This window comes from Euphorbia lathyris, chromosome 6 (genome assembly GCF_963576675.1).
Source record: "Euphorbia lathyris chromosome 6, ddEupLath1.1, whole genome shotgun sequence".
NCBI lineage: Eukaryota > Viridiplantae > Streptophyta > Magnoliopsida > Malpighiales > Euphorbiaceae > Euphorbia > Euphorbia lathyris.
The window spans coordinates 78,502,976-78,647,154 of record NC_088915.1 but is presented as its reverse complement, the minus strand read 5'-3'; the positions used below and the strand labels follow the sequence as shown (position 1 = coordinate 78,647,154).

The window sequence follows — 144,179 nt, the reverse complement described above, 5'->3', positions numbered from 1 at the left end:
CTCAGCTTTTAAATGAAGTTAAAGGACTGAAGGATTTGCTAAGTGTTGTGATCTCCATCCAAACACAACAGCCCAAACAGGACTCAATCACGAAGCTGGCTGAGATCCAACTGACAATGGCTCAACATCTAAACACTCTTCAAGAGCAATTCCAAACCTTGTCAACTTCGAACACTCAATATGCCACTTCTGCTGAAGTTAAGATGCTATTTGCCCAGCTTCACACTGAGCAAAACAAGACCAATGATCAGCTGGCTTCTTACTCTCAATGCTCGGTGGAGCAAATTAGTGAAGCCGTTCGTTTGCTGAACTTGAATAAGCAAGAGATGGACACTGACCAGATGAAGCAGAATGAGATACTGGTCACTACCCAAAAGACCTTCACCCATGTGCATCACTATAATATCCAGCGTCAATATTATGACTCAACCTTGCTGAAGATATTTCATCAAGTTTTTGCTGCACTATCAGATACAATTACTTGGGTGGGTAAGTCTCAAGCCTACATACTGAGCATGCTCAGCGCAGCTGAACTCGGTATACCTCAAGAGGTCTTGGATGAAGGCATTGTTATCTTCGACGGCATCAATGAAAGCGCCGACAAGCTTAAGGAGTTGTTCGGCACACTGACCAACGCGGTCTTAACCGACTCCTTTCGAATTCCTCCTCCCGATGCTGACAAAACGGGGGAGAAAGAACAAGCTAGAACTCAAACTAGAACTCAATAGGAGGCTGCAAGAAGTAGTCAGTCTAAGCATAAGAAGAAGAAATAGAAATAGGCTTATGTTGCTTTTTGCTTATCTTTTTGCTGTATATGCTGACTACTTTATTTCAATACAATACTTGCATCTTTTATCCAACCTTGAGTTATTTTATATGATGCTGAGTATTATGTTATTATGTATCTTCAAATACTTCAACTGTGTTTACTGTTTATAATACTCGTTGATTGTATGCTATATTGATAAAATGTTTGAACAATAAAATACTCAGTGCTCTCTGAATGTTAAATCTTCCGCTTAACACTGAGTAAAATAGAATATATTCCATGAGCTGACCTATATCTGAAAACTGACCTTAGACTTACTCGATTAAACCTTAAAATGTTTAAGTAAAACTAAGTCAGTAGCTCAACCCTTACGGGGGAGTCTGCTCAATAATATTAGGTCAACTATCATAGGGGAGCTCAACACTGAGTTCCTCGCTGAATAGTTTTGCCAACATCAAAATGGGGGAGTTTGTTGAAACACCTTTCCACATGATTTTGATTTGACAAAATTATTTAAGTAAAATTAAATATATTCTAAACACACTAAGTTTAAATGCTTTGATTTATTATACTAATGTGTTTGTTCAATGTTGAGTTAAATTGTTTATAAGACATAAAGACTAAAAGGCTTAAAGCCCAATATGGAAGTCAAAGCCCAAGTCAAACAGATCAAGACCACTCGGCCCGCGTGTGCAAAATGCTGCCGTTGTGTATAAAACGCAGCTCAGCGAGAGAAGGTTCGAGAAGACCTTCGTTGAACAACTTCGGAACGAAGCTACTGAGTTGTATCGACAAAGAGTACAAGACAGCAGCTGAGCAAGAACAACTTCCAGACAAAGTATTTCTACTTTGGGTAAAGTTCAGAAGACACAGAAAGCTATCTAGTTGACCTTACCATAAATGGAGAGACATTCTGACGGACTGACTAAAAGCTGCTCAGCTCTGATCGAAGACAGAAGATACTTAAATCTGATTGGCCAAGAGCACTGAGCAGGACTGAGTGACAACGACATGAAGCCGTTTCCCTCCAACGGTTATTTCGAAATTCGAAATGACTGATGCCTTAGACGTCTCTATAAATAGGGCCTTTCAGTTGCTTCATTCAACACAGAACTTTATCAAGCCATTACGATGACCAAAATTCTACTCAAAGTTCTGTGAGAAAAAGCAAAGCAAATACTTACACCAAATTCTATATCTTTCGTGTAAAAGTCTAGAGTGATTATTCAATCATCTAAGGTGTCTTAGCAATTGTTGTTTAGGACAAATCTTTATCATTTCTAGAGATTAGAAAGGAGAGGCTGAGTACTCGGTTATAGTACTCAGCGAGAGATTAGGAGTGAGTAGAGGTATAGAGGAAGGTGCTCTTGTTATACTCAGCTTCTAAGTTGTAAAAGGTTTGATGCTCTACCGTTAAAGAGCTCAATAGAGAATTCAAAAGCTCGGAATGTGTTCCGGGGATAGGACGTAGGCTTAGAGGCCGAACCTGGATAAATCTGCTGAGTAACATCTTTCTAACCTTAAACTCCTTAATATATATATTGCTTGCTTAAACAAAACTGACCAAGTAAAGAGGTCACGCTGAGTTGTGTGCATTGAGTATCTGAGTTCAGGAATAGACTCAAGTGTTATCTCCTGACTCAAAGAAAGAAGCTGACTTAGTCACCAGTTGACTAAGCTAGTGTCTTAATTAACTAAGCGCGCTGTGTAATCCTTTTTCAAAGAAAAAGAAGTCAGCCTTAACGTACTAAAATTTTAAATAGTTCCTATCCCCCCCTTAGAACTAACTTGTTACGTTATAAGGGACCAACATTGTACGCGTTAAACTCTACCTCTTCGTCTTGCAACCGTAGGATGAGCTTACCTTCGTGGACATCAATGAGAGTCCTACCCGTTGCAAGAAATGGTCGTCCTAGGAGGATCGGTACCGAATCGTCTTCCGCCATGTCGAGCACCACAAAATCGGCGGGGAAAATGAACTTGTCCACTTTCACTAAGACATCCTCCACAACTCCTTTTGGCCGGGCAATGGATCTATCGACCAATTGGAGCGTTATATTGGTAGGCTTCGGCTCTCCCAAGCCGAGCTTCCTAAAAACAGACAAAGGCATTAGATTGATACTAGCACCTAAATCACATAAAGCTCTACTAAACTCGACATTACCAATTGTGCATGGGATAGAAAAACTTCCTAAATCCTTGAGTTTAGGTGGGAGTTTATTCGTTATAATCGCGAAGCATTCCTCCGTAAGTGCTACCATTTCATTATGTTCTAACTTCCTCTTTTTGGCGAGGATTTCCTTAAGAAACTTCGCATAGGTGGGCATTTGTTCCAATGCCTCCGCAAATGGGATGTTAATGTGAAGTTTCTTAAAGATTTCCAAAAACTTGCCATATTGATGGTCCAATTTTTCCTTTTTAAGTCGTTGCGGAAAAGGGAGCTTCGGTACGTAAGTCCCAATTGGATCACACACATTCTTATTCTTATCCGAGGAAGTCATGGGTTTTGGATCCGAACCGGGGTTTCTTACCACTTCCGGTTCGTCACTTACCTTTGGAGCGGTTGGAGTCGCCTTTGGAACCGGTGGTTCCAAACCCTTACCACTACGGAGAGTTATTGCTTGTGCGGTCTCCCGGTTCTTGGGTCTCGGGTTTCGTTCGGTGTTAGTCGGGAGAAACTCATGTTGTCTCTCTTGTTGTTGGCGACTTAATTGGGCCACTTGATGTCCCAAATCCTTGCAAAAAGCCTCATTGTCAGCAAGACGGGAAGATATTTCCTTGAGGAGATTAATTACCGTAGAGTCTTGCGCATTGCTAGGAGGTTGAGAACTTTGTCCTCCTGGGGCATTGGGGGATTGGCCCAAACCTTGCTCCCTGAACTCATTATAGAATCCGGATGGGGGCTTCAACACCTTTTGATTGTTGCCGTAAGACAAATTCGGGTGTTGGTGTTGAGGCCTCCATTCGTTGTTATTATTATTATTACGGTGGTGAAAAGCATTCGAGTTATGAAAGGAGTTGTGATTAGAATTATACCTCAGTTGTCCCCCTACATAACTTACGTTCTCGACATCGCCGCAAAAGGGCTTCCGGCTTGACAATCCTTACCATGGTGGTCACCACCGCAATGTGAGCACATCAGGACCTGTGCTGTATTCTGGAGGCTCAATTGCGCCATTAAGGCGTCTAGCTTTTTATTCATAGAGATCTTGGGAGCCTCGTCTTCTACGGCAAAAGTTTGATGTCGCGAGGGTCCGACAAGCCGATCTTCTTGCCATTGGACACTTTTCCTAGCTAATTCGTGGATGAGCTCGTAAGCCTCGCTTGTCGATTTTCGAAACAAATCCCCACCTGCGGCGGAATCAACGGTTGCACGATTAGTGGGAGTTAAACCATGGTAGAAGGTACTTACCAAATCATGCTTAGGGATGTCATGGTGGGGGCAGTTTCGGAGCAACTTCCGGAACCTAGCCCAAACTGAATGGATGGCCTCGCATTCAAGTTGCCTAAAGGATGTGATATCGTTCCTCAACTTAACCGTTTTGGAAGGCGGGAAGTAGCAAGAAAGGAACTCCTTCTCAAGCTCCTCCCATGATGTGATCGATCCCGCCTCCAACGAGTGCAACCACTCCAACGCTTGTCCTATCAAAGAGAAAGGAAACAACTTTAGTTGGATGGCCTCAACCGGAACACCGTTTTGCCGAGAAGTTTCGGCACACATAAGAAATTTATCAAGGTGTTCGTTAGGGTTTTCATGGGTTCCCCTCCGAACTGGCCAAGTTGTTGGATGAGTTGGATCATGCTAGTCTTGATTTCATATGTGTTGGCCGGAATGGTGGGGGCAACGATTCCATTGCGGTTTTGAGGGCGATGCGGAGCAAGAATCTCCATCATCGAGCGCATGTCATTGCCTCCACCGTTGCGGTTGTTATTCACGGGTTGCACCGGCGGCCTTTGGTTGACCTCGGGTTGGTTAGCTTCATTGTTGAGGTTTGCCATTTTCTCTCTCCGAATCCTACAAAGAGTACATTCAATTTCAAGATCAATAGGAACGAGAGTATCACTCCGAGATCGGGTGTGCATAAAATAAATAAATGGAAAGAATTATAAACAAGAAAGAATGTTGTTAGTGAAAAGTATATATAAACAATTTATACAAAGATAATGCTTAGACTAACAATAAAACGTTTTTGTCTAATATTGCAAGAAATTATAAATCCCCAACAACGGCGCCAAAAACTTGATAGGGCGTGGCGCCTAGGTAGAGCTTACGAAATATATATTATGATAAGTGCGTTACGACTATGGATGTGATCTTCCTAAATGCTCTATCTCTACTAGACGCTACTACTTAGGGGCAAGTGTACCCCGTCGTATCAAGTAATAATCCGGTTAAGACCGGGTATCGAATCCACGAGATTTATAACTACAAGTATTAAACGACTCGGGTTTATACGTTATCTAAGCGGTGAATACTTTGAGTTGATTCGGGGAACAACTACAAACTACTCCTAACTACGGGTGAGACAAATTTATATAACAAAAACTCTACGAAATGATATGGATGGCGATAAGTTATAAATATGACAAACAATGACTCCCAATATATATACGGTTAATGATTTGCTCTTGCAATGACGACTACGTGTAGTGTGACCGACCCGTGAGGTACTTAGACTACGTGGTTCCTAGTCGAGGCGTGTCTAATGCTTGGGATCAGAAATTAGGGCCCGTAAGTTCCGTGGCTTGTCAATTCCTACGGTTTTCGGAGCGTCACTTCCGGTAAGGCAACACCTATATGAATCCCTAAAGATAGCCCAAATGGCGTCGGAAATCGCGTTCCCCTACACAATAATCAATTACGAATATCAAAACAAGTAGCAAACATTAACACATATATAGAAAAAGAGATTATGAATCATAAATTATAAATATAGAGAATGTAAATATGGAATACAACCAAGCCTAGTACATAGGAAGAGTACAAGCTAATTAGCAAGTGAAAAGGGAAGAATCCACCCTCGGAACTAGCTAACCGGACTCAAGGCCATCTCTTAGGACTTGGAGGTGGAGCTTTCGATCTTGGTGAACGGAGATGGAACGGAACTTTAACGGAATGCCGGAATCAACGAACAAGCTCTCAATGTGATAGAGATTTGCTATGTAAAATAAAATCTAAACTAAGTAACAAGAGCTTAATCTATAACAAGAGTTGTATGTCAAAAGCTGTCTAAATGAGTGCTAGTCACTCTTATTTATACACATCAAGCTAGGGGTAAAATTGTAAATTAACAAGGTGCAAGTATGGAGCTACATTATTTCTGCAGTTTTCCCATGACACGTCCCACGTATGGTGGAGGACGCCCCGCGTATTTGCCCATTCCTTCAGAAATCTCCTGCATGTGGACCAAATCCGGATCTTGTTGTCTCAACCATGCCCCGCGTATACTGGGATACGCCTCGCGTGGTTGAGCTTCTGAGATTTTATTGCTTGAATTAGGTCCTTTACGCCACACGTAGCCTGAAGCACGCTTCGTGTATGTCAGTCTCTGGTTTTCTGGACTGAAGAACTTCCCATACACGCCCCGCGTGTATGGTTGTACACCCCGCGTATTGTCAGTTGACTTAGAAGATCTTGCAGTCTAACATTCATGATTGAGACATTATTGCTTATCATTGCTCATACGCCCTACGTGGAAGGTAGGACGCCCCGCGTGGCAGTGGGTAAGTTCCACGTGGTGCCTGCGGATTGAGCAATTATTTCTGACAATGTGTTCCACGCCCTGCGTGGAGGGTGATACACCCCGCGTATGTTGGTGGATTTTTGCTCCTTGCTCGTACCTGAAATATAATTCTCGAGAGCCGAGTTAGCTTGACGTTTTATTTTCTAAATTTATTCAAAATAAAAACAATTAACCGAAAGTGCGGAATTTATTTTTATTTTGTTATTTTATTAAAATCTACTTATTTTTGTAATTAAACTTATTTATTTAGTCCCAAATTAAACCGTAAATCACGCTAAAAGATAGGGACGAAACGCCCCTATCAACAACCAAAGTAGATTGTCTCTAATTAATCAACACAAGATCAAGGATAAAGAGAAAAAGATGAAATCAATTGAATCGGTAGGAAGCGGTGGATTATTTCGTCCTCAACAAGGGTTGTCGAAATTCTCTCTCCCGGGATTGTCTGTGTTGGTCGAAATTTACCAATAGGGGGGTTATAAATACTCTCTTGTATTTAAACCCTAGTTAGATAGAATTAGGTTACTGAATAAGAATTTAATTCGGAATATAATTCTTCTTTATTATTTACAATTATATCTTAAATATAAAGATAATAATAATAACCTTATAGGATACTAATAGGAGCAATTTAATCTCATTAAACTTCCTAACTTGTTTATCCTTTAATTAATTTAATTCACAATTATAATCTAATTAGAATTGTTTAAAAATCAAATTAATTATTTATGTATTTTACTACATAAAATCGCCCCCCCCCTCATTTACTGGGCCTTAGTGGACTCAGTTGGGCTTCCATCAATTAATTAACACCTGTTTCTCTTTTGGGCTCCAAGTCTTATGTGTGACCCATTAGGTTCTTATTGCTTCTAGTCGTATGCAACTATTAAATTAATTTTCTCAGAATTATATTTAATCTTTTCATAACGGAATGAGTGCGCGAAATGTGATTAGCAAATCCGAAACATTCCCCCAGAGCTATAAGAAGACAGGTTGATTCTGTCGTTGACCTTTCCGTATTAGTTACAGTATAATTCGATCCTTTATCAACTACATCCTTGAACTGAATCTTATGACTATGGATAATGTCAAGTCACATATAGCGAGACGTTCGTTTTACTTGTACAGGCCGAGTCAACTCCAATTAGATAGGTTAAGTGAAATCTGTATTTCAAGTCTTAAGCCATCACCTTGCAAGGATTTAGAGTCAAGTCTTTCCACAAGCGATCCTTGGACGTATCTCCCATTTATCGGGAGTGACAAATGCTCAATCCAATGTATAACTATCCTGTAATTACTTCCTGTGACACCCAACGTCTGCCGTGCACACCCTAGAGTCATCTCTGTTATGGATCGTGTTACAACAGGATCAAAGCATCACATTTCGTAATCCAGAATCACTAATTAACATTCCTTTGAGTCTTAGGATTACTTATACCTATTAATACCAATGAGATGAACATGTGACAAGGATGAATCTACCCATCCTGTTATCTCAAGTCGGGTCCCCAATCCTAATGAACTCCCTTTCATTGGATCCATGCAACTGTCCAGATTATCTGTATATCTGAAGCTTGTGAGATCAGCTCTCTGTCTTGACAAAAGACATTGTTACATGCAAGTCTCAACAGTGATATGTCAATCCTAAACATATTACTTGACTTGGGGTGGTTTTAAGTTTATTAGTTTATAATAAAGTTTCGTCTCACTTCATGCTTGTATGAACACTTTATAATCACTTTAAACAAACTTAGGGATTTCCTTTTATTAGACTTATTTAGTTCTTCAAAAGAGGTTGCCTTTATATAGTTATAAAACCATATCTTATTAAAACAAATGACATAAAGAACACTTCATTTATATTTAGTTCATATCCTAGAACAATTGTCTATAGGACACTAAACCCCAACAAATGGTTTCATAGGGAACAAATGGGCCTTGGACTATAGCCAGCCATGCACTCATATTTGTTGCCTGAATGAAGTTTTTCATCCTGTTCTTCCAGAATGTATAGTTTGACCCGAAGAACAGTGGAGGCCGACTAATAGATAATCCCTCAGGGAGTATCTGTGTTGTTTGATTTCCTGGAAGGAAACGAGTGCTGTTCTCAGCCATTTACAGGGATCAGCTCAAGATAGTTTTATCTTGAATAGTGAGCTACTGAGCTTTGATACCACTTGTTGGTCCCGTGTAACGTAATATGATTAGTTCCAAGGGGGGGGGGGGGTCAGGAACTAATGTAACTTTTTCGCTTAATAATGCTGACTTAATCGAATGTTTGATAGTTTAACTCAGCTTTAGGTCAGCAAGGCTGAGTGAGATGTGAGACAGCTTTAATCAGATACTGACTAGAGCTGTTTCAATATTGAGTTGAGAAATAACACTTTAAGTTAGTTTCCAACTCAGCACTCTGGTTACTCAGCGTCGGCTTTTACAGATTATTTACTGAGCAATTTTAAGCAAGCTACACATACATATATATATCAAGAGAAAGGGTTAGAGATTACTCCACAGACTTATCCTGGTTCGGCCTCACCGCCTACGTCCAGTCCCTGGAATCCTTCTGAGCTTTTTCAATCCTCTACTGAGCTTTTTAAAGGTAGAGCACAAACCGTTTACAATAGCAACTGAGTATGCAAGAGTACCGTCCTCTATTCGTCTACTCAATCCTATCTACCACTGAACACTATAACCGAGTATTCAGATTTTCTCTACCACTGAGTACTATAACCGAGTACTCAGCTTCACTCTTCTAACCTTTTACAAATGATAAGAAATTGTTCTTAATACAACAAAGAACACTTTAGATGACAGAATCAATCTAGACTTTTACATAATGATTGGAATTTGGTGTAAGAGCTTGCTTTTTCTTTTCAGACAGCTTCTATTTTGGATTATCACTCATTTGAGATTTTGCTTGTCTGTATGTATGTGTCTTGTATGTGTGTGTTATTTTGATCCAAGAGATGATTTGAATCCTGATATAGCCGCTGTGTGATAAACGGTCTTCTTCGTCATCACGTGGTCAGCTTTCAGAGCTGCAGGCCAATCCTGTCTTCTGACTTTAGCAGGAGCCAGGTTTGCCAGTTTTGTCTTCTTACGCCAGGTTTGTCTTCTTGCGCCAGGTTTGTCTTCTAGTCAAAAGTCAGACGGTCCAGGTTTGTTGCTCTCAATCCCCGGCAACGGCGCCAAAAACTTGTTGTCCTCAAATGAGACTCTAGCAAGTGCACTAGATACAAGTAATAAAGTGATAAGTGAGTATCGTCTCCACAGGGATTGTGATTCAAATCAATATCGGAAATCGTTGCTAAACAGTGTGTGATACAACAGTGTCTTCCTTTATGATTGATTGTTCAATATTGGTTGTTTAATGACTCAGGAAGAATGATAAAACAATGAAATGAGGTACTTTGTAAAGATTTTAGGGAATAGAACAGGCTTGACATAACCGAACACGGTGTGCTACGTCTTACAACATTCCATGAATAAAAGACAATGCCAATGAAGTCAAAGTATCAGTTTTGAAGTGAGTATGAGTCAACTGTCGTGTGTTCTCAAACTCCTAAGAATTACTAACACATTTAGCGTCCTAAAGATGCGTTCTTTCTAGCATTAAGAGCAAAACTGCATTTCTAGATGAGAAAACCCTTGACACAACCTTCTAACTTGTCAGCTTCGAAGTTGAGAGATCAATAGAGATATCGGTGAAGATGAAAGCAGTGTCCTAACATTCATCTAACACATACATACATGCTTGAGCAAGAAAGTTAAATCCTCATTGACCACAACATTGGCAAAACACTAAATATTCATAAAAACGTTGTAAAGCTTACATCACCGGGCCGGCCATGCCGTGCCCGTTCAAAATGTCTACTCACTCATATCGAGCAGTGAGCAGAAGAGGATTCCTGATACAGCTTGAGACTCCATGGGAGCTCTCTTCTTCCTTCTTTTCTACTTCTAAAAGACAAAACTAAGAAAATAATCTGATCCCTAATCCTTCTCTGCTTTTCCTATTTAAAGGGAAAAGTCAGAGACCACACAAAATCGGTACAACTTTCGTACCCTTTTCTACAAACTAAGTCAACTACCTACTACAATTAAAATAAACTAAAAAGATTAACTTTAGATTAACCCTTGAACACTCAAGGGGGTGAGACTTCAAATCATCTTGCTTCTTCTGGCAATCCCATCGCCACACACTTTCACCTGCCACTGCCACTTTCCTGCCACTGCCACCAACGATCTGTCGCTGTCCGTCATTGGATAATCCGGCGTTTGACCGCTGGATACAAGTAAAGCTCCACTCCTCATTGGCATTAGCGAAACAAGCTGTTTCCAGCGAGTTTAGCATTTTTCTTTGCTTATCTGCATAAGGACATTAATTAGCTCTTATTCCTTACAAATTGATATAAAAATACCCGAATTCCCTTATAAATTATTTGTTAAACTTAGTCAATTTCATGCCTAACAGTAAGCCCATGATCTTTTCTACTTTTATTAATCGAGTCATTGATCTTTTAATTCGAGATCAATTATAATTGCATACTATTTAAGTTTATGCTTGCAAACTTATTTAATTGTACTTATTTCATGTTTGTAGAATTATAATTGGTACAATTCGAAATCAGTTTTTATTATATAGTCATATTAGATGCATAAAAATTATTTTAATTATTAAAAATGAAATGAATAAGGATCCCCACGTCCTTGATAGACTTCTCAGAATGAAAGCATAGAGGGTCTCTCCTTATGTGAGAGTTTTTCATTAGGTTTTCGTCTCTCCACTGTGAGAGTTTGTGTTTCCATTGGTAATCTTGTTTTTGTAGATCTCTGGTAACCTTCATCTCACCAATCTTCCCATCTTAATCACAGCTCTATCATTACGCCCAATCAAGAAACTCGTAAACCTTGTTTTCTTTTTGCATCAGTCGTTTCCCCTGTTTTTCGCTTTTCCCAATCTTTTCAATTTCTGATCGTAAAGTGTTTACCAACTAAACCCTATTTCTTCGTTACTTACAAAACAAGTCACACATTATCAAGATTATTCCATTAGTAGATTTTTTACTATGGAGGAAAACATGGCAAATATGCAGATTCAGGACGATGAATTTGAAGGCATCGATCTTGGTTTCAACACAGCTGAGGAATCGATCGAGACGACATGCTTGAGAATGGTTGGCCATTTTATTACGGATAAGCTGGTGAATTTCACCGCCATGAAGAATAAACTGGCGGATCTCTGGCGCCCTGGGCGGGGTATTGCTATTCAAGAAATCACAACTACGATTTTCGCTTTTGAATTTTTTCATGAAGTTGATAAAAACAGGGTTTTGGCAGGAGGGCCATGGTCCTTCGATAATCAAATGCTTATACTCAGTGATTGGAAGAAAGGTACTGATCCCGAAGCTATCAATCTGAACCTAATGGACATCTGGGTCCAAGTCTATGAACTCCCTGTTGGAACAATGTCAGAACATGTGGGACGCCAACTAGCCAATTTCCTGGGGACATTCCTGGAATATGATATTAACAACAGTAATGGGATCCGCAGACAGTACATCAAATCAGGGTAAGCATTGATGTTCGTAAACCTTTAAAGATAGTGAAGAAAATACGGAAAGCTAGTGATAGATGGTCTTTCGTGTCTTTTAAATACGAACGTCTCGGCCTGTTCTGTTATTTGTGCGGGATGATTGGCCATTCTGAACGTTATTGTGAAAAGCTATTTGTTTCTCGAGCGATCGAACTGAAGAGGGGTTGGGGGGAATGGTTGAAAGCTCCGATAAGGAGAGGGGCTAATCAGAATAATTCGAGATGGCTCAGAGAAGCCAGCGGTAGATATTCTACCAAATTCAGTTATTTAGGGTTTGTTTTTTCTTCAACAAAAATGCTTAAAAAAATTCTCTATATAATTAGAATGGAAGTAGGATCCTTATTTTTATTTGATCTTTCTTTTTTTATTTAATATAATAGCCTCTTTCATTGGTAATGAAATGCATAGAATATATTTAAACTTTAGTGCGCAATTTGAAATTTGAATGAGATTAGACAAAATCGGAGCCAAGAAAAAGGATGCTTTTCAAATTAAATAAACAACTTGAATATGGTTAATGGAGGGATCAGATCAGGCAGTAGAGATGTGGGACTCGAGAAACCAAATTTTGTTCTTATACAAAATAATACACAGCCACAAAGTAGCAAAGCAGGGGAAATTCATCAGTTTTTTTACTAATAGACCAAATAATATTATCAGAAACCCCAGCAACACACAATGTGAACACAACAAGGAATGTGAGGGGGATGATGAGATGGCAATGGACGAAGAGGAAGGGATTGAAATAGCAGAGGTGCGAAAGAGACGTCGAGGTGGACCAACAAACAACACTGATCAGACAACAACTTTTAATTGAGAAACTGATTGCAGTTTTGTGGAGAATGTGCAAGAGGAATCACAACCGGGAGCTTCCCTTTCTAATTTTGATAAGGATTCTCCCATCACAAACGACACGACGCGGTCTGACATTCAGGCCCACCGAGAAGAATGAGTTGTCTTAGCTGGAATTACCGGGGATTGGGGAATTCCCGGGCAATTCGGAGTCTCTCGGAGCTTGTTAAAGCTCATTCCCCAACTCTGAAATTCCTTATTGAAACTTTGTGTGAAAAAAAGAGAATTGAACTTGTGAAGAATAAATTGAAATTTGATTCATGTTTCACTGTGGATAGTGTTGAAACACCTTTCCACATGATTTTGATTTGACAAAATTATTTAAGTTAATCCCATGATTAAGACAATTAAATTTAAGTGCTTTGATTTAATTGTACTAATGTGTTTGTTCAATGTTGAGTATATTTATAAATGAGAACAGAAATAAAAAAAGTAAGACATAATGAAGTCAGCATGAGCCACAGAAGCTGAGTAGAACACAACTCAGCATCATAGAAGAAAAGTCCTCTTCTGAACAAACGCTTGAAGACGAAGCTGACCGAAGAAGCTGAGTAGAACGTAACTCAGCCTCGTCAAAGATAAAGATCGAAGGCAACGTCAATTAAGTCAAGCTAAGTGTTCGATAGGACAGCACCAATGATCCGTTAACTAGAAGACAAAGCCCGACAAAGGTCTGCACCAATTCAGAAGCCTCGGAATTACGCCAAGAGACCTTTTCGAGATGCATGGATCACCTGGCGCTTTGCAAGAAGACAAACCTGGCGCTAGAAGATGAAACCTAGCGCAAGAAGACAAAACTGGCAAGCCTGGTGACTGCTAATTTCAGATAACAGGATTGGCCTGCAAATCTGTATGCTGACCAATGAATGACACAAGAAGACCGTTTGAATTCAACGGATATGTCCGAATTCAAATGATTGAAGCATCAGATTCTACTATAAAAGGACAAGTTCATCACTTGGATCCTTAGCCGATTTACAAAAAGAAAAAGCAAGTAAAGACAGAAAAGAAAATCATCACAAGAGTGAAAATCCAAAAGAGAAGCTGTCTGATTAGAAAAAGAAATTTCTTACACCCAAATCCAATCTCTGTGTAAAAGTCTAGAGTGAATTTGTATTCATCTAAAATGTTCTTCATCTAGAAAGAACAAATTTGTATCAATTGTAAAGATTGAGAGAGTGGTGCTGAGTACTCGGTTTTAGTACTCAACAGCAGAGAAAATCTGAGTGTTCGGTCATAGCGCTCAGTAGGATTGAGTAGACGAATAGAGGACGGTACTCTTGCATACTCAATTGCTTTGTAAACGGTTTGTGCTCTACCTTTAAAGAGCTCAGTAGTGGATTGAAAAAGCCTAGAAGGATTCTGGGGACTGGACATAGGCGGTGAGGCCGAACCAGGATAAGACTTCTGAGTAATCTCTAACCCTTCTCTTGATATATATATGTATGTGTTGCTTGCTTAAATTACTCAGTATATAATTTGTATAAACCGACGCTGAGTAATTAGAGTGCTGAGTTGGAAGCTGACCTTAAGTGTCATTTCCCAACTCACAAGTGAAACAGTTCTAGTCAGCCTCTGACTAAAGCTGTCTTGCATCGCGCTCAGCCTTGCTCAGGAAATCAAACAACATAGATACGCCCTGAGGGATTATCTATTAGTCGGCCTCCCTTGTTCTTCGGGTCAAATTATACATTTTGGAAGAACAGGATGAAATTTTTTATTCAGGCAACAAACATGAGTGCATGGCTTGCGATAGTCCAAGGCCCGTTTGTTCCTTACAAAATGGTAAACAACGAGAAAGTTGTTAAAAGTGAAACTGAGTGGTCAGAAGATGACCTTAAGAAATTACAGAATAATGCTTCGGCTATCAATATGCTTCACTGTGCTTTAGATGCTGCAGAGTACAACAAAATTTCAGGTTGTGAGTCAGCACAGGAAATATGGAAGAAGCTAGAGGTGACCTATGAAGGTACAAGCAAGGTCAAGGAGTCCAAGGTGAATCAACACATGAGACTGTATGAGCTGTTTGAGATGAACGAAAATGAAGACATCTCTGAGATAAACTCAAGATTCACCAATATCATAAATGAGCTTAAGAGACTCGGCAAGAACTTCACAGAAGAAGAACAGGTGAAGAAAATCTTGAGGAGTCTCCCTAAGAGCTGGCAAGCTAAGAAGACAGTTGTGAAAGAAGCTCAAGACCTGACCACATACAAATATGATAAGCTCATAGGATCTCTTCTGACCCACGAGATCTCCATGAAGAACTTTGAAGCTAAGGAAAAGTCAGAGGACAAGAAGCAAAAATCTCTTGTCATGAAAGCTGACTCAACAGAAGCTGACTCATCAGATGATGAGGAGATGGCCATGTTCACAAGAAAGATGAAGAAGTTGTTCAGAAAGAATGACAAGAGCAGAAAAAGGCCATTCAGAAGAAGCGATAAATACAAAGCTAAGTCCAGCGACAGCAGATATAAGAAGGACAGCTCGAAGCCTGTCACTTGCTTTGAATGCCATCAAACTGGGCACATTAAATCAAGCTGTCCCACACTGAAGAAAGAAAAGAAAGGTAGCAGAAAAGCTATGGTGGCAACATGGAGCGATAGTGATGAGTCAACCTCATCAGAAGCTGATGCCATGGAGTCAGCAAACATATGTTTCATGGCTGACGAATCTGCTGACCACTGTCGGTCTGAGCAAGCTGAGCTCTCAGATGGATCTGACCAAGAAGAACACTCCAATGAGGTAACATCTCTTCTTCTGCTCAGAAATGAAATGGTTAATGCCATGAGTGATCTCTATACACTGACCAAAAAGTGTAATGAGAAAATAAGAGCACTCAGCATGCGATGTGATGAGATTGAAGAGGTCAAACTGAGTGACCTCCGACATCTGCTTCAAGACAACACCAAGCAAGATGAAAATCTAAAAATCATGCATCGGTTTGTCTCGGAAGTCCAATCAGACTCTAAGAAGGTGAGGAAGGACATCACATCTATATAGAACCAGCTGAGTACATCGGCTAAGAAAAGGTTCTATCCAAGTGTTGAGTATCAAGGTACTGGTCAGCATAGACAGTACACTCAGCAAAACAGTCAGTGTGACTGTTGTGGAAAAAGAGGACACACTGTAAATGTGTGTTGGTATGCTCAGCACCATCGTGCTGACCAAAAGAGAAAATACCCTCAAAGGGTAGTTTTTTGTGACTATTGTGGTAAAGATAGCCACACCGTAAATGTATGCCGTCACAAAATGAAATATGATGCTTCACCTGTTCATGCTAACCAACGAGGACCCAAAAAGAATTGGGTACCTAAAGATGAATAGTTTAAATTGCAGGTGAGCCTAAGATGCGCGGAGAAGTCAAAGCTATGGTACATTGACAGCGCATGCTCGAGGCATATGACTGGTGATGAAACTCAGTTCATCACACTTGCACATAAACGAGGTGGAAATGTAAGCTTTGGAGAGAATAAAAAGGGTAAGATAGTAGGATCAGGTACTATCGGAGGAAACCCTACTATTGAGTCAGTCTCCTTAGTCAGGGGTCTCAAATATAACCTATTGAGCGTGGCTCAGCTATGTGACAACGGTAGAAAGGTTGTATTTGATGCCACTGAGTGTCGGATACTCGAGGGAAGAACAAATGGATTGATTTTAACTGCCCCTCGTGTTGACAATATTTTCATGTTGAGTTTAGAAAAGAAGTTTTCGAAAAACATATGCTTAGTGTCAAAGGAAGATACTTTCTGGCTATGGCATAGGAGACTTGGTCATGTAAGCATGGACCTCCTTGCCAAATTAGCAAGAAAGCAATTAGTTGAGGGTTTGCCCAAACTTAGGTTTGAGAAAGATCAATTATGCAATGCTTGTCAGCAAGGTAAACAAACCAAAAAATCTTTTCAAAGTAAAAATATTGTCTCAACCAAGCGTCCATTGAAATTACTACACTTGGATCTTTTTGGACCTGTCCAGCCACTTAGCTTGGGCGGTAAGAGATTTTCCTTGGTCATTGTAGATGATTTCTCTCGGTATACTTGGGTCATCTTGCTGAGTAGCAAGGATGAAGCTTTTGAGATGTTTTCAACACTGATTAGAAAACTTGAAAATGACAAAGACTTAAAATTAGCTCACATCCGAAGTGATAATGGCGGAGAATTCAAAAACCAACAGTTTGATGAATTCTGTGAAGTCAGCGGCATTGACCACAATTTTTCTGCTCCTAGAACTCCTTGTTGGTCCCTTGTTTAGTTGCAAGTATAGTTCCAAGGGGGGGTTAGGAACTATTTAGACTTTTTTCGCAATTTAGGCAGACTTCTTTTTCTAAAGAAAAAGGTTTCAACAGCGGCGCTGAGTAAACAGCAAGATACTGGCTTAGTCAACAGGTGACTAGGTCAGTTTCTTAGCTTGAGTCAGGAGATAGCACTTAGAGTCTATTCCTGAGCTCAGACGTTCAACACGCACAACTCAACTTGACCTCTTTACTTGGTCAGTTTTGATTATTTAAAGCAAGCAATATAAATAAGGAGTTAAGGTTTAGAAATACTTTACTCAGCAGATTTATCCAGGTTCGGCTTCTTCTAAGCCTACGTCCTGTCCCCGGAACACTTCCGAGATTTCGAATCCTCTACTGAGCTCTTTAAAGGTAGAGCCTCAAACCTTTTACAATATCAGCAATTGAGTATGACAAGAGTACCTTCCTCTATACTTCTACTCAATCCTAATCTCTCCGCTGAGTACTTAAAACCGAGTACTCAGCCTCTCCTTTCTATCTCTAGAAATGATAAGTGTTTTTGTCCTAATACAAAGATGTGCTAAGACACTTTAGACGATTTACAATCACTCTAGACTTTTACACAGATATGAAAATGTAGTGTAAGAATTTTGCTTTGCTTCTTGCTTGCAGAACTTGTAGAGATTTGGTCAGCGTAATGGCTTAATCAAGTTCTGTGTTTTGTGAAGCTTGTGATGGCACTATTTATAGAGACGTCTAGTCATTCGGTCATTTCGAATTTCGAAATAACCGTTGGAGGGAAACGGCTATGTGTCGTTGTCATCCTGACTTGCACAGAGCTCTCGGCCAATCACAATCGTGTATCTTCTGTCCTCGGTCAGCACAGCAGATGGTCTCTCCTTTTATGGTAAAGTCAACTGGACAGCATACTGTGTCGTCTGAACTTTGCTAAAATAGGAAACACTTTGTCTGGAAGTTTTCCTTTGCCAGCTGCTGTCTTGTACGCTTTGTCGAGACTACTCAGCAGCTTCATTGTGAAGTTGTTCCCGAAGGTCTTCTAGATCCTTCCGTTTGCTGAGTTGCGTTTTTGTCCAAAACGACAATGTCTTGACATACGCGGGCCGAGTGTACTGAGTTGTTTGACTTGGGCCTTGGCTTCCGTATTGGGCTTGGGCCTTCCAATCCTTATGACTTATAACATTTATACTCAACATTGAACAAACACATTAGTAGAATAAATCAAAGCATTTAAACTTAGTGTGTTTAGAATATGTGTTATAATTTATACTTAAACAATTTTGTCAAATCAAAATTATGTGGAAAGGTGTTTCAACACTCCTCAACAAAATGGGGTAGTTGAGAGGAAGAAAAAAACGTTAGTTGAAATAGCTAGGACAATGCTGAGTGAGAATAGGCTTCCAAAGTATTTCTGGGGTGAAGCTGTCAACACAGCATGCTATATACTCAATAGGGCTTTAGTTAGACCTATACTTAAGAAAACCCCCTACGAACTTTGGAAAAGACGAGAACCCAACATCAGATATTTTCGTGCCTTTGGTTGTAAATGTTTTATACTCAATACGAAAGACAACCTTGCCAAGTTTGACTCTAAAGCTGACGAAGCGATCTTTCTAGGGTACTCAACTAACAGTAAAGCATATAGGGTGTTCAATAAACGAACTCAGGTCGTAGAAGAGTCTGTACATGTTGAGTTCGATGAAACTGACCCTGTAGGTAAGTCAAGTCAGTCTGCCGAAGATGACCCATGCTCAGCTTCCGCTGACCAAAATGGAGCCGCTGAGTCATTTCCACACGGGCTGACCAAAGGTAAAAACGAACCTGAAATTACCTTTGCCGACCAATCTAAAACTGCAGAGATTGTTGAAACACATCCTCCTGAAAACTCAACATTACCCAAAGAGATCAAAATCCCAAGAGGACACTTGGAGAAGTCCATTCTTGATGCTGCTGAGAACAACCTGATGACAAGAAATCAGCTCAGGAGATATCTCAGCAATGTTGCGTTCGTCTCAGTCCATGAACCAAAGAATTTCACCGAAGCTGAGCACGACGAATTCTGGATCAATGCGATGCAAGAAGAGCTTGATCAATTTAAGAGAAATGAGGTATGGGATTTAGTGCCAAAACCTAGGAATCAAAAGACCATAGGAACTAAATGGGTCTTTCGAAATAAACTAGATGAAAAAGGTAACGTAGTCAGGAACAAAGCCAGACTGGTAGCTCAGGGCTACAGTCAGCAAGAAGGCATTGACTATGGTGAGACCTTTGCACCCGTAGCTAGGTTAGAGGCTATAAGAATATTGTGTGCATATGCTAGTTTCATGAACTTTAAACTATTGGATGTCAAGAGTGCATTTCTTAATGGAGTTATAAACGAAGAGGTATATGTTAGTCAGCCTCCAGGGTTTGAAGATCCAAAATTTCCAAATCACGTTTATAAACTCAAGAAGGCCCTGTACGGCCTGAAACAAGCACCACGTGCTTGGTATGAAAGGTTGACCAGTTTCCTGCTGACCAGGAACTATGTCAGAGGTAAAGCTGACACAACCTTATTCATTAAGAAAAAGGGTAAAGATACCATGTTGGCACAAATATACGTAGATGATATTATCTTTGGTGCTACTAATGAATCTATGTGCAAGGAATTTAGCAAACAGATGCAAACTGAGTTCGAGATGTCAATGATGGGCGAACTCAACTTCTTCCTTGGACTTCAAATTAAGCAAGGGAAGAACGACATCTTCATTAATCAGTCTAAGTATGCCAAAGAAATATTGAAGAAATTCGATATGGAAGAATGTAAGCCCATATCTACCCCAATGGGTATTGACACTGTGCTTTGCGCTAACGAGAAAGGTAAGTCAGTAGATAGCAAGTTATATCGAGGTATGATTGGCTCTCTACTTTATCTAACTGCTAGTAGGCCTGACATTCAGTACTCAGTATGTTACTGTGCAAGATATCAAGCTGACCCCAGAGAATCTCACTATATAGTATTGGTCCCATGTGATTAGTTCCAAGGGGGGGTTAGGAACTAATATAACTTTTTCCAAATTTGATTAAGCTGACTTAATTTATTTTCTTGAGTTAGTCAACTCAGCTTTGGTCAGCACGGCCGATTATAGTGTAAGACAGCTTTAGTCAGATGTTGACTAAAACTACTTTACGTATGAGTTGGGAATTGACACTATTGTGGTCATCTTCCAACTCAGCACTCTTATTTACTCAGTGTCAGTTTAAGCAATTTTATATGCTGAGTAAATATGACAAGCAACACATACAGATAAATATATATATTGAGAGAGAGTTAGAAATTACTCAGTACGACTTATCCTGGTTCGGCCTCTCCACCTACGTCCAGTCCCTAGAATCCCTCCGGGCTTTTTAAATCCAATACTGAGCTCTTTAAAGGTAGAGCACAAACCGTTTACAAGGCAGTTGAATATGCAAGAGTACCTTCCTCTATTCGTCTACTCAACTCCTACTAAGTGCTATAACCGAACACTTAGGTTTCTCTACCACTGAGTATTTACAACCAAATACTCAACACAACACTCTCAATTTACAATTGATACAAAATTGTTCTTTTTGAATGAAGAACACTTTAGATGATTACAAAAATCACTCTAGCTTTTACACAAGGATAGAAAGTTGGTGTAAGATCTCTTTTTGTTTTGATGTGCTTTTTGCTTGTATTTTTCTCACTTGTATTTTCTATAAATCAGCTATGATCCAAGAGGTATGCTTGTCCCTTTATAGTTGCAATCTGAGGATTAAATCATTTGAATTTGATGTGTCCGTTGAATCCAAAACGGCTCTTTTGGGAGACAAGGCTCTGGTCAGCTTCAGGCTTGCAGGCCAATCCTGTCGTCTGATTTCCTCAGGTGCCAGGCTTGTCCTTTTCTTGCAGTTTTGTCTTCTTATACAGGTTTCGTCTTCTAGCTAACGGACGTTTGACCCATGTGTCTCGAAATCATTTCTGTGTGTAATTCCGAGGTTCCTATTATTGGTTCAGACAGTTGTCGGACTTGTCTTTTAGCTAACGGATCATTGGTGATGTCCTGAAGATCACTCGGCATGACTTTGTTACTTGTCTTTTGATTATTGCCAATTCAGATACTGAGTTCTCTTGTACTCAGCTTCCATGGTCAGCTTCGTTCTGCAAGACATAGTTCTTAAGAAGTCTTTTCTACTTTTGATACTGAGTTCCGTTCCACTCAGCTTCTTGATTTCTAAGCTTCTGTTCTGAAGATGACTTGTCTTTTCTTACGCTGAGTTCCACTCTACTCAGCTTGTGCCATGATATCATACTGACTTCGTCATGTCTTTACTTTTTGATATATACATATATACTTAACATTGAACAAACACATTAGTACAATTAAATCAAAGCATTTAAATTTAATTGTCTCTTAATCATGGATTATTTTGTCAAATCAAAATCTCATGGAAAGGTGTTTCAACATATAGTTGTGAAAAGAATTTTTAGATATTTGCAGAGCTCAGTTAATGCAGGTTTATGGTATCCAAACACAAATGACTTCACACTCACTGGATACACTGACTATGGACGAGATAAGCTAGAGCGTAAGAGTACTTCGGGAGGATGTCACTTCCTTGGAAGTTGTCTAGTGTCGTGGTTCAGTAAAAAGCAATCGTCAGTGGCCCTGTCAACAACTGAAGCTGAGTACATTGCTGCTGGAAGCTGTGTGGCACAAGTCCTATGGATTAAGCAACAGCTGGAGGATTATGGAGTACAAACAGAAACAATTGAAGTCAAATGCGACAACGAAAGTGCCATTGACTTATCCAAAAATCCAATCCAACACAGCAGGATGAAGCATGTCAGCATTAGGCATCACTTCATCAGAGACCATGTGCTCAAGGGTGAGATCAAGCTGACCTATGTCCCAACAGATGAACAGCTTGCGGATATCTTTACGAAGCCTTTGGCTCGTGAGCAATTTAACATACTAAGGGAAGCTATCGGTATGTCTAATCCTCTTCAATAGATTTCTGCGCTTAAATGAATGTTAAGTAATTATTACATGCTGAGTGATTATCACATGCTGAGTGATTAGTGCATGATATGCTGAGCTAATATGAATGAGATAAAAATCACTCTATGCTGAGTAGACACACATACTGAGTGATTACTATGAGCTGAGTTACTAAGAATGCTAAAATACCTTCTACGTAAAACTGTGCACTCAGAACTTTAAAAACGTTTAGTATTCTAGATACTGAGTGAAGCCACTTGCAAAATAAATGCTCGCACGCGCATTAAGTAGCCACCTAGGATGACATAAGCGTAATAAATAGAAAACACATGCACCGAATGTGTCATAAATGCCAGAGATAACTGTCGATTGATCAACTCGAGGTGAAACTGCCATTCCGACCTATCAGATTAACCCAAAATGACTATAAATAGTGGACGATTTCCCACTAAACTCTCTTTACACTTGAAATCTTTGGCATTCGATTTCTATCTCTTAAATTCCAAATCCTCTAAACTCTCTCAAGAATCCTCAAGAACATCATGTCTGGCGATTCCCATAACAACTCCGGCCGGGATTACGACGACAATCACTCCGACCTAAACCCTCCGTCTCCTGCTGATCAGGACTATGAAGAGACTTCCACTGAGTCTCAAGGACAAGGTCAGCATGACCAATCCAAGGTCAGCACTCCCAGCAAAAACCCCAAAGTTGACCAACCAACTCCATCAAGAAAGAAAAAGGACAAAAAGAATAAGCAACCCCAAGAAAGGGCTTTTCTTCCAGTCTTTAAGAACGTGCAAAAATGTAAAGTCTTCCGTTCCCGTTGGTTCTCCAAGGGATTTGTAGAAGCTGAGAAGCCCTTTTGCGAGTGGATTTCCAAGAATGACTGGACCGAGCTATTCTCTCTTCCCGGTACCACTTGCCCGCAGCTGGTAAAAGAATTTTACTCAAATCTAAGGGTTGCCGAAGATGATGTTGACCACCTAGTCACTAAGGTCAAAAACAAGGACATCACCATCACTCCGTCCTACCTCGCTAAACTTCTAAAACTGACGGCAAAAGGCTCAGAACTCAGGGCCACGAACGACTACACACGCATTGACTACCCAGTTGAGTTTTGTAAACCCAAGAACCATAAAGGCGAAATTGCCAGCACCTGCATGGGTCAGTCTCAAAAGATAGCCCATTATATCCTGACCAACTTCCTATTCCCCAAGGTCAACTCCTCCTCATCAGCCTCTAACTTTGAGTAGTGCTTCATCTAGCACATGCTGAACTATAAGCAGCTCAATATGCCCGTTTTTCTCATCGGTAGTACCGGGACACTCAGGATGGGTTCTCTCATCACAAAGATACTATAGGATCACAAGGTTAGCATGGTGGAGGAAATTGAAATTTTGGGTACAGAAATCACCGCCGCGGTGCTGTTCGGCTTAGCATACAACCAACCAATAAAACCCAAGAAAGGAAATGGGGCTATGGTTGAAGAAGAACCTACTGATGAAGATCTGGAAGGGGATAATATGGTTGAAGGGGATAATATGGTTGAAGCAGCACATGATGCGCTGACCAAGAAAGGGAAGAAAGTGATGGGTGACAAAGAACCCGCTAACAGCACTAGGCAGGATAAAAAGAGGAAAGTTGACCAATCCTCCTCCAAAGATATTAACACAGCTCCGAGGAAGCTTCGGATAATCTCTAGTGAGAAGAAAGCTGCTGCTGAGCAAGCTCAAGGGGAACCTAAGTCAGCAGAGAAATAGAAAAGGCAAGTTGAGCCTGAGGAAGAAAGTGAGGAGACACCTGATCAGCCCCTGAAGAGGAAGAAAACCTCTGAGTTGAAGCCAATTGAAGCTGACCCACTTGACTTCGTGATTACAAAGGAATCACACTTCACGCGGAGTCAAGAAATTGATCTGAAAAAAGTTCCTTCTGGTCATGAGGAAGAACAAGGCTACACTGAGGATCAGCCTCAAGCTGACGTGATGGGTCATGCTGAGCAAAGTAGACCAGTTGATGCTGAGCAAGCTGAGCAGCTCGCTAAGTCACCAGTGAAGGACAAGGTTGTGGAAGGCCTTGATACTGACCTTAACTCCTCCTCTGAGTCCCTTGAGTCTATTCCTGCTGATCCTACTCCACCAACCAAAACTTCTAAGGACAGCACAAATAAGCGCTTCAAACGCAAGGCTCAAAAGCCCAACCTCATTGACTTGTTGGATGACTCCCCACTCAGAGATCCAATCACTGACCTCACTAAGCTTCAGTTCCAATTCTTCTCCACTGTCACTGAGCCAACTCCGGAACAAATCAAGGAAAAACAAGCCTCTGTTTCTCAAGCTGAGGAATAAGCCAACCCCAAAACTCCTAAGGGTCCACTTTCTGCCGACACTTCTGCTCAACCTTCCACTGAACAAGCGCTCGAAGTCCATGCTGCTCAACCAAATAAGCTAGCAAAGGAAACTCCTGCTCAAGACAGTTCTGAGTTGCCTCAACTTCCAACATCTACTCAAATTCAGACTGACACTGAGCAGGTTAATAACTCTGCTGATCCACCTCTTCCTACTCCTACAAAGCAAAATGAAAATCAGTCAGCCCCTGCTGCTGACCTGGATAAAAGTGCAGCTACTGACCGAGCTGGCACCTCCACTTCCCAGCACCAAACACCTCCTCCATCCGGTGCTGACAAGATTCCGGCCCCTGAGCAACACATTGATGAATGCTATGCTTACCTACATGCTTCTGAGTCTGGCAGGAAAATTATTGACTCAGCTCAAGCTCTCCTTCAGGATATTCATCAAACTCATGCCGATGCTGCTAGGTCTATTCATGTTGAGCCAACAAAAATCTCATCTGTCACCCAGCTTCTGACCGAAATTAAGGGTCTCAAAGACTTGATGAGTGTCATGACGTCTTTTGCATCTCAACAGCCCAAGCAAGAGTCAATAGTGAAGCTGGCCGAACTCCAGCTGATGATGGTGAATCATATGAACTCCATCCAAGGTCAACTCAATACCTTATCAGCTGCGAACTCAACTTATGCAACCTCTGCTGAGGTCAATCAACACTTTTCCCAGCTGACCGGATCTCGTGAACTAATCTCCTCATCCTCTCAGTGCTCCATCGAACAGATTGGTGAAGCCATTCGCCTACTCAATCTGAGTAAAGAGGAAATGGACACTGACCAAGTGAAGACCAACGAGATTCTGCATTGCACTCAGTCCACACTTGCATAAGTCCGACATATAAATGCTCAACGTCAAGCATACGACACTGCCCTGCTCAGGATGTATCATCAATCCTATGCCCGGATGACAGAATCGATCACTTGGATCGAGAAGTCTCAAGAGTATCTGCTAAGTATGCTCAGTGCCAACATTAAGATCCCCGCTTCAAGTATGGACAAGGGAATGCAGGTCTTCCAAGGTCTTAGAGAGAGTACGAGTCAACTCCAACTATACTCCTCAAAACTGACTCGTGTTGTTCAACAGGGAATCTTCTATGCTCCTTCTCCTCCCTCCCATGATGCTGGCAAAATGGGGGAGAAAGAACGAACTCAACAGAAAAAGGGGGAGATATCTAAGCCAGCTGCCGGAACTCAGCAGAAGCCTGGTTCAACTTCTGTTGACCCGAGCACCCACACTCAGCAACAACGCACTGCCCAAACCAAACCTAAGTCGAATCAAGTTCAAGCCAACATTTGGAAATAGTGCTAGCAATAATCTATAGTGCTTGTAACTTGTATTTTATGGCATGTTAAGCTGAGTTATATAATTTATAAGCATCGTTCATTCAAACTGACTTTATATGCGATGCTTAATTGTTGTGCTTATATGCTGATCTGTCATACTTAACTAATCATTGAACAACAAATTGAATCTTGTGAACATAAGGAATATACAAGTAAAATATACCCAACATACAACTCTAATACCTATAATTGACACTGAGTAATAACTAAATGTTCCAAGCATTGACCTGCTTTTGAAAGCTGACCTAGGCTCATCTGAAATAGATCTTGGAAGGTCTAGAATTGAACTAAGTCAGAAAAGGAATGTCTTAAATTCACTCGATTAAATCTTAGAAGGTTTATAGTTAATTTAAGTCAATAGATGCAACCCTTGCGGGGGAGTAACTTCAGAAGTATAAAAGGTAAAACAATCATGGGGAACTTCAATGCTGAGTTCCAAAATTAAATACTTTTGCCAACATCAAAATGGGGGAGTTTGTTGAAACACCTTTCCACATGATTTTGATTTGACAAAATTATTTAAGTTAATCCCATGATTAAGACAATTAAATTTAAGTGCTTTGATTTAATTGTACTAATGTGTTTGTTCAATGTTGAGTATATTTATAAATGAGAACAGAAATAAAAAAGTAAGACAGAATGAAGTCAGTATGAGCCACAGAAGCTGAGTAGAACACAACTCAGCATCATAGAAGAAAAGTCCTCTTCTGAACAAACGCTTGAAGACGAAGCTGACCGAAGAAGCTGAGTAGAACGTAACTCAGCCTCGTCAAAGATAAAGATCAAAGGAAACGTCAATTAAGTCAAGCTGAGTATTCGACAGGACAGCACCAATGATCCGTTAACTAGAAGACAAAGCCCGACAAAGGTTTGCACCAATTCAGAAGCCTCAGAATTACGCCAAGAGACCTTTTCGAGACGCATGGATCACCTGACGCTTTGCAAGAAGACAAACCTGGCGCTAGAAGACGAAACCTGGCGCAAGAAGATGAAACTGGCAAGCCTGGCGACTGCTAATTTCAGACGACAGGATTAGCCTGCAAATCTGTATGCTGACCAATGAATGACGCAAGAAGACCGTTTGAATTCAACGGATATGTCTGAATTCAAATGATTGAAGTATCAGATTCTACTATAAAAGGACAAGTTCATCACTTGGATCCTTAGCCGATTTACAAAAAGAAAAGGCAAGTAAAAACAGAAAAGAAAATCATCACAAGAGTGAAAATCCAAAAGAGAAGCTGTCTGATTAGAAAAAGCAATTTCTTACACCCAAATCCAATCTCTGTGTAAAACTCTAAAGTGAATTTGTATTCATCTAAAGTGTTCTTCATCTAGAAAGAACAAATTTGTATCAATTGTAAAGATTGAGAGAGTGGTGCTGAGTACTCGGTTTTAGTACTCAGCGGTAGAGAAAATCTGAGTGTTCGGTTATAGCGCTCAGTAGGATTGAGTAGACGAATAGAGGACGATACTCTTGCATACTCAATTGCTTTGTAAACGATTTGTGCTCTACCTTTAAAGAGCTCAGTAGTGGATTGAAAAAGCCCGGAAGGATTTTGGGGACTGGACGTAGGTGGTGAGGCCGAACCAGGATAAGACTGCTGAGTAATCTCTAACCCTTCTCTTGATATATATATGTATGTGTTGCTTGCTTAAATTACTCAGTATATAATTTGTATAAACCAACTCTGAGTAATTAGAGTGCTGAGTTGGAAGCTGACCTTAAGTGTCATTTCCCAACTCACAAGTGAAACAGTTCTAGTCAGCCTCGGACTAAAACTGTCTTGCATCGCGCTCAGCCTTACTGACCAAAACTGAGTGAAGTTATTTAAAGAATTAAATTAAGTCATCATAATTAAGCGAAAAAGTTACATTAGTTCCTAACCCCCCCCTTTGGAACTAATCCTATTACATTATACAGGACCAACAGATAGTAGAGGCCACAGCGGGGGTCTGGCTGTGTTTTGGAAAAATAAAGATGATTTCTCAATCACCGGGTATTCTGACCATCATATCGAAATCAATGCTCACATTAATTCAGAGGGTGATTGGAGAATTGTGGGTTTTTACGGCTTTCCCAACCGTTCTGATCAGCACCTATCATGGAACTTAATGCAACGTATCGCTTTTCAGTCGATTCTACCCACGGTCTTCATTGGGGACTTCAATTGTCTTCTTGAATCATCTGAAAAAAGAGGGGGACAACCTTATCCTCCTTACTTAATGAACAACTTAGACAGATACACCTGGGAACGAGGCCGCGGAACTGTCAATTGGATCAAGGAAAAACTTGATAGAGCTTTCGGTACGGATTCCTGGTTCACTCATTTTGGTAATCACAAACTTATCAACTTAATCTCAGCCTACTCAGATCACTCGCCTATTTTGCTAAATTTTAATAGTGAACAATCCAGAAGGAAAAACAGATCGTTTAAATTTGATATGGCTTGGCTAAGTGAGGGAGATTTCTCGGAGTTCGTTCAAAAGGGTTGGGATACAGATAAGGGAGCTTCTCTCACGGCTCGCCTTGCGTCGTGTTCGAAGGCTATGGATCAATGGGGCAGAAAATACAGAAGACGATTCACTGTGAGAATTGAAGGCTGTAAAAAAACACTTGAAAGGCTGCGCTCGAGTTCAGATCAGGGAGAGGTAAAACGTTTTCTGGCAGTAAAAAGTCAACTTGAAAGTTTGCTTGAACAGGAAGAATTATCATTGAAACAGAGAGCTAAAGCCTTCTGGTTAAAAGGCGGGGATAACAATTCCAAATATTTCCATGCCTGTATAAAAACTAGAAGAAATCAGAACACTATTCAGCGAATCAGGGGCGAAGACGGGGATTGGGTTGAAGGACAAACTCCTTTGGGCAATTTAATTCAACAATATTTCATCCAGGTTTTTTCCTCTAATTCCTTAAGCGAGTATTCTGATGTTAATATTCTTGATCAGATTGTGACAACAGATATGAATGATAACTTGATTGCTCCTTTTGATATCTCTGAATTCAAGTTTGCTATCTCACAAATGCATGATGATAAAGCCCCGGGGATGGACGGTCTCAATCCCGGCTTTTATCAACATTTCTGGAATCTTATTGATCGGGATATTTTTACGGCTTGCTCTGGATGGCTTGATAGATGTGAATTTCCTGCCAACCTAAACGATTCTATTCTGGTTCTAATTCCTAAATGTGAGCAGCCCGAATGGATTAAAGATCTCAGACCCATTGCACTCTGCAATGTTCTGTACAAATTGGTTGCCAAAGTGTTAGCCAACAGACTCAAGTTAATTCTTTCGGACATAATATCTGAGAGCCAATCCGCTTTTGTTCCGGGTCACTCCATTATCGACAATGTGCTCGTTGCTTTTGAATCTCTTCACTACATGAAGCACCGTAATAGAGGTATTGCGGGCAATGTTGCTCTCAAAATCGACATTAGCAAGGCATACGATAGAGTTGACTGGGGTTTCCTCAAGGTTGTACTAGATAGATTGGGTTTTCATGAGAAGTGGGTATCCTGGATGATGCTATGTGTGACTACGGTTTCTTATTCAGTGGCGGTTAATGGGGAGCTGGTTGGACCTTTCAATCCTAGTCGAGGGCTGCGACAGGGCAATCCTTTATCCCCTTATCTCTTCATCCTATGTACTGAGGTTTTTTCAAAGCTTATGTATCAAGCGGAAAGGGTTGGTCTCATAAACGGATGCAGAATCCATCCTAGAGCTCCTTCTGTATCACATCTTTTATTCGCGGATGACTCTTTCCTGTTTTTTAGTGCCACCACTGAGGAAACTAATACAATATTGGGATATCCTACACAAATATGAACTCGCCTCGGGTCTTGCCATTAATCTACAAAAATCGGGCATCTTCTTCAGCCCAAATGTTCAACAGGAACTTAGAGTGTCTATCCAGAACCTGTTGGAGGTCACTGCGCCTTTGGATACGAGCTGGTATCTTAGACTTCCTATGATGGTCGGAAAGTCAAAAAGGGCTATTTTTAGCTTCTTAAAAGATAGATTAAGGAAGCGCTTTAACACATGGGGAACCAAATTCCTGTCTAATGCTGGTAAAGACGTTCTTCTGAAGTCTGTGGCTCAAGCCTTGCCCACATATTGCATGCGTGCTTTCCTTCTTCCTAGGACTCTATGTGATGAGCTTCAAAGGATGATGAACTCCTTCTGGTGGGGTATGAAAACCGAAGGTATGAGAGGGATTAATTGGTTCACGTGGAATCGTCTTTGCGGACCTAGGAATTGTGGAGGTCTGGGCTATAAACATCTTCATTCCTTCAATTTATCTTTACTGGGAAAACAAGGGTGGAACTTCATCAATAAACCAAATGCTCTAGTTAGCCGTTTGTTCAAAGCAAAATATTTTCCGCAAGATAGCTTTCTTTCCTCCAAACTGGGCAATAATCCTAGTTTAGTTTGGAGGAGTATTTGGAGTTCTAGAGAGGTTCTACGGTTGGGTCTAAGATGGCGCATCGGGGATGGTAACAATATCCTAATTTGGAAGGATCCCTGTCTTGACAAAGACAAAGATCTCATTCCCATTCCAAGTAATTATGTTGTAAATACATGTACAAAAGTTTCTGATCTCTTTGTTGCAGGGGAAAAAAGATGGAATGTGAATGCTGTGGAGGAGCTGTTCAATATGGAAGATGCTAGGGTGATTATGAATATGTTAATTCCCCAAAGGAGTTTGGATGATCGGCTGATATGGCAATTCACCAAAGACGGAGTGTATACCTCAAAATTTGGATATAAAGCTTATGAAGAGCAAAATCAAATTGTTACTGAGATGGCGGGGTGGAAAAGTATGTGGCAGTTGCGTATCCCTCCAAAAATAAAATTTTTCCCGTGGAAGGCTGTTTCCAACTGTTTACCGACCAGACTTAATCTTCATTCTAGGGGCATGGATGTTCCATTAACATGTACCATTTGTGAGAAGGAGATTGAGCATACTTGGCATTTATTTATGCAATGTCAGTATGCTGCGGAATGTTGGAATCAAGCTGGAATTAATCTCCATTGGGATGCCGACGCTGAATTTGGGGATTATCTCCTTCTGCTCTGTACGCAAAGAACTGGAATTTGGATTGACAAAGTGGCATGTATCTTGTGGAGTATTTGGGGGCAACGAAATGAAAAGCTTTGGAATGATAGATTGATGCCCCCAAGATTAGCTGTATTACAATGGATGAATTTTCTAATAAATTGGAAAAAAAGTCAGGAGAAAGCACCTTCTGTTTCCTGTTCGAGTGAGGCCGAATCGTTACTGCTGAATCCGACGGTAGCTCCTACTCTTGGACCTGCAACAACGTTTGGTGCTGTCAATACAAATCAAACATCAACTATGAGTTCGAATAATGCAATTACCGACCAGATCGACATGTTGGCAGTGGACTGCCCAATAATTTCACATTCTATTCGCCGGATTTCAAGAGAAGCTGACGAGGGGGAGGTAACGAGACAGATCTTGGGAAGCATCTGGGAGAGACCTGAGGCGGGTCGACTTGTCTACAACATTGACACTGCTATCTTCGGGGAATCCGGTTGCTATGGTTAGGGTGGGATCCTCCAAAATGAAATGGGTGAGTTTATGGCTTGTAAATCGGGATTCACTAGGGGATTTCAGCCGGTCAAGATAGCGGAGGCTCTTGCGCTTAGAGAAGGACTATTGTGGATTTTGGATCTGGAGCAGGAACGAGTCTGTTTTAGAACAGATTCAAAGGTAGTAGTAGATGGGGTGAACGGAGTAAGAACTGATCTCACTTCATTTGGGGTTTTGATCGATGATTGCAAGGAGTTATTGAGAGCGAGACCTGATTTTCGGATTTCATTTTGTCCTAGATTAGCGAATATTGCATCTCATACAATAGCTAGAGCGGCTTATTCCAATGCTAATCCTTTTTTATCTTTTATAATCCCGTCTTTTTTAAATTCTGTAATTCTTCAAGAACTGGTTACTGATTAATAGAAGTTGTTCTTATTTTCAAAAAAAAAAAGAAAAATGAAATGAATAATGTTATGATACGGTTTTCATGTTTATTTTGATCATCATGGTCTTTTTTTTTCTGAAAAGTGATCACTATGGGTTTTAATGTGTATAATTATAATTAATTAAGAGTTTGATGTGTCAAATTAAAATATTAAAGACTTAATTAACAAAATCAAAGGATTAGAGACTTTGGAATATTTTTTCGTATATGTTTTCCTTAGAATATTAGGTCAATGCAAAAGACTTACTAATTTTTTTTTGAATAAACGCAAACTTTTATTAGCTGGAATCAGCAAGAAGAATTGAATACAAAAACGGAGGAGTGCCAAACCACTCTTCACGATCAGACACAGAAAGGAAGCTCATAATCATCTTTGTTAAACGTTCAATTCTTCTTGCTGATTCCAACTTACAGGAGATTGAACATGAAAAACAGTATATTTGATATACAAAAAGTTTGCATCTTCAATTCTTCACGATTAGCGAATATTAGCTGATTCCACAATAAAGAGGCAGAAACAGAAAAGGCTTCCAACTTACAGGTTCTAAATCTCTTGAAACGCCAGTTCAATTTGCTGCTAATTTACTTTTTTCAGTTATTCACAGAAATGCTTCTGCTACCCATTATGATCTTGTATCTTTTTCTTATCATGATTCTCTGATTGAATGTTGGAAGTGAAGATGAAGATCAACTTTGGTATTTAGTTTGAATTTTTTATTCCCCACTGATGAGAAACGAGGAAGATGAAGCGCGATAGTTTTTTTTGAAAGAAGAAGCGCGGTAGTTTATTTTTAATAATCGTGTTTTTCTTTTAATTCTTCATTTCAAATTATTATTGATAACTTGTGGAAAAATCCTTGATCAGAGCACTTCCCTGTGAGGCGCCGTTGGGATCGGCCGGGGACACTCCGATGCCAAAGTCAGTAATATTTCTGAGAATAAACTGTAAGCACAAAAGTAGAGAATCAGTAAGTGTACCTTTGATCCTAGGAAGCTGGGGTATTTATATAGGTTTCTGTAACCTTCAGCATTAATGGGGAAGCAGGTGAAGAGTTGTGCCATTACTCATCTTTGATTGCTATCAATTCTCCATTAATCCCAGCATTTATCATTAAAACCCTCAGAGTTGAGGTATTCGAACAGTCAAGTCTTTATTCCCCTTTAATGGCTATTAATTGCCATTTAATTGTATTTATTCCCATTCATGGATGGTAATAAAGGCGCCTTTTGGTATTCTTGGATCCGTCAAGGCGTATGTACGCTCTCCTTGAGAACAATGGCGGGTCTCCATCACTCGCTCTCATCGGGCGTATCTCGTTATGGCGTATCTCGCCATGGTCCACGTGGTGTGGCATAATGCTAGAAACTCCTTCCTTTTCCTCATTATTTGCATATTCACCCCTGCATTAATTATCATTAATTCCACATTAATCATGCATAAATATCTCTTTTAGAAGAAATAATGGTTTGCCATTATTTCTATTAATTTTCCCTTATTCCTTATTCAAGAATAATTTGGGTTGTTATCAGAAGCCCCCCCTAATGGTATAAAAAGCTCTTTAGGGCTGTCTAAATGGTGTTTTATTTTTCTATCTTGGAGGAAAGTGGACCCGTCCTAGATGGGGGATCATATATGGAAATGATGCGCCTTTTGGGGCTTCCTTATGCGGGATCTTATGAACAAGATCCGCCCTATGTGGGATCATATATGGATATGATGCACTTTTAGGGGCTTTTGCTTCCTTGTGGATAGGTGGCCAACCGTATCCATTGTTATCCTCTAGGGGCTTCTTGAGAGTTATATTTCCTTTAGAAAGGGAATAACCCGCCCTTTATGGGACCATTTGTTCCTATGACATAGGATTATGATTCGCCTTAGGGACTTCTTTTGTTCAGTTCTGCCATATTGAGGAGAATGACCCGCACTTAGGGATCAGTAAGAATGATCAGCCATTTAGGGACTTTTGTGCATTTTGTGGAGGCGAGACTTTGTTATTTCTATGATGAAGATGAGGATTCATTACTTTGATGAAAACGAGACTTCATTGTTTGGATAAAGACGAGACTTCATTAATTGGATGAAGACGAGACTTCATTAATTGGATGAAGATGAGGCTTCATTGATTGGATGAAGACGAGGCTTCATGAATTGGATGAAGACGAGGCTTCATGAATTTGATGAAGACGAGGCTTCATTGTTTGGAGATGAAGATGAGGCTTCATTGTTTGGAGATGAAGACGAGGCTTCATTACTTGGAGATGAAGACGAGGCTTCATTACTTAGAGATGAAGACGAGGCTTCATTATTTTGATGATGAAGACGAGGCTTCATTATTTGGATGAACCCTTTGCTTTCCAGAACTATTTTTACTAATGCATTATATCTTTTAGCAAGTAATTTTCTAGAATCTGGTTTAGGATTTCTCTGATTGTTTAGGGTAGGTGGCCAGCCGTACCCCAATGTGTGAACCTTTGTGAAGGTTTAGAAGCTTTTATTCCTGGTGAGGAAGTTAAGCTGCCTTAGGCGATCGATTTGCTTCCTATCTTTGAGGTGAATCGATCCGTCGCCAGGTCTTGAGACTCTTCTTTGGGAAGAGTATTTGAGAGTGTAAAGTTCTCACGTCTGAGAAATGTTTTAACTTTGTCTTTGACGGCAATCAATTGTTTCCTATCTTTGAGGTAGATCGATCCGCCGCTGAGATTATTGTCCGATTGTTTGCAAAACTTAAGTACAATTGTTTTAATCCTTATGGTTGCCATTTACTTTTACGTTTGCGTAAGTAAATATATAAGTTTGTAGGATTTAATATGGAGTAGGTGGCCAGCCATACTCCGTTGTGCGAACCTTTGTGAAGGTTTGAAGCTGTTCTATTCCTTCTAGAGGAAGTAAAGCTGCCTAGGGGATCAACTTGCTACCTATCTTTGAGGTGAAGCGATCCGCCCGTAGGACTTGTGAACCCTTCTTTGGGAAGGGAGTGAGAGAGTGTAAAGTCCTTGCGTCCAAGGAATGTTTTAACTCTTTCTCGAATGGTGATCATCTAAAGATGGATCCGCCCATGAGAGTGTTCTCCTATCTTTGAGGAGAAAGTTGAGGGTGTAATGATCTCATGTTTGAGACGATTTTAACCCGCTTTTGATGGTGGTCAATCCTTTTCCTGTCTTTGATGAGAGAGTTGAGCTCATTTGAAAGCTCCTGAGGGTCTGTGCTTCTTATCTTTATGGAAAGGGGATCCGCCCGTGATGGGATCAATTGTCCTATCTTTGAGGTAATTGATCCACCTGTGGAACTTTTCATTCGCCAGCCACTGGGCGTATATCAGCACTAAAAGTAGGCAAATGAATATAAGAAGTATGGCGAGAAAGAATAAATTATAAAATATAGGATACTATAACAGTTTAATGCACATATAAGAATATGTAAAAATACTGATTTTTAGGCCCATGGTTCCGTCTTTTCTGAGCAACTAGAACCGCATCCTCAATGATGTTTAACTTATGAGTAATCACATATGGGCTTACTCCTGTGGGGATCTCATTCTCCTATGTAAATACGCTTTCAGACTCAATGAGAACTTTTTTAACATCCTCTTTGATCTCAAGTTTTAATCCTTTGGCGATCCGCACCCGCTTTCCATCAGCAATAAGGAGCGTTTCTGTGTCGCCCAAAGCTGTAGTGACAAGTTAATATTTCTCACCTTCGTCCTCTTTGGATTGTGGGCGGATTGATAGTGACGCCGAGTATAAGTCTCTTTAGCCACCTTTTGGTTCCCGCTAATCATTACTCCTCCTTTGCTGGTGGGAATGTACATTGTCAGACGACGGATGGAAATTAGGGCTGCAACCTCTGGCCCTTGGTCTGGATAGTGTGACCCGTCACTCCAATGGTTGTTTCTATTTGGATCGGATCAACCTTTAGTTTGGCGAATGCACCTTTGGTGATGACATTGCGAGAACTGCCCGTGTCTTTACTCGCTTTATTTTATCTCCCATCCTTGAATCTCCATTGTTACTACCAATGCATCTGCATGTGGAGAGATTACTGGACCTGTTTCTGCAAAAGGAGCAATGGAGGGATGTTTTATCCAGAGCGGATATTTTTGCTTTTTCCACGGGTGGCTGATACACTGGTCCATCTGCTATGACATTAATGACACTTTTGAATTTATTTTTGGGATCTGTCTTCTGCTTGTCATCTTGTTATTTGTTATTCTGGACAAAGCTATCTAGTTTGCCAGCTCCCAGCAAGCTTCAGTGTGGTGGCCAACCTGTAGTACGCTTTGGCGTTTCTTCCAACGGTTACATGCTCCCCTCCTTTGGGTTCGGGATATGTAATGTCCCGCTTATATTGATTCTTTTCTTTTATATTGTGGCAAGTTGGAAGCTTTAATCGTTTTTTCCGCCTCGTACCCCATGATCCGCGCTGTGAATGGCGAATTCCTATTAACTGGATGGCGTATCTTTCTGAATTGTTCTCTTGTCTATCTAGAGCGGCATGTACTCGCCTTTCAATCTCATTATCCATGTGTTCAATGTTGAATCGTGATGGTGAAGCCGACTCTTGATCTTGATCTTGATCATGTTGAGGTTATGCTTGGAGCTATGGTTTAACGCGGATGGATGTTGTCACAACCGTGGGAGCCGTTTTATCTAGCTTCGAATATCTTGTCTCCGCAGCCTTCAACATTTTGCTAACATAATAGATGGAGAACTGCTGACCTTTTTCTTCTTGAATAACCACGGTGCACATAGCTTTATCCATGACAGATTGATACAAATGCAGGTCTCCCCTTCAGATTGATCTGCTCATCAAGGGTGGTTCTGTTAGGAATTGTTTTATACCTTGATATATGCTTGTTGACAATCTTTCTAGTACGATGATCCACCCATTCAACCTCTGGATCTTTCTCACCCATAGTGGGGCTTTCATTTAGGCGCTCTTTTCACCTTTTTCCTCGCAGGGCTTTTTACTTTATCTGGATTTGCTCTAACTCCTTTTTTGCTAATGACATAGTCAAGGAATTTTTCTGAAGTGACTCTGAATATACACTTCTCTGGATTGAGCTTTATTTTTCATGCTAGTGTTTGGCACTGGTTGCATTATTAGCAATTCCCTTGTACATGTGGGTTAGCACTGAAAGAACTCCAGAAGTAGGGCATACCCTGTCCATTATTAAAAGATTGTGGTAAGGCATAAAAGCTATATTCACTTACCTTGGGGATCAATGGCTTGATCCATGGAACATACTTCATAGCAAAAGACTGTTTGCATTGGCCTTGTTGGCAAATATCATGTACGATGCAATGTCTCTTTATGGAATTTTTAGTTCATCTTGGAATCAATTTAGTAATTCCTTCACGTTGGTCCCTGACTCTAGAATGAACTTAGTCAAAGGATAAAACCGAGTAAATATTATATGTCAAACAAATTCATAATAGAATTTTAATAGTGCTTGTGTTAATAATACCACATATAACGGTTATAACCATAAAGATTACTACTGCACATAAATATCATGATGAATTCTTAATAAATAATCATAATGAGAATGGTTTAAGAATAATATCCTTTTGTATTTCAATGCGCATTAATATCCAAGATAGCATATTTATTTTAAACGTCATAAAAGTTATGACATTCTATATTGGGTAAGATATCTTATGTAGTTGCTATTTACTTGCAATTAATATTGTGCATCCATGCATTAATGGCTCAGAGATCATTAAGTCTTTGTTTGGATGAAATATAATTAAAGTAAGATAAGTGATGATTTAATAATGTAGTTATATATGAAGTTACTCTTATATAAATTTATTTGTATAAATAAAATAAAAGAGAAAGGGTAATTTTGGAAGAAAAATACATGTACCATGATTCTCCTCCAATTTAGAGTGTAAGGAAAATTACTCAAAATCCACTCTCACCTACCTTCACATACAATCCTCCAATCTTTAAGGAATTCTCATGTATATCCTAAGAATTTTGCATAAATTAATGTTCTGATTTGAAACTGACACTTGCACTATTTTGTAGTTAGCCCAGGACATGAAAGTTTTGTTTATCCCATTTGGTAATTCATCAGCCCATGATGGCCTTAATAGTTAGGGACAATTACAGGATAATTACAAATAGACTCAATATTTTCAAGTCTCTTGTGTTGGTAATAGAAATTCTAACAATGTCAAATAAACAGTTTTTATATGAATAGACACATCCTTATAAAAAAGGGAATGAAATAACTGTTTGACAAAACAGTATTCAAAAATATGAATTTCTGATATTAAAAGTACTATATAGGAGAAAAGCCATATATAGATGGTGAATTGTTACAAGGAAAAACCAAATATGATTTTTTTGTAATTTCTTCTAATAGTTATATGCATGTTCATCCAAAAGACCGACCAGATCTAAATCATTTGTAATTACATGAGCCCTTTTATGATATTTTAATATCAAATGACAAAATCACATTGAATGGATGATTTTTTTTTGTAAATCCCAACATTACGGGTCTTATACATGCGTTTGTACTAATTCAACAATAATATCATATTATACTTGTCATGCATAAAAATATGAGGGCATAGTAAGCATGCAAGATTTAATGAAAGATTTATGTCTATGACTTCATCTTTCACAGTTTATTAGATTTATCATAATAACATGTAATGATATTCATAGCACTTTATAAGAGTGAGGGATCTCAATTTTCTTTAATTAAAAATGGAATAAAAAAGGGGAGGAAACTTAACTTTTCCATCATAAAATTCCAGATTTAATGTAGAAAACTCTTTTCCACCAATATATGGAGAACTGTATCTTTGGATAGATTTGTTTTACTGATTGAGCCAAAGTTTGAGATTGTGATTTCTATTCTGTTGACTCCATTGTTTTGTTCTTTGTGAAACTCTATACAATTAAGATTTTGTGATCTTCTGTTTGTTAGAGATCCACCTTCACCGCACCAATTGATAACTTGTGGAAAAATCCTTGATCAGAGCACTTCCCTGTGAGGCGCCGTTGGGATCGGCCGGGGACACTCCGATGCCAAAGTCAGTAATATTTCTGAGAATAAACTGTAAGCACAAAAGTAGAGAATCAGTAAGTGTACCTTTGATCCTAGGAAGCTATGGTATTTATATAGGTTTCTGTAACCTTCAGCATTAATGGGGAAGCAGGTGAAGAGTTGTGCCATTACTCATCTTTGATTGCTATCAATTCTCCATTAATCCCAGCATTTATCATTAAAACCCTCAGAGTTGAGGTATTCGAACAGTCAAGTCTTTATTTCCCTTTAATGACTATTAATTGCCATTTAATTGTATTTATTCCCATTCATGGATGGTAATAAAGGCGCCTTTTGGTATTCTTGGATCCGTCAAGGCGTATGTACGCTCTCCTTGAGAACAATGGCGGGTCTCCATTACTCGCTCTCATCGGGCGTATCTCGTTATGGCGTATCTCGCCATGGTCCACGTGGTGTGGCATAATGCTAGAAACTCCTTCATTTTCCTCATTATTTGCATATTCACCCCTGCATTAATTATCATTAATTCCACATTAATCATGCATAAATATCTCTTTTAGAAGAAATAATGGTTTGCCATTATTTCTATTAATTTTCCCTTATTCCTTATTCAAAAATAATTTGGGTTGTTATCAATTATTAAAAATTTTAAAAAGAAATTCATCCCTACTTTAAAGGGATGCGTTGGCTAGCTATTTATTTTAGAGAGCCATGTCACCTTGTTGGAGTGATCACTCTCTAAATAGCTAGCTAAATTTGACAATTTAGAAAGCCATGTCACCCTATTGGAGATGCTCTTAATGATAAAAGTAGTTAGAGTTTAAATTATTTGACGAAGTTGGAATTTTGTTGATAGGTATGAATAATGTGTAACATATCAACTATTTCTTGATATCTATGCAACTAACCTTATTTTCTTTGAAGGCCCATAGGCCCGTAGAATTTTTATCCAAAATCTTATGGTCCTGGTTTTATAGTTCAATCAGAATGTATCCTAAATACATTTTGAGGAAATTACATGTTAAATTACTTTTCATTTTTATTTTACAATTTTATAAGTCTTTTGTTCTACTTTTATCATTTTCTGTTTTTTTAGGACTTTTGTCAAACTTCCCTCTTTTATTCCTACTTTTACTTTGTTTGATTAACCAGTTTGAGACTCGTGTATTTTTCAAGTGAATTTTTCATAACTAAATTTTACTATATATTAGGACTTAAATTTTGAATCTCTAGTTTAAAATTAGGGTTAAGGTGCAAAAATACCCTTCACGTTTTAGATCAGGAGTAATTTTACTTCTAATGGTTAAAATTGTACAATTTTACCCCAAACGTTGATAGTCAAGAGCAATTTTACTCTTAACGTTGATAATTTGGGTCATTTTACTCCTATTATAAAACACAAATATTTTGTTATTTTGTTCTTATTCTGCATCAATTGCATATCAATTCGTTCTAAAAAAAGGATTTCATGTTTTTTATAATTTAATAATAGAATTGGAAATTAATATTTATAAATTCGATGAATTTTTTGAATTTTTTTATCCAATTTGTACAAAAGACAGTATATTTTTTTATTTTTTTATATTTTTTCACATCCCAACATATGTTTGTGATTTGTTACTGATACAATAACGCACGTGTGAAGTGTAGATGATAAGATTCGTGACCGAGAAAACAGTTTATTGAATTATTTCTCAAATTGACCCAATTTATCAATGTTATGAGTAAAATTGCTCTTGGCTTCTAACGTTAGGGGTAAAATTGCTACTGACCCAAAATGTTAGGAGTATTTTTACACCTTAACCCTTGAAATTAAAAACTTAAATCAATTTTGTTTTTTTATAAAACACTCAAATCATTTTTAATTGATTGTTGTGAGTGAATATTAATATTTATGGACAAATCGGGTCAATCAAATTATGAATATCGAATATGAAAATAAAGAGTCAACTATATATTCTAAATCCATTCAACTGTTCCCATAGTAATTTTATGCTTCTCTTTTTTATGAAAATTTGACGATTCGAGTAACATAAATAGTAAGTCTTTTCTGTTTCTGCCTCTTTATTTTGACTGGGCTACAAGCTTTTGCGCCCAAAAGCAGTTCATGCTTTTATAAGTATAATAGCTAATTGAGAATCTTGAATTTAAAAGTTTGGGAATCTCAGACAACAAACACCTATGGGTTTTTGAATTATGTTCTATAGTATTATGAATCGGAACAAGTTCCCAATGGATGGCATTGTCTTTCTCCTTTTGGAATCATACTCTCCTTATTGGAAATATGAATGACCTATATTAAGAAATTAAAGGTTGGCACCGAAAAACTATTTTCTGATATTTCTTAGACTCATCAGGCATAAGATACTTCCTTTATATTTTCTAGAACAAGTTTTTATTTTTTATTTTTTGCTTTCAATTTGGTTGTGTTTCGTGATACTTATGTCAAAATTCATATTAATGTTTTAAATTTTTGAAATTACTTATTGTAGCTAGATTTTAAGTTTTGAAACTTGGTTTTACATGTTTTTAATCAATAGAAAATTCATAGTGACTCTTCTCAACTAGAAGTTTTCATTTATGAAAACAATATGGTTCCTTTGCTTAGTTATCTAAAATTGATATTCATGTGAATACTTCTATCTTGTTTTAAGGTTTACTATGTTGGTTGCTGTAAATTTTTCATAAAGCAGTGTTTGTTTATGAAGGTTTTTTCCCTATATCCACCATTTGCTGAAACAAGTATTGTGAGATAATTGATATATTAACAATCAAAGTTATTTAAACCAATTATGATGTAGTAAAACACAATCTAGATATGTTTTCCTATCAAAGTTTAAATCTCAAGTGGACTTTCATTTAACTATGTTTTTTAAACCAATATTATGTGATGTAATTAGAACAAGTTGTTAAACTAAATTACAGAACTCAAGTCTTGGTGTTCAATGCAGTTCTTTGATTTTTACTATATTTTAAGACTGTGTTTTTTTACTAGCTCTATTTTTTTTTATGAAATTCCTATGTTTCAACATATGTAACTTAGTGGACTCGGAATACTGTGTCATTCTATACTGATTAATAATTCCTTATTGAATCTGTTTTGTAGATTAAATAATGGTGGTATTTCTATTACTAATCCATTTCAATGGATTTTGGTCGTCGGATTACAAATATCAAAATTATGAAACAGATGGAGTTGTGTTGCAAGAAAATGATAATTTCATAATGATGTATATCGAATCAATTGAAGATTAACAAGGACACAACTAGATTGAAGATTCAATTCCAGGTAAAATTAGATGCATATTGTTTTGTTAATTTTTGTTTAGTAATTTCAATAGGCTAAAACATAAAAAATATTATTTGCTTATTTTTAAAATAATTAAATTACTAAAATTATATTATTTTACCATTTATACAGTTAAAGGAAGACCTAGTCCCAATGAATATCTCAAATGAGATGAATTTTCAATTTTATATGCAAATGAGGAGTAGCGTACAAAATGTGATGATCTATCCATTATATATTAGTATGGAGGAAAATATAAATTTGGAAGTGAGCACGTATGAACCTCTGGCCATTGAAAAAGTAGAAGATTTAGATTTACTTAGTGTCCAAAATCAAGAAACTCCTTTGGATATGATGGATTATATCCATCAATTGACACAATCAATTTTGGAGGAACCAGATGATCCACTTAGAATTGAATATGAGAAAGAGATTGAAGGAGATTCATCAATAATTTCAGACAAAAGGTCCAAAAACTTTCAAGAGGGTCAAATTTTTATTGATAAAGCAACACTTCAAAGTGCATTAAGCTTTTATGCAATTGAAGAACGCTTTCAATTTAGAACTGAGAGATCAAGTCAACAACATTTTTTTGTAAAATGTATTGATACAAGTTGTTGTTGGATACTTCGAGCCAGTAGGTGTGGAAAATCAAGTACATTTAAGCTTAAGAAATTTGTGAATAGTCATTCCTGTTGTTTGGATATTAGATTTTCGAAAAAGAGGCAGGCTACTAGGAAGTTTATTGGTGAAGTGATAAATTTGAAATATGTCGAAGCAAAGTCTCACTATACACCTGCAGATATAATTGAAGATATGAGACATGAATTTGGTGTTAATATCAATTATCAAAAGGCTTGGAATTCGAAGGAAAAGGCATTAGAATTGATACGTGGAAAGTCGAGTGATTCGTACACATTGTTACCAAGCTACTTACATATGCTCCAACAAACAAACCCGGGGACTATTATTGAATACATAAAAGATGCTTCTAATGCTTTCTTATATGTTTTTATTGCTTTTAGTGCAACAATTAATGGATGGAGATATTGTTGGCCTACTATAATTGTTGACGACACATTCTTAAAAGCAGCTTATGGTGGTCTAAAATTTAGAAATTAGGAAATCAAATCATACTTAATTTGTGATATATAGAAAATAATAACATATTAATAATTAAGTTCTTTAATATGATTTAATTATAATTTTATAATCATATAAGATTTTCAGGTAAATAGTCCTTTAAAAATTACAATCCTTCTTTGTTAAGAAATTATATAGAAAACAAGTTTAAATTTTATTTTATGCTTAATTAATTCATATATTTATATTTATATTTATTTTTAAAGTAAGCATAGTCTAACCCATATATATGGAGTGTAACGATCCGGTCTAGAGTGGATGGCGTCGGGGTAGAAGGTCTGCGCAAAAAGCGATCTCAAGAGGTGGCGACAGGGGCAGGAATGAACTGAATCCCACATCGGAAGTGATTGGAACTTATTAGTAAGATGAGAATCCAATACATGTAGATGCGTTTTAAAACCGTGAAACCCAATGTATTGGAATTCGGCCAAAAAGGACAATATCTACATATGGTATTTACATGGAGTACTCTACAATTTCACGCAAATGATATCATATGCTTCATATATCGTTACACACACACAAAAAAAAAAAAAAGTAAACACCACTATTTTTTATCCTTGGTAGAAATCGAGCCATTATTATGGGTGTTCAACATTTTATCAAATCTTATTTATTCTACTGGGCTGGTTATAACCAACTCAATACAATTTTAATACATGGATAAAATTATTTAATTAGTTAATTAGCCAATACACGAAAAAAACCTCAATATTTATAGAATTGGACCAGCTTAAACTATTTTCTAGAATTCCACATTTCATTATTTTGAGTATTTTCTAGAATTTCAAATTTCTGAAATTCTAGTAATTTCTGCAATTCTACATTTCTAGAATCTAGAATTTCGAATTATAAATTTTGGAATTTCAGTATTTTTATTTTTTGGAATTCTGGATTTCTGCAATTCTAATATTTTTAATTTTTGAAATTCCAATATTTTTGTTAGGAATCATGTATAATTTGGAATTCGAGTATTTTCTTGAATTCCAGATTTCTGGTACTCCAATAATTATTAAAATTTGGTATATTAAAAAAAATTGGATTTTATTTATATTGAATAATATAAATTTAATTATTTATTAATCAAAATAATAATAGGTATATGTTTATGTGAAATCAATTAATGGATTGGTTGTTAATAACCAATCCAAACCAAAACCAATCCAATCCAATTTTATAGAGTATTTTTCAGTTGAATTGATTATTTACAACCAATTCATATATCCCTTGGATTGGATTGGTTTTCTTATCCAATAACCATCGGATTGATCTACGAACACCCATTTACACTCTATTTTACCAGATTACGCCCTATTGCAACTTGGGGGTTATTACGAGTCATAACAGTAATTGATATTGATTGATTCTTACCATTTTCAACCCATATTCACCTATTTATAAGGGCAAATTGGGCTGGACTGAGATGGACTTGGGCTTTTATGACAAATTTCAAGTGCAATTCATTTTGTTTGCTGATTGGATTTAGCTGGCCAAGTTACAAATACAGTCGATTAGATGAGATGGGACGATTGGTGGAAGAAGCGGGCATCCAATCGATTAGACGAGAAGGGACGATTGGTGGAAGAAGCTGAGGCAAAGGGCAACACACCTAGGCAAAGCAAAGACCGTTTATATGAAATTAGACCCCATATGGTGTGTAGCTAATCCCACACGCCATGTGGATTACTGAAATGAACATCAGAGGTTCAATAGTAATCCCACATACACTGTGAGCTACTGGCAGAATTGTGATTTTTTTTTAATTCTGCTACTGTTTGTCAGTGATCAGCAGCGGAATTTATCCCATAGTCCGAAATTAGCGTTTTTTGTATTGTAAATATTTAGCTCTCGTAAGAAAAAATGTGTAAAAGTATTTCCTCAAAAAGAAAAAAAAAAAGTTCTACAGATTGATGGCAATTTTTTTACATGAAATTATCGAGTTAGAACAGCAGATATTGTGAGATCATTTATGGAGAAACTTTCTTCTTCCTCTCCTGGTGATTTACCATTGCTTGAATATGTTTTCAGAATGAAAGCAGCTTGTTTAGGATAAGGAAGAGATTTTTCCCCCTTCAACATTAGAATAACCTCTAACATTCCCGGTCTCTCCGTCGCATCTTCTTGTACGCACAACAACCCGACCTGAATGCATCGCAGTGCTTCATCCGGGTCGTAAGACTCGATCAACGACGAATCGACAATCTCCAACACTCTCCCTTCACTCCATAGCTCCCATACCTAAACGAATAGATCTTAGTATTTACTAACAAAAACAATGTACGTTAGAAATAAACATTTCGTTACTTACATGTCCAATCAAGCTCAACGAAGGGTCTTCGTGGCGAAAGCCTTGGCTCTTGTTACCACTTATAACTTCTAGTAGTATGACCCCAAAGCTGAACACATCGGATTTTACTGAAAATTTTCCGTACAATGCATACTCCGGTGACATGTATCCACTGTATGAGAAGATATCGGTTACATATTGTATATGTTAAGACCGATATTGTAATGTATATGTTATTGTTCGTACTTACTATGTTCCAACGACTCTTTTTGTCATGCCTTGAATTTGATCTTTCATTGAATAGCCTAGCCATACCGAAATCTGAAATTTTCGGATTCATTTTTTCGTCCAATAGTACATTACTGCTTTTTAAGTCACGGTGGATGATGGTTAATCTAGAGTCTTGATGAAGATATAATATCCCCCGCGCAATGCCAACGATTATGTTAAACCGTTTTTCCCAATCTATTAATGACCTTCTCTTCTCATCTTATAAAAATGAGCATCTATGTTTAGACAACTAAAGAAACGTTAACTTTTTCGAATAGAACAAAGATTGTAAGCCTTACCGAAAAGAAACGAGTCGAGACTTTTGTTCGGCAAGTATTCATATATTAGTATTTGCTCTTTTTTCTCAAGGCAGCAGCCTAAGAGTTTCACAAGATTCTTGTGTTGAAGCTTTGCAATCAACATTACTTCGTTTGTGAATTCTCGGATTCCTTGCCTCGAGCTTTTCGACATTCTTTTTACCGCAATTTCCAGTCCGTTAGATAGCTGACCCTGAAATTATGTTGCAAGAGTAATGTTATTCGTTAAAACTCGATTTAAGCGAAAAACGAGACAATTCGAAGACCATACCTTATAAACAGTTCCGAAACCACCCTGTCCAATTTTGTTAGCTGAGGAGAAATTCTCGGTGGCAGCGAGTACCGTGCTGAAATCGAAAAATACCAAATCTGGATGACTTCCATTTCCCCCCTCGAGCTCATTCGCGGAAAAGATCATGTCTTCGACGCGATCTGAACCATTTGCGGGATCGAATATCCTTCTTTTCCTTTTGTTCTTTCTTGTTGTCCTTTAAGAAAACAGAACGTTTGTATCTCTTAAACTTGATTGCTATAAAGGGGCGGCCCGGTGCACTACGAGTCCCCGCTTAAGCGAGGGTCCGGAGAGGGGTCCCACCACAAGGGTGTACTGGGGCAAGCCTTCCCCTGCCAATTTTTGGTAAGAGGCTACTCCTAAGACTTGAACCCGTGACCTCTCAGTCATACGACAACAACGTTTACCGTTGTGCCAAGGCTCGCCCTCTTTAAACTTGATTGCTATATTGAAGGAAAAATTCATCATGAACATGGAAGAAAACGGTAAAAATGTGCTCCTGCAGTCGTAATATATGAAACTTAAACCGAAATTTGGTCAACGAATACGGATAAAAAAAGCACATAAGAATGTTTTAAGCATGTTCGTCTTACCGTTTCTTCTTTCGGTTCTTGAGCCAACAAGTGATCATTATGATAATGAAAATCCAAGCTAATGCAACAGGAATTATCAATGGTATTATCTTCAGTTTCGATCTTTTCGCACTTTCTATACCGGTGAAAAGAACATGTAAGAGTAACGGAATAGAAACAATGTTGCAAATGATAAAATTATCGGTGTAAGGAACCGAAGTACCTAATTCAAGAGCATCAGCTCGAACATAGATATCGTAGCCCATGTCATCGGTGTATGTTCTTGTATCGATCAAGTCCATATGCCATGTTAAGCAACGAGTTTCGTTTCCAGCAATATCTACACTGCAATAGGCAGAACAAGAACAGTTGCTCTTACATTCTTTTTCGCAATCGAAATGGCTCTTACTCGTGTCAATCCAAACAGCTTCTGATGTATCAGGAAGCTTAACCTTTTCGACTTTTAAAAATCCGTCTCCACGCCTACAAAGCACGGAGGAATCAGGCCGTTTCCTGATACATCCGCCTCTCTTATCACCTAAATCCCAATCTCTAGACGATTTTGGTTCGTGTCCGGGTAAGCAAGTGCATTCCAATCTATTAACAGCATTGGAATCACACTTGCCATTAGCACCACATCTTCCGTGGAAGTCACACCGATCCATAGGCAACGTCATGAACAGCTTCCATTCGCTATCGCCTTCGTGCCATATTTGCCACCGAAGGAACCCCGACTCGTCCAGGACTACCCATGTTATAGGAGAACCACTATGCAAGAAAAAACTTTGGTATATTTCTTCACCTAAGTTAACAAAGTTGTAATTGTACAAGTCCGAAAATGATTTCCAAGGCCATGGCGCGGTACGCCAATAATGTTTCGTGCCATTGTATAGATAAAACTGCGGTGATCCCCCCGGATTAAGCCTATACGAATAGTTCCCAATTCCAGGATCATCTGCTGATCTCCATGATGACAAGTAAGAACTCACACCGGTTTTTCTGTTCAAGCCAAACTTCATTTCGGGTAACAAAGTGTTCGTCGGATGCTCGAAGCTCTGCCAGAGTATTCGGTCATTACTACCGAGCAACATCAAATTTCCAGCATCCGAGAGCTTAGACATCCTTGTATCACCTGCCTGAACTGAAACATTTGTCGACCAAACTCGAATTTTGTCGCTATAAAGAACAAGATTCCCCGATTTTCGATCAATCGAAAGAACTCCAGAAAACCCCTTGATTGGAGTGTTCCTGTTTGCTACCCAAACCACAGTTTGCAATGGAACTTTGTTGAACCAAATTCCAAGATATCTGTAACTTGAACTTCTTGGACTAAAAAACCCTAAAACAAAATTCTTTCCTTCAGAGATTAAAAAGTCTCCATCTTTAAGTGTTTGGTTAATGTTTATGGTGTTTTTGGAGGTAGAAAAGGTGAATTGGAGAAGCAGAAGAAATGAAAAAAGCATTCTGGGTTCCATTTTTGTTGGAAAAAAGTTGAGGTTTTTGATGTTTTTAAGGTCATAATAAGTAAATAGAAAAAGGAAAAAAGGTTGAATCTTGTGACGACACAGTTCTTATTATTAAATGATTGTTTTGCCTTATCATTAGGTAAACTTGTAGTTCATTTATTGGAGGAAAACGATGTTGAAAAAGTTTCTTTTTTAGAAGAACAAAATGACTTCTGCTTTCACTTTGGAAAAATCTTCCCAATTGAGTAGGTTTTCTAATTTCAGGTGTTGTCTTTGTTTTTCAAAGGATTGGAAGAGTTTTCTGGAGGAGTGAGTACAATTTCGGAATTTGAAAATCTCCAGAATTAAACCCGATGAAGCTCAATGATACAATTGGGTTCCATATTAACGAAAAAATCAACCGTTCAATCTAATTTTGAATCTTTTAATTACGTCTTTGGTGTAGTTTAGATTCCTATTCAGCCATTATGAGGAAATCTCCATAATTGTACATGTTAAAGTCAACCGTACAATTTGGTTCAGTCCTAAAGAAAAAGTACACAATTCAATCCAATTCTAAGACCCTGTTTGGCAAATAGCTGTTAGTTGTTAGCTGATTATACTGACTATTAGCTGAATACTTTTTGGTTAGCTGATTTGACTTGCTGATTGTGTAAACTTATTTGGTAAAACTTAGCTGATTGTTCCTAAAATGCGATTTTTCAAAATTAGCTTTTTGGATCCAATAAACTATCTTAAACCTTTTTTTCACCAAACATCACTGTTAGAAGTTTGACTAGTCAAAACCTCTAAAGTGACTTAAACCTCTAAATTTAAGCGAAAAAGCTTTTTACCAAACAGGGTCTTGATCTTTTTATTTGGATATTCAGCCTGGTTTAAGAATCTCCAAATCCGTACTCAACAGTATACAGTTCAATCCAATTCTTAATCTCTTTATTTAAACATTCAGTCTGGTTTAAGAATCTCTAAATCCGTTACTTCTCCACTCCCAAATAGATAGTTTATTCAGCACAGTCTAGTCTCTGTTGTTATAAAATTATCATATTTTTACCTACCAAAACATAGAATTTGTCAAAGTTTAGTGATTTAGGTTAAGACAAGACAACTGCTTCACGTAACCTTATAGCTGAAAATAATAAATTAATTTTGCCCAAAGAAAAAAGAACAATCCTAGTATTTTCCTTGGCTACACTGCTAGTAGGGCTGATAGTGATAGTTTAGAAAATTATAATGTTGAAAGGCATCATTCTTGAAGATATATATAGAAACAGAACAAAATACCTGGCATGAAAAATATTAGGATTGAATAGACGTGTTTATGGGTTCGGGTATTGTCCGCTCAGGCCCGCATTCAATGGAAAAAAAATGATATTAGATCCCACCTAAATCTGTTTGTTTTTATGTCAGACTTGAGATTTATAAAATAGGAGGCTTGACTCGACCTATTAATATATATCAAATTGACAGCGGACTGAATTTGGACAGAGTGTTTCTAGAGATAAACCTGTAAAGTCTGACCTTGAACCCAACTCGATTCATGAACATGTTTAGTATTGAATAAAACAACCAGTTGATATTGACCCAAAAACAATAAGCTTGTAAAACATATCTCAGGCTCAGCAATGCCTTAAATCAATAGTGACTAGTATCGACCTTCATTTGTAATGCTCGCCTGTTTCAGACGTTACAATCACATTAATTACTCAGTTTTACTCGGATGGTCACTGTATAAACCATGAAACATATAGGAACAAAGTATAACATTATACCTTAGCTTTCTTTGATCTCTACTTTTAATCGGCTAATTTAAATATCGGAGTGCAGATATCATACACTTATTCCAGGGGAGCTAGGCGGGTTCGAACACCCACTGGTTGTAAAAAAAACCCGAAAGTTCCATAAGAACTGTGTATAAGACTTTACTTTTTTTTATGTAAAAATGTCAAACAAATATCAACTTAACATCATAAATCACGAGAGAACACCACATACACCCCCTGTCAATAAAACCTGAATCCGTCACTGTTCAGTCTACTTCTTGCAAGTAGCCTCGCTTGAGATCAGCGATTGATCCTCAAAGCATTATCAAGCCATTTTTACTCTTTCTCAAGGGGTTTCATCGGTAATTTTCATTTTTACTCTTTCTTGTAATTTCATTGGTATTTACCATATAAAATGATAAGGATGAGCTTGAGTTTTTACAATACGGGTAAAATCGAACTAGAGTTTTTTCTTTATCATAGGATATTAGGTTGTTTGTTTCCCGCCATTAAAGTAAAATTGATCTTCCCCGGTAACCTCTGGGAAAATTTGAACTTAATCCCTTAAATCCCTTAAATATATGAATATCTTACAGCAGATAGTGTTTAAACTGTATGGAGCTACACAAAAATCACTCTATCATGTGATTTCAGAAATCCAATTTAAGGTTCATATAATACAAAAAGAATGAAAAAATAAGAAACAAATGTAAGTGGTCATGTCCTATAATATGGTTGAGATACATTGTAACAATCTGGTCCAATATCACGTACAAATTATCCGCTTTGATTTAAATCCAACTTATTGGAGGACCTCACGGTTTTAAAACGCGTCTACATGTATTAGAAACACACTTACTAATAAAGCACGTCCACTACCTCTCCATTTCTGATGTGATTAGTTCATTCCTATCCCATCACCATCCCTTTATGACCACTTCTTGCTCAAACCTTCTACCCGCTACTCACTCCAGACCGACATAGTATTATGGTTCACGACAAACTATTTACAAAGACAACCCGCCCGTTTGACACGATTATCATTTCTGTTGCATTTATATCATATATAATAATGTGAAGTATATAGATCAAATAACACGATTATGACACAATAACCTGTTTTAGCACCGGTACATGATATAATCTCTATCTGGCTTCAAACTGTGTGATTGTTACCTGATTTAATGAATAATTCTGAGCTGTATTTGATGGAATAAAACCTTTGTAGTTACTTCCCAAAATGAATGCAGGTTCTTGAGGATAAGGAAGGGTTGTTTCGCTGTTTAGCATGAGAAGAACAGTTGACATGGAGGGTCGATCCATTTCATTATTTTGCACACACAATAGCCCAATCTGAATGTATCTGAATATCTGTGGAAGAACATCCGATTCCAAAGACTCCATCAATGATGAATCAATTATGTCCAAAACTTTGTCCTGTCTCCATAAATCCCACACCTGTGCCATCCATATAATTGAATAAAATCATTACCATCAAATGATTATTTGTTAGGTTAATACTATATTCATCAAGCTTAAATTGGTTTTAGGAAGCTTTGGGACAAAATTTGGGTCATTCGAGGCATTTACGGAGAAATCTGTAGGGCTACCAGCACTTCGAGCCTATGTTGCATAGAAATTTTCTTCATTAGCGTTTTCGCGTTCCGTGTGTTATATTTTTAGAAATAATGTTTTTCGGTTTCTGTTTCCGTTTCCGTGCAACAAAACTTCGAGCTTCTCAGAGTGCTCGAATCGCCAAGCCATCAAGCCAAGAGTTCTCAAAGTGTTGACTTGGTCATGGCGACAAGGGTTTGTGTTGAGGGCCAGCACGCCCACCAAGCCGGCAAGCTGGCCGCTCCGAAAGACAAGGATTATATTCCTATTGGATATTGTTTTCCTATTTTGACGTTGTTCGGGTCTTTTAATGGTTTTAAGAACTATATAAACACATATAGAGGCGTTTAGAGGCGATTATGATGTTAATTGAGAGTAAGGAAACAATAAAGAGTTGGGAAACATTTGGGTATAGAATTTTTAGGAAAACTTTTGGGCTTGTAAGTTGTTTTTGGTTGTTTCGATAATAAAGACTTATCCTCTCCGTGTATGTTGGCACGAACTGGTCGAACCACATAGATTCCCTGTGCTGCTTATTTTGTTTTATTTTCAATTATTCAATTAATTCACATAAAACGATCTTAATCTCCTATAAATTATAATGGGTAAATTACACAGATGGCTCCTCAACTTTGCTCGTTATTGGCCCCTGAACATTGCACTTTACTAACATGGCCCATTTTATTGCTGATCAAGATGACCACTCCAATAGTAGGTAACCTTCCATTGTAGCTAATTGAAATGACATTCTAAGCAACTTTATTTCTTAAACTTTTTGGTTATTGCTGATCAAGATGACCACTCCAATAGTAGGTAACCTTCCATTGTAGCTAATTGAAATGACATTCTAAGCAACTTTATTTCTTAAACTTTTTGGTTTTGAAGTTATTTAGGTGTTGATTGGTTAGGAGAAGGAAAGTGGATTCTTGGAGAGAGAAAACTCCGAAAATGGTGATTTGGAATTCGAAAATGGCGGTTCCATTGGAAATGTGGTTCTAAACAACTTTAATTCTTAAACTTTTCTATTTTAAGATCGTCATCTGTCATTTTGACTTGATCAATGGTAAAAGGGACTATTATGTTAGTAAAAAGCAAAGCTCAAGGGGCATTGTAATTTGTGGTTTTAAAGTTCAAGGGTCATAATGAAAGTAAAGGTAAATTTCAGGGACCATAGATGCCATTTACCCCAATTACTAGACATACTTTCTTCTTTCTTACTTACATGCCCAATTAAATGCAATGAAGGATCCTCTGGAAAAAAGTTGTTGCATTTCTTGCCACTTATAGTCTCCAGCACTATAACCCCAAAGCTGAAGACATCAGATTTCGTCGAAAATTTTCCGAACAATGCATATTCCGGTGCCATGTAACCACTGTATTGAAACAAATACAAGATTATGTTAATACATAGATTTGTAATTCATTGGTATTTAAGCATAGAAAACTTACTGTGTTCCTATAACTCGTTTAGTCTTAACTTGAATCTCATCCCCGTCACATATTCTAGCTATGCCGAAATCTGAAATTTTCGGGTTCATTTCAGCATCTAGTAATACATTGCTCGACTTCAAATCCCTATGGATGATTCTCAATCTCGAGTCATGATGAAGATAAAGGACACCGCGAGCAATGCCTACTATTATATCCAAGCGTTTTCTCCAATTCAAAACTGATGCTTTCTGATCTGCAACAAAATTTTGGAAAATGTTGTCAAGACATCAATATGATTAGACAACAAGTTGCACAAACCATAGAACAAGGGAACATACATTTAAGTCTTACCGAAGATAAAATAGTCCAAGCTTTTGTTTGGCAAGTACTCGTATATTAACATGCGTTCATCTCCTTCGATGCAGCAACCGAGAAGTTTCACAAGATTCCTGTGCTGAAGCCTCGCAAGCAGCAAGACTTCATTCTTGAATTCTTCTATCCCTTGCCCTGAACTCTGAGATAATCTTTTCACAGCTATATATCGCCCGTCCTTTAGCTGACCCTGAAATTTGTATATCGCATTTAATCTAAACCGAACATTGATCAGATCAAAGGCATTCAAGCTAAAATTACCTTGTACACTGGGCCAAAACCACCTTGTCCGAGTTTGTTTGCTGGACTGAGATTATTAGTAGCTGTATATACTATAAACAGATCAAAAAATGGCACATCTGACGTTTGGCACGATTCGTCAAGTTTGCTTGACACTGATGTAGACAATAGTCCTTCAGTCAATTTTTTCTTCACTGTCCACAAACACACAAAGACAAGAAGTAATAACAAGTCATGATCGATACAGATACGACCACCGTTCATCAAATTACCACATTATGTTGTAATTAAGTAGCTATCACTTCGGTTTTTATTTACCTTTTCTTTTCCGCTTCTTCTTCAGCCACCAATTGACGAATATCACAATGAGAAGTATATTGAGAAAAGCAGATGATACTGGAATGACCAGCATCCCATTCCTTTTCAGAAAACCTCCTCTTTTCCTGGCTTCCTCAGCTGCATTACGGAGAAATTACAACACTGATATATATATAAATAAGCAATGTGATAAAAAAGATAAAAGTCTTCAGAAAGTAGAAACACAAGGCAGATGAATGTAATTCTGTTGCATATAACCAAGGGAAGGAGAATGATACCTAACTCTATTGCATCAACACGGACAAACATATCTCGTCCCTCTGTATACTCCACCGTGTCCATTAACTCTCCGTACCACATCAAGCAGCCATAACCTTTCCTCTCAATGTCCAAACTTGTAAATGCTTTGCAGGAACAGTTCCTGAAGCACATTTGTTGACACTCTATGCTACTCAAACTTTTGTTCAAAAGCGTTGCTATAGAAGTATCGGGAATCTTTACACGCTCTACCTTAATAAACCCTTCTCCATTTCCGCAGACTGAAGTTGTTTTCTGTCTCTTCCTCACACATCCAGCAGAACCATCTCTTAGATACCAATTCTTTAAGGACTTCGGCTCGTATCCTGGCAGACACATGCACTCAAGACTATCAAGATTGTTAGAGTTCAATATACTATACACACCACAATGCCCGTAGATGTACTTAGGTTCTGAACGCGAGACTCTCCATTGAAAGGAACTATTATCCCAAGTAAGCCGTTGGATCATCCCGTTGCTTTTTACCACAATCCTTGAGAGGAATTCATCTTCCACTTGAAAAGTGTAAAATATTTCATCTTCATTGTTAGCAGAAGTAGGCAAATAACCGGGCATTGGTGCAGGATCCCAAGGCCACGGACTGCTTCTCCAAATTCGAGTTAAACCCTTCCGCAAAAAGAATTGTGGACAACCATTAGGATTAAGCTTGTAGGACATATCACCTGTTCCTGGGTCATTTGCTGACCTCCATGATGTTAAGGACTTGTATAAACCGAGTTTCCGATCCAATCCAATTTTAAGACCTGGAAGCATAGTATCCGTTGGATGATCAAAGCTTTGCCAAACAATTTGATTGCTTTCGTTATGGACCACAACCAAGTTTCCAGAATCTAATAGCTGAGCTACATAACCATCTGTTCTTCCCGTTGAAACGTTAGCAGACCACAGACTTAAATTCCGGTCATGGTGATCATATAGCACAAGATTCCCATCCCGGCTTATAGAAAGGATTCCCGAAGAATCATTAACAGGACTGTTCCTGTTTGCAACCCACACCACAGTTTGTTCAGGCAACTTATGATACCAAATGCCAAGATACTTATAAATTGAGTTTCCCGGGCTGAAAAATCCTAATGCAAAAGTTCCGTTCCGTGAAACTAAAGTATTCCCGTCTGTGAGAGACCGATCAGTGGTGATGTCATCAATGGGATGACAATATGGAAAAAGAATGACAAGAACTAAGAAGTTGAGAAGCATTCCATATCCATCCATGCTGATTACAGGTCTTTGCCTGGAACTAATGAACACTTTTGAATCTCCATAGAATGCTTTTGTTGACTCCTGCAAAGTGATAATCCAAAACGGCTATAAAACGTGTTTGTTCAATGAACATGTGATGTTTTTAGATCACAGCAATTACTTTGAGAAAAATATAATATTACTTTGAGCAACTTGGATATCTTTGATATGGAGATAAAGATAAGGAAATTAGGTGCAGGGAAGAGTCAAATAAGGGAGGAAATTTCACATTAAGATGTATTATTATATGTTTTAGAGCTATTCATAATCATTTTATTTCTATCAACTAGGAGTATTCGATTGGGTAATTTGAAGATCTAATAAACGACATGTTGTGCGGATTTAGCGAAAGATAAATAAACGAAAAACGAAACACAGATTTTACGTGGTTCACCAACGTTATGTTGGCTAGTCCACGGGCAGAAGGAGAATAGCTTTTTTATTAAGGAGGCGGAAATCAGATTACACATTAGGGTTTATATAAGAGAGTATTTATAGTACTCAACCTATCCTAAACCGACTTGGACCCCAAGACATCGCTTCCAGCGAGACCCCGTTGCTTCCTGTCGTAGTGTGTAATACAGATTCAAGACATTACGACATGCCATTTAGTATACACCCAAGTTAAAAAATCTTTCTGCAAAGAAGCTTGTAGTCTAGTATGTCCATCATATAGCTCCTTCCAAACTGAGGTGAACAATATATTACTACATTATTTGGAAATTGGAGTTTAAGTAATAAATATACGCCAAATGTTGAGGATAGCAATCTAGTGTCCATTTGGTTTCTTTTTGTTGTTTTACTCTGCACATTAGATATAAAATCAATAAGTCTTTAGTCCTTAAATTGATCTTTTGCCCCAAAAAAATGAGGAGAGATTTATTACTTATACTTACTTTGGAAGTGAAGTGGAAACTGGGAAAGTAAGGACCACTATGTTGAATTGGACTTGGTATTTGCTCAATTTAATGTGTGGATAGGTATAGTGGAAAATTGGTAATAGCTTAGGAGCCTATTGATTCACATGAAGAGGACTGTAAACTGTAAAGCTCCCAACTTTGAGCTACCTTGCACGGAAACGGAGACCGAAACGAAAAAGGATATTGGGAAACGTTTTTTCTAAAAATATAGGTAGAAAAACGGTAACAGAAACGAAACAAGGCTGAAGAAGAGTTTTCATGCACAAAAAAACTTTGAGTGAAGTTATGACCAAATGCCAAAACTCTGGTATTTGTGGTATCATAAACTTGCTCAAATACTGGATGGTGAAATAGATACTTTTCTAGGAAAATGAGATTTGTTGTGAAATGTCGAATTAAGGGTCAAAATAGCCCCCAAAGTTGGCAGGCATGGGCAGTTTAGCGCACCCAAATCGAAGTATAAGTATCAACTCATCCGAAGTTGGAAAAATTTGAGAAATTACCCCAAAAGCACTCAGTTTTTATACCTAGAAGTTTGTCAAATTTGGACTATTTGTCAAGTTTTGACAACTTCCTAATTGAATTAATATCTAAACTTCCATTAGGGTTAAACTGAACCTTACCAACTTCAGGGTTATTTTGACCATTAATTCCTAAAATCTCATATTGCAGGCTACTAAATACCTAGAATTGAAGCTATTTGTAGCACACCCTAGATTTTCATGGGCCAGGGAAGTTGTTTAAGAGATGAGCACAAGGTGTTTGTGGTATTGTCTCAATGACTATTTCAAAGTAATTCAACATAGAAGTAAAATTTCAAACATTATGTTTACCAATATGATTCTAGTCAAGATTGATGGCAAGGAAAGAAGACAAAGTAAGTAGCTTTTTGCATAATTGAAATGGGAATATAAAGAAAAAACGGAAAAAGAAAGTACCCAGATGAAATGCATCTGCTGTTACTGCCGAAATTGCCATTTACAGAGAGGAAGTGCTTCTGCTGTCCCTTTCACTGCTACTGTAGGCTGCTAGAGAGGTCTATGGTTAGGTAATTTTGTGGTGTATATATATATATATATAGTCACATGTCATGCGAAGCAATAAAATAGAGGTTCCATAATTTAAATTATTTAAGAACTCAATTATTGTAACAACTACACAAATAAAATAGTGGCTAAAGAAATCCAAATTAGTCAGCATTGTTTAAATATAAATCCTACAATACCTACAAATTAAGATTTGGTTCAGTCATAAAGCTACCAATTCGCTTAAGTTAGAAATCTCCAATTCGCTTAAATTAGAAATCTCGAATTCGATTCCTAATGTCAGCAAAGAGTTACTTTTCGAATCCTGATGTCAGCAAAGGGTTACTTATAAAAGGTCTTTAAGTAACTTTGAACCAATTAATCGGAACTAATAACAACAATAACAAAAAAAAAAAACTACAATTTGACGGATGGTAAGGTTCAGTGGTGAATACATAATTGTTCGGTTGGAACGGCGATTTTACACACGGTGTAAAATTTTTTTTGCTAAATTAAACTTGTTCAAATTTTTTTCGTATATATATGTGTTATAATGAGGGCGAGCCTTGGCGCAACGGTAAACGTTGTTCTCGTGTGACCAAGAGGTCACGGGTTCGAGTACCAGGATTTAGGGACGACCTAATAGGTAAAAAAAATTTGAAATTTGGATTTAAGAAATGCGTAACATGAAAAAAAAAATAGAAATTTGGATTCAATGAGGGCCTAACAAGCCAAAAAAAAATTTGGAATTTTGGATTTAGAGATGGTTTAACAGGACCTGGCCAAATCTTGGGGTGCTAATTTAGCACCTGATTTTTTGGAAACAGAAGGCCATAACCACCACAACCTCAAATTTCGTAGAGATAGGGGGGCCGAAACTAATCGTGGTCATGGTGGTTCCAGCGGCCGGAGGGACCCATGCCCCCCTGTCTCCACCCCTTATAAGGTTTTGAAGTCTGAATCCTAATTAGAGTTGCAAATGGGCCGAAATTATCCATTCCTAGAGGGGATTCGTCTCAATGAGATGAGAAACCTCCATTTATTTTTGTCATCGGGTGGGGATGGAGAAAATACCTAGAGGCGGGGATGGGGCGAGACAAGGGATCTCTTTGACCCGCGGAGAATCCCCATCTCATATAGTTTATAAGAATTTTTATATTTAAATAATTTTTTTATTTATTTTTATATTTGATAGGTTGATGTATTACTTATGAAATATAATTTTTTGTATTAAATATGTAAAAAGATTTATAAAATTCATTTGCTTAATTGTATTTACATAGAAAAAAAAAACCTTAAAGTTTACTAAGAAAAATATTATTTAAGATTTGAGAAATGAAAAATGGGGATATTCGCACGAGAATTTTTATACCTATGAAGACGGAATTAGAAACTATCACACATGTATACTTGGCTCATTCGGACCTCCTGCGAGTTCGTTCCGTATGCTGCCTCATCTGTCAAAGATGACAAATCAACGATTTTATATGCAAGAGGCCTGAATGAAGCAACTATAAGTGTGTGATGCGATACGTTTTTAAAACCAACTATTAAAAGTTCAGAATGTAAATATGCATTAAGCCTTAGTTTAATTTAATCTACATTACAATATATTATTATAAATTAATGTTAGGTTAGTATGACAATTGTTGGTTTAATCTCACTCATCAGATTTTAATTGCTATATAGCAATTATAATACTATATTGGCTTGTCTCGATCATTGAATAGTGATTTGGATAAATAAATGAAAAATAACATAAGATTATATAGAGTGGTTTTTTTTCTGTCATGGGTGGAGTTTTTTCTTCGTCATTCATTGTAAGCGTGATTGTAAATAAAAAAAAATAAAAAAATAAATGTATTTGTATAATATGGAACATATAAACAACATAACATGATTTTAATAAGATAATCCGAAATTATCAGATCCGCTAACGGGCTTCAAATTTGGTAATGGTTAGGTCATTTAGAGAATAATTGGTATCCTCTAGAGTTGATAATGATGTGAAAAATGCAGGGTGTTTAGGAAAAGGGAGAGAAGTTTCCCCATTGAACATAAGAAGAACATTGGAAATGTTTGGTCTATCTGCTGCATTTTCTTGAACACATAATAATCCTATTTGGATGCATCTTGATACTTCTATGGTTTTCTCTGTAAGTGTTGGATCAACCATTTCCATTGCTCTGCCTTCTTTCCATAGTTCTCACACCTGCAGTGCAGTCGCGGAGTCAGGACATAATTATAAATATTTGACAAATTTGTAGACCGGTACCTGTGATATTATTTTTTACAAAAGCAATTCTATGGTTTGTAAAATTTTGCATTTGAGTTTAATTGTATTAGAATTTGGAAAATTAAAAATATGGTTTCATAGTAAACATGATAATAAACAACTTTAATTCTTGAAAATTTTCATTTTGAGGTCATTATCGACCAAATTTGGCAAAGTAAAAAAACATGTAAAATTTTGTAACCACAAGATTGTGTTTGCAAATCAGTCAAATCACATTATAGTTATTTGTAATTAACCCTAAAAATTAGGGTTCTCTTTTGGGATTAAACACAAACAGTGGATTTCTGTATAATTATATTGTAACTTATTGCAGGTACAAATTTAGTTATATGGTTATGGAATTGAGCAGATTTAGTCTTCACATGCAAAATATTGCAATCTTAAACTTAACATTTACCGGATGGTGCAATTATAAGCATAATTAACAAAAAAAAAATAAGTGTTTTTCATTAATAGACAATATGTAATTTCAAGTCTAAATTCATTAACGAGGCTTGAAATTTGCAATATATGTTAAACATTAAACTTAAGATTGCACTGTTTTATATGAAAAATGAGTTCTTTTCATTAACGAAAAGTTGCATATAAAAAAAAACTCATTTTTCGTTAATGAGACTTGAAATTGCACAAACGTTAGATTTAAGATTGCTAATGTTTTATATGTGTAGACTAAATTGGTTCTACCCAATAACCACGAAACTAAATTTATAGCTTATCTTCTTTTTTTCCCTCCCAAGGTGGGAACAGACTCTCTGTGACCCTTGTAAATCCGCCTCTATACACTTGTTTATATTCGCATGAATTATAAATAATTTGAACTTCTTTCTTTCAGAGCTAAGTTTCGGAAAGTCGTTTTGTTTTCACTTTATGCCCTAAATTTTAATTTGTAAAATAGTATAAGTCACTTAAAATGATAATTAAAGTAGGTCAAATACATATGTTGCCCATGTTCTTGTCAACTGCGCTCTCGAACTTAAGTTCCAAACCACCTTTTATTCTTATCCAATTACATTCAATAACCACGAGACTTCAACTGCAGATATGCAATTGAATACAATTGGACAAGAATACGAGATCTTTTAGAATTTTTGGATGTTCAAGGAGCTAGTTGAAGTAAGTACAGGGGCAACAAATGTACTAAACCGTTAAAATATTTATATTTTGCTTCATATGTTTCTAAAAATTGTTTTGTTTTTCTCAAATTTGTAATATTTTCACCACATCCTTGCCGACTTGGCGCTTAGTTGACATGTAATCTACGGGTTTTTTTAACGTTGCAATCAACATTTAGGTGAGTTTTATATACAAATTGGATGGAATGATTTTGTTATTACTTACATGGCCTATCAAATTCAATGAAGGACCCTCCGGATAAGTAGAGCTGCATTTCGTGCTGGTTATGATCTCCAACAATATTATCCCAAAACTAAAAACATCTGATTTTGTTGAAAATTTTCCAAACACTACATATTCCGGTGCCATATAACCACTGCATATACAGATTCATGAGTAATCAACAATTAATTTGGTATTTTCTACATAATATTCCGTCTTTGACGATCACCAAACTTTGGAATCCGTTTCACAGAAGTTACTAGATTTCATTTTTGCTCAATAAAATAACTCAATGTTCCATTTTATTTCAATAAAGTTATTCCTGCCAATTTTTATACAAAAACTCACACGAATCTTGACATGGAACTGAAGTCGGTTGACTATATACCAACTAATAGTAGGTGGTATTCACGTGGCCCCGTAAAAGTCAGACATGTGTGGCATGAGGCTTAGTTGGCATATAGTCAAGTCTTCGGTGTCATGTTAATATTCCTGTGGATTCTGTATATAGATCGTTTTATATAACTTTATTGAAATCAAATGTGACGTTTAATGATTTAGAAGGAGACGGAAATCGACCCTAGTCATCAGAGCACTCCAATTCCCGAAAGGCGAGTACTAATTCAACGATCGATCGTGGCTCTCGACTATTAGTGGCTAGTAGTTATGAAATGGAATCCAAACTTCAGTGACCGTCATTTTTTACCCATTTAACAACATTGTAATGCAGAGAAACTTACTATGTTCCGACGACTCTTTTCGTTTTATCTTGAACATCATCCCCATTGAGTATTCTTGCCATTCCAAAATCTGAAATTTTTGGATTCATATCCGCATCTAGTAACACATTGCTTGTTTTTAAATCTCTATGGATAATTCGCAATCTTGAGTCATGGTGAAGATACAAGATTCCTCGAGCAATCCCGACTATGATATCAAATCGTTTTCGCCAATCCAAGACCGATTTTCGTCTCTGATCTTTAACCAGATTTTGCATAAGATTGTGTTAATTGATAATGCAACGAAATTAATTAGAGTAAAAAGAAAATTATTACCAAAAATGAAGTGGTCTAAGCTTTTGTTTGGCAAATATTCATAGATTAACATCTGTTCTTCATTCTGAATGCAGCAGCCAAGAAGTTTCACAAGATTCCTGTGTTGAAGCTTTGCTATTAACATAACTTCATTCTCGAATTCCGCTGCTCCTTGGCCTGAATCCCGGGATAGCCTTTTCACTGCAATCTCTTGCCCGTCATCTAGCTGACCCTGAAACAATGATCTCAGCATTATATAGTGTTGTGCGGATTTAACGAAAGTCGAAACACAGATTTACGTGGTTCACCAACGTTGTGTTGGCTAGTCCACGGGCAGAAGGAGAATAGCTTTTATTAGGAGGCGGAAAATCAGATTACAAATTAGGTTTACATAATAGAGTATTTATAGTACTCAATCTAACCTAAACCGACTTCGAACCCACGATGTCGCTTCCAAGTAGAAAGCCGAAAGCAAATACTAATCCAAATAGGAAACAAGATATACCGTCGGGCCGGGGGCAACTCCGCCCCCAGACCCCATTGGTTCATGTCGTTGCGTGTTATACTGATTCAAGGCATTACGACATACAGAATGAACTCAGAAGCAGATTTATAGGGGTCACGGAAGGTCCATCGAGCAGTATAATTACCGACAGAAATAAAATTTCTGTTGGTAATTGTAACGAATTTTGTATTACGACGGAATTTGGCGACCCAAGTAGTCGCTGATGCTTTAGTCCCATAAAAATCGGTAATTTTTAAGACCCGGATGAATTGTTTTGGCGCTGCCACATACTGAAATGGTTATCAGTTCAAAACTAGCACTCTTGATGTAAGAATTTACCTTGTAGACCGATCCGAAACCACCCTGGCCGAGTTTGCTAGCAGCGTCGAAATTGTTAGTGGCGATAGAAATAGCACGTAGCGTGAAAACTAGCAAATCCGGAGACTGCCTATTTTCTTCAATCACAATCACATAATATTTATTATTTACTCAAGTGACAATAAAAGTAGCTAAAGATTTAATCTTTACCTTTCGTTTTCCTTTTCTTCCTCGTTAACACGTAACCAAATAGCACAATGAAGAACATTGCAAGGACAGCAGATACTACTAGAATTGCCAACATCCCTTTCTTTCGGAGAAAACCGTTTCTCTTCGTTGCATATTCAGCTGCAAGACGGAAAAGAAATTACATCTTAAACGGAAAAAAACACCGACGAAAACGTAGGAAAAATTCAGGGTTAAATGCGCTGTTGGTCATTGAATTTACATGGTTGTCTCATAATGATCACTCAACTTCAATTTGTCTCAATAAAATCACTCAACTTTGAGTTTTGTCTCAATTAGGTCACTTCGATGATTTCAATGGTTAAAATGCATCGGAATGATGATGTAGCTGACACGTGAGCATGAGTTAACTCAAATGTCCAACCGAAATGACACGTCAGTTACTTTTATAGAAAACAACTAAATTTTGTTTTTTTTTTCATAAAAATAACTGATACGTGACTTTCAGGTGGCTCATAAATGGATGTCATGTGTCATTTCGATCAGATATCTCAGTTAACACATACTCACGTGTCAGTCATGACATCATTCCGATGCATTTTAACTATTGAAATCGCCGGAGTGACCTAATTGAGATAAAACTCAAAGTTGAGTGATCTTAGTGAGACAAATTGAAGTAGAGTGACCATTTTGAGACAGCCATGTAAATTCAGTGACCAGAAATGCATTTAACCCGAAAAATTCATGAGTAGTACCTAACTCTTCTGCATCTACACGAATATAAACATCGTTCCCTTCGGTGTTCTTCACCGTGTCGAATAACTCCCCGTACCATGTCAAGCAGCCTATTCCTTTCCTCTCTATATCTAACCTTGAAAAAGCTTTACATGTGCAATTCCTCAAGCACAGTTTTTCACACTCTTTGCTACTCAAATTTCTGCTCAACAAAGCTGAAATTGAAGTATCAGGAAGTTTCACATGCTCTACCTTGACGAATCCTTCTCCGTTGCTACACGGCAACGCTTTTGTTTCGTTACGTTTCTGCACACACCCTGCAGAACCATCTCGGAGATTCCAATTCTGCAACGACTTCGGCTCATACCCGGGAAGGCAGCTGCATTCCAGACCATCAAAGTTGTTAGCATTCAAGATACTGTACGCACCACAATGTCCGTAAACATACTTAGGCTCCGACCTTGATTCTCGCCATTGCAACGAACTGTTATCCCAAGTAAGCCGTTGCATAAATCCAGCGACAGTAACTACAACTCGTGTTAGAACAGATTCATCATCTATGATAAAACTGTAATATATTTCATCCTGATTGTTTGCTGTTATAGCTGTATAACCAGGCGTCCGTTCGACATCCCATGGCCATGGATCGGTCCTCCAATACCGAATTGAACCATTGTACAGAACATACTGTGGTGAACCAGAAGGGTCAAGCTTATACAACCAGTCCCCGGTTCTCGGATCATCAGATGATTTCCATGATGTTAGGACTCGATTTAACCCGAGTTTTCTATCCAACCCAAGCTTCAATCCGGGAAGCATGGTATCGGTAGGATAATCGAAACTCTGCCAAACAGTTTCTTCATTTTTCATCAAAACAAAGTTTCCTGAATCAAGAATCTGAGCTAAAGATCCACCCGCTCCTCCTCCTCCTCCTCTGAACGAAACATTCGTCGACCAAAGAGGAAATTCTCGGTTCTGATCAGCATAGACCGCGAGGTTTCCAACTGAGCTAATAGACAAGATGCCAGAGGAACCATTAATAGGAGTGTTCCTGTTTGCAACCCAGACCACAGTTTTTACAGGTAAATTATGGTACCAAATGCCAAGATATCTATATTTGGAGTTGCCTGGGCTGAAAAATCCTAGTGCAAAAATTTCATTCCTAGAGAGTAAAATATTGCTCTCTGTGATGGATTCATTCATGGCTATGATGTCTATGGAGAGACAAGATGGAAAAAAGAGGAAAAGAAGAAAGATAAGCATAATTACAGGAAGCATCAATGGAATTACAAGATGGAGAAGATGAATTGATATGTTTTCATTCAAACTGTTTTACTCAATTCTTAAAAAGTCTAACAATGGAATACAAGTCAAAAAATGTTTTTGTGATGGAAAATTCATGAGCCTCCAACTTAAGATGTTGTAGTTTTCTAGGAAAGTGATTTTGTTTGGACTTTGTGGACATGTTTTGTTAAAAGTGGACTTTGTGGACATGTTTTGAAATTTCCCTAACCAAAAGTTTGGTATTATAATCCTTTCAATTCAATCGGGTTAGAACCATTTTCATGTTGTGTTTTTGGGGCACGTGTAATTTATTTATTTCTCTTAATGGTAATATTTAAAAATAGAGAAAAGTTCAAAAATAAACCATGTGGTTTGACCGATTTGCGAAAGAGAATTCTCGTGCTTTAAAAGTTAGCAAAGAGGGGTTTGTGTTTTTTACAGTTTACAAACTCAGTCATTCCTTAAAAAATTTGTTATCGTGACTATTTACTTGATTTGGAGCAATTAAAAAGACTAATTTTGCAAATTATCCAAAATACACGGTCTAATTTTTCAAATTAACTAAACCACAAATATTGTTTGGCTGAAAAATTAACTCACATATCCCACAAAATACAGACTCATGTTCGCAAACTTTTAAACCACAAGAAATGTCTTTGCAAATCAGTCAAACCATAAGTTTATTTTTATACATTTTCCTTAAAAACGTAATAATACTTCTAAATATTTATGTCATTCAGAGTTCAAGAGTTTAACCCAAAATATATTTAACAAACCTCTAATCTACTTATATTATATTGGATTTGTGCAATCTGTTCATATGTTACATATAATTTTAAACGTATTTGCAAATGACAACTGTAATTTTGTTACACCTATTAAGTTCACATGTAAAAACATAATGATATAATAATTATTTTAAATATTCTTATCTTTTTCGAGTTAACAGATCAACTCTAATCCAATAAAAAAAAAGTACATCCCAATCTAAAAATAACTGTTTAATAAAACACTAGCTTAGATCTTCACCCAATGGGTAATAAGTCATACTCCCAGAATACTACAGTAGTATTCGTCTAGTCCGGTGAGCTACGCACTAAATTCATGTTGGATTCATATCGTGTTGTCATATCATGTATACAATCATCACCTCTACTTTTCAGTTTTAAAACTATATATATATCTTATAGGGCAATGAATTTGAACAGGAAATTTTTCGCCTGTCATATTGCCTAGATTTTTCAAGCAGCCATGTGGCAATTTTTCGATACTAAATTCCGAAGATATCAACTCAACAAAAATCAAATAGAACCCGTAAATATGAAACAGCATAGTTACTGATAGATAAAGACATCATCAACTAAGTTCGGTAGCAGAAAGCAAAACCTTAACGACCCTCTACCAATGTAACAGTCATTTCATTAGAAATCAAGTTTCCAATTGATGAAGAATCTGTCTCTGAAAGACATCTTTCAGCATAGAACCCTGGACGTCCAGCTTGCGGTAACAGCATGCTTTCCGAATCCAACATCAGAAGCACAGTCGCCATTGTTGGTCTGTCTTCCGGTCGCTGCTGGACACATAACAGTCCAACCTGTATGCATCTCAGCACTTCAGAAACCGGAAACTCGTTCTCCAGCAGTTCATCCACCAATTCCAACGCCTTTTCTTCGCTACATAACTTCCATGCCTGAACAAAAAGAAATCAGTGTTTATAGTGTTTTTGCATATCCTAACCGGGTAATTAGCACCAGTGGTCACAAAAGTTTAATTCGTTAAGTTTGTTTTTGTCCTAATAAAGTCGGTTTGGACATTTATGGATCATTTTTCCGCTGGAGTTGATTACGTCACATCTAATCAGATCTCAACGCTATGTGGCATAATAAAAAAAATTAACCACAAATTAACCCACGTGGCATATCGATTGTCAATGAAAATGTGTAGTTGCATTTTTTATATGACAGATGGTGCTGACGTGACGTTGAGATGCCACGTAACAATTTCGACGAAAAGATGATTGAAAAACGTTCAAAGTGACTTTATTGGGACAAAAGCAAACTGTGATTTTATTGGGACAAATTAAACTTTTATGACCTTTTGGGGACATTGTCCAAACTAGTTTGTGACCACCGATGCTAATTACCCTATCCTAACGGGAAAGAAGCAGTTTGGTTCTGTGCTTACATGCCCGAGGAGGTTCAGTTTGTGGTCGGAATGGAGAAATCCGCGGTTTTTCTTACCACTTACCATCTCCAAAAGTATAACACCGAAGCTGAAGACATCAGATTTCAGGGAAAAGTGTCCATCTATTGCATACTCTGGAGGCATATAACCACTGAGTAGTTCAAAAGGGAAAAACTTTAATTTAGTAACAGAAGTTTTTTAAGATACAATTCGGAAATATCTGTCTTTGTACTTACTAGGTTCCGACTATCCTCTTTGTGATTGCTTCGGTCTGATCCCCGCCAAACATTCTAGCCATTCCGAAATCTGAAATTTTCGGATTCAGCTCACTATCTAATAGAATATTGCTGGCTTTGAGATCTCTGTGGATTATTCTTAATCTTGAATCCCTGTGTAGATAAAGCAGCCCCCTGGCTATTCCAATGATGATATCTGATCTCTTTTGCCAGTTGAGCAACGGACGTGTGGCTTCGTCTGCTCAATTGTGAAAGAGCATTCTTAAACAAACAAAATATGTTTAACATATGCGAAAAAGAAAGATATCGAAAGCTGAGATACCAACCGAATATGAAAGAGTCCAGACTTTTATTTGGCATGTATTCATAAATTAACATTCTTTCTTCTCCTTGGATGCAACAACCGAGAAGCTTCACCAGATTCCGGTGTTGAAGTTTAGAAATCAAAATAACCTCATTCTTGAACTCCCGGAGGCCTTGTCCAGAATTCTGCCCAAGTCTTTTCACAGCGACTTCCTGTCCAGGTTGTAACTCGCCCTGAAGATTATTTCAAGTTAGCAAGGACTGTTGCAGCAATAGCTTTCATAGCATACTCGGTTCATTAGTCTTTACATATAAGAGCAAGTACTGAAGAACAAAGGTAAAATTACCTTGTAAACAGAGCCAAATCCGCCTTCTCCGATCTTATTCGCAACTGAGAAATTGTTGGTGGCAACCTGGAGGGAAGCGAATTCGTATGCCGAAAGCTCAAGGTCATTCCTCTGGTCTTCAACTCTGCGGACAGAGACATCATTATCTGGTTGTTCAGCTATTAACATGAACAACAAGCAATTAGTAAACGAATCAACAAAAAACCCGAACAATGCAATATCAGAAATATTTACCTGTACTCGCTCTCTTCATCCAAATAACAAAGCCGAAAATCAAAAGCATTATGATCGCAGCTGAAAACACCGATATCGCTACAGAAATTGCTATTTCCTTTTGCTTCACATTAATATCAGCCTCTGATTCTTATAAGGATGGTAAACTTGATCAGATATTAAAGCTCCATAAGACATTTATAAAACTACATACTTGTTTAAGCAAGTGACAATGATGATTCCAGCCCCATCTGAGGCTAGAGAAGAAAAGTTTTCAACTTGATAATAACATTAATTGAGAAATATTTCAGTTAATTACATCCATGGTCATCCAACTATCAGAAATAGAACAAAAATGACATAAATCTCAAATTCTTAACGAGAAGGTCATCGCTGTTAAACTTTAGTTTCACCCATGGTCCTTTTATCCAGAAACCAGCAAATACATTCGCCGAAGATGCCGCGTGGATGACAAATCATCAAAAAAGTTCCAAGTTGCGAATTTTTTTATCGAAAAGAACTATTTTTTTTAAATGTATTTGCTAGTTTTTAGACAGAGAACCATGGTGGAACTAAAAGTTAAACTGTGATGGCTTTTTCATTAAGAATTTAAGGTTTATGACATTTCTGATCCATTTTTTTTATAGTTGGAGGACCACATGTGTAATTAACCCGAAACATTAACAAGAACCAAATTTCGGTTAGAAAAGCGAGCGAAAATAAAATACATGGCTCAATGAACTTACCTAGTTCTGAAGCTGCAACCCTTACAAAGAGATCTTGCCCATAATCAGCCACTTCTTTTGCATCAATCAACTCTCTAGTCCAAGTCACACAGCCAATGCCAGTGCCATTAATGTCCAACTTAGCATAAGCCAAACAAGAGCAGTTGCCCAAGCACTTCTTCTTGCAATCTTTCACATTATCAATGACATTCACCAAAGATACTGATGCATCGGGCATTTTTATTCCGGTAAATTTTACAAATCCTTCACCATTTCGGCAAACATGTTGATTCTTCGAAACACATCCACCTGACCAATCTAGCATTTCCCAGTCTTTGGGTGATCTAGGTTCAAACCCCTTCATACATTCACAAATAATGGTGGAATTGCTAATGTTACAAACACCATAGGTGCCACAGAGGCCATAATTGTCGCAGCGATCTCCTTGGACTGTGAACATGAGATTCCAGCTAGAGCGTCTACCGTTCCACGAGAAATGCTGAATCAAGCCTGATTGACTCAAAACAAACCTTGAAATAATGTTGTCTGTGGATGTGAAGGAGTAATACACTTCATTATCATCAGATACAAACTTAGGTTGAAAAACTGGATTCGCCAGGAGTGTTGGTAGACCACTAAAATGAGTCCCATACCAAGGTCCAGTACGAAACTGCTTCACCGATCCTCTACGAAGAATGAGCTGAGGAAGTCCATGAGGATCCAAAGCATATGTATAGTTTCCCAAAGAAGGATCACTTAAGCTTTTCCATGATGTCAGATGCCGATTCAGGCCAGTTTTCCTGTTCCAACCGAGCTTCATGCCTGATAACAATGTATCAGATGGGTAATCAAAACTTTGCCATATGTAGTTCTCAGCATTGACATCTTTTGCATCTTTCAAAACAAAGTTTCCCGTGTCTAGCAGCTGCGCCACTGGTCTTCTTGCTACACGTGAGGAATGTGGTGACCATATAACGCTTCCTGTTCCGTTGAACAGGACGATCTTTCCATCATCGTTGAATGTTAAGAATCCCGAAGAATTTGAAAGCGGATTATCTCTATTTGCTACCCAGACAACAGTTTGGACAGGGATATTTTTGTACCATATTCCTAAATAACGGAAATCCGAGTTGGAAGGACTAAAGAAGCCTAGCTCAAATTTTCGACCTGGTGAGACTAGTGTTTGGGTGTCATTAATGGACTGCCCTGGAGTTAAGGTGTCAGCTCCAAAACAATTTCTGGAAAACGAAAGTATCAAGATGCAGCAAAGAGACAGATACAAAGTGTTTCCTTTTGCTTTCCCCATAAGTTTCATGATCTCCCATTTCAGTACTATAACACAACACTCAAAATTGTTTTACTCCTGTCTCCGGTGGTAGACCGTGAATTTGAAGGGTCCAGCCTACAGTTGACTAGTTGAATGCAGGGTAGATCTTTAGTGCAGAGTAGTTGGATGTTTGGCCCCAGTTTGACATTTTTTTATCTGCAAAAAATAAAATGTTAGATTCCAGTGTCCCTTTCAGTCACAAAAAGAACAGAAACAGAAACTCAAATTTATATCACCTTTTCAATCAGGAAGCTTCTGAAGCTTTATAAGTTTTTCCACAAGAAGCAACAAAACTGTGACATTTAAGCAATTATATGTCGTCTTTAGGAAGAAAATTTTCAATTATTAGTAGACTAATATAAATATCCAAAAATTATTGCATTCCAGGACAACATCAAAGGTAATAATTGATAACATAAATGAATAAAATATTCAAATTGGAATAGGAAAATTTAGATCAGAATATCAAAAGCAAGTCTACCACTAGCAGAGAGAAAAAAAAAAGTCAATAACTTTACTGGTTTTCAAAAAGTAGGAGGTAAAATGTAGAGTGCAACACAGCTAGTATTTACAGATGTGTCAATCCTTCAAGACAAATTCAAGAAAAAAGGTAAGCAAATCTGAATATGATATGTCCTAAAATGACAGCACTATCAACTTCAATGAACTAAACTAGTCAAGGAATAAATAAAATTAAAAGGAAAAATTGATTCCACAGGACAATATACTGCATTGATCTTCATAGTTGCAGAAAATTCTCACTTCTTGGTAACAAAATTTTTTTAGTGTTTGAAAATACATATGAATAATAACAAGACGAAAACCAGTATTTACAGAAACAAGTTGCTGTTACTGTTGGAAGAGCCCAAATTTGACAGGCTGCCAGTAACCCTTATGTAAATGTTTTGTTATGATAAAATACATTAGCCGCTATATGCTTCTTCAGTCATCTTCCTTGCTCCATAGTAACTGTGACTTCATTTGGAGTAGAGGGCTTTACCCAAGAAGACGATGAATCTGTATCTATTGGAAATCTTTCCGTGTAGAAACCCGGTTGTTTAGGTTGGGGCAGCACTGCATTCTCACTGTCCAACATTAGTACAACTGAAGGCATTATGGGTCTGTCCTCTGGCCGCTGTTGTACACATAATAACCCCACATGGATGCATTTCAGGAAGTCTGATATAGGAACCGGCTTCTCCATGAAAGAATCCATCAGTTCAACGGGTCGTTCGTCAATCCACAATCTCCATGCCTGAAATCAAATTTTGAGATTGGTATTTGTTCGAAAAAGAACAGAGATTTAAGAAATAAGACTTTTTTTTACATAACTCACATGTCCTAAAAGATTGAGGTCATGGTCAGGATGATAAAATCCTCTGTTCTTCTTCCCACTCAGAATCTCTAAAACCAGTACGCCAAAGCTAAAGACATCAGATTTCACCGAGAAAAAGCCATCTATTGCATATTCAGGTGACATGTAGCCACTGCGAGCAACCACGGAAAATATTGGTATACGAGGAGCTAGCACAAATAATATGAGAGAGGGAGAGAAACTCATGCTATACATACTAGGTTCCAACGACCCTGTTTGTATTTGCTTCATTTTGGTCAACTCCAAAAGATCTTGCAAGACCAAAGTCTGATATTTTAGGATTCATCTCATCATCCAGGAGAATATTGTTGGCTTTAAGATCCCTGTGAACAATTCTTAACCTTGAATCTCGATGAAGATATAGAAGCCCTCGAGCAATCCCCACTATAATATTAAAACGTGTCTGCCAATCAAGGCATGTGCCTCTTGTTTGATCTAAACCAGTTATTGTCAAGTTAGGGCAATTTATAGAATTTCATGAAAGTAAAATTGCAGGCTTAAAGACTGAGGGTCACTCACCAAAAAGACACAAGTCCAAACTTCTCCTCTGCAGGTACTCATACACCAACATCCTCTCTTCTCCATGAATACAGCATCCCAAAAGCCGAACAAGATTCCGGTGCTGTAATTTGGAGATGAAGATAACCTCATTCTTAAATTCTTTAACTCCTTGTCCTGAATCTTTAGAAAGCCTCTTCACTGCTACTTTTGATCCATTTGGTAACTCGCCCTGCAGTTCATTATGATTTTATTTTTATCAACTGACTTGAAGATGCTTCTTTTGTAACAGAAGCAGAAAAACAATTCTCTTTCTTTCCAAACTGCAATTCTGCAATGTAATTGAGGGGAGAAGAAAAAAAGAAAAAAAAAAAAACCTTGTAGACAGCACCAAAGCCACCTTCACCAATTTTGTTTGCATAAGAGAAGTTATCCGTGGCAGACAAAATACTAACAAAGTCAAATAAGGGTAGTTGATCCATGTCTTCCTCCACTTCAGTAGGATTGTCATCTCCAGTGAAGTTAGTGCCTGTCAAACAAGGAAAGATCAGATAAAATGCTATGACATGTCCGGCAAATAACGACACCAATTTTTTTTATAAAAATTCATGTTCAAATACACTTACGATGACTTTTAACTTGCAACTGTTTAGCATTTATTTTTTCACTTTCCTTATACGCATGCTAGATTGTGGAAATATGCTAGTTGTTATTTAGAAGACAACTTTCCATGTCCAAATAACAGAAAAAAATCTACTATCCTCCCCATTTATCTCATCTTTTTGCAGTAATAGTTTCACTGAAAACAATAAAAATCTGACACCCCAATAACCTAAAACACATTAAATCAAACAAATATAGGAAGTAGAAGTTGAAAGATGTAAGCTGATCTTCAGGTTTATGAGTTTTCACCTATTTTTCCATTGGAAATCCTCTTCTGAAAAGCAAACCAAATGACTGCAACAACCAGAACACCTGTAACTATTGATACCACGATGATTACCACTCTTCGTATATCCTTATTGGAATCCGCTGGCAAGAGGAAAAGTCAATGAATTAGAATAAATCAAATTTTCTAGGAATTAAAGATCTGGTCACAACTAAAGCTAATGATTCTTTTTTCATGGTGGCATATCTCCTCTCCTAATGATTCTGTCATCACAGGTTGATGGCAGGATCAAAAGCCGATCCTACTAGCTAAACTAAAAGACATATACTAGATCCATATTGTTGTAAGTTTAATCATAGGGACAAAAATAACTGTTTCTAGGTCAATAAGAAAAGCTTACCAAGATCAGAAGAAGCCATTTTTATGTACAAATCTTGTCCACCTTCACTATATTCTCGTAAATCTAGCAAGTTTCCAAACCAAGCCACGCAACCACTAACCTCAGTCTTAGCATATGCCATGCAAGAACAGTTCCTCTGGCATGCCTTCTCACACTCAAATGAAGTCAAAGCTGTCTTGTTCACCAAAAACTGCAAACTATTTGGCAATTTGAGCCCTGAAAACTTCCTAAACCCTATATTAACATTAGTACTACAATTCAATGGTGTTCTTCGAACACATCCACCAGATGGGTCTAGGTCATTCCAATCTTTTGGTACTTTTGGTATGAACCCGGTTGGACATCGACAAAGAAGCTGCCTATTAGCATTGCAAAAACCATTTGGCCCACACCGATTATATATATCACATTTATCACTCTGCATAGCCGCTATACGAACCCACTCGTTGCGCCTCTGATTCCACATCAGGTGCTCAAGCAAGCTTGTTTTGTTCACCACAAACCTTGAAATTGTAGTACTATCAACGTTCACAAACGAATAGTAAGCAAAGGTAGAGTTAAATACAAAGATTGGAGAAAACACAGCATTTACTCCAAGCGGAACGCCTCCGCCAAATCTGACACCATCCCAAGGGCCACTTCTGTACACTACATTTGATCCTGCATAAAGAAGTGTCTCTGGAATTCCATGAGGGTCTAGCTTGTAAGTGTAATCTCCATCAGAAGGATCTTGCAGACTCTTCCAAGAAGTCAATTCCCAGCTACGATTCGTCAATAGGTCTGACCCCAGCTTCATGCCTGGTATCAGTGTATCACACGGATGATCAAAGCTCTGCCAAAGATAGTTTCCCTTGCTACCATTTCTTACAACAAGGTTTCCACTGTCTAGAAGCTGCAGGACTGGGTTGTTGGGTGCTGCAGCAGATAATGAGGACCAAATAGGAGTGCTACTTTGGTTGCCAAGTAAAAGTATGGTTCCTGTGGTACTGATTGTGAGGAAACCAGTGGAATCTGAAAGTGGGTTGTTTCTATTTGCCACCCAAACAACTGTTTGTTGAGGAACATTCTTGAACCATATTCCAACATACCGGCTACTGGAATTCCACGGACTAAAGAAGCCTAATTCGAAGCTTCCACCTGTGGAAACAAGAGTTTTCCCATTGTCTGTAAGAGTCTGGTTGACTTTCAAGGTGTCAACAGCATTAGAGAGTTTGAAGAAAAACAGAACAAAAAAGCAGATCAAAATGGAAAAGAAGACCTTCATGGATGATCTTAGTTACAACAATCCAAACCACAATGAATATTTGAGCTGATGAACTAAAAACACTCATAAAAGAAATTGACCAACACTTTTATTAATAATGTCAGTCAGCAATTCTAATGAATAAAAAAGTAAGTAAATTACAACATGGCCAATACAGAACTCAAAGTCAACTATTTATTCAAAAGGAATTTTTAATCTCCATTAATAAGATCACTACATGCCATTTTCTCACTTTCACCACAAGCTTCTTACAGTTGCAAGCTCTTACAAGTTACAACACTTAAAACTTCCTAAACTAACCTATTAACACAGTCATCATGCTCTTGACCATCAAAATCATGGTCTGTAGTTATTTGCCTTGGATGATCTTTCTATAATCAAATATGTGATTTGGCAGTGATGTGGATTTGATTTGACTTGACTTCTAAAAATAGAACTTATCAGCAAGCATCTAATACTATCTAAGCCTGCAAAGACCATCTAGAAGATAAAAGACTTCAGAAAATTCCACAGTAATTGAAGAACAACTTAACGCGTTAAGCATCAAGAGCAAGAAAGTCAGAATTTTCCTTTCTATTTTATAGCAGTCTATGCTTTCTTGCAGTGGTCATCCTTGACCTAACATAGTTATCCAAATATTCATATCAGATGGAATTTAGGTAACGGTATTAACAAAATAGCAACCAATTTGAATAATTAATTAAATCGATCCCAACAGCTTATTTGGTATGATAACAATCTCCAAATATCTATAATAGAAAACACAAAATCTACAGAGGCAAACATGGATTTCAAAGCATCTCTTGAAACCAGAGACGAAGTCAAAAAATTCCCACATTAGTATAATGAACTGCCGATTTTTTTCGCTTACAAGAAATGACGAAGAAGTTTGAATTGAATTAGTCGGAAAGATTATGAAATCACCAATCAGTAAACAAGGGAAGAATTAATATTAAAAATCAAAAGTTCAGCTTTCAATGTACCTTATGAACTTGAAAAGAAGATGATTATTACTTGCTCTACTCATCCAATTCCAGTCGTCCTCAGCGGGAAACATTTGTTCTTGGCTGAAGATGAGAAATCGCTAACCGCTATTATTGTAGGGCCTGTAAACTAAGTTCTTTTTAGCTGGGCCTCATTCAAGGCCCATTAATATTATCAAAGTTTAACTCGTCTCACGTCATAATCCGTGCGGTTAAATTACATACGTACAATCTTTTTGTCATTTTTCACACTTACAGCTGGTAATTATGACCGGTCAACGCGAAACCAATGTGTCGTGTCAACAATTTGACCTTCCTATAAGTCAAAATTACCGACGTATCGCGTTGACCGGTCAACTTTTAATTGTTAGGGAGGTCAAATGACTAACGTAACATGTTGATTTCACATTGACCAGTTAGAATTACCGATTATACACTTTAATGGAAAGAAACCAAAAGGTTGTACAATTATATGTGCAAAATTGAAGATTGTAAAATAGGACAAATGTTATCCTAATCGGTGTATACCTAATGTTGGATCAATTTCATCCCTAGCTAAAATTCTACTCTAATGCAGTTATGAATCTCCTCACTCCATATATGTGTTATATTATAGTTAATCACTAACAAATCAAAGAGATTTATACACACGTCAAAAAAAATAAAGAATTCACATTTGTATATGTCTTCGATTTGTTACAATCAGAGATAATATGACAAACATATAGAGTAAAGATAACGAGATTCATAACTTCGTACAACTTTCAAATGTTAAAAATAGAATTATCCCAACTTACAAACATTAAAAATTAAAAGTAGAACTTCATGAAGGTTTGAATTATTTACCTAAAGTGAAAATAATTGCAATTTTTATCTTAAACACCTCTCCCACAAAATAGTCATAGAACTGACAGTAATTTTCACTTGGTCAGTGACTAACCAAATGAATTTGGTCCACCACCATTAGATTTAAGCTTATTAGAATCATGTGGTGGAGATTAAAAGCATCGTAAGGCTTAGACTTGGTCAGTCATGGACCAGGTGAAAACCACCGACAGAACATAAAAAGAATAAATATTGAAAAATTGCAAATTCAATCAATGGAAAAAATGATATACAATTGAGCTTGCAGAAGGAAGAGGCTTGAGCACCCGTTGATCGTCGGAAAACTCCATTAAATCTGTATATAAAACTTTAATTTTTTTAGAGTACAAGCATCCAAAAATAGGCATTGGAGCACCCAAGTCCTGTGGGTGAATCCTAGATCATAGGACTATCAATTTCTGACAAAACAATATAATTTACAGAAACAATCCGACTGATACGATTATTATTCTGGCTTGATCCATCCTTAGCCTTCACTATAGTTATATTATATGTACAATTGTGTATGCCAAAACTTAAACACCTCTCTCACAAAACCATATATAGAACAGATGAAGAATAAATACTGAAAAATTGCAAATACAATCAACAATAAAATGATATACAATTGAGCTCCGGGACAGAAGGAGCTTGAGCACCCACTGATCGACCGAATCTGTATATGAAGCTTTACTTTTTTAGGATACAAGAAGTATCCAAAAATAGGCATCCGAGCACCCTGTCCTGCCAGTGAATCCTAGATTCGTCACTGTAATCTATCTAGCATGAAGCATTGAGACAGTAACTTGATTTACGGTGAAAGTTTCGTCTTGTTTTCCAGAAGAAGAATCAGTTTGAAATGGATTTCTACCAAGGCAATAACCTGGTGTTTTAGGCTGTGGCATTGTTGCTGTTTCACTGCTTAACATTAGCACTACTGATGCCATTGTTGGTCTGTCTTCTGCTCTTTCTTGGACACACAATAGGCCTACTTGTATGCATCTAAGAACTTCACTTGCAGAGAATGAACTTCCTACTGATGTGTCTAACAATTCTAATCCATTTCCATCTTTCCATAGTCTCCATGCCTGCAACAATTAGTTCTTCCTCAATTATGTTTCTATTTCAATTTACATTTACTATCAAAGAAAAGGATTTTATTCTTCAATTTAATATGTTTTTGAAAGATTGTAGGGCTATCAATTTCTGACGTTACAGAAAAAATCCGCTTGCAATGATTATTATTTTAGCTTCATACATCCCTAGCCTTCTTCCTATTTCTCTAGAAAAGTCAAATGTCCTTTGTACTTTAAAAGCGTCCTAATTATCCGGGATCTATTGGTTGTCTTAACTTTCTTAATGACCTATTGCCCCATGAACTTCCTTACAGTGATCTATTGGCCCCTTGAACTTGCTTAAAGTTAGGGGTGTAAATGAGCCGAGCCACTCATGAGCGGGTCGATGTTTGGCTCAATAAAAGCTCGATCGTACTAGGCACGATTTATAAACTTGCTGAGCTTGAGCATGGCGAAACTCGGCTCGAAAGCTCACGAGCAGGCTTGGTTATAATTTCATGAACATGTTCTGTTATAATGTTCATGAATAGCTCGCGAGCATGCTTGGTTCGGTTTTTTTTTTTTAATAATAGTATTTCTATAAAGAAGGAAATCTAAAATAAACGTAGTTTTGTGTAAACTTTAGTTTCGTAGGTTTCAAAACTATGTAGTTTTATTTATTGTCATTTCAAATGAACATAATTAATGAGTTGTTCGCGAGCAAAACTCACGAATAAGCTCGCGAACAATATGTTGAGCTCGAGCTCGACGATTTTTTACGAGCCGAGCATGAGCATGCCAAAGCTCTACTCGGCTCGATTATAGCCCTACTTAAAAGTATATCAATTTCAAATTATCCAAAATCTCTCATTGCTGTACTAAGTGGAGTAATGGGTCAATAGGCCACTCTAAGTAAATTCAGAAGTAAATAGGACGTTTCTAGGGAATAATTGACTTTTTTAGACAAGTACATAGAGCTACGGATGTAAAGGGCCAAATATTTTTGTTGCATTTATATCATATATAATCAAGTGTTATTTGGGTAAATTTGATCTTAAATGCCAAATTAAAGAAGCAAATTGATACTCAAACTTGATTTTGGACTAAATTGATTTTTCTAATCAACTTCATGGACCAAATTGATCATTTCTACGACCAAATTGTATACAAATTTTATTTAGAAAATATTTGACCCCACACACGAAATTTAAGGTGAAATTAACTTTTTATCCGAAAGAAATGATGTTTTACTTACATGTCCAAGAAGGTTGAGCTCACTGTTTGAATGATAAAATCCTCTGTTCTTATTACCACTTACAATCTCCAAAACCAGAACTCCAAAACTGAAAACATCTGATTTCGCTGAGAAGTTTCCGTCCATGGCGTATTCAGGAGACATATAGCCACTGCATTGATTAATGGAAATCAATATTTCAGCATTTGAAAATAACTGATACATACACGGATCTTCCAAATTGGCAGTAAAATTAGTGCCGTAATCGAACCGAATTCCAGTTGAGTTTTGAGCTCGGTTCGAGTTCAAAATGCTGTTTGAATTCGGTTCATTAAGAAAATTAACTGTTTATGAGCTGCTCGCGAGCAGTTCGTCTATTTCGTTCACCAGCTTTGCTCCCAAGCAGTTGATTAATTCTGTTTTGGCAAAGCTCCTCAACAAAATTACTTAGTTTTACCTTTCCCCTTTATAGAATAATACAAATTACTATTATTAAAAAAAACGAATTGAGCTTGCTCACGAGTCTTTTCATAAACATTATAATCAAGCTTGTCTATGAACTTGTTCACAAACCTATAACTGAGCCAAGCTTCGCCGTACTCAAGCTCTGCTCATTTACGAATCAAGCCTTAAAATCGTGCTCGGTTCTTTTATAAATAAGCCGAACACGGTTGAGCTTTTATTGAGCCAAATGTTGAACCACTTATGAGCGGCTCGGCTCATTTACAGCCCTACATAAAAGCTAAATGTCGCTCGAACTTTGGAAATGACCGATCAACTTCTTAGACTTGTTTAAAGTGGCAGTTTGGTTCTCTAAACTTGCTTAAAGGATGCACGCTTCAACTTATTAATCATGTTATTTTAAGCAACTTTAAGAAGCTAATGGGTCGTTTTCAAAGTCCGAGAGGTAATTAGACTTTTCTGAACAAATTTGAAAGACGAGCAACTTCAAGGGACTAATCGGTCGTTTTTAGGATGTGTGGTTTGATGAACTTACTAAGTTCCTACTACCCTCATTGTAACTGCTTCAGTTTGATCTCCACCAAATATTCTAGCCATGCCAAAGTCTGATATTTTGGGATTCCATTCTTCATCTAGTAGAATATTGCTTGCTTTCATATCCCTGTGGATGATTCTGAATCTGGAATCTTGATGTAAATACAGAAGTCCTCTAGCAATCCCACATACTATGTTGAAACGTCTTTGCCAATTTAGCAATGAGCTTCTATCTTTATCTGTATAGATTGATGATTGTACATATGTTAGAAGTAGGCCTGTAAATTTCCCACACGACAACATGATTCACATAAACAGTCTGTTGGACATCATATATAATCAGATGGAATATATAAATCACAAAATACAATTATAATTCGATAAAGTCTAAGTCTTTTCAATGTGTACACATTGGACTTGTGTTTTTCGATTTGATTTGACACATGGAGTCTTCGATCAATTTGATCACACACATCTGTGGTTTTCACCTGGTCAATGACTGACCAAGTGAATTTGATCAGTCACTATTAGATCCATACTTATTATTAAATCAAAGCCTTACGATGATTTTAATCTCCACCATAAGATTTTAATGAACCTAGATCTAACAGTGACTGATCAAATTCACTTGGTCAGTCACTGACTAGGTGAAAATTATTGTGTCTATAATTGATTGATAGCTCAATATGTTAAATTGAAAGATCAAAGGGTTAACGTGTAAAAGTCTATGAGATCAAGGGTCAGGATGGTTTTTTTCCTGCAAAACTATACTGACCTGGACCTCAATGACCAAATTTGGTATTTGGTGGTTAGATCTATACTTATTAAATCTAAGCCTTGTGATGGTTTGAATATCCACCATAGGATTTTAATAAGTCTAGGTCAAATTCATGTGATCATTCAGGTGATCACTACAGATACCGAACAAATGTTTTTTAGCAAAAAAAAGCATTCTAAAGCCCTGACCTTTTCAACTTTTATATATTAAGTCCATAATTTTTCAATTTAACAGATTAGGTCCTCGAACAACTATAATTGCACATATTGAGTCTCCGGTTAACAGAACTGACTTTGATAAGCAGCTATTAATGTGCGGGATTATAACTGATCGAGAGCTCAACGTGTAAACCGGAATATAAGGAAAGGAGACTAACTGAATATAAGAGAATCAAGGCTTTTGTTTTCCATCAACTCATAAATAAGCATCTTCTCATCAATTTCAATGCAGCAACCGAGCAAACGAACAAGATTCCTGTGTTGAAGCCTTGCAATTAATTTGACCTCATTCTTGAATTCTTCTACCCCTTGCCCTGAGGTTTTTGACAGCCTCTTTACTGCTACTTCTTGCCCTTCTACTAGCTTAGCCTGTCAACATTGTAACTCTGCATTAGCCTAAATATATGTGTGTAAACTCATTCAATAAATGTAATGATATGCTATAATCAAACCGAGCCCACCCGAGTTTTGGACTGCTCATGCTCGGCTTGTCAGAAAATTGACAAGCCCAACATCTTGTTCGTGAACTTTACTCGCTAACAACTCATTAATTATGTTCATGAACTTGGCTCGCTAACAACTCATGAATTATGTTCAACTAAATTGATATGTGCCTTAAAAACCACAAATTATGTGATCAAATTATATGCATACTTCATACCTGACCTATTTAACCTTGGAAAAAACATCTTTAAGCCCTTAACCTTTTCAAATTTAATTGGTTGAGCTTTTGATCTTTCAATTTGTTACATTGAGTCCTCAATCACTTATAATCGATCATATTAAAAACACTTACTTGCCAAGTTAGTTAGTTAAAAACATCTAGCTCAGTTAAAAGAACGTTACTCATTTCATATGATCCTAAAATTGCATTTTTTAAGGTTCGAAATAAAAAATTTACAGTTTTTTACAGATACAACAGACATTAAAATAAATGTTATTTTCAAACAGCATAAAAATGCAAATTTCGAATTAAGATAAAACGAATAATGCTCTATTAACCGAGTTTTATGCTCAAAACTGACTTTTCTGGTCATCAGGAGTTTAATGTGTGTAATTATAATTGATCAAGCGCTCAATGTATCAAACTAAAGAATCAGGGGATTAATCAACAAAAATGCAAAAGATTAGAACCCTCAAAATGCTTATTTCCACCAAGTTTAAGGACTAAATTGATCCATTTATCCCTAATTATAGCATTAAATGAAGTTAAATTACCTTGTAAACACACCCAAATCCTCCTTGTCCAAGTTTATTTTCATCAGAGAAGTTATCTGTAGCAGTTGAAATAGTAGCAAAATCAAACAATGGAAGTTCAAGCTCATCTTGTTCTTTTTCACCTGAGTAGTCTCTTTTACTAGAGATAACCACTTCATTTAGCATTAAATCTTGGCTTCTTTGTTGAATAGATACATCTGGTTTTAGAGATTATAAAAAAATTAAGATAATGATTAGATAACAAAACATAGTCTAATTGAGTTGTTGAAAACTGATTTTGATTAAAAATGTTACCTTTATGTTCTTTACATACACTTAGGAATCTCTTTCTCTTCCATAGAAACCCACCAAATCCTAACAGCAAAACTCCAATTCCAACTGAAATGCCAATAACGAGAGAACCCAAATTCCTTCCATCTCCTGATAAAGAAAAGGATTGGTGAGCAAATGTAACATAAAGTTTGCAAGTCATTACAAGGGGATATACATTTTCTAATTAGGGCTGTAAATGAGCCGAGCGGCTCACGTTCAGCTCGATAAAAACTCAATCGTGTTCGGCTTGATTTATAAATGAGCTAAGCTAGAGCAAGGTGAAACTCGGCTCGAAAGCTTGCAAGCAGGCTCGGTTATAGGTTCATAACAAGCTCCATTATAATGTTCAAGAACAAGTTTGGTTCGATTAACTTTTTAAGAAAACACTAGTTTTCTCGAAGCCTGTTGTTCATATCTAATAGTATTTATATAAACGGGGAAATGAAAAACAACATAGTTTTATATAAACTTTAGTTTTGTAGGTTTGAGAACTATGTAGTTTTGTTTTAAATAAATTTCAAATAAATGTAATTAAGGAGTTGTTCACTCGTTAAGTTCCGAAACACGATGTTGAGCTCGAGCTCGAGCTCGTCAATTTGCTGACAAGCCGAGCATGAGCATATCAAAGCTCGGCTCCGTTACAGCCCTATTTCTAATTAATGATTGACTTGGATGGAGATTATTGAATATGAACAATGATCATTAAGTGTCCGTTTGGTTTTCGTTTATATAGCTCTTTTTTGCTGTTTTAATTCAAACACTACACATAGAAACGTTTAGTTAGAATTGCGAAACAACCGTTGTTGATAGTTATTTTGGAAGGAAAATCAGATAAATCTACCAAAATTGACAAACGACAAACAGTAAACAACAACATTTGAAACCAAATAGATTCTAAATCTTTTAGAAAATATTACGACCAATAAGAACGAATAAAAAAGAAAAAAGATCCATGAAGTCAAACTCAACTAAGGGTCTTCTTGGTTTTTGTGTACTGTTTGTTGTTATTGTTACTTGTTAGTTGTTGTTTTACTGTTGCTAGTAGCCGGTAGATATTAGCTATTTTTGTTAAATAACTATAAACAGTTGTTTAACACCTCAAGTAGAGACTAAGATTAAGTGGTGGAAATTGCAAGGGGAGAATCAACAAAAATTTGTGGATGAGATGACCAAAAAAGGTATTTGGACTTGCAATATGGATTCAGATATAGATTCGATATGGAATAAGATGGAGCATAGTATAAGGGAAGTAGCGAAGGAAGTTCTAGGGGAATCTAAAGGTAGCATGCCACCGGGTAAGGACACATCTTGGTGGACAGAAGAAGTACGACAAGCAGTAAAGAGTAAGAGAGAATCCTATAAACTATTGGGGAAATGTAGGAGTGACGAGAACTACGAAAAATACAAAGAGGCTAAAAGGGAAGTAAAGAAGGTCATACGAGATGCTAGAGCAAAGGTGAATCGGGATCTGTATACAAGATTGGATACGAAAGAAGGGGAAAGAGACATATATAGAATTGCTCGGATGAGAGATAGGAAGACGCGAGATCTCGGAAAAGTTAAATGTGTGAAGGATGTGGACCAGAAAGTCCTAGTTGGAGATAAGGATATCAAGGAACGATGGAGGTCCTATTTTGATGACTTATTTAATGGAGATCGCCAACAAGATGTTGGAGATATAAGTATCCATCACGATATGATAAATCATGAATGCCTGCGGAGAATTCAAAAGGGTGAAGTCAAAATGACATTAAGTAAGATGAAGTTGAAGAAAGCAGTAGGACCTGATGGCATCCCTATTGAGATTTGGAGATGTTTGGGAGAAAGAGGAATCGAATGGTTGACGACGTTCTTCAACAAAATTTGGAGAAACAATAAGATGCCATCAGAATGGAGGAAAAGTACCTTAATCCCTTTGTATAAGAACAAAGGCGATGTCCAAGATTGTGCCAACTATCGGGGAATCAAATTAATGAGTCACACTATGAAACTTTGGGAGCGAGTGATTGAACAAAGGCTAAGGAGGACGGTGAAGATCTCGGAAAACCAGTTTGGCTTTATGCCGGGAAGATCAACTATGGAAGCCATCCATCTAATGAGACAATTAATGGAGCACTATCGAAATAAGAAGAAAGACTTGCATATGGTTTTCATTGACTTGGAGAAAGCATATGATAAGGTACCAAGGAAGTACTTTGGTGGGCCTTGATAAGGAAAGACATTTCGCGGAAATATATTGACATCATAAAGGACATGTATGAGGGAGTATGCACGAGTGTACGTACTAGTGTTGGGAAAACTGAAGAGTTTTCTATTACGATTGGAGTGCATCAAGGTTCCGCACTAAGCCCATTTCTTTTTGCCATCGTTATGGATGAACTAACAAGTTCACTTCAAGATGGTATACCATGGTGCATGCTGTTTGCAGATGATATTGTGTTGGTTGATGAGACGAAAGAAGGAGTGGAGATGAAGTTGGAACTATGGAGGCAAACTCTAGAATCTAGAGGCTTTAAGTTGAGTCGAAGTAAGACAGAATATTTGGAGTGTAAGTTTAGCGGCCGTAGGAGTAGGGAGGCAGGGACAATCACCCTAGATGGGAGAGTTGTTCAGGCCTCAGATTGCTTCCAGTATTTAGGATCTATTATCCAAACGGATGGAGAAGTAGATGGAGATGTTGCCCATAGGATTAAAGCTGGTTGGTCGAAGTGGAAGAGTGCTACGGGTTTCCTTTGTGATCCCGGCATGCCTAATAGATTGAAGGGAAAATTCTACCGGACGGCAATTAGACCAGCATTGTTATATGGTACGGAGTGTTGGGCAGTGAAACACTGCCACATCCATAAGATGTCGGTGGCGGAGATGCGTATGTTGAGATGGATGTGTGGTCACACGAGAAAGGACCGGGTGCGTAATGAAATAATTAGGACAAAAGTAGGGGTCACATCTATTGAGAATAAAATGAGAGAAAACCGACTAAGGTGGTTTGGCCATGTGAGACGTAGAGCGCTTGATGCGCCGGTTAGGAGAACCGAAGAGTGGCAAAGGGATGTAGTGGTGAGGGGTAGGGGAAGACCTAAGCAAACTTGGAGGAGGGTGATCGAGAGTGATATGAGTTTATTGGGAATTGAGGAAAATATGGTAGTGGATAGGACGGAGTGGAAGGAGCGAATCTGTGTCGCTGACACGACTTGATTTTCACGGTTTTATATGATGGTTCATGTTAGCCGACCCCGAATCATTTCGGGAATAAGGCTTTGTTGTTGTTGTTGTAACTATAAACAGTTGTTTGAAGTGAAAAAAACAAAAAGGAGAACCAAAGTCAAAGTGGCACTAATTAAGAGTAGGACATTGCCATCCAGCATATTCTGGTCAAAGTATACTATATGTCCGTTTGGTTCCACTTTTCAAAGTCACTTTTTCTTTTAATTCCAAACAGGAGATAAAAGTAAGAATTAGAAACAACTACTTTTAACAGAAAAATCAATTAATATCTACTGTCTATCAGCAACAATAAACAGTCAACAACTAATAAATTGAAGTCGGTCTTATTATGTAACACCACAAGTTTGTTAGGTGAAATTAGTGTCATTTAAAGCAGGCTATTCAATGTTCTTGATTACGAAAAGCAGAAGAGGAGAAACTGGATTTCCTTTAATCCAATCCAATCCAAAGTCCTTTCAATTCATTGCAATAAATTTTCAACCAAATAATTCAATGCTAAGATAGAATTTGTTCCAAAAGAAAACCATAGTTTTGGAATATATGCCACAACCTAAGATTCCAAAATGCCACATATGTAGTTTGCATTTAAAAGATAGATATACACCTAACTCAACTACTTTAGGGCCCATAGAATTGGAATTTAATATCATTTTGGACCGACTTAGATACAATTAGTTAAGTCTTGTTTAGTAACGATACTGTATTATCGTTTGCAGCGAAGATCCAGGATTCACTGATAAGAGATGTTTGTTTTGTGATGTTTTTTCGTGATTTATAGCTGTTAAATTGATATTTTTAGGTGTTTTCAAATAAAAAAATTAAAGCCCTATACATAGTTTCCCATAGAATTTTTGACGTTTTCCAGTGATCAGTGGATGCTCAAGTTCCCTACTCCCTCGGGTTCCGTCCCTGGTTGTTTAGTGTTGTTGGTAGCTAACAGATTTTAATTGATTTTCCTCCCAAAATAGCTATGAGTAGTTAGTTATTTCTCAATAAGGAAACATTGTATATTTTATTGCTTAGAGTAAAACCATATAAAAGAGCTACAAAAATAGGCAGTTTTAGTAACCACAGAAGATTTCCAATGGGGTAAAAGGAATGGTTTAATTTCAAATAAAATCTTATGGTTTCATTTTTTTTTTTTTTTTTTTTTTTTTTTTTTTTTTGCAGATCGCTGTGGTTGGCAAAATTTTCATTTTTCCAAATTTGGTTGATAACGACCTCAAAATAAAAAATTTCAAGAATTAAATGATATTTTAAGCAACTTTAGTCATCAACTATGTTTGAATTCATTTATGTGTTGTTTTTTAGGAGAGGCAAAGTTAATGTTTAGAGGCAGAAAACTCCAAAAATGATATTTCGGAAAAAAAATGTTGTTCCATTGTAAAAATGATACTAAATAACTTTAATGGTTGATTTTGAGTTTGTTATACGTTAAATTTGGTAAAATTCACAGATACCAATCTAAAAAAAAAAGTGAAGCCACGAGGCTTTATTTGAAATTAAATCTGGGGTTAAGGTGCAAAAATACCCCTAACGTTTTGGGTCAGGAACAATTTTACCCCTAACGTCCAAAATGGTGCAATTTTACCCCCTAACGTTGGAAGCTAAGAGCAATTTTACCCCTAACATTAATAAATTGGATGAATTTGAGAAATAATTCATCAAACTGTCTTCTCAGTCATGAATCTTGTTATCTACACTTCATACGTGTGTCCTTTTATCAGTAACAAATCACAAACATTCGTTGGGATGTGAAAAAAAATAAAAAACATATACTATATTTTTGTACGGATTAGACAAAAAAAATGCAAAAAATCTACCGAATTTATAAATATTAATCTCAAATTCTATTATTAAATTATAAAAAACATGAAATCCTTTTTTTAGAACGAATTATTATACAATTGGTGCAGAATAATGAACAAAACTATCTATGTTTTATAATAGTGTCTGAAATTGACCCAATTTATCAACGTTAGGGATAAAATTGCTCTTGGCTTCCAACGTTAGGGGTAAAATTGCACCATTTTAGACGTTAAGGGTAAATTTGTTCCTGGCCTAAAACGTTAGGGTATTTTTGCACCTTAACCCTTAAATCTGAAAGAAATGTATAGAAGAAAATAAAGAGGTTTGGTCCCATTCCACCTTAATTAATGGCTACAAAGAGGAAAGAAACAAAACCAAACTTTACCTTATCATTTCATTTCATATTTTTATAGTATTATAAAGTACTTCAGCTAAATTTCAAAAGTAGAAAAATAGATGTTTAGTTTGAATTCAAAATTCAAATATCTATCAAACCAATCAAAAACAAAATAAATAAATAATTGAAAATAGCAACAAAATTTCTACATATTTTATCTAGAAGTTGTAGCTACCCAATAAAATAAATGTCTGCTTCATTGAAAGTTCAAAAAAAAGAAACTATTGTAAAATTGTCATAGAAAATCTAATAATAGAACCAAATTGTAATAGATATTTTCTTATTTTATAAGAAAATATATTATTTTCAATTATTTAACTTAATTTTTATATCATACAAAAAAAAAAAAAGTTAGAGGTAAAATACAAGTTTAGCCTTATTGTTATCACGGAAGCGTGAATTGAGGTTCACGTACAAAATAGTATAACTTTAATTCAACATTTACTAGGTGGTTTTATTTCACGTTTCATTATCAAAAGTTGAGCTTTTTCGTGTTCTGGTTGCCTTCCACCCTACGGTGTTTTGGGTAGCAGTAAGGTTAACTTCTAGCTAATAAAAAACTTAGGGCTGTTTATTTACTCTCTTTTCTCCTACTTTTTGTCTTTTCATTCTAAAAAGAAGACTTTTAAGTATTTGATTAGAGACATGCAGTTTGCCTTTTATAACTGAGGAGCAGCTTTTTACAAAAGCATAAAATAACTGCTTTTTTTCAACAGTAAACAAATAACAACAAACAGCAGGTAAACTAAACGTACCCTTATTATTAATTAATGAAACTTAAAATTCTGTTCAGTTTAAAATTACACTCTTTATATATATATATAGTCTAAATCCGTTCTCTCCCAATAATCGAAATAGAATTTAATTTTTCTTTTTTTTTTTCCAAAAGAAGAGAAAGGAATGGACCAGATATGTGGCCCAATACAAGATCCAAAAAGTCAAAGTCGTTGGATCCGAGTCACTCGAGAAGTTTTAAGAGTGGGACCCTGTATCGTGATAAATTTTGTTTGAAGGACTAAATTATCTTAGGCTACCACCGGCAGCGTTATCACCGTCCGATCTATGATTAAGTAAATCAAGATGTGAAAATGAACGTCTGTGATTTAGAAGAATTTAATTTAAAACTACCATGGGGGACCCACTATATTGGACTCATGTGGAAAATGATTTACTACAATCTTGTTTCATTAATGATGGAGAATCCAAATTCAAAATGTGAATAATGAGTTCTTATAAAAAACAAAAGGGGGTTAGATTAAAAAAATAAATAAATAAAGGGAGTTAAATTACTATTCGCTTCTGAATCAATCTGGATAATAAATTAATAATTTTATTTATTTTTTAACAATTCCTTTAACATTTATTGAACTAAAGCTTTTTTTTAAAAAGAGTAAAGTTGTATTTTATTTTCAATGAATTAACTTATATTATATATGTTGTTTATGTGCCAATCTTTTCATTAATGTGTCAATACATTATTATTCAATGTGTAAAAAATTATATCAAGTTGGATAATTTAATGGAATTATTAACTTACTGTTACATTAGTTAAAATTTCACTAATTTGCGGGACAAATATTATTAAATAATAGATCATAAAATAAAAACTAAAATTTTGGATAGCTTAAAGGGTAAATATTGCTTTAATCCTTAAAAAAGTAATATGATTTTTATTTTCTAAATTAAATAAGGAATTAGCATAATTGAAACTTTCTAAGTTATTTATTGTGTACTATATATGAACCATAAACCTCCTATCTATAACTAGGACTGAAATCGAGTTGACATGAGTCGGGCATTATGCTCATATCAGGTTTTAGAAAATTAGCTGCTCACGAGTAACTCATTAATTTTGTTTTTGAACTTCGTTCATGAACAGTTCATTAATATTTTTTATTTAACACAAAACTACATAGTTCTTAAACTTACAAAATTACAATTTATACAAAACTGTGTTGTTTTATATTTTTCCTTTATAAAAATGTTATTATAAAAAAAATCAAACCAAATTTACTCATTAACGTGTTCACACTACACAACCGAACTTAATAATAATAATAATAAGTTGATATGTGCCCTAAAAGTAAAAGTTGAAATACATGAAGAAAACAAAAGTAAGACCGTGTTAGAAAAACGTTTTTTCGCCTGAATGATGGAAAAAGGACAAAATTAAAAATGAGAATGTTGAATGCAAATATGAATGCACCAATTTCAATGTTAATTAGATCATAGGAATGCACTTTACAGTCTATCACTACCATTAAATGTGTGAACAACTTTGGCACACTTTTTTTTCCTAAAAGGACTTAATTAACCTATTAACGTTTAAAGAAAGTACAGATTTAGTATTAACATATGAAATTATGTAAATTTAATCATAATATTTTCAAGTAAGATCTATCTTTACACTATTAAAAAATTGAAAAAATTGATTTCACCGTTAACTGTTATATCAGACCTTGTGTTAATAAATTAAATACCTAAATTAGAAGTGCAAAAAAAATCCTATTAGATTTTCTCTTTAAAATTGAAATTAAATAAAGTATAAAAGAATAAAAAATCCTATTAGATTTTCTATTTAAAATTGAAATTAAATTAAAGTTTCAAAAATAAATACACTTTTTTTTAAAATAATAATAACGACGTGCCATCTTTTCTTTACGCACCCACTCATATCAATTTGACAAATTCAAGAGTTAATTTAATTTTTAAAAATATTTATTTATCTATTTTATCAAATCAACTAAAAATAACACATTTACTTATAAAAAATTAACACGTACCAAAGAAATTACTAATCATTTCATAAAAGAAAAATTACTAATCACAATATTGCTTTTAAATTAACTTAATCAAAATTGTCTCAAGTTCCTAAACTTCATATATTAATATAAAAATTATTGAACTTTATATTATTAAAATTCAAATAAAATCAATGATTTGTACAAATTTCACTACATCAATTACAATTTTTATTTCTATCACTATAAACTATAATCAAATATTTATTACTTACATTATAATAATTTTTTGACGGGTTCTTATTGATTTGAATTTTAATATTACAATAGTTTAAGTTTTAAAGAATTTATATATGAAAGAAATGAAGTTTAAGAATCATTAAATTATAGGGATAAGGATAAGTTGTAAAAATACCCCTAGCTTTTAAAATTGTACAATTTTACCTCTGACATTACCAACCAAGAGCAATTTTACCTCTAACATTATTAAGTTTGATCAATTTGAAAAATAATTTATTAAACTATTTTCTCGGTCATGAATCTTGTCATCTAAACTTCACATATCAATCATTTTTATCACTTATTAATAACAAATCATAAACTTATGATTAGAGGTGAAATTTTTTTAAAAAAAATATATTGTTTATTATACGAGTTTGATAAATAAATTTCAAAAAAGTTTGCCGAATTTATAAATATTAATCTCTAATTCTATTATTAATTAAACCATAGAATATGAAAAAAAAATTAGACGAACTGATATGCAATTGGTACAGAATAAGAAACAAAATACTTCGTGTTTTATAATGTCTAAAAATTGACCCAACTTGCCAATATTAGGAGTAAAGTTGCTTTTGACTGCCTAATTGCACCATTTTAAACGTTAGGGGTAAATTGCTCATAACTCGTTAGGGGTATTTTTGCACCTTATCCCTAAATTAAATTAGTAACACTAGTAGTTATACCATTGACTAAATTGTTACCTAAAATCAATTTGGGGACAAAATGATGCCAGAAACCAAATTTAGCGACGAAATTATCCACAAATGTCGTCGCAAACCCACATTTAGCGACGACATTAACCACAAATTTCGTCGCAAAAGTTTAAAAATAACTTGCAAGGAAAAGAAAGAAAAACATTGAAGTTGAAACATACCTATGTCTGAAGCAGCCAATCTGACAAAAAGATCTTGACCACCACCAGCTGAATATTGCCTCATATCCAGAAGATCATCAACCCAGAAAACACAACCAGATCCTTGATTAGTGATATTTGAATTAGCAAAAGCTGTGCAAGAACAATTCCTCAAACACATAATTTCACATTCTCTAATCCCCAAATTCCTATCCACAAAAGTTGCTGAACTTTCTGGCAATTTCATGTTCTTCAGATGCAAAAACTTATCATTCAAACATTCAATTTCTGTTTTCCTCACACACCCACCTGACCCATCTCTCAAATTCCAAGCTTGGGGGTTTTTTGGTTCAAATCCCCTCATACATTTACACACAGGTGAAGCATTTGAATCACAGATTCCATATGGTCCACATTCCATGTAATGATCACATTGATCTTTTGGTGCATACCAGAATGGATTCCAGATTTGGGAATCAGGAATCCATGTGAATCTCTGAAGTTCTCCAGATGAAGTTACAGTTAATCTTGAGTACAAGGTGTTTGATGAAATGTGGAATGAGTAAAATACCTCTTTCTTGTTAATCTCAAAATCAAAACTGATTTCATCTAAGGGTTTCATTTCTGGTACTCCACTGAATCTGAGTCCATTCCATGGACCACTTCTGTAGAATCTATGATCATTATTCCACAAGAAAATCTCTGGGAAGCCATTGAAATCTAATTTGAAATTGAAATCACCTGTTCCTGGATCATCTCTTCTTCTCCATGAACTTAAATACCTGTTTAAACACTTACCTAAATCCCAACCTAATTTCATATCTGGCAATAAAGTATCAGTTGGGTAATCAAAACTCTGCCATAAAAACTCACCCTTTTTTCCCCCTTTTGCTTCTTCTGCTTCTCTAAGAACAAGATTCCCTGTGTCTAGAATTTGAAGAACTGGGTTTAAAGCATTTGTTTGATTCGATTTCCAGAGGGGTTTTTCAAATTGATTGAAAAGAACAATGCTTCGATTAGAGATTTTCAATACCCCTGAGGAATTGGTAAGTGGGTTATCTCTGTTAGCTACCCAGACATAAGTTCTAATCGGAATGTTTTTGTACCAAATTCCGATGTACCAATTTGGGGAATTTTCAGGGGAGAAGAAACCCAATTCGAAAGCCTTGCCGGCGGAGAGAAGAGTTTGGCCATGGGAGAGAGATTGGGTTGCTGTTAAAGTGTCTGCGGAGAAGGCAAATTTTGAGGGATGAACAGAAAGGTAAGTGAAGAAGATGAAAATGGGATAAAAATGGTTCCTTTTTGCGGTGTAATTCATTGTTTTTGAAGAATCTGTGTAAGCTCTGTTTCAGGGTATTGTTTGGGTTTTCTGTTGTTTCATTTGGGGAAGTTTGATAGAAAGAGAGTAGAGGAATGCACCCATTTTTTACCCATTTTTTTTATTTTATATTATTAATTATTTTTGTTCACATGTAGTTTAATCATTAAACATAACTCAACTTTTTAATTATTAAAATATTAATTTGTTTTTAATATTTGTTTTTTTTTAGAGAAATTGCTTAATGAGGCAAAAATTGTTAAATAAGACAAGTATAAATACGAGATTCCCGAACCTCGATATGAGCAACTGGATTAACTTGTTACCGAATAAAGATGATCAAATAAGTGTCATTTTGTTGTAGAAGAGAATAGTAGCTTTTAATAATATTTTCAATCTCGCTTTTATCCTCTAAAGACGAATGCGCTACATCAACTACTACATTCACATCAGTCTGAAAGATAACGTTGTATCGAACAAATGTGGCTGAATAGGAGTTATTTTGTTGTAAAAGAGTACAACAACTTTTAATAATATCCACAAACTCGATTTTGTCCTCTAAAGATAAAAGTACTGCATCAACCTACTACCTTCACATTAGGATAAAAGATAACGTGATTGTACTCAATCTCTGAAACCTAAAGAATAGCCTCAAGGAAGGTGGTAGCCCCACACTCCTTGATCAGAGGCGAATTTCTAATTTGAGACGAACGTGCAGTAATGAACTCACCAGCCTCAAAGAACATCACTACACCCAGTTTGAGAGTTCGCAATAAACATTGTTGCATTCACGTTGCACTTCAACACACCAAGAGAGGAGCATGTTGCAGATTGCAAATCGGAATAACGTTGTCCGTAATGCCATCAACTTAGTGATGAAATTAGATTGCAGTAATGTTTTTGCGGTTCTCGAACGTGAATTGTTTTCTTTATTTTATAGATTTTGTATTAGATTTTCTTTGTTAATACCATTTGAAAGTTTTATTTAATATATGTATATAATCCTAGAAATAATTAAATGAAAGTAGTTTTAGAATAATTAGGAGTTTCATTTATTGTTTGAGATTTTAAAATCAGGTCAAAACAATAAGATTACCTAACTTTCTATTTAATGACCCACCCTTGGATTTGATTACTTGTTTTTAAATGGATGGATGGATGCTGACTCACTTCTCAAAATGGTTTCTCCCCTTTGATTTAGACTTGATAAAGATGGTAACTCTTTTTCCTTTTTTTTTTTTTTTGTGGATCTCTTTTTCCTTTATATAGTTAAAAAAAAGTATTCCAAAAAAAATATTTTCTTGTTTGGTTAATAATTATTATTTGTTAAATGTATAAATTGTTACGTCAATTATTTACTAATGTACAAGGGTAAATTACACCTATGGCCACTGAACTTTACCTATTTTCACATTATGACCACTGAACTTCATTTCTTCCCAGTATGGCCATTGAACTTTACACTTTTTAACACCGATTGCCACTCAATTTTAACTAACTTCTCAAAATGATCATTAACGATTGTTAACGACCTCAAAATGAAAATATTCAAGAATTAAAGTTGTTCAGAACGATATTTACCATAAAATCACATTTCTTATTTTCGAAAATCACATTTTTTGGAGCTTTCTCTCTCTAAAAATTCACTTTCTCTCTCCTAACCAAACAACACTTAAATGACCTCAAAACGAAAATTTTCAAGAATTAAAGTTCCTTAGAATATTATTAACGTTTTGGATTTTTTATTTTTAGCCGTCAACGCTCATTTTGAGGCGTTAAGTGGCCACCGGTGTTAAAAAGTGTGAAGTTCAATGGCCATACCGGGAAGAAATGAAGTTCAGTGGCATAATGTGAAAATGGGTAAAGTTCAGTGGCCATGGATGTAATTTACCCTCATGTACAATGTACATCAGTCTGGGCTAATGAAGCATGGGGCTCATATTGGAATTTGGGCATTTATTACATGGACCATATTCGCGGTTTTTTTTTTCATACTCGAACAAATACAAATTTGGAGGGTTTAAATTCGGCAATTGTCGCTTCTATCGGTTTTCTTATAATTTGGATATCATTAAGATTTGTATATAATATAATTATACTAAGTATATCGAAATGAACCTATATAATTCGAATACTTCTAATACTAAGAAAATAAAGTACTAAAGAGTATAGAACTAATTAAGTGATTGAGTTCAGTAGTTCCTCGTAGAAAATTATTGACTCTAGAGATATAGTAATATGGAGAAGACAAAATTGTTTCAAGCACCGACAGAACCAGAAGGGCCCCTTGTTTCAAAGAGAGGAGGACGGGTTATTCACATTTCATTTGATGGTCAGAGGTGAATTGAAAGCTAAGCAGTGGTAATTCTAAAGATTCCCTGGGGGAAAAATAGAAATGTCTCCTACGTTACCCCTAATATGTGGAAGTATCGACGTAATTTTATAGAGTCATTCGGTCTGAATGCTACATGAAGAACATAAGCCAGATGAAGGAACGGAAAGACCTAACTCTCGACCGGTTGAAACGAGAACAGATCAGAGATTATAGTCTGAATCGAACTGATTTATTTATTTGCACCAGTTAGGAACCAGTGTAACCCTGATTTAATATAAAAAAAAAATGATTGGCCTTTCTATTTTTTGTGTACAAAATTGGAAAAAATTTAAAAGAAAGAAAGGCTTAATACATCATTCTGAACTTGTCAAAAAAATGTTGATTGGCCCCTGAACTTTTAAAGTGTTCCGATAGTCCCCTGAACTTGCATAAAATGTTCAGTTAGCCCCTGAACTTACGTAAAATGTAATCAATTAATCACTCGGTCGTAAAAAAAGTAAGTTAAATGCGGAAGATGTATTCCACGAGTCTTAAAAAAAGTAAAACGATCAAAATCGGAGTATACGATTCTAATATTAGATAATATAAGTTGTATAGTTGAGCAAACAATAACTTCCTTTTTAATCTATTTTTTAATTATGTAATAACATTTTAAGATGCTTGCAATACATCTTTCGCATTTAACTTTTTTTTTTACGACCGAGTGATCAATTGATTACATTTTATGCAAGTTCAGGGGGCTAACTGAACATTTTATGTAAGTTCAGAGGGCTATCGGAACACTTTGAAAATTTAGAGGGTCAATCAACCTTTTTGGACAAATTCAAGGAACAAATAATGTATTAAGCCATAAAGAAACCAATGTTATCATAACCATTCCGATATAACCCCATGAAATTATGTAAAATGCAGTGAATTGTAAATTGTTGGAAAGATTTTACCACGTCCCTAATTTTTTTTGGTTCGTAAGTGTATCCACCACCAACAGTAGTGGTTATTTACTTTCGCATATGGTTTGTACCTCTGTAAGTGAGACTCCTGGCCACAAAAATTCTTTCCATTCCCAAAAGCGACCATCGAACCCTGGATCTTTGATTTTACCACGTCCCTAATTTAGTAGAATAAAAATCACTTTGCAAGTAGGAATTGAATTACATATGTGTAAGACCATATGTTTATTCTAAGTGCGTCCAAACTCATAAATAAGTCCTATTTGACCCTATATAAAAACTACATAATTAAATACAGTCTCCATATTTATATAAGGCTTAATACATCATATGTTCCTAACTTGTTCAAAAAAAAAAATTGATTGATCATCTGAGCTTTCAAAGTGTTATGATTGCCTCTGAATTTCCATAAGATGTTTAGGGCCTGTTTAGTTCAGCTGTTAACTAATAGCTGTTGCGGTTGCTGTTAGCTGTTAGCTGTTTGCAGTTGCAGTAAGCTGTTAGCTGTTGCGGTTAGCTGTTTGTTATTAGCTGTTTAATTACTAGTGTTTGGTAAAATTATATTGAACTGTTGCGGTTCGGATTTAAAATGTCTAAAATGGACATGTTTTAAATTAATCAACAATGAAATTATAAAAGGAAAAATATGAAAAAATGCTCATAACGTTTACAACTAGGAATAGTTTTACTCTTAATGTCTAAAATGGTGCAATTTTACTCCTAAAATTGGCAAGTTGGGTCGATTTCATATATTACTAGACAATATAAATATTTTATTTCTTATTTTACACCAATTGCACATACCAATAGTTCTAAAAAAGAAATTTCATATTTTTTTGTGATTTAATAATAAAATTATAAATTAATATTTATAAATTCGATAAAATATTTGAAATTTTTCCGTCCAACTCGTACAAAAGACAATATATTTTTTTTATTTTCTTAAAAAAAACACATCTAATCATATGTTTGTGATCTGTTACTAACGATGATAAAATGGTGCACATGTGAAATGTACATGACAATATTCATGGTCAAGAAGACAGTTGATAAATTATTTTTCAAATTGACCCAACTTGTCAATGTTATGGATAAATTTGCTTTTGGCTGTCAAAATTAGGGATATAATTGCACCATTTTAAATGTTAAAGGTAAAATTGCTCCTAACTATAAATGTTTGGGGTATTTTTGCACTTTATCCTATTATAAAATAAAAAATGTGTTACACAAATTAATAAAAATAATCTATATAAAAAATAAAAAATTTATTGAACGCAACAAAACTTTATTCTTCCGGTAATTATGTTGTAGAAATATAAATAATGTTAAAGAATAAAAATATTTTGTGGAAATAAGAAGGATAATTCTGTCAATAACAACCAACTACAAACAGCTGTTTATGAAAAAGCTCCAAATAGGAGCTTTTCGTGAAACGCTCCAAAACGCTGCAGTTTCCAGAGAAAATGCTGAACGCTGCGGTTATAAAAACCTAACCAAACGCTATATTTCCTGCGGTTTGGAGTGAAACGCTAAACGCTCCTCCGAAAAGCTAAAACAAACACCCTCTTAATTAACCTTCTAAATTTACGTAAAATGTAATAAATTGATCACTCGGCTACAAAAAGTAGGTTAAATGGGGAAGATATATTGCACACGTCTTAAAGAAAAAAAGTAAAACAATCAAGGTCGGAGTATGTGGTTCTAATATTAGAGAAAACAAGTTTTATAGTTAAGCAAGTAAGAACTTCATTTTTACTCTGTTACTCTGTTATGTGAATTATATAATAACATTTTAAGACGCGTGCATTATATCATCCGTATTTAACTTACTTTTTTTTTACAACTGAGTGATCAATTGATTACAGTTTATGCAAGTTCAAAAAACTATCAAGACACTTTGAAAATTCAGAAAGTCAATCAAGGTTTTTGCTTTTTGTACAAATTCAAGGGCAAATGATACATTAAACCTTTATATAAATTTATCTGTCATTCTTAAAAATAAAATACTTAATCGATTTGAAAGTTGTTATTTTTAAATTTGAAATTTGTTAAATACTATTTAAATATCTTTTTAAGTTCATCAACTTAAGATAAGATACATTTTATTTTAGTTTTAAGGGTTAAGGTGTAAAAATATCCCTAACGTTTTGTGTCAAGAGCAATTTTACCTTTAACGTCTAAAATGGTGCAAGTTTACCCCTAAGGTTGGAAACCAAGAGCAATTTTACCCATAACGTTAATAAATTGGGTCAATTTGAGAAATAATTTATCAAACTATCTTCTTGGTCATGAATTTTGTCATCTACACTTCATATGTGCGTCATTTTATCAGTAACAAATCACAAACATACGTTGGGATGTGAAAAAAATATAAAAAAACATAAAAAAATATACTGTCTTTTTGTACGAATTAGACAAAAAAAAATTCAAAAAATTCATCGGATTTATAAATATTAATCTCAAATTTTATTATTAAATTATAAAAAACATGAAATCTTTTTTTTTTAGAACGAATTGTTATGCAATTGGTGCAGAATACGGAACAAAAATATCCGTGTTTTAAAATAGTGTCTGAAATTGACCCAATGTATCAACGTTAGGGGTAAAATTGCTCTTGGTTTCCAACGTTAGGGGTAAAATTGTATCATTTTAGACGTTAGGGGTAAAACTGCTCCTGGTCCAAAACGTTAGGGGTATTTTTACACCTTAACCCTAGTTTTAATTTTAAAAAATGTTTCACATATTAGAATAGCGTAAAATGGTTTATAGTTATCTTAATTTCATTTTAAGTGGCTTAATCAGTCAGTGATAAATACAAAAATATGCACATCTACGCAACTAACAGAATTTAATGAATATAATTTTGCTGGCATTATGATCGGCATATATGTTTGTCTAATTAACATTTAATTATTAATTAACAAATAATTAATTAATATAAGCAAGTAATGATTGAGGCTAAAAGGTAACCAAAATCAAGAAAGAAAGAAAAGCATAAACATTTACAGATTAGCTGCATGTGCAACACATTACTGTTCTATGGAACTAGACACCACCATTACTTGAAAAATAAATAAAAAATTAATATAAAGTTGAGGCAAAACACGTTTTCGTAGTTAGGTGCCATCAATTTCAATCAATTGATGTTGTGAAACATATGTTAACAGTTTATCAAAGTGGGGCCCACATTCACCGAACCTGTTTCGATGCTTAAGTTAGCAAAAGTTAAAGAGAAGCCAAAAACAATAGAAATATTGGTAACCGTAGTGTTTGCACACCTCTTATGGATTACTTAGTGGCAACTGGGTATTTGATCTTGCTTATGTGTCCAAATCGCCTTGATAATCCGACGTCGTCAATATCATGTAAAACAGAAACAAAGGTCAGACGGGACCAGAGTCTGGCGAACTCGCTCTGATGCGTAAGTAGGTTTGTGATTTAGGCCGGATTGAAAGGTGTGGACGAGTTGTGAAATAGTAGTTAACGTACCGTATCTTGTGTCTATATTTATATATAGGGTTTTTTAGGTTAAGTATTTCACTGATTAGGAATCCTTATGAGCTGGGGATATCTGTGCCTTCCAAAGAATCTAAGTCCTGTGAGAAATCATTTGTCATGTATGATTCTCAAAAGTTCATCAGTGTGAGCAGGCTCCTTTGCACGTGCCTTTTAATCTTAAAGGGGGGTGAAGCTGACATCATCCATATGATGTCATTTTGCATGGGTATCACTTACTTTATCTATTTATATTAAATGTCAGGGCCAACTTTCATAAACCTGAAAGTGTACCTTGATGACTTACTGAATACGTGTCAACCTTTATTTAGCTTTGTGACCTTCTGATGACTCACTGAATATGTGTCAGCCTTTAGTTAGCTCTGCAACCTTCAGACTGTAATGATGTCAGGTAATATGCCTTGCTAAGCATGCTACCAGGTGTCATTACTTCATTGGACCTAAGGCCTTCGGGTCCTTATGGCTTCAGACCGGACGGTTCTTATGAGACTTTCTGATCCGAAATGTGACATTGATCCACCTGTAAACACTTCTTTTATGAAATATTTGTTAGGGTATCATATGCCCCCCCCCCCCTTCAGCCTAAGTTCGAGTTCTTCAAGATTCCAAGCTTGCTTGAAGAACGGGTTTCAGGTAGTTGGCTAGATGAACTCTTTAAAAGGCTTAAATGTTGTCGCTTTTGTTTTCGAGGATTTTAATAAGGCGCGTGAAACCACGTCCAGACCCTAGCGTGAGGTAGTTGAGATGGGAACTTGCAGCTTTTCCATCTGTGCACGTCACGTTAAATTTCAATCGAACATTTCTCTCTCCTTGTATGTTTGGTCAGGACTTTTCAGTTCTTGAACCTTATCACTAACTTTATTAAATGCTAGCTACAGAAGAGCAGTCGTCATTTCGAGTGCTCGAGGATGCCTATAAATACCCGATGCTGCTCATTTGTTTTCTTCTTACTTGTGTTTTTCTCTTAAGCCTCTATTGCGATTTCGCTCCTGTCTTTTCTTCTTCAGTGATTTATCCTTGTCCGGCCAAGTAAGTGTATCAACACTTCTCCTTTTTCGTTTATCTTCTTTTGTTATGTCTCCCAGAAGAACTGATCCTTCTAACAAAACTAGCACCAATCAACTTAAAAAAAACCCATGTTCCAATACCTAAGAATTCTTAGCAGGTTACCTTTATTGATGTCTTTTCCTTGACTGAACTCACCGCCAAATATCCAGAGTTTGGCTAGCTGGAGGCAGTATTGCCTAGTGAGGATCATGTTATCACTCGTGCCCGGAAAGTCATATGGGTTTTTATAAGTTTTTTTGGAACAAGGGATTAGACTTTCCTTTTCTGATGGTGTCATAAATGTTCTGAATGAGTTTGATCTATGCGTTGCTCAAATCTCGCCGAATGGATCGCTTGACCTTCTTTCTATAGATAAGGTCTGTGATGATCTAAACGTTATCATGACTAGGCCACTTTTTCGAAGTATGTGGACCTATACCATTCAGGTCGCTAATGATGTTGTTTGGCTCAATATGACTTTCTATCAAGAGTGATATGAGTTTACTGGGAATTGAGGAAAATATGGTAGTGGATAGGACGGAGTGGAGGGAGCGAATTTGTATCTCTGACACGACTTGATTTCACGGTTTTATATGATGGTTCATGTTAGCCGACCCCAAATCATTTCGGGACTAAGGCTTTGTTGTTGTTGTTGTTGTTGTATCCTCACTAATGAACATTGGAAATCTGTAAAGAGGGTGTTTCACCATATTCATAGGACCTAGGATCATAAAATTATGTTTTTCCATCGTCCAATTCAGGAAGTTCACTACTACTCTAAAACAATGTTTGTGGTGAATGTCTAGATGATTGACGATCCAATGGTGTCCATCGTGTCTTTCTTGGCCCTAATCTTGTCTTTTGGTAGACACGCAAGTTACTTACTGTTGTCTGTTCCTCCACTAAAAGTGAGTACAAAACAATTGTTAATGCCACTACATAACTCTTGTGGCTCTTATCATTGCTCATCGACTTGGCTATTTTATGTCTATCCAGTTCAACTATATGGTGTGATAATGTTGGGCTATCTATCTGACGAGCAACCCAATGTTCCATGGTAAAACCAAACACATTGAACTCGACTATCACTTCATCTGAAAACAAGTTACGCGTGTCTTTGATAGGGGTCAAAAACCCTATCTTTAGGTACGATTTTTAGGTTAGTTTAGTTTAGTTTTCCTACAATAAGCGAGTAATTTTCGCATTTTTATGCATATGTGCGTGATAGTTGTGTTTTGTATGTGTCATGTTCACTTTTTGTAGTTTGAGGTCATTTTCTAGTTGTTTTTGGGCAAATAAGGCCAAAATAGCACGTATGTTAACTTTCAATTATTTATTATGGCTAATTGATCCACCAAAGGTCTCACTAAATTGAGTTTTCACTCAAATCTAATGACCGGTGGGTCAATTTGGCCTTTGAACTAACGTTGTTTGGAGTTTATATGCGTGTGCAGGTCAAAACAGGAACAAGTTCGGGCGAACATCGCGTCTCGGGGACCCCCGACAGTCGCTCGGAGTGTTTGGGCACTTTCAGCTTGCCAAACTGGCCATTTTAGGCCCACTCGGCGAGCTGGCCTGCGGGAATCAGTCTTTTGACTGATTCCCGGCTGCAAGAAGGCACGATCCGACCCCACTTTCGCCACCTGCAACAGGAAACAAATCCAATTAGCATCAGGACTCAACTACATTTATAAATAGGACTTTTTAATTGTAAAATAGACATTTTTCCTTTTGTGTAAAAACCCTAGCATCCCCCTTTAAGAATTCTCTCCATCTCCTCCAACCTCCATTGAAGAACATCCGAAGCTCCGCCCCTCGAGGATTATTCAAGGTTCACTCCTTAAGACCTAGGAAGACGCTTGCAGCGGTAGACAGGTTCCCTGAAAGGGATTTTCTTACTCTTTTACAAACTTGTTTATCTCTTGATCCAAGCTATGAATCCTAGGCTAATTGTATCTCCATCACAATTCTCTTCATCTTTAATGTTAATACAATTCTTGTTTTGTTCAATTGATTTGTCTATTTAATCTTTATCTTACGCTTTGTCTGATTGGTTTAACTCATTCAGAAATCCAAATATCTGGTTGGCATATATTGCGAGCTGAATCTGACCTAGTCAGAGCCTATAGGATTGACGATCCTATGGAAGATTAAGCCCAAATTTCTGAGCCTTAGAGCTAGTTTTAGCCTTACAAAGGAATCACGCACTAGGGACCGTAGAAAGATAAGTAGGGTTAATCACCTCGGACACAAATGACTTAGATTAGGTTAATGATTAATTGTTAAAGCAGGTTGTGTTCTTCATTGTCGCACCATTCCATATCCCTTCAGGTAATTACATAATTGGAAGATCACCTAGGAGTAGAGTAACTTAATTAGGAGTAGATTAATTTAACCAAACTCAATCTCAAACCCCCTAAAGCCTAGATAACATCAGAAATTGAGTAGCTCGATACTTGTAGGAGTAAATCATGTGGATTCGATACCTAGACTTGTCCAGATTTTATTACTTGATAACGACATGGTACATTTATCCCTTAGTGAGTCTCATTGGGCATCTGCCCTGAGGCGCATCAGTCTTCATCTAGATTCGGTTTATTTTCACTATGATCAAGTAGAGGATGTTTTGATCAAGTAAAATTGTTCTTAATAAGCAATACTAGGATTAATTTTAGGGTAAATAATTTATGGGTAAATTACAAAACTAGGTCAAATGGGAGGCCTATTTACATATTTAACCCATTTACTCAACCTACTACATATCTAGACTGTTTTTGTGTGACTTTCCTTTAAATTGCACGAAATCTGCACCATTTCTCCAAATCACAATGTATTTCTCTTTTTCCTCTCTTCATCTTTTGATTCTACAACTTCCTAATCCTAGAAAACGAAGCCATGGTTCTTCATCTTCCTGTTCTTGCTCGTTACTTGGTTTCTTTCTTCTTGTTACCATCGAAGAAATGGCGATTCTACGTTATTTTCATCGTTTTTCCCAGTTTATCATATTGTTTTCGTCGAAAAATGTAAGTATATACTGTTTTCTCTACGTTTTTCCCATAAATTCACTTAGCATATGCCGTTTTCGCGAAGTCTGTGCGGAGAAATTTATCGACTTTACTTCGCGAAACATTATATTACGCGAAGTTCGCGAAGTAAATTGATAAATTTCTCTCACAGACTTCACGAAATCATCGTTTCGTGAAGTCAAAGCATCACATTTCTCCTCGTAGACTTCGCGAAATCATTATTTCGCTAAGTAAAATCACCCTCTTCCTTGCACATTTATGTTCGCATACTTAGCGAATCCTCGTTTCGCGAAGCCAAATCGTCCTTTTCTCTGCCTAACACGATTAATTTATTCTGAAGGTGGTTGAATATATAACATTCATTTATGGAAGACGGCGTGTTGGGGTGCCATGAGAGACATCCATCCCAAAAGGCCTGGACTTCCATTAATAGGTGGTGAATAAAAGCTTGTATCGTGAGACACATCCATCCATCCGTAGTGAATAAGAGTCTATATATTATGAAGTGATGTTAGGAGTTTATTGTGGCAATCTTGTTGTAAATTTTGATAATATTATGATTTTAATGTTAGAATCCCTTGTTGTTTGGTCTTTTTCGTTATATACCATAATACCACTTCGCGAATTTTCTTAAAAACACGTCCAGATTTCGCATATGCGGATTAAAATCATCAACTAAACCAAACATTAGCTTCGCATACTTCGCGAAATCATGGATTCGCGAAGTCAGACGGGAGGGAGGGAGACGCGCGTAAATATTGAGGGTATTATGAGAAAGTCACACAAAAACAGTCTAGATATGTAGTAGGTTGAGTAAATTGGTTAAATATGTAAATGGGCCTCCCATTTGACCTAGTTTTGTAATTTACCCATAATTTATTAGTCCCTTAGTTTTTACCTAACACATTGTTTAGTCCCCCTATTTTGAAAAACACATTTTAAGGTCTTATCTTTTGCCAATATTAATCTTGTGGTCATTTTATCTATTTTTTTAGATTTTTAACCGAACATATCTTAGCTTTTAGGACAATCACAGTACAATACAAGTTGACCATGTTACTCTGTTATTCTATATATATATATATATATCTGCTTATGCTAAAATATAACAATTACAAGTCTAAAAAAACTAGACAAAAGGACCAAAAGGTTAATATTGGTAAAAGTTATGGACCTTATAATATGTTTTTCAAAATATGGAGACTAAACAATGTGTTTGGTAAAAGGTAATGGACTAATAAATTATTTTCCCTTAATTTTATGCATCATCCCAATAATATAATATTAATAAAACTCATGTATCTTCCCAAAAAAACTCATGTGAAGGTCAAATTCCACAAAATTAAGCTCAAGTATACTAGTCAAATGTGTAAAAAGATTAAAACTAAAAGCTAAAGTGACAAATTATGCTAAGTACAAGGATAAATTTGGACTTTTTTCCTTGATATAGTAACATACTCCAATTAAGCAAACATTAATATTCAAGCTCCAAAAGGGCTCAATTAAATAAGTTAGAAAAAATAAAATAGAAGAGTTTAATTTATATTTTAAAAGAAAGATAATTGTTTTATTTGTAGAAAAAATATTACATATTTTAATATAAATAATTAAAAAATACAATCTAAAAATACATGAAAAAAAAGTTTGAATTTGCATCTTCTCAATATCATAAATCTTGATAAAATAATAGTAGACAGTGCTTGAAATTGTTTTTGGCACGACAGCGAGAAACACATTCCACCCAGAATTGACTTCATAGTTTTTTTCTCCAATAACTTCTTGATCTTTCAATAAACTAGATCTATGTGATAATAGATAAAACTCTTCTGTTTCTTCACGAAAGAAAACATGATAACATCAATATGGAGAAACACACGACAATTACTCATATAAAGAGATATACCACACTACATCTACCCATAAAAGGAGAAAAAACAAAAACAAAAACTATAAATAAAAAAGAAATTACAAAATCTACTACCGTAGATCAATCAAAAAATTTATTTTATACAGAAAAAGTAAAAGAAAACAAAGAAAAGGCTTCTCTTTTAGCTAAAAACCGAAAGAAAATATTAAAACTTAAAAGACGAAAATTTCTTAACGGTTACGTTTTCCAAAATAAAACTATAATAGAAGGCTAATTAACATTTATAAAAGTAAGTACTCAACCACATGCTAATTTTTGAAAAAAAAAATCTTATCAACAAAAAAAATGATATAAAATATGCAGGTAAATTACACTCAACTTCAATTCTTAACGGTGTTCTCACTGAATTTTTATACTTTTTAATATCAATGGCCACTCAACTTTAACTAACTACTCAAAATGACCGTTAACGATCTCAAAATGAAAATATTCAAGAATTAAAATTGTTCAGAACGATATTTACCATGAAACCATATTTTTTATTTTCCAAAATCACATTTTTTAGAGCTTTCTCTCTCTAAAAATTCACTCTCTCTCTCTCCTAACCAAACAACACCTAAATGACATCAAAACGAAATTTTTCAAGACTGAAGTTCCTTAGAATATTATTAACTCTTTGAATTTTTTATTTTGAGACTGTCAACGATCGTTTTGAGGTGTTGAGCAGCCACCGGTGTTAAAAAGTATAAAGTTCAGTAGCCATACCGTTAAGAATTGAAGTTCGGTGACCATAATATTAAAATAGATAAAATTCAGTGGCTATAGGTGTAATTACCCTAAAATCTGCTTTCACTTTGACCTAGAATTTTATTTTATGTTCAATTGACTAATACATATAGAATAATATTGTGGTTACCAACTTAATAGATTTGTTTAATGTTTAATCAAATATTCCATAACTAATCATCTACTTTGTTTGATTAATATTCTATTATCATTCTGTTCCAAGGTTTTTTCTATGTTAATCCTACTTATACCCTTTCTAATGACAAATAGCCATATTGTTTACTAAATCAAAATGTTGTATATTTTGGACAATTGTGTGTTGTATATTTTAATTAAAGTAGTTCAAACTTATATTTTTTTAGTCAATAAAACTAATAACACGAGTTTATAGTAGTGTTCATCTGGATTCACCGTTAGATCCAGGTTTATTAAGTCTAAGTCTTATGATGTTTTGAATCTCTACTTTAAGATTCTAATAAGTCTAGATCTAATGGTGATTTGATCATGTAAGATCCAAGTCAACTTAACGCAGTATCTTCCCCAAAGACTATAGCTCTTGTGGCATCTCTTTAAAGGACATATTCTTGCCATCTTCGCGCTTTGGCTCTACTTCCATTGGGTTAGTTCTCCCGCAGGTATACAATTGTTTTTTATTCCCCATGTATCCATTCAAAGTCGATTTTCGATTTGGACAAGCGATCAAAGTGACATTCTCTTTCTCGACTAGAGGAACTCATCAAATGTGTAAGAATGTATTTAATACTGTTCTTGAATATTGTGTATGTATTTCTTCTTCGAACATGTGCATTACAGTCAAATTTCCATGGCCTTTCTAGGAACAAGTTACAAGCATCTAGTTCTACTACATCGCACATAACCTCGTATTGACAAGCTTCGATAAGGATAGAAACTTTACGCCAGTGAGTAACTTGAAGCTTCTCCATCTCTTTAATCCAACCAATATGATAAGGAAACGGCTCGACTAATGATATTCTCTTGAGATTGAAATGGAGGAGAAATTAGTGATGAATCTTTTAAAGAGATAATACGATCTCTTTAGCATAACGAGAGGACTCCATGTGTTCCTCCATTTCTATGCTTCAAGATTTTTTGGTACCTTTCCATCTCCTTCTCCAGCTTTTGTTCAAAACTTTCCCATAATTTGTAATAATGTTGTATTAATATGCTTCCGAATTTAATGGAATCAAGTGCTCGAATAAGTCTCAGATTAAGACACGATTAAAGCTCTGATACCAAATAATGCAGAGAGGGGTCGAGAGAAGAAATTGTTGAAAATTTTGACCCTAAATCAACAAAGAGTATCTTCAAGCTACACTTAGAAGGAGTTCAAAAAAAACCAAATTGATAAAAGGGATGAACTCTAACTCTCTAAAATGAGCAATTTTCAGAATTTAATGGATAAAAGTTAACCTTACAAAACATAGAAGGGTGTTTATACTCTTAAAACTCTACGATAAAAAATCATGTAAAAGTTAAGACTTAAATAATCCAATTACGTAAAATAGGAGGGTAAAAGGAAAAACGAAAATAAAGGAGGGGTTGTTTTGGTAATAAACCTAAGATGAATACAGACGGGACAAACTATATCAAATAAGAGAAAGAAATTATTTCCATTTTCAAGACGAGGAGAATGGGCATATACCCAACACTAAGAATGGAGTCGTCGACCTTATCTGAGGTCGGAGACCTAAATAGCTTATGTCTAAGATTTAGGGGTTTTGGTCAACAATTTGAGATCCTAAAATAACATTTTTTCACGCGTTTTGAATTCTTGATGCTTCCTAATTACTTCGATTTGATCCTTTTTAACTCGAGTTTTCCTGATTATCCATTTTAACATTTTTATCAACTCGATGCTCACATTATCATAAATGTAAACAAAGTGAGTAATGTATTTGGGTATAACAAATGAAGAAAATAAATGTATATACATAAGAATATAATAATTGAAAATTAGGTATACATCAAACATTATAATTTGAAATGTTCAATAAACAGATTGAATTTATGTATTTAAGAATTTCAAGAAAAAGAAAACAAATGTATAAGTTAGTTTTTCTTCCTTGACACACTATTTAAATTCAACATATACCAACCCTTTTCATCTTTTTTTAATTTTTTTTTCAATAATTAATTAAGTCTTTTTTTGGATTATCAATTTGTCAAGATTCAGTAGTCACCTATCTATTGTAAAGTATTTCCAAGTTTTTTTTTTAAATTTCTATATAATGTCTAATTCAACAACCACAACTTAGATTATTCTCAAAACTTAATAATTAACAATGATTATAATTTTTTTTAAATATATCTATCAAAGTATATTATTTAATTCGAGTTAGATTTTATAAAGGGTAGGGATGTAAATGGAGCGGGAATTCCCCGTCCCCATTGGTGACCCCCCTGATGGGAACGGGGAATTCCCGATAAGAAATCCCAAGAAACGGGGATGGGGATGAGTTTGTTCCATGTGGTGGGGATGGGGAAAGGTATCCCCGTCGCGTGGGGATCCTCATCCTCGTCCCGTTAATATCCGATGGGGAATCCCCTACTATTTTCCGTGGTAATAGGTTTTTTTGGATAATTTAAGTACATTTTTAATGAGGTGAATGATTATTTTCAATTTTTAGTCTTTGTGGGTTGGAAAATTTTAGAATGATTGTTGATGTTTGGTATTATTAGTTACTGATTCTTAAAAGTTTTAGGACATTACTATTTTTTTTAAAACATAAACTTGGATTCCCCGTGGGGACGGAGATGGGACAAATCTATTCCATTTAACTCGTGGGGATAGGGTTGGATAATTTTCGACTAGTCGGAAAACAGTGATGGAAAATGCATTTCCCGTCCCGTTTACATTCCTAATAAAGGGCACATAAGAGGTCATACATTCAATATCCAATCTTTCTATTTTTCATGATTTAAAATGTTTTTGAGAATAAATTTTTGTTAATATGCAGATGGACTGGGCCGATTTAGAGGAATGGCGCTGGAACTTTAGTTTTGTAGTTCCAGATTTTGTTGGACATGTTGTTCTATAGCGTAGTTGTGAATCGGGTGATAATTTCGGATTTCGTGTCGCAAAATGTGTTCCATTTAGTTATATATATTGTAAAAATCCTAAAAAAAAAAACCGTGTCAATCATGTTATGTCAATCAAATCATCTCTATATATTTAATTGTCATTCAGAAATTATCAACCGTGTAACCTTGTTCTAAGGTACCTTTTCTTTTTTATTTACGCACTTTTTCGGGTCTTTTGCAGGTAGACAGGGGAAGGAATAAGAACATTGTTTCATCATTATCTCACATTTTGATAGTGTTTTTTAGGTTTGTCAATGAAACGGGTTGGAAATAAGATGAGCTATTTAATCCTATCCCATTTGTAATGGAAATCCCATAAAGAGATCCACTCATTTTATTATTTTTTTTCTAAACTAATATTTATTATATTAAATTTGCTAAATACAATATTTTTTAAGAAAATAAACATAAAATAAATAAATCATTCATAACAAATAAACAAAATATTATTAAAAACTTTCACATATTATTTCATTAATAAATTTTAAAGGTATAATTAATATATTAAATTAGAAATTAATTGAATATATTATATATTATATCTCTTATAATATTAATAATATAATATATTAATTTTTTTTATAGTTTATCTTATTTTTCAATTCGAGATCTCTAACTTAAATGGTTTGAGACACTTAACCCTTCAAACCAAGTTTAATTATATATTAATAAATATTCAAATAGGTAATCTTAACGATAATAGATTGTAATAACTTATCACAATTTCACAAACAGTTAAAGATCTAGGGTTAATTGATAGGGGTTTTTGGCTGCTTTTACAGGAAAAAAAATTAAATCCCCTTATATCGCTTCTATGGAGTTTTTTAACGTTTTCCGACGGCTAATGAATACATAAACCCTCCTGACCCTCGGATTTGTCCCTGATCACAACAACTAGGGTAAATTATATATATGATCCTTAAATTTTAGTGAGTTTTCCAGATAAATAGCATTGATAATTACTAAAATTTAGAGTATGTTTTCTCAAGGTTACTGAATTTAGATTTTTTTTTCCAATAAAAGCCTTCTGAACAATTGAGACAAAAAAAAAAAAACAATACCAGAATAATAACACCGTAATCACATGAGAAATTTTACATATGACATGACAATTAACGTGACAACAAAAAAGATACATTTTTATTTACTTAATCCAACTGCTTGAAACTGACTCGTCGCAGGTATACAATAAAATTTTCTATAAAAATACTAATGCTTTCGTACTATTTGAATGCCAAAATCTTAGCTGGTTGCATCTTGCACAACCACTGAAGAACGGATTTAGAGAGGTCGGGAGGAGCGCCTCAACAACCACTAGTCGCCTAAAATTCTATCGAATCTGTGTATGGAGCTATAATTACTTAGGGTAAAGGCGCGTAAAAGGTTTCAATTAAGCGCCCATAGATATTGAAGCACAACTATCAGTCAATTCTGGATCCGTCACTGCAACGAACTTAGCTTATCGAGGTTCGATGACGGTTTCGGTCATATTATTTACAGAACAAGTAGACCTGCTTTGTGATTGAGCATTGCTGCTGCTGGTTGGCACATTATGAAATGTAAATGTAGGCTGTTTTGGTTCAGGAAGGTTTGTTTTTTCTCCACTTAACATAGAAACTATGGAAGCCATTGTTGGCCTTTCTGAAGCATGATCTTGTACACAAAGAAGTCCAATATTTACACATCGGCTTACTTCCGATGCCGACGAGTCTGCCAATGCTTCATCTATCATGTCTACGCCTCTCGTTTTGCTCCAGCATCGCCACGCCTGCAACAAATGCTCGTAATTAAGCACAAAATGCAAAAAGATTAAGATGTTCAAGCTATGTTGCACGAAAATAGAAACGGATACCAGGTGATATGGTATATAATGAAGATTGGGCCCCCGGATGGTTCTCAAAAGCCCATTGATCCATACTATTAGATCGGCCCATTAAGGGTCATGGAGGCTTTTGACAGAAATAACAGAGATAGGTGGCCTTGGACCTCAAACACACGCCAAAGCCATTTGGTACTGGAATTTAGATTCCGGACCAATATGATGGTGACACGTGTATCCAAGCTCATCCCCAAATATCTATAAGGGTAAATAATTTATTAGTCCCCTAGTTTTACCTAACCCACTGTTTAGTCCTCCTATTTTAAAAAACACATTTTAAGGTCTCTATCTTTTGCCAATATTAACCCTTTGGTCCTTTTTTAGACTTGTAACCGTTATATTTTAACATAAATAGACATATATAAAATAACAGAGTAACATGGTCAACTTGTATTGTACTGTGGTTGTCCTAAAAGCAAAGATATGTTCGGTTAAAAATATAAAAAAAATAGATAAAAGGACCACAGGGTTAATATTGGTAAAAGATATGGACCTTAAAATGTGTTTCTCAAAATAGGAGAACTAAACAGTGTATTAATAAAAACTAGGGGACTAATAAATTATTTACCCTATCTATAAATAGGAGTCCAATTCAAAGAGTAAGGTACACAATTCTATATACAAAAACTCATTTACATTCTCCCTAAGCTTTGTATTCCCATACTAACTTAGGCATCAGAGAGGTTCGCCGGTCTATCTAACTATTTTCTGTCTTGCAGGTCACTGAAAGCTGTATTCAATTACTTTGAGGATATTCTGATATCACCGGGAAACGTATTTCTAAGAAAAATTAGCTAGGAAACAGTAATGGAAATAAACGGCAACATAGTATTCAAGTTATTCCTTACATAAGCTAAAAGGCTCAAGTGGTGTTCATCCAGCTGGAAACTACTAGCTTTCCTGCCACTAACAATTTCCAAAGTCAAGACTCCGAAGCCGAAAACGTCGGATTTCTCCGAAAACATGCCGCCTAATAGATATTCAGGAGCCATATAACCTCTGTATTTGACAGGAAATTCAAAAGTTTAGCACTTAATTAGAAGTATTGGATATGCTAGAGTTATTTCGTAGATTGCTTACATTGTTCCGACAACTTTGTGAGTGCTTCCTAGAACTTGTGTGCCTTCGAAAATTCGTGCCAACCCGAAATCTGATATTTTCGGGTTCATCTTCTCGTCCAAAAGGATATTGCTAACCTTTAAATCTCGGTGTATGACTCTTAAACAAGAATCGCGATGGAGATAAAGAAGTCCACGAGCAACTCCAGTTATGATGTTGAACCGTTTAGTCCAATCGAGCTCTGCCTTTTTTGCTGAATCTGATATTTTGTGAACCAGTACTGTTAGCTTGCCTAAGAAAAACCAGCAAAGCATGAAAATAAGCATAAAAATAAGCATCTTAAAAACGATAAAAACCGACCAAAGAGATAAGTGTCCAAGCTTTTGTTCGACATGAACTCGTACATTAGTATCTTCTCATCTCTTTCAATACAGCAGCCTATGAGTTTGACAAGATTTCTATGTTGAAGTTTGGAAATTAACTTCACTTCGTTTTTGAACTCGTTAATGCCTTGTCCGGAGCTAGTCGAAAGTCTTTTAATTGCAACATTCTTCCCATCTGGTAGCGTTCCCTGCAGAAAGCACACAACTTTATGTTCCAAAACATATGAAAAAGAGGAAATGATCTGAAATGTGTGTAATTAATTACCTTATAAACTGGACCGTATCCGCCTTGCCCGAGTTTGTTTGCTGTATCAAAGTTGTTTGTAGCAACTAATATGCTATTGAAGTCAAACAAAGGCAACTCTAATGGATCTTTATCTTCTATAGGGCTTTTCCACATAAATCCATGTGAAGAATCTCTTGGAGACTCGTTTCGAGCTGCAAAATCATCAAATCTTTGAGAAGAACAGAAAGACGAAGTCTTTTCAGTAAAAGAACTACATTCCCAAATATATGTATATAAAAAAAATCCCTTTAGAAAAAACTGTTCTTGCTGAATTGGAAATAAGGATCAAAAGACAAAGCTGTAAATTGTAATGACCTGGTCCTGATCGGGTGACACCGGCTGTGGGAAAGTCTGAGTAAGGAATATGACAACTCGGCATGATAGAACTAAATCTCACATCGGAAATGCATAGATTTTGAATGAGTTACTCCCAAATAATTTCAAAATAATTGTCACATTTGACTAAATTGCACCTTTGCATTAAGTCTATGGAAAATAGACTAAAATACCTCCGCTCATTAATAAAGGTAAAATAGGAAAAAATTACCTTGAAAACTGAACCTTACAAATAATATGAAATAAGAAAATTTGGTCGAATTTAAAACTTATTTTGAAATGGAGAGAGTATATTGGAGTATATTGGCAAGCTGTGTTTTCACGCGTTTTAAAACCATAAGGTCCAGGAAATGGTACTTGGCCAAAAGCATACAATATCAACCTTCCACAGGTTATTACAATTGGTATAAAAACCAAGTCTCCACGTACAATGTGTTCGAGGATGAACCAGGTGGAAGATGGTGGGCCTACAACGACCTGGTGCTGAGAGGGTGGCGATGCGGTGGAAGGCTTGGGCAAGGAGCAGGGCTAAAGGAAGGCGATGAGGACATGAATAAATTGAATCCCACATCCAAATGGAGAGGGACTGATTAGGCTATATTAGTAAGGTATGTTTTCATGTATATACATTTTAAAACTGTGAAGTTCAAAAAACGAGACTTGGACCGAAACGTATAATATTTACATAGTAAGCTATTACAAAAACTCTATCATGAAAAGGATGATTAAAAAACTTAACTAACATCAACAAAGCAGCAAGTTTTCAATATCTTACCATTTGTGATAAAACTTTTTCTGGTCCTCAACTTAATGAAACCATAAATCATTGCACAAATGATGGCAACACTTGCAATAACAACAAGGCTGATAATGACCTTATTTTTCTTCTTGTTTTCACCTAAAAAGATAACACTTTTTTAATCATGAACTGAACAAAACATAAGGAAAAAGATTCAAACTTTAAATCAAAAGAGAATCAATCAAGTATCAAATTACCATTCCCCAATTCCGAATTTGCAAGGCGAAGATAAAGATCTTGTCCACCAAGGGGCAAGTTATGCATATCAACAAGCTGTCCTGTCCAAGCCAAACACCCAATGGCATCTACATATGCATAACCAGAGCAAGAACAGTTGTTCTTACACTGTAAACCACATTCATTTGCATCCCAAACCTTCAAAAACTCCGAAAAATCCGGAAGTCTTAACCCGCTAAGTTTCAAAAAACCATCTTGAATTCCTCCTTGTGTTGCATTGTTAGTAGTACTATTCCCATTTCTCCCACAGCTCAATTCGGTCCGCCTTACACACCCTCCGGTCCAATTCCCATTGTTCCATTCCTGAACAGACTTTGGAACAAACCCTTTCAAGCATTTACAAGTTAGATTCGGAGCGTATCTTTCGCAAACCCCAAAAGTTCCACAAGCTCCATAAACTTCACAAGGAGCAACAGGTGCTTCCCATCTAGTATACCATCCCCTTTCTTTCAGCCAACATGAGAACCTCAAAGAACCAATTGATGTAACCATGAATGTTGAGTAAGTGCAGTTTCTGAGTACACTAACAGATAGATAAGCAGTCCCTGGCTGAATCCCATCTATAACTGTAAGTCCACTTTCATAATCAGCATCCATTTCAGGTATCCCAATAAACTTAGATCTATCCCAGGGACCACTTCTCCAATGCAGTTTTGACCCTTTCCAGATCACGGCCTGAGGCGGGGTGTCCCTCGATACTCCGGCCCTAAAATCCCCAAAAGTTGGATCATTTTCAGTTTTCCAAGAAGTAGCAAGCAATGTCTCCCCACTACTATCATTATAAGCTAAAAATCTACCAGGTAAAAGAGTATCTGTGAGACTCCTAGAGCTATCCCATAGAGTTGCTCCTGATATTCTGTCTCTTAAAACTAACAATCCTTCATCTGTTAGGATAGCAATTGAACCATTAGATGAAGCAGAAACATTTGTTGACCAGAAAATGTTACCTTCCCCATCTAAAATCTTCAAATTCCCATCACTGCTAATTGTTAAATTAGCAGAGGAATTTGTAATTGGTTTAGCCCTATTGGCTACCCAAACAACAGTTTGGGGTGAAACTTCCTTGAACCATATTCCTATAAACTGATTAAGAGAGTTGTTATTAGGGATGAAAAACCCCAATTCATAAATTTGGCGAGGGGAATTTAGGGTTTGTGAAGATGAGAGTGGTGTTGATGAAGTTATGTTGAAAACTATAGCACAATAAGCAAAAGAACAAAAATTGAACACAAAGAACAACCAAATAAAGAACCCTCCTTTACCCATCTGAATTCCTAAAATGTTGTTACAGAATCAGGATGAACCCTTATCAAAGAAGCTGTAGCAACTAGTTGCAGCAATAATTGAAAATTAATTGGGTCAATTTGTTGAGGAAAGAGTGTTAAGGTTATTCTTCTTGCTATGGACAAAAACAAAATCAAGTAGGCGACTTGGTGGACCAAGCTTGTGTGGAAACTTTTATGGCCGACATTAGAATTTGAGTGGTTCTAATTGTACCCAGCTCTGGAATTTTGTTGATGCAGCAGTTGCTATTGTTGATCTTTTCTGTTTCAGACAATGAATTTGAAAAAAGTTTCCATCTTTCTATCTTTTTCTGATATGCAGCTCCAACCAACCAACTTCAACCTAATTGTAAAAAATTCAAGCTGCGGAGTTCTTATGCACCGGCGAAAGGAAAATGCCGGCGAGGATCAGAAGGCTCGAGCTAGTTGTGTGTGCACTAAAAAAGCAAGGAGCTTTTATTCTCCGTAGCGTGTTTGAATTTATGACCAAGACGAAAAGAAAACCGTGATACTGAAAATAATTAAAATAGGACTAAAATACTATTTAGCCCATAATCTATGATTTAGTTACATTTAGCACATAAACTATCTCAATGGGTGAAATTTGGACAGAGACTTACATAATGGGCATATCATTGACAACACGTAATGATACTTTGACAATTAGATCTGATAGATTTTAGTTTTTAGTGTTAGTTTAACTCTAACGTATGAAATTATACAAATTTAATACTAATGTTTCAAAGAAAGATCAATTTTAGTCATGCGCTATCGAAAATTTGAAAAGACTGTTTGACTGTTATTTAACTGTCACATCAGACCTTTTAAAAAATTTATCGATAATTTGAAGCAGTTTCGTACATTTTTTTGTTGGTTTTTTGTAACCATATTAATAACACGGTAAATATTTTAGACAGTTTGACAATAAAAAAAATTGATTCACTTATACATAGCAGATTTAGTTTTTTGTATTTTAACAAGAATTTTTGTAATTTTGTTTAATAATACACTAAATATCTTGGACATAATTTGATATTTGAAATGTCTGAAGTAATAATTAAATACTAGTCAGACAGATTTTTCTAATTTTTTATAATGTTGGACTAAAATTGATCTTGCTTGAAAACGTTAGGTTAAATTACATAATTTCATACGTTAAATATGCACTTTCCTTAAAACGTTAGAGTTAAATTTGATCTTTATTTTTAAAATAAAATAGCTTAAAACACTATTTGGTCCATAATTTATGATTTGGTTACATTTGGCTCCTAAACTATTCAATTGATGAATTTTCCTTCCATTTGGATAGAGACTTAACATAATGGTTATACCATTGACAGATATCGATATTTTGATAATTGGACTTAATAGATTTTAGTTTAGAATTTTTTTTTTCTTTTTCAAAATCTAGTTAATTATTTTCTTAATATGATAGTCGAGAATTATTATTCAATGTTTGATATGTGGGATAGAGATGGAGATAAAATAATACATTTTACTATTTTAACATTATTTAAACTACATAATATTAATTTGAGGGATAAGACGGACATTTCCATCCTATTAAAATCGCAGGAGTTTATCCCACCTCCTTATACCACCCTCCTCTTAGATATATGATTTGAGGGATAAGAGGTTTATCCCTCATCTGTCTCACTTTTCTATCTCCCAAACAAACACGGATAATTTATCTCGTATTTTTTATCCCTAGCTCACCTCTTATATGCCTCCTAACAAACACCCCGTAAATCTCCATCTAAAATGAGTGAAATTACATCAATTGGGATAGTCAGAGGAAATAATATATCATGAGCGAAATGATAAAATTTTGAATATCAATAATCAAATAGTACTTTAAACCAATAAAATACGAATAAATTTACTCCAACGTATGAAGTATACAATATTTCCAAATAAGATGATCTGATAGAAAATTTCAACATATTAGTTTGAATTTTATTTTGTATAACTTTTGTTTGTAATAAAGCTAATATTTTTAAATATAATTTATGTTTAAAAAAATTTAATATAATAATTAAATAATGATTTTTTTTAATGTAAATGATAGAATTTATAATAAAGAATCAGCCAAAATGGCATTATAAGCAAAGTCGGGGGAGTATGATACCATCTCCCATGATCGGACATAGACTCAGAAGCCCGTGCAATTACATGAGCAACAGACTTCGTTGACCTACGGGCAAATGAAATTGAACAATTATTTAACGAATGAATTAAAGAATAGCAGCCACCTATAATAACTTCTACGAGAGAGCTATTTGAACTGTTGTGTTGCAGTGCCGTGACTAACAGCTGGGAATTCGATTCCAGCCTGGTATTGCACCAATTGTTCTCCTGGATCCACAACAAAGACTTACGGCACGCGAGAGCTTCGGCCAAGAACGGGTCCGTTACTGAGCCTCTCCTACCGCTGCCAGCTGCCAAGAATCCCGTAGAATTCCTAGCCACAAACTCGTACCCTGCTGACTCGGACTCCCTAAAGATAGCTGCATCAAAATTTACCTTGATTAAATCGGCATCTGGAGGGATCCAGCAAGTTAATTCGAGCGCCGCTGCTATAATAACATGCCGAATCTGAGCCGCTAGCCATCCTGAGTGTAACGAAACAGCTGCCGAGTGGAGAGACACAGGTGAAGAGAGCTGATTGTTCCAAACTTTATCGTTTCTGTTTTTCCAGATTGTCCAGCACACTATAAAAGCTAGACCTAGCACCTCTTCAGATTTTGAAGCCAAAAAGCAGACACGTCCGAGAAGATTTGACTCAAATCACCGACAGGTGTGAGGGCCCATAAATTAAATAATGATTAAAATAACAATAAATCAATTTCTTCAAAATTTCTATTAGATAGATAAAATTGATTTACCTTAAAAATATTTAAAAAACGAAATTTTTTAACCTTATCTCAATAAAATAAAATCGTTTGTAATTAAATATTTTTTTACAAAATTAATATAATAACTGTTATATGAAATAAAATAACACTAGCATTCTGGTATAGAATCCCAGCCAGCCACCAATTTTGTATAATGGCATATGATAAAAGTATAAAAAGAAGTCACTTGATTTATGATATTTTTTTGTTGCAAAATAAATATCTTATATAATTAATAGCAAACTAAAATTTAATTTACATATGTTAATTTGTTAATTTCTCTTCACATAAATTATTAACTTGATGATATATTAATTATGACGTTAATAAAATTAACTAATATTATCATTAATTGTATACTATTACGGAGATTTAATAGTACGATTCTTCATTGGGATTTCTGAATTCTTATATTTGTGATGATTTTAGTTCTGTAAAACAATTTAGATTTGTTTAGTTTTCATATTTCTTTCAATTACTTGTACACTTTTTTTCTCTCTTAATAATATCGGGTTCGGGGTTGTTCGATTGGTTGTACGGGTGTGCAATATTTCAAAAGAAAAAAAAAACATAGGGTCTTTTTTATATTTTAGAAACTAAAGAAGCTTATGGTCAATTTGATTGATATTTTGACAAATTATAGTGATAATGGTTTCTTTTATCTTGTAATTTTCTGTTGTATTTCGTGAGAAAATTTAAAATTATTTTTTTGTAGAATTTTCCTAATATCGTTGAATGGGGGACCCAACTTTTGAAAGATGACATAATTAATTATAGAACGAGGAAAATCATTGATGGGGGTGGGGGAGAAAGGTTGACTTGGTCAAGTCAAACATTTCACACGGTTTTTATTATTTTAAAATGGCAAAAGCATCATGAGACTCCTGAACTTTTATTATTTGGTACACTAATCCCTCGACCTTTCATTTAGACACATTAAGTTTCTGATCTTTCAGTTTTTGGTACATTAAACCCTCGATCTTTCATTTAGATACATTAAATTCTTGATTTTTCATATATGATTGTATTAGCCCCTTCCGTAAATCAATTCATATATAGATGTATTAAGGATCTGTTTGATTCAACTGTTAGCTAATAGATGTTGATGTTGATGTTAGTTGTTTGCGGTTATAGTAAGATGTTTGTTGTTGTTGTTGTTGGTTGTTTGCTATTTGATGTTTAATTATTAGTGGTTGGTAAAATTATACTGAACTGTTGTTGTTAGTATTTAAAATGTCTAATATGGACATGTTTTAAATTAATCAACAAATACATTATAAAATAAAAAATTTGTTATACAAATTAATAAAAATAATTTAAATAAAAATTTTATTAAACGTAACAAAACCTTATTTTTCGATAATTATGTTCTAAAAATAAAAAAAAATGTTAAAAAGGAAACACATTTTGTAGAAATAAGAAGGATAATTTTATCAATAACAAGTAACTACAAACAGTTGTTCATGAAAAACTCTAAAAAAGACCTTCTCATGAAAAACTCCAAAATGCTGCAGTGCCCAAATAAAATGTTAAACGTTGCGGTTATATAAATCTAACCAAACATGTCCCTAACACACTCATATATGAATTGATTTACGAAAAGACCTAATACACCCATATTGAAAGATCAATGGTCCAATGTATCTAAATGAAAGATGGAGAAATTAATGCACGGGGGCTCAATATGTCTACACAAAAAATCGAGTGCTTAATGCACCAAACAATGAAAGATCAGGTCCTAAGAATGCTTTTAGCCTTTTAAAATAGAATTGAAAGGATGATGGTAATTATAATATTATTATTATTGGAATAAACAAAACAACTTATTCCATCATTCCGTTATTATCTAATACACTTTATTTTATAATACATTATGAAGTTTTATGTCACGTCCGTGTCTAAATTTTTAGAATTTAGACCTTAATAGTAATATATATTATAATTATTGGGTGTGTGAAGTTAATTTGGTGCTATAGGAAAAGTTTGGAGTTAATTTGATGGTTTTATGTGTAAATTAAAAGTTTAAGGTAATTTTAAAAAGATTATATAAAGATGAAGGACCAAACTGGATATTCGCCAATATGGATATATATATATATGCGAAGAGGTGGGGAGAGATTAGGATCATTATCTGATTTTTTTTCTTTTTCTTCTTCTTTCCGTTTCTTCATCTTTTTCATCGTTCCTGATCCGTTTCTCCACCGTTTCTTTGATTTACGGAGATTCGACCGTCCGAATCACTCGAAGTTGGAACCATAGCATCCTTATACATAGTTCTAAGTCCTAACCGAAGAGTTTTTGAGTTTCGGAAGTGTATGGAGGGAAACGTCTTAGACAGAATTTAGCGGCGAATTGATCGGGTGTATTTTGTTCAATTAGAGACCAAGGTAAGTAACTATCAACTATATTTTGAGTTTTTATGTATATAGATATATATATAATCAAAAAAGTTTCAGAAATTGATATTTTAGGGTTATGCAGAAATTTTGTAAAATTGGGGTTTTTCATGATTTTGCTTTTTATTGTGAAATTACGGTTCAAATGAAGCTATTGATTATGCTTCTATGTGAATTTCAGATTTTACTTGATTATGTTGATTTAAGGCTTAATTTGGTTGATTTACATATATACATATATGTGTTTGGTTTCAATATATATCTATATTGAACAAAATGAATTTAATGATTTCTTACGAATTGTTTTTGGATTGAGAAATCTGTTGCGGTTATTGTTGTTATTATTTTGGATTGAAGTCCAAATATGATTTTTATGATACAAAAGGGCTAATTGAAGCCAAATGATTTATGGTTATGAAATAGTTTGGAATTTGATTGTGAAAGAAAATTTGAGCACGTTATGATTTTATGATTTTATTGTTGGTCCCTTATAACGTGACAAGATTAGTTCCAAAGGGGGGGATAGGAACTATTTAAAATTTTGTCCGTTAAGGCTCACTTCTTTTCTTAAGAAAAGGTTTACACAGCAGCGCTAAGTAGTTTTAAGACACAAGCTTAGTCAACTTGTGACTAAGTCTGTTTCTTTCCTTGAGTCAGGAGATAGCACTTAGAGTCTATTCCTGAACTCAGCTTCTTAGTGCACTCAACTCAGCGTGAGTTCGTTACGTAGTCAGTTTTATAGCAAGCAATATATAAAGGAGTTTAAGGGTTAGAAATATGTTACTCGGCAGACATATCCTGGTTCGGCCTCTCCGCCTATGTCTAGTCCCCGGAACGCGTTCCGAGCTTTTTGAATTCTCTATTGAGCTCTTTAAAGGTAGAGCACGAAACCTTTTACAATAGAAGCTGAGTATACAAGAGTACCTTCCTCTATACCTCTACTCACTCCTATAACTACCACTGAGTACTATAACCGAGTACTCAGCCTCTCCTTTCTATTCTTCTAGAAATGATAAAGTGTTTGTCCTAAACAACAATTGCTAAGACACTTTAGATGATTCAAATCACTCTAGACTTTTACACAATGATTGGAAATTGGTGTAAGATTTTGCTTTGCTTTTCTCACAGAACTTCAAGTATGAATTAGGACAGCGTTTTGACTAATTGAAGATCTGCATCGAATGAAGCAATTGAGAGGCCTTTATATAGTGACACTTCAAGCACCGGTAATTTCGAATTTCGAAATAACCATTGGAGGCAAACGGCTCCCTATCGTTGTCACTCAGGACGTGCTCAGTGTCGTTGGCCAATGAGATTCTTGCATCTTCTGTCTACGGCAGTGCTCAGCAGCTTTTCGTCAGATAAACAGAATGTTTCAACATTTACGGCAAAGTCTTCCAGACAGCTTCCTGCGCCTTCTGAACTTTACCCAAAGTAGAAATACTTTGTCTAGAAGTTGGTTCTGTTCTGCCGCTGACCTGACTGCATTGTCGCTCAACTCAGCAGCTTCCTCTTGAAGCTTTTGTTAGAAGGCTTCTCGATCCTTCTTCATGCTGAGTCGTCGTTTCACTTGATACGGTTGCGTTTTATCTTCTTGGGCCGTGAGGTCTTGATCTGTTGACTTGGGCTTGACTTCCACTTATGGGCCTTTAGACTTTTTATCGTAATGTCTTATAAATCAATAAACTCAACATTGAACAAACACATTAGTTGTGAATAAATCAAAGCATTTAAATTTAATGTGTTAGAATATTTTTTATCAATTACTTAAATAATTTTGTCAAATCAAAATCATGTGGAAAGGTGTTTCAACAAACTCCCAAATTTTGATGTTGGCAAAAATATTCAATTGAAGAACTCAGTGTTGAGCTTCCCCATGATAGTTGACCTTATATTACTCAGGATACTCCCCCGTAAGGGTTGAGCTACTGACTTAGTTTTACTTTAAACATTTCAAGGTTTAATCAAGTAAGTCTAAGGTCAGTTTTCAGAAATAGGTCAGCTTATGGAACATATTCTTTTTAACTCAGTTTATGCGGAAGATTTAGATATCAGAGAGCGCTTAGTATTTCTTTGTTCAATGTGTTTAAGAAGACATATAAAAGAGGTCAACTTATAGATCAACACAGCATACAATCATAGAGCAATGTATACAATTAACACAGTTGATTTAATGAGGATGCGTTAGAGTTTATAACAAAACATAAGTAAGCATCACATAAGATTGGTCAATTTTGAAAAAGTTAGATGCATGCATAGTTTTGTATTCAGGGTCAGCACTGTTGAAACACCTTTCTACATAATTTTGATTTGACAAAATTGTTAAAATACATATTCTAAACACACTAAGTTTAAATGCTTTGATCTATTTTACTAATGTGTTTGTTCAATGTTGAGTATAAATGTTATAAGTCATAAGGATTGGAAGGCCCAAGCCCAATACGGAAGCCAAGGCCCAAGTCAAACAACTCAGTACACTCGGCCCGCGTATATCAAGACGTTGCTGTTTTGTTCAAAACGCAACTCAGCAATCGGAAGGATCTAGAAGACCTTCGGGAACAACTTCAAGATGAAGCTGCTGAGTAGTCTCGACAAAGCGTACAAGACAGCAGCTGGCAAAGGAAAACTTCCAGACAAAGTGTTTCCTCTTTTGGCAAAGTTCAGACGACACAGTATGCTGTCCAGTTGACTTTACCATAAAAGGAGAGACCATCTGCTGAGCTGACCGAGGACAGAAGATACACAATTGTGATTGGCCGAGAGCTCTGTGCAAGTCAGGATGACAACGACACATAGCCGTTTCCCTCCAACGGTTATTTCGAAATTCGAAATGACTGAATGACCAGACGTCTCTATAAATAGTGCCATCACAAGCTTCACAACATACAGAACTTGATCAAGCCATTACGCTGACCAAATCTCTACAAGTTCTGCAAGCAAGAAGCAAAGCAAAATTCTTACACTACATTTCTCATATCTGTGTAAAAGTCTAGAGTGATTGTAAATCGTCTAAAGTGTCTTAGCACATCTTTGTATTAGGACAAAACACTTATCATTTCTAGAGATAGAAAGGAGAGGCTGAGTACTCGGTTTTAAGTACTCAGCGGAGAGATTAGGATTGAGTAGAAGTATAGAGGAAGGTACTCTTGTCATACTCAATTGCTGATATTGTAAAAGGTTTGAGGCTCTACCTTTAAAGAGCTCAGTAGAGTATTTGAAATCTCGGAACGTGTTCCGGGGACAGGACGTAGGCTTAGAAGAAGCCGAACCTGGATAAATCTGCTGAGTGAAGTATTTCTTACCTTAACTCCTTATTTATATTGCTTGCTTTAAATAATCAAAACTGACCAAGTAAAAAGGTCAAGTTGAGTTGTGCGCATTGAACGTCTGAGCTCAGGAATAGACTCTAAGTGCTATTTATTGACTCAAGCTAAGAAACTGACCTAGTCACCTGTTGACTAAGCCAGTATCTTATTGTTTACTCAGCGCCGCTGTTCAAATCCTTTTCTTTACAAAAAGAAGTCTGCCTAAATTGCAAAAAGTTTAAATAGTTCCTAACCCCCCCCCCCTTGGAACTATACTTGCAACTAAACAAGGGACCAACAAGTGGTATCAGAGCCTCAAAAGCTCGCTCTAAAAGGTCTAACAACCTTGAGCTGATCCCTACCATGGGCGAAAACAGCACTCGGTTTCTCCCTGGAAACCAAACAACTCAAATACTGCCTGAGGGGCTGTCCATTACTAGGCCTCCCCTATTCTTCGGGTCAAACTATACCTTCTGGAAGAATAGGATGAAAAACTTCATTCAGGCTACAAACATAAGTGCCTGGCTATCTATAGTCCAAGGCCCATTTGTACCTGTCGAGGTTGTGGCTGGCCAAACAGTTATAAAAGCTGAGGCCAAATGGACAGAGGATGATCTTAAGAAGCTTCAAAACCATGCTTCGGCTATCAATATGCTTCACTATGCGCTCGATGCTGCAGAATATAACAAAATCTCAGGTTGCGAGTCGGCACAAGAGATCTGGAAAAAGCTGGAAGTCACCTACGAGGGAACAAATAAAGTGAAAGAATCCAAGGTGAATCAGCAGATGAGACTGTGCGAGCTGTTCGAGATGAACAATGATGAGGGCATTTCAGACATGAATGCAAGGTTCACCAACATCATAAATGAGCTCAAGAGACTTGGGAAAATCTTCACTGAGGAAGAACAAGTCAAAAAGATACTCAGGAGTCTTCCGAAGGACTGGCAAGCAAAGAAGACAGCAGTTGAGGAGGCTCAGGATTTAACCACCTACAAATATGACGAACTCATCGGTTCATTGCTGACCCATGAGATATCCATGAAAAACTTTGAGGTGAAGGAAAAATCTGAAGACAAGAAGCAGAAGTCACTTGTCATGAAAGCTGACTCCACTGACGGGAGTTCAACTGATGATGAGGAGATGGCTATGTTCACAAGGAAGATGAAAAGGCTATTCAAGAAGAGTGACAAATACTCTAAAAAGCCTTACAGAAAGTTTGATAAGTATAAGGCTGACTCAAGTGACAGCAAATACAGAAAGGACAGCTCAAAGCCCATTACATGCTTTGAGTGCCATCAAACTGGCCACATTAAGTCAAACTGCCCCACGCTGAGGAAAGACAAGAAAAGTGGGAAGAAAGCAATGGTGGCTACTTGGAGCGACATCGATGAGTCTTCATCCACAGAAACTGAGGCCACCGAGTCAGCGAAGATATGCTTCATGGCTGACGAACTTGCTGAGCCATGCGTCTCTGAGCATGCTGACCCATCCATCGCATCAGATGATAAGTAACAATCAAATGAGGTAATTTCTCTTCCCTAGCTCAGAAACGATATGGTTAATGCCCTGAGTGATCTCTATACACTTGTCAAGAAGTGTAATAAGAAAGTTAGAGCACTCAGCAGGCGCTGTGACGAAGTGGAAGAGGTCAAACTGAGTGACCTCAGATACCTTCTTCAGGACAATTCGACTCTGCATGATAACATGAAGATCATGCATGAGTATGTCTCTGAAGTCCAGACAGTTTCAAAGAAACTGAGGAAGGACGTCACAACCATCCAGAACCAACTAAAGGTTCCAAATAAAAATAACATTCCTCTGAGAACTCAGTACCAAGGTACTCGGCAGAGATGGTATCCCCAACGAAAAGTCCAGTATGACTTTTGTGGGAAGTTAGGACACACCACTAAGGTGTGCTGGCACGCTCAGCACTGGGGTGCTGACAAGTCAGTAAAAAATCCTAAACAGAAGGTCAGTTGTGACTTCTATGGAAAGAATGGCCATACTGTCCATGTATGCCGCCATAAAATTAAATATGATGCTATACCTGTTGAACCTAAGTCAGGACCCAAAAAGAATTGGGTACCTAAAAGTAACTAGTTACAATGCAGGTAAGCCTGAGATGTGCCGAGAAGTCAAAGATGTGGTATATTGACAGCGCATACTCAAGGCATATGACGGGTGATGAAACTCAGTTCATCACGTTTGAACGTAAACGATGAGGGAGTGTAAGTTTTGGAGACAACAAGAAGGGTAAGATAGTAGGCTCAGGAACCATCGGAGGTAATCCTACTATTGAATCTGTCTCCCTAGTCAGCGGACTCAAATATAACTTACTCAGCGTAGCTCAGCTATGTGACAATGGGAGAAAAGTTATATTTGATGCTACTGGATGTAAAATATACGAGGGTAAAACTAATGAGTTAATTTTAACTGCCCCTCGGATAGATAATGTCTTTATGCTAGACTTAGAGAAAAAGTTTTCAAAAACTGTGTGCTTAGTAACAAAGGAAGAAAATTCCTGGCTATGGCACAGGAGACTTGGTCATGTAAGCATGGACCTCCTGGCCAAACTAGCAAGAAAGCAATTGGTTGAGGGACTGCCTGAACTTAAATTTCAAAAAGATCAATTATGCCACGCTTGCCAAGCTGGAAAACAAACCAAACAATCTTTTCACAGTAAAAACATTGTCTCAACTAAACGTCCGTTAGAATTACTACACTTGGATCTCTTTGGTCCAGTCCAGCCGCTGAGTCTGGGTGGAAGAAGATTTTCCTTGGTCATTGTAGATGATTTCTCTCGGTATACGTGGGTTATCTTGCTGACCAGCAAGGATGAGACCTTTGAGACATTTTCAAATTTGGTTAGGAAAATTGAAAATGAAAAAGACCTAAAATTAGCTCATATCCGTAGTGATAACGGTGGAGAATTCAAAAACCAAAAGTTTGTTGAATTCTGTGAAGCCAGCGGCATTGACCACAATTTTTCTGCTCCTAGAACACCTCAGCAAAATGGGGTTGTAGAAAGGAAGAACAGAACTCTGGTTGAAATAGCCAGGACAATGCTGGATGAGCATAGGCTTCCAAAGTATTTTTGGGGAGAGGCTGTTAACATAGCATGCTACATTCTTAATAGGGCTCTAGTTAGACCTATACTCAAGAAAACCCCCTATGAACTTTGGAAAGGACGGAAGCCCAATATTGGATACTTTCGTGCCTTTGGCTGTAGATGTTTTATTTTAAATACCAAAGATAGCTTAGCAAAGTTTGATTCAAAAGCTGATGAAGCTATCTTTCTGGGCTACTCAACAAACAGCAAAGCATACAGAGTTTTTAATAAGCGAACTCAAGTTTTAGAAGAGTCAATACATGTAGAGTTCGATGAAACTGACCCTGCAGGTAGATACCAGCCACTGACCGAAGATGATCCAAACTCAGTAACCATCGCTGACTCAGAACCAGCTACTGAGTCATTCATGAAAAGGCTGACCAAAAGTAAGAGTGAACCTAAGATTACTTTTACTGACCCATCTACTTCTGCAGAGATTGTTGAAACAGGAACAGCACAAGACATGAATCTACCCAAAGAAATAAGGATTCCAAGAGGGCACTCCGAAAGTGCAATCCTTGATTCTGCTGGGAATACCCTGATGATGAGGAATCAACTCAGGAAGTACCTCAGCAATGTTGCTTTCATCTCAGTACAAGAACCGAAGAATTTCGCTGAAGCTGAGTACGATGAATTCTGGATGAACGCAATGCAAGAGGAGCTCGATCAATTTCGAAGAAATGATGTATGGGAGTTAGTGCCTCATCCAAAGAGTCAAAAGACCATCGGAACAAGATGGGTCTTCAGGAACAAGATGGACGAACAAGGAAACATAGTCAAGAACAAAGCAAGGCTTGTAGCTCAGGGCTACAGTCAGCAAGAAGGTATAGACTATGGTGAGACCTTTGCCCCAGTGGCGAGGCTAGAGGAAATTAGAATATTATGTGCATATGCATCTTACATGAATTTTAAATTATTCCAAATGCATGTCAAAAGTGCATTTCTTAATGGAGTTATAAACGAGGAGGTTTATGTAAATCAACCTCCAGGTTTTGAGGACCCTAAGTTCCCAAACCATGTTTATAAACTCAAAAAGGCTCTGTACGGCCTCAAACAAGCACCACGTGCTTGGTATGAGAGGCTGACCAGTTTCCTGCTGACTAGAAATTACGTCAGGGGCAAAGCTGATACAACCTTATTCATTAAGAAAAAGGGTAAAGATACCCTGCTGGCCCAAATTTATGTTGATGATATAATATTTGGTGCAACTAACGAATCAATGTGCAAGGAGTTTAGCAAACAAATGCAGACTGAGTTTGAAATGTCTATGATGGGAGAACTCAACTTCTTCCTCGGTCTTCAAATTAAACAAGGAAAGAATGGCATCTTCATCAGTCAAGCCAAATATGCCAAGGAAATCTTAAAGAAATATGACTTGGAAAATTGCAAGCCAATATCCACTCCTATGGGCACTGACACTGTCCTCTGCGCTGATGAGAATGGTAAGTCAGTAGACAGCAAGTTATATCGAGGTATGATAGGCTCTCTACTTTACTTAACAGCCAGTAGACCGGATATTCAGTTTTCAGTATGCTACTGTGCTAGATATCAATCTAACCCTAAGGAATCTCATTACATTGCTGTAAAAAGGATCCTTAGATATTTGCAAAGCTCAGTGAACGCAGGTTTGTGGTATCCAAATACTCATGATTTTACACTCATCGGATACACTGACGCTGACTATGGACAAGATAAGCTGGAACGTAAAAGCACCTCTGGAGGATGCCACTTCTTAGGAAGTTGTCTTGTATCCTGGTTCAGCAAAAAGCAGGCGTCAGTAGCCTTATCCACCACTGAAGCTGAGTACATTGTTGCTGGTCACTGTGTTGCTCAAGTCCTATGGATCAAGCAACAACTTGAAGATTATGGTGTTCAAACGAAGACAATTGAGGTCAAATGTGACAACAAAAGTGCAATTGATCTGTCCAAAAACCCAATTCAACACAGCAGAATGAAGCATGTCAGCATCAGACATCACTTCATTAGAGACCATGTACTCAAGGGTGAGATCAAGCTGAGCTTTGTCCCAACGGACGAACAGCTTGCGGATATCTTCACGAAGCCACTGGCTCGTGAGTAGTTCAGCATACTGAGAGAAGCAATTGGTATGTTTAATACTCTTCAGTAAATTCCTGTGCTAAATGAATATGAATGCTGAGTGAATTACATACTGAATGATTTATTGTTTGCTGAGTTACTCATCGGAACTGTCTGAATATACAATAACTGAGTAAAACTTGCATACTGAGTAAATTAGTTTAGAACTTGAACTTAAAATCATCCTTAAATACTGCACTGACCACTCAGAATATCAAACGCTTGACATTCTAAATACTGAGTGATTAATCCGTTAGCATAAATGCAAAGCACGCGTATAGCCTAGGATGACGTATTCGCCGTAATGTGTCATAAATGCCAGGATCATTGTCGGTACATGATCCCAAGGCAAAACTGACACATGGATTCGATTAAGATCCACACCGTTCATTTCGTCTATAAATTATGGGTATTTCCCCATCTTTTACTCTTTACGCTTAATCAATCCTTAAGGCAAAGAAATCACTTAGAACTTCTTTTCTCTCAAATTCCTCTAATTCCTCCATATTCGAAGAATGACTAAGTTGTCTTTCAACGTCTCCGGTGCCGGCCACCAAAAGTCCAGCTCCGATGAACCGTCACGAAACCCTTCTACACCAAGCAAGGGTAAAACTGGCCAAGGGAAAGCTGTTAAGATCAGGACCTACTCCAAGGTCTTCGACAATGTACGAGAATGGAAGGTAGAACCCTCCAGATGGGTTTCGGAGCACTTTGTACAGAACGAACAGCCATTTGCTGAGTGGATTTCCAAGAACGAATGGACTGGGCTGTTCTCGGTTAGGGATGAGACATATCCTGACCTAGTGAGGGAATTTTACCACAACCTCAAGGTTGCCAGTGACTCCGCCGACTACCTAAGCACTGAAGTAAAAGGGAAAACCATCTTCATCAACCCTCTGTACATAGGAAATCTCCTCCAGCTCAAAACTGAGGGAGTAAGGCTGAGGAAGTCAGGAGATCAGGACAAAACCGACTATGTCCATACCTTCTGCAAACCTGAGGGTCACTCAGGAGAGATCTCAGCATCTTCGATGGAACAGCATCAGAAGATGGCTCACTACCTGTTGAGCTACTTCATTTACCCAAAGATCAACTGCACTACATCAGCAACCAACTTTGAACAGTGCTTCATATGGCACATGCTGACGTACACCCCCATCAACATGCCGGTTTTCTTAGTTGCTGGGTTCCTACGCAGCACGGGTACAATGAGGTTGGGATCAATCATCACCAGGATCCTCATCGACCACAAGATTGACCTCGAAGGTGAGGAATCTTTCAGAGGAACCGAAATCACAGCTGCCTCGCTGAGGGCACTTAAATTTGGACAGCCCTTGAAGAAAGGAAAAGGTGCTGCTGCTGCTGGCCAAGCTGATCAAACTGAGGAGACTACTGTTGAGCCTAAGAAAGGGCGAAGAACTAAGGCCCCAGTTTCTCTCAAGAGAAAATCTACTGAGGCACCTAATGTTGTGTCTCCAGCAAAGAGGCAGAGGTCAACTGGAAAGTCAGCTGAGAAGAGAAGCAGGCAAGATGAGCCTGACACTGAGGAAGCTGCTGAGCTACCTCAGAAGAAGCAGAAGTCTTCAACACTGGCACCTCTCGACGTCATGCCGACAGATTTTATTGTACCGGGTGATTCTCATTTCACTCAATGCCAAGGTGCTGATGCTGACGAACCTGAGGTCCAGTTAGATGACCACTTTATCTCCCAAGTTGAGGAAGAACTTGATGGAGATAATACTGAGGAGGAAGAAGAAGACGATGAAACCAACGGTCAGGATGACGCTGAGGAGTCTGAAGAGTATGACAACGAAATTGAAGCTGAGGACGCTAACACTGGGTTAGCTGGTGGAGCTGAGCAGACTGACACTGAGTTAGCTGCTGGAGTTGAGCAAGTTGATCAAGCTGACCAGACCCATACTGAGGAAAAGGAACCTACTCCTACTCACTCAGAAGAACCTGCTCATCATACCACTCCACCACGTAGAAGGCGAAAGCTGGTTAAGGCCGGTGAGAAAATGGCCAGTGAACCCCCTGTGCAATCACCATTTATTCCTGAACTTGTCCTCTCCAAGACAACAAAGGATCCTTCTACCGTCCAATTAAAATTTTTCAAACGGCCCTCAACTTCCTCTACTACAACGCCGTTGGAAAAACAAGCCTCTGTTTCTTCTCAACAGGAACATGCCGAGCATACCACTTCCACCACTTCAACAAGTCAGGTTGAACCAAGCACTGTCCATGCTGTTTCCTCAAGCATGGTGCTGACTCCTCATCTTTCTGCCGTCAGCACAGACAGTGTTCGGGTTATAACTTCCATCACCAACCTCTCTGCTGATCAATCAACCTTACCTCCAACTCAAGTGCAGATTGAGCCAAGTCATCCAGTCACTGACCAGGGTACTCCTTTCACTCCACTTTCTTCTGGTCATACTGATGTACATCGGGATGCCACTGAGTCCAGGAAAAAGCTCATTGACTCAATGCAAGCACTCATCCACGATCTTCAACATTCCGCTTCGCCTGATGCTGGATCTTCAATTCCTGAGACAACTCAGCTCTCCCAGGTCACTCTACTTCTCAACAAAGTCAAGGGACTCAAGGATCTGCTGAATGTAGTCTTGTCATTCCAAGCCCAGCAAGCTAAGTAGGATTCACTGGCCAAGTTGGCAGAGATACAGCTGTCAACAATTCAACATCTGAACTCTCTCCATCAGCAAGTTCAGAAGTTATCTGCTGTGAACACTGACTATGCCACTTCCTCAGAACTCAAGATGCTTTTTGCTCAGCTTCATACTGAGCAACTTAAGACAAATGAGCAAATGGTGTCCTATAGTCAGTGCTCAGTCGAGCAAATCGGTGAGGCCATCAGGCTACTTAACCTCAACAAACAAGAGATGGATACTGACGCGTTGAAACAGAATGAGTTGCTATCTCTCGCACAGCAATCCTTCAATCACATCCGTCATAATAATATCCAGCGTCATCATTATGACTCAGCTCTCTTAAAAACTTTCCACCAAGTCTTTGCTGGCCTCTCTGAAGCTCTCATCTGGCAAGCCAAAGCTCAAGCTTTCAGTGTAAATATGCTCAGTGCTGCTGATCTTCATATACCAGTAGAAGTATCAGCTGATGGAGTTGCCATTTTTGATGGCGTAAATGAAAGTGCTGACAAACTAAAAGAGCTTTCACAAGAACTTTCTCGTGCTGTCTTAACCGATGCGTTCAAGCTCCCTGAAGTTGACAAAACGGGGGAGAAAGCGCAAGCTGCCAGAGCTCAGCATGAGCAACGTCAGTACGAGCGAAGTCAGTCACAGGGCAAGAAAAAGAAATAGATAGGCTAGGTCTTAACCTTTGTAATCTATGTTGTTTATTTCTTTTACTGTGTAACTGCTGACTTCTTTCAACTTATATATCATACTTACTTTTCTTATTCAAATACTGAGTTATGATATATGCTAATAAGTACTGAGTTATTATGTATCTTCATTTATATCAGCTTCGTTTAACACTTATAATATTTGACTAAAAGATATGCTGATAACATGTTTGACATGAACCTATACACCTATGAAATATTCTGATAAGAACTCATTGAACAACAAATTACTCAACGCGCTCTATATGTCTAAAAACTTCCGCTTAACACTGAGAAAATAGAATATATGATATAGCTGACCTATATCTGAAAACTGACCTTAGACTTACTCATTTAAATCCTTAAATGTCTTAAGAAAAACTAAGTCAGTAGCTCAACCCTTACGGGGGAGTTTGCTTAATCATACTAGGTCAACTATCATGGGGGAGCTCATACTGAGTTCCTTGCTGAACAGTTTTGCCAACATCAAAATGGGGGAGTTTGTTGAAACACCTTTCTACATAATTTTGATTTGACAAAATTGTTAAAATACATATTCTAAACACACTAAGTTTAAATGCTTTGATCTATTTTACTAATGTGTTTGTTCAATGTTGAGTATAAATGTTATAAGTCATAAGGATTGGAAGGCCCAAGCCCAATACGGAAGCCAAGGCCCAAGTCAAACAACTCAGTACACTCGGCCCGCGTATATCAAGACGTTGCCGTTTTGTTCAAAACGCAACTCAGCAATCGGAAGGATCTAAAAGACCTTCGGGAACAACTTCAAGATGAAGCTGCTGAGTAGTCTCGACAAAGCGTACAAGACAGCAGCTGGCAAAGGAAAACTTCCAGACAAAGTGTTTCCTCTTTTGGCAAAGTTCAGACGACACAGTATGCTGTCCAGTTGACTTTACCATAAAAGGAGAGACCATCTGCTGAGCTGACCGAGGACAGAAGATACACGATTGTGATTGGCCGAGAGCTCTGTGCAAGTCAGGATGACAACGACACATAGCCATTTCCCTCCAACGGTTATTTCGAAATTCGAAATGACTGAATGACCATACGTCTCTATAAACAGTGTCATCACAAGCTTCACAACATACAGAACTTGATCAAGCCATTACGCTGACCAAATCTCTACAAGTTCTGCAAGCAAGAAGCAAAGCAAAATTCTTACACTACATTTCTCATATCTGTGTAAAAGTTTAGAGTGATTGTAAATCGTCTAAAGTGTCTTAGCACATCTTTGTATTAGGACAAAACACTTATCATTTCTAGAGATAGAAAGGAGAGGCTGAGTACTCGGTTTTAAGTACTCAGCGGAGAGATTAGGATTGAGTAGAAGTATAGAGGAAGGTACTCTTGTCATACTCAATTGCTGATATTGTAAAAGGTTTGAGGCTCTACCTTTAAAGAGCTCAGTAGAGTATTTGAAATCTCGGAACGTGTTCCGGGGACAGGACGTAAGCTTAGAAGAAGCCGAACCTGGATAAATCTGCTGAGTGAAGTATTTCTTACCTTAACTCCTTATTTATATTGCTTGCTTTAAATAATCAAAACTGACCAAGTAAAGAGGTCAAGTTGAGTTGTGCGCATTGAACGTCTGAGCTCAGGAATAGACTCTAAGTGCTATTTCCTGACTCAAGCTAAGAAACTGACCTAGTCACCTGTTGACTAAGCCAGTATCTTATTGTTTACTCAGCGCCGCTGTTCAAATCCTTTTCTTTACAAAAAGAAGTCTGCCTAAATTGCAAAAAGTTTAAATAGTTCCTAACCCCCCCCCCTTGGAACTATACTTGCAACTAAACAAGGGACCAACAAGCACAACAAAATTCATAAGGGAAAGACTATAAGTTTTTAAAGTCTAAGTCTAGCAATCCTAGCCAAGCTATTTTTTCTTGTAGTTGAGTTGGGCTTCATGCTCTTTAGCTTTTCCCTTTCCCTTGGATTTCTACTGACTTGCTGATGCTTCTCCTGATTGTTGAGTTCTTTGAGCTTGTTCTTTCTCCCCCGTTTTGCCACCATCGGCAGGAGGAGGAATGAAGGTGTCTTCAATGGCAGCATGAGTTAAGCGTTTAGAGAATGCCTTAAGTCTGCGCGTGCTTTCATTGATGCCATCAAAAACAGGAACACCCTCATCCAAGACAGAACGTGGAATCCTGATATCCGAGGCACTGAGCATACTCAGGATGTATGCTTGAGACTTTCCAACCCAGTGTATACTGTCATTGAGCATGGCAAAGGCTTGATGAAACATCTTTAGCAAGGACGTGTCAAAATACTGACGTTGAGCATTTGAGTGGCGCACGTGGTTGAAAGTAACTCGAGAGTACTTCAGAATTTCATTCGTCTTGAGTTGGTCAGTTTCCATCTCTTCCTTACTCAAGTTGAGTAGACGGACAGCCTCATTGATTTGCTCAATGGAGCATTGGGAGGAGGAAGAGAGTTGCTCATTTGTTCTGGCTTGCTCAGTGTGAAGCTGGTTGAAGAGTTGATGAACTTCAGCAGAAGTTGCATAAATTGTGTTCACAGCTAACAGTTGATGGAGTTGACCCTATAGAGATTTCATATGATTGACCATGGTCAGCTGGAGTTCGGCCAGCTTTGTTATTGATTCCTGTCTGGGCTGTTGAGACTGAAGTGAAGTCATGACACTCAGAAGATCCTTAAGACCGTTGATTTCTGTGAGAAGCTGAGTGACAGACGAAAGCTGAGTGGGCTCAACAGGAACTTACCCAGCGGCATCGGTATTTGTTTGATGGAGGTCCTGGAGTAGAGCTTGAGCTGAGTCAATAATTCTTCGACCAGACTCAGAGGCATTCAGATACGAGAAGGATCCATCATTATTTGGCCCAGTTGCCGGAGTATGAGTAGAACCGGATGGAGGAGGTGTTTGGTTCTGCTCAATGTTAGAAGTGCCAGCATGATCAGCGGCTGGTCTTGAGTGGATATTTCCAGCAGGAGCTGACTGGATGATATTCTGCACTTGTGTTTGTGGAAGAGAATGATCGGCAGATATATCTACTTGCTCAGTGTCAGACTGAAGCTGACTGGATTTAGGAAGTTGAGGAATTTCAGCACTGACTTGAGCAGGTATTTCCTTAGCTGGCTCAACATGTTGAGGAGCAGGAACTTCGAGCACTTGCTCGGGATCATCTAGGCTTAGGGGAGCAGTTGAGTAGGCATGTTCCTTAGGATTAGAAACAGAGGCTTGCTTTTCCTGTTGCTCTGGTGGAGACTCAATGGGGTTTGAGAAGAACTTAAATTGCATATCGGATAGGTCAGTGATCTGATCCCGCAGAGGTGAGTCACTCATAAGGTCAATGATAGGGGATCGATGTGCCTTCTTCTTAAGTCTCCTTAACTTCTTAGTCTTTTGAGGAGAGGGGTCAGCAGGAATGGACTCAATAGAGTCAGTAGGTGAAGTTTCTCTTTGATCAGTGTGATACTCTGCTGTTGGCTCAGCTTCTTCTTCTTCAACCTGCTCAGTGTAGGTTGTTTCATATTGTTCAACATCTGATGGCTCATGTTGCTCATCATCCACTGTTTCCTCATTATCAAACTGACCACCCAGTTCTTCTTCATCTTCTTCACCCTGTGGTTGCTCAATGTCAATGCCAAGACTTCGTGCAAAGTGTGAGTCAGCAGGAATGACGAAGTCAGTGGGAGGTGCATTGATGGGACTTAACTCAGAAGTGATTTTCTTCTTCTTTCTAAGAGGTTGCTCATCAGTGTCCTCTTTCTCTTTTACCTCAGGCTCAACTTGCCTTTTGAGGTTTTCTTGTGACTTAGGTCCAACCTGACCTTGTTGAATTTGAGGCTTAGTTCCTCTGGACACAAACTTAAGCTTTTTCGATGGAGAGACAGCGTCTCTGGAGGGGCTTTGAATAGCTTTCCTCTTTCTGTCCTTTGGGTCATCTTGAGTGTTCGTTTCCTTCTTTCCTTTTCGAGTCACCATCCTCTTTGTATCCGGAACAGTGGCCCCTTTTCCTTTCTTAGGGATAATCGGTTGGTTGTAGACCAAGCCGAACAGTGCAGCTGCAGTGATTTCTGTTCCCCAGGTGTGGATTTCCTCAACCAAACTCACCTTGTGATCTTTGAGGATTCTGGTAATAATGGAGCCTAACCTAAGGGTTCCAGTGCTCCATTGAAAACCACCGATAATAAAGATTGGCATATTGATCGGCAGGTAGTTCAGCATGTAATAGATGAAGCATTGTTCGAAGTTCGTTGCTGAGCTGGTGTAGTTGATCTTAGGGAAGAGGAAGTTGGTCAGTATGTAGTGGGCCATCTTCTGATTCTGACCCATGAAAGTGCTGGATATCTCTCCTACGTGATCAGCGGGTTTGCAGAACTCAACGGGATACTCAATTTTGTCTTGGTCACCTGATTTTCTGAGTTGAACTCCTTCATTTTTCAGCTTGAGCAGTGAGGCAAGGTAACCAAGGTTGATGAAGATAACCTTCCCTTGAACCTTGGTGACCATGTAGTCACGGTTATCATCAGCGGCTCTTAGGTTAGCGTAGAATTCCTTCACTAACTCAGGATAGGTGGCTTCTCGGACTGAGAACAGCTCGGTCCAGCCATTCTTTGAGATCCACTCACAGAAGGGTTGCTCAGCCTCCACAAATCCCTTCGAAAACTAGCGAGAGTGGTCAACCTTATACCCCCTAACACTCTCGTATACCAGTTAGTAGGTTCTCTCTATGGGTTTCTTACCCTTGTCCTTCTGTTGTTTCCCTCTTGAAGAGGCAGCTTGGTCAGCCTGGTTTTTCTTCCTTGGGGTAGTGACCTTAGAATGGTCACGTTGACCAGGTGCTTGAGACTTGGTGTGAGTCTCTCTATGTTCCTGCTGAGCAGGAGATGGAGGGTTTTCATCGGAACGATTATCGGCGTAACCGGCACCGGAGACATTCTGAGAATCTTTTGTCATGATTCTTAGAGAAGTTTGAGAAGTTTAGGAACTTTTAGAGAAGAGTATTTGAATACTAGAAATTTCTAAGCGTAAAGAGGTAAGAGTGGGAAATCGTTCAGTATTTATAGAGATGTCGAGTTGATCTGAAGCGTTGAGGTGGCCGTTTGACCTCGAGATACTCAATCGACAAAAATTCTGGCATTTATGACACATTCGGCGCATGTATATTCTAATTATTGCGCTTACATCATCCTAGGTGGCTATTTAATTCGCGTGTTTTGCATTAAATTTTGCAACGGATCTTTACTCAGTGTTAAGGATTTCAAACGTTTAATGTTTTGAGTAGTCAGTGTTACACAAAGGAACAGTTCGGGTGTTTAATCACTCAGTTTAAGATAACCACTCAATGTGTATATCTACTCAGCATGTAATAGATATTGATTTAGCATAAATCACTCAGCATGGGAATCAACTCAGCATGCATATATCACATATTATACTTGGAATTTACTGAAGAGGATTAAACATACCAATGGCTTCTCTAAGTATGTTGAATTGCTCATGAGCTAGTGGCTTTGTGAAGATATCAGCAAGCTGCTCATCCATTGGGACATAGGTCAGCTTGATCTCTCCCTTGAGTACATGATCTCTGATGAAGTGATGTCTTATGCTGACGTGCTTCATCCTGCTGTGCTGGATTGGGTTCTTTGATAGGTCAATGGCACTCTTGTTGTCACATTTGACTTCAATTGTTTTAGTCTGAACGCCATAATCTTCTAGCTGTTGCTTAATCCATAGGACTTGAGCAACACAGCTTCCAACAGCAATGTACTCAGCTTCAGTGGTTGACAGGGCTACTGACGCCTGCTTCTTACTGAACCAGGACACAAGACAGCTTCCAAGGAAGTGACATCCTCCTGAGATGCTTTTTCGTTTAAGTTTGTCTCGTCCATAGTCAGCGTCAGTGTATCCAATGAGTGTGAAATCATGAGTATTGGGATACCACAAACCTGCATTCACTGAGCCTTGCAAATATCTAAGGATTCTTTTTACAGCTATGTAATGAGATTCCTTAGGGTTAGATTGATATCTAGCACAATAACATACTGAGAACTGAATGTCCGGCCTACTAGCAGTTAAGTAGAGTAGAGAGCCAATCATACCTCGGTACAATCTGCTGTCTACTGACTTACCATTTTCGTCAGCGCAGAGGACAGTGTCAGTGCCCATAGGGGTAGATATTGACTTGCAATTCTCAAGGTCATACTTCTTTAATATCTCCTTAGCATACTTAGTTTGACTGATGAAGATATCATTTTTCCCTTGTTTGATTTGAAGTCCAAGGAAGAAGTTGAGTTCTCCCATCATTGACATTTCAAACTCAGTCTGCATCTGCTTGCTAAATTCCTTGCACATTGACTCGTTAATGGCACTAAAAATAATGTCATCAACATATATCTGAGCCAGTAGGGTATCTTTACCCTTCCTCTTAATGAATAAGGTTGTATCAGATTTACTTCTGACATAATTTCTAGTCAGCCTCTCATACCAAGCATGTGATGCTTGCTTGAGACCATACAAGGCCTTTTTGAGTTTATAAACGTGGTTTGGGAACTTGGGATCCTCAAACCCTGGAGGCTGATTAATACAGACTTCCTCGTTTATAACTCCATTAAGGAATGCACTCTTAACATCCATTTGAAATAATTTAAAGTTCATATAACTTGCATACGCACATAAAATTCTTATAGCCTCTAGCCTTGCCACTGGGGCGAAGGTCTCACCGTAGTCAATACCTTCTTGCTGACTGTAGCCCTGAGCTACAAGTCTTGCTTTGTTCCTGACCATGTTCCCTTGTTCATCCAGCTTGTTGCGGAAGACCTATCTTGTTCCTATGGTCTTCTGGCTTCTTGGTTTTGGCACTAAGTCCCATACTTCATTTCTTCTGAACTGATCAAGTTCTTCTTGCATTGCATTCATCCAGAACTCATCGTACTCAGCTTCAGCGAAGTTCTTTGGTTCCTGAATTGAGACGAATGCTACGTTGCTGAGTGATAACACTGGAGAAAACTTCTCGATCGGATCCCGTCCCTGTGAGGCGCCGCTGGGATCGGCCGGGGACACTCCGATGCCAAAGTCAGTAGAATATATGAAGAGCAAATCATATTGACAAAGCTTAGAGAATGTAAAAGTAAGTGTACCTTGATAGCCTAGAAAGGTAGGCTATATATAGTTGAGGAATTCGTAACCCCTAGGTAACTAGAAAGCCTCCATTAATGCTCATTTAATGGCGGTTACAAGTTACTCTTAATTTGGCGGTTTGAGACTATTAATGATTCATTTAATAATCATTTATGGCCGAGACGGCGGCCAGCCATTATCTAGGTAAATGGAGAGATTCGCCTAAGAGATCCGCCAGCGGATCTCTTAGAGCTGATCTAGGGTGATCCGCCAGACGGCTTCCTTTGCTACGTGGCATATCTTAAGGTAATTATCTCTTTTGGTCCTCATGATAATATCCTAATGTTATCAGAAGCCCCCCCAAAATGCCCTTAAAGTCCTTTAGGGCTTTTGGACTTCTGCGCGCCGTCTTATGCTTCCGCATTTAATGTGCACTCTGTCCAACGTCCTTTGATGGCCGACACGTGTAATAGCACACTGCCCTAGAAACGTTTCAAAAACCATCTTCATCTTTCGGAGTTTCTCTTTCTTTCTCATTTTCCATCCTCTCCCGTTTTCGAAGCCTTTCCTCAGAAACTTCAAAGATCCTACCCAGGCTTCTGCATTTCCATGTAAGTGCTTTTTATTTTACTCTGAATGTTTAGAAGTTCATCTTCATCCTCTGGGTCAACTTCCGAACTCTTTAATTCAACGTCTTCTCCTAAGATTGAAGTAGATTTTAGTTGGACCACATCCTCGTCGGAAAATTCCCAATCTTCTGTTGGCGAGATTAATTCTGGTCCAACTGAGTTCAATAACTCGGCGCGTAACCCTTACCAGACTCGTTCCACCGGAAACCCTTCTTTCTTTTCCGGTTTTACTTCGGCCGGTGCCCGTAACCGGTTTCTAGGTTTAATGGCTTCTTCTTCTATTCCTGTTAGAAAAAAGAATCCTCGAGCGGAGTCTACTTCGTCTCGTATGAGTGCCGCGGATTTGGTGAGTCTATCGGATCGCTTTTCGTGGATCAAAAATTATGAAACCCAACTCCCAGCTTCTCATCAACGCCCCTCCAATCCGCCGAAGGGCTTTTTTACTGTATTTTGTAGTCATATTGAGAGAGGGTTTTGCCTTCCTCTTCCCCAGATGTTGGCGAATATCCTCTCGTATTTTGACATCGCCGTCAGCTAGCTACACCCCAACGGCTGGCTTGACATGGCGTTAGATTGCTATCTTGCGTCAAATTTAGGCGTAGTGTATAATGGCCGAATCTTTAGAGCCTTTCACAAACCCTCCAGGAGGAAGTCGGAGTCTTATCTTACATTCGCCAAATTTGGTGTTTATTCGCCCTTTTACGACAAAATGTCCAACGTTCATAGCTGGGATGAGAGTTTCTTCTACGTGAAGATAAAGGAGGATGAACCGTTAGGTTTTCCTTCTGTCTGGAACTCTCGTCCGCTACATATGGCGGGTGACATGCGAATCTTAACACACAATGATGAAGAGGTGGCGGATCTCATGAAGCAGATTAAGGCGGATGCATGGACGTATGCGGATGCCTTAGCCTTCATGATGAGTGACATTCCTCTGATCCGCCGAGTGGAGGATCAATTCATTTATTCAAAAATTACTCAGTTTGATCAAGGTACTTTGTATATTTCAGGAGCTTTAATTATTCTGATATCTTCTTTGGCAGGGGTGTGTCTAAGGCAAATCGTGCTCTTGCAGAGACGCGCAGGATGTTTCAAGAAGAGGAAGCCCGCAAGAAGAATCAGGCGGCTAACCCTCAACCTGATACGGGCAAACGCCCTATGGAGATGGCTATCGATCCGCCGCTGAAGAAGAGGCGGCCCAATACTATTGGGAGTACCAAGATAATGGCGGAAGCGATTAAATCCGCCAAACCTACTGAGAAAGTGGTTCAGGTAATTCGTCTCTTGATTTTGTTTCCTGCTCATCTGATTTTAAAGCGGCGTATGGTTTTTCCTGTTTGCGCAGATGGCGAAGCCTGATATCGGTGGATATTGGTCCGCCAAGTTTGGGGTTCAAGGAACTTTTGAGAATGAATCTCTCTTGAATGACCTGGATGAAGCTTTAGGACAGGTGGGAGAAGTACAAAAGGATTACGACCAAATCCCCGAATCGATCCACGTCCATAAGGGAAAGTCTGAGCTTCTTTCGGTGAGTATTAAAAGAATATGATGATTTGTTTCGTTCTTAGACTAAATCCTTTTGTTTTCCTCAGCTGTATGCCCGCTTGCGCACTTTGGAGAATGGAGTTCTTCAGAATGTGGCGAATAGAGCGACTATTGAAAAGTTAGAGAAAGAGATAGCGAATGCCAATTCCACTATTGCCACCGCCAACGCGAACCTAGCTTCCGCCACAGCTGCTTTAGTTCTCCGAGACGGGGAGATACAAAATCTGAAGGCAAAAATAGCTTCTGATGCTAAAAGCCATGAAGATGCTCTTGGGGAAGCGGAATACACGGTGGGCGAACAGGCATTCTTTTATGGAGAGATGCTTATGGCGTACTTCTCTTTAGCCCATCCTGAAATTGATTTCACAGATCCTGAGTTCGCTGTCCCCGAACCGGAAGATGTGGCAAGGTTCAAGAAGATGCCCAATGCCAAGGAGTACCTTCGCAACTATGTGCGAAAATGGATGAAGGGAACCTTGCCGGATGCCAAACCTTCTACCACAGTTGTGATGGATGACCTCCAGGAGATGCCGTCCAAAGCTGATTCTGAACAAAAAGGGGATAAGGAGGTATCTCTTGAAGGCGGATCCCTGACTGTGGAGAAGAAAGACCCTCAAGCGAGCGTTGGGGGCGAAGGAAGCACAAAAGAAGATGCTCCTATTATCATTTAGTTAGCAATTTTTGTAAAAACTTTTCAAGTATAATTCCAAACATTGCTATGTATAAACATTATTTTACTTTTATCCTTGCGCAGGACAATGTTTTCAATGTGAGTATGTTTAGGATTTTTTGTTTGAAGTAGGTGGCCAGCCATACTTCATTGTATGAACCTTTGTGAAGGTTTGAAGCTGTTCTATTCCTTCTTTAGAGGAAGTAAAGCTGCCCAGGGGTTCAATTTGCTACCTATCTTTGAGGTGAAATGACCCACCCGTAGGACTTGTGAATTCCTTTTTGAAAAGGATAAGAGAGTGTAAAGACCTTGCGTCCAATGATCGTTTTAACTCTTATTGGAGATTGGGATCCGCCCATAAGATTAAACCTCTTATGTGCTTTAGGATAGCGATATATTGCGAATGTGGAGAGCGTTGGGTGCCTCCCCTTCTTTTTAAGACTGGAATATTGATATTGCACCAGTAAACTATAAAAAGAACATGAATAATAAAACCAACGATATTTATTAATGGGATGAACACCTTATTACAGCGGACAGGTCTTTATAGATGAGCCTCATCAAAACCCTTAACAAGAA

General features: G+C 36.9%; 5 protein-coding genes and 1 pseudogene across 8 annotated transcripts; all 6 read right to left on the bottom strand.

Annotated features, from left to right (window-relative positions):
- Positions 1 to 45,266: 45,266 nt before the first annotated feature.
- On the bottom strand, positions 45,267 to 50,855 carry LOC136232453 (G-type lectin S-receptor-like serine/threonine-protein kinase At1g11410; annotated as a pseudogene).
- A 232-nt stretch (positions 50,856 to 51,087) lies between these two features.
- LOC136232452 (G-type lectin S-receptor-like serine/threonine-protein kinase RKS1) lies at positions 51,088 to 57,909 on the bottom strand. 2 transcript variants are annotated; one of them, XM_066021628.1, is made up of 8 exons: positions 57,781 to 57,909; positions 54,644 to 55,964; positions 54,366 to 54,503; positions 54,069 to 54,241; positions 53,787 to 53,997; positions 53,454 to 53,688; positions 53,227 to 53,377; positions 51,088 to 51,848 (listed from the first exon to the last, which is right to left on the bottom strand). In XM_066021628.1, the coding sequence occupies exons 1-8, from the start codon at positions 57,793 to 57,795 to the stop codon at positions 51,537 to 51,539; spliced, it is 2,556 nt and encodes an 851-aa protein (XP_065877700.1). In that variant the 5' UTR covers positions 57,796 to 57,909; the 3' UTR covers positions 51,088 to 51,536. The 2 variants fall into 2 exon arrangements, with proteins under 2 accessions (XP_065877700.1, XP_065877701.1); XM_066021629.1 differs by lacking the exon at positions 57,781 to 57,909 and adding an exon at positions 56,819 to 57,338.
- A 1,760-nt stretch (positions 57,910 to 59,669) lies between these two features.
- LOC136232455 (G-type lectin S-receptor-like serine/threonine-protein kinase RKS1) lies at positions 59,670 to 65,666 on the bottom strand. 2 transcript variants are annotated; one of them, XM_066021633.1, is made up of 7 exons: positions 64,297 to 65,661; positions 63,566 to 63,703; positions 63,377 to 63,492; positions 62,554 to 62,764; positions 62,239 to 62,476; positions 61,502 to 61,652; positions 59,670 to 60,079 (listed from the first exon to the last, which is right to left on the bottom strand). In XM_066021633.1, the coding sequence occupies exons 1-7, from the start codon at positions 65,552 to 65,554 to the stop codon at positions 60,074 to 60,076; spliced, it is 2,118 nt and encodes a 705-aa protein (XP_065877705.1). In that variant the 5' UTR covers positions 65,555 to 65,661; the 3' UTR covers positions 59,670 to 60,073. The 2 variants fall into 2 exon arrangements, with proteins under 2 accessions (XP_065877705.1, XP_065877706.1); XM_066021634.1 differs by lacking the exons at positions 59,670 to 60,079; positions 61,502 to 61,652 and having other exon boundaries at positions 62,291 to 62,471; positions 64,297 to 65,666.
- A 762-nt stretch (positions 65,667 to 66,428) lies between these two features.
- Positions 66,429 to 71,191, bottom strand: LOC136232454 (G-type lectin S-receptor-like serine/threonine-protein kinase At4g27290). 2 transcript variants are annotated; one of them, XM_066021632.1, is made up of 8 exons: positions 71,132 to 71,191; positions 69,590 to 71,051; positions 68,865 to 68,993; positions 68,631 to 68,788; positions 68,307 to 68,517; positions 67,981 to 68,218; positions 67,808 to 67,895; positions 66,429 to 67,250 (listed from the first exon to the last, which is right to left on the bottom strand). In XM_066021632.1, exons 2-8 carry the CDS (start codon positions 70,881 to 70,883, stop codon positions 66,948 to 66,950), a joined length of 2,421 nt encoding a protein of 806 aa, XP_065877704.1. In that variant the 5' UTR covers positions 70,884 to 71,051; positions 71,132 to 71,191; the 3' UTR covers positions 66,429 to 66,947. The 2 variants fall into 2 exon arrangements, with proteins under 2 accessions (XP_065877704.1, XP_065877703.1); XM_066021631.1 differs by having other exon boundaries at positions 66,434 to 67,250; positions 67,745 to 67,895; positions 68,865 to 68,987.
- Positions 71,192 to 71,605: 414 nt separating this feature from the next.
- LOC136233770 (uncharacterized) lies at positions 71,606 to 93,708 on the bottom strand. Its single transcript, XM_066023459.1, has 15 exons — positions 92,308 to 93,708; positions 82,962 to 83,087; positions 82,668 to 82,864; positions 81,608 to 81,818; positions 80,455 to 80,692; positions 79,479 to 79,629; positions 77,954 to 78,256; positions 75,622 to 75,692; positions 74,058 to 75,328; positions 73,681 to 73,800; positions 73,146 to 73,297; positions 72,790 to 73,000; positions 72,468 to 72,705; positions 72,232 to 72,382; positions 71,606 to 72,150 (listed from the first exon to the last, which is right to left on the bottom strand). Exons 1-15 carry the CDS (start codon positions 93,602 to 93,604, stop codon positions 71,842 to 71,844), a joined length of 5,046 nt encoding a protein of 1,681 aa, XP_065879531.1. The 5' UTR covers positions 93,605 to 93,708; the 3' UTR covers positions 71,606 to 71,841.
- A 17,583-nt stretch (positions 93,709 to 111,291) lies between these two features.
- On the bottom strand, positions 111,292 to 116,978 carry LOC136232539 (G-type lectin S-receptor-like serine/threonine-protein kinase At1g61370). Its single transcript, XM_066021758.1, has 7 exons — positions 115,173 to 116,978; positions 114,952 to 115,074; positions 113,820 to 113,992; positions 113,532 to 113,742; positions 113,193 to 113,430; positions 112,961 to 113,111; positions 111,292 to 112,001 (listed from the first exon to the last, which is right to left on the bottom strand). Exons 1-7 carry the CDS (start codon positions 116,476 to 116,478, stop codon positions 111,693 to 111,695), a joined length of 2,511 nt encoding a protein of 836 aa, XP_065877830.1. The 5' UTR covers positions 116,479 to 116,978; the 3' UTR covers positions 111,292 to 111,692.
- Between the last annotated feature and the right edge of the window lie 27,201 nt (positions 116,979 to 144,179).

What these genes read in the sequence shown, in the direction of transcription:
- LOC136232452 (XM_066021628.1), bottom strand. An exon ending in AAACGAGTTATAGGAACACA is followed by an intron (nt 53,378 to 53,453) that starts GTAAGTTTTCTA and finishes GTTTCAATACAG; the next exon opens with TGGTTACATGGCACCGGAAT. An exon ending in CATTGCATTTAATTGGGCAT is followed by an intron (nt 51,849 to 53,226) that starts GTAAGTAAGAAA and finishes TGGATGGCACAG; the next exon opens with GTGTGGGATTTATGGAGACA.
- LOC136232455 (XM_066021633.1), bottom strand. Translation starts at nt 65,554, where the DNA reads ATGCTTCCTGTAATTATGCTTATCTTTCTTCTTTTCCTCTTTTTTCCA. An exon ending in CTTAGACCACTTCATTTTTG is followed by an intron (nt 62,477 to 62,553) that starts GTAATAATTTTC and finishes ATCTGGTTAAAG; the next exon opens with ATCAGAGACGAAAATCGGTC. An exon ending in AAAAGAGTCGTCGGAACATA is followed by an intron (nt 61,653 to 62,238) that starts GTAAGTTTCTCT and finishes CTGTATATGCAG; the next exon opens with TGGTTATATGGCACCGGAAT.
- LOC136232454 (XM_066021631.1), bottom strand. Translation starts at nt 70,883, where the DNA reads ATGAAACTTATGGGGAAAGCAAAAGGAAACACTTTGTATCTGTCTCTT. An exon ending in TCTGGACTCTTTCATATTCG is followed by an intron (nt 68,219 to 68,306) that starts GTTGGTATCTCA and finishes ACAATTGAGCAG; the next exon opens with ACGAAGCCACACGTCCGTTG. An exon ending in AACTGAACCTCCTCGGGCAT is followed by an intron (nt 67,251 to 67,744) that starts GTAAGCACAGAA and finishes CTTTTTGTTCAG; the next exon opens with GCATGGAAGTTATGTAGCGA.
- LOC136233770 (XM_066023459.1), bottom strand. Translation starts at nt 93,604, where the DNA reads ATGAATTACACCGCAAAAAGGAACCATTTTTATCCCATTTTCATCTTC. An exon ending in ATGAGGGTAGTAGGAACTTA is followed by an intron (nt 79,630 to 80,454) that starts GTAAGTTCATCA and finishes TAATCAATGCAG; the next exon opens with TGGCTATATGTCTCCTGAAT. An exon ending in AACAGGGTCGTTGGAACCTA is followed by an intron (nt 72,383 to 72,467) that starts GTATGTATAGCA and finishes GGTTGCTCGCAG; the next exon opens with TGGCTACATGTCACCTGAAT.
- LOC136232539 (XM_066021758.1), bottom strand. Translation starts at nt 116,478, where the DNA reads ATGGGTAAAGGAGGGTTCTTTATTTGGTTGTTCTTTGTGTTCAATTTT. An exon ending in AAAAAGTTTTATCACAAATG is followed by an intron (nt 113,993 to 114,951) that starts GTAAGATATTGA and finishes ATGATTTTGCAG; the next exon opens with CTCGAAACGAGTCTCCAAGA. An exon ending in CACAAAGTTGTCGGAACAAT is followed by an intron (nt 113,112 to 113,192) that starts GTAAGCAATCTA and finishes TGTCAAATACAG; the next exon opens with AGGTTATATGGCTCCTGAAT.